The 136,010-nt window shown below is 47.7% G+C and overlaps 1 protein-coding gene across 1 annotated transcript; it reads right to left on the bottom strand.

Moving 5' to 3' along the window:
- Positions 1-33,729: 33,729 nt before the first annotated feature.
- LOC123801436 (protein FAM163A) lies at positions 33,730-104,143 on the bottom strand. The gene is made up of 5 exons (XM_045811451.2): positions 104,041-104,143; positions 41,724-41,815; positions 38,533-38,554; positions 37,481-37,595; positions 33,730-36,920 (listed from the first exon to the last, which is right to left on the bottom strand). Exons 4-5 carry the CDS (start codon positions 37,571-37,573, stop codon positions 36,513-36,515), a joined length of 501 nt encoding a protein of 166 aa, XP_045667407.2. The 5' UTR covers positions 37,574-37,595; positions 38,533-38,554; positions 41,724-41,815; positions 104,041-104,143; the 3' UTR covers positions 33,730-36,512.
- Between the last annotated feature and the right edge of the window lie 31,867 nt (positions 104,144-136,010).

Raw genomic sequence — 136,010 nt, forward strand, 5'->3', positions numbered from 1 at the left:
GACCACAGGGCACTGATCAGGACAGGCTGGATCCCTGCTAGGATGGGGCCCCAAGGGCTGACCAGGGTATTATCTAAAAAGAGATACCAGGGAGCCCCGGTTACTGGAGAAGCCTGAGACTCAGAGAGGCTGCGAGTTCAAATGGGCATTGACTATCACCAATTAGCAGAAGTCACCTCCGGGTGATTTTTAAGGGGTGGGGACCAGCTATGTTGGCAACTACACAGGTGGTTGTGGGCCACCCCAGGCCTAAAGAACTAGAGGGCCCCACTGGCAAGCTGAAGGGGTGCATACTATACATGGGTGTTCAGAGCAGGTCAGTAATAGCTTGGGATGTGGAACAGGGAATAGACCAGGAAAGGCCAGTCACAGCCGCAAGATCAAGGGGACACAAGGCATTTGTCTTGTTCAAAGCCCTAACCTACAAAGTGGGTGTATGCCTTCCAAAGACAGGGCTCAAGTTCAGAGTATTGCCTTCGCAGGACTCTGTAGAGAGGGCTGGCTAGGGTACCATATAATCAGGGACACACCTGGGTGACCTAATTTCTGGAGATCAGAACTGACTTTTCAACTCACACTTGAGGGACAGCTAGTCATGCAGGACAGAGTAGTGGTCCATTAGGAGACACCTGGGAGTCCTGGTTCCCTGTTCAGCCTGTGAGCCCACCAGGCTGCAGGTCCACATGGAGTCTGACCATCTCCCATTTGGAGCTGGCCTCTCAAAGCAATTTGGGGAAGGAGGTCTCTGTTCACACCTTCAGATCTGCAGGTGGTTGGGGCAGGGCCAGAACTCCATAGCCTCGAAGAGATGGGTCTGCCCTTGACCAGCTTTCCAGTGTGTTCCCTATTACTGTGCCCACGCCAGCAGTGCACATCAAGGTAGCCAAGGACCTGGCCAGGGAAAGGGTGCAGAGAGGCCGGGTCACGGGACCGGGTTCTTAGACTTACAGGCATCTGCTTGATCCCAAGCCTTAACCTATACAAAGAGGCCTCTTCCTACTGAGGCCCGATTGGAGTCATCCAGTCTGCCTCGACAGCGCCAGGTTAAGCAAGCTGGCTGTGGCAGCCCCCAGCTGATGAGGGACACCTGGAAGCCTCACTGGCCTGACCACTGATACCCGGGAACCCAACCAATGGTAAGTGTACATGAGCACTGACAGTGGCCAGTTAAAGGCTGGCGTTCTGGAAGGACTTTCCCAGGAAGGGTTCTCTCCACCCTGAGGCCAATCAAGTGTTTGGCATCCATCTGGGGCTTCCCAGACCTGGAGTGCCTCCTGCAAGCCCCAGTCCCCAGCTGACCTGGGGTGGACTGAACATGCGCCAGGCCAGCAGGTAAGGGGAGCTGGAGCCTGGGGGAGGTTCAGTGAGCCTGCCTATCATTGTGGGATATGACCCCAAAGGAAGTGCTGGAGGTTTTTCAACACCTAGTTGAGGGATGGACAGGTGGCCAGTTGGGCAGGACAGGGTATCCCTTCAACAGCAGAGACCTTGGAATCCTGGTGCCTTGTTCAGCCCAGCACCCCTTCAGGCAGCAAGCGCACATGGGGACTGACTGCCACCCCCCCACAGCTGCCACCTCGGAGCAAATTTTCCACAGCTGGGCTCCCTCCACACCTGGAGATGTACAGGTAGTTGGGGCCTGGCTGGAGTTTCCCAGGTTTGGATGGCCAGGCTGCCCAAGGCCTGCTTACAGGGTACCTACTAGGCCAGCGCATGCTGCAGTTCATGGGAGCCAGGGATCTGGAGCAAGGCAAGTGTCTGGGAGGCGGGGTCATGGGAGCAGACTCTTAGGGTTACAAGGCATCTGTCTAATTTCAAGGCTTAATCTGCACCACGGGCGTATTCCCAACTGAAGGCTGAGCCGGACGAACAGGTCTGCCTTGCACTGTGGGGCCAGTGGGATGGCTGGGGTCCCCTCCAATGACTCTTGGAAGCTTGAGTACTGGAGAAGCTCCACACTGCATCTGGAAGCCAGTCCAAATGGATACAGAATTTCAACAGATTAAAGCTGCTCTTTCAGAAAGATATGGGGGGGGGGGGGCAGGGTAGTCTCCTTTCACCCTGAGAGTTTTCTGGTGGTTTGAATGTAGTGAGAGTTCCACTGGCCTAGAGTGCTCCCTGCAGGCCAAGGCCAGCTGACAGGGTGTGCACGGGGCATGAGCAGACTCCGTGGGTCAAGGTAACCAAAGACCTGGAACAGAGTAATGTTGGGCAAGGCTGATCACAGGAAATGGTTTAACGAAAGTACGTGGCATCTGCCTCATTCTAAGACTTAACCTACACTAATGTGTGTCTTTCCCCCTGAAGGCAGATTGGAGTAATCTGGACTGCTTTGCCTGGAAGAGGGAGGAAGCAGAAAGAATGGCTGAGATATCCTATAATAACAGACACCAAGGAGACTTCTTTACTGGAGAGCTGAACTCCCCATCAGGCAGCCAGTCCAAATGCGGACAGACCATTGCCAGTTTAAAGCAGCCTTATCAGAAAGATGTTCAGGGTGTGGGCTCTCTCCACCCTGGAGGCTAGCAGGTGTTTGGGGACAGGCTTGAACTGGATAGGTCTAGAGGGCCCTACTAGCCAATGGCCGGCTGGTAGGATGAGGACCACGCATGCACAGGCCACAGAGATCAAGGCAGTCAGGGACCTGCAACAAGGCAATGTAGGGTAAGGTCAGGTCACAGGAGGGCATTAATAGGGGTACCTGATATCTGCTTCATTCCAACACTTAACCTACTCAGTATTTAGCCTAGCATGATACAAGCTGATTGTGCTTGGAGAAATATTGGCAATAATAGCCATAATAATTAGATTTCTTGAGCGACAAGGACAACAAGAGTTAGAAGTTTATAGGACACTACCTTATACTACAGGCATGAATCCATATGCATCTTTTACCCTATCAGTATTCCTGCTGGGTCAGGGCAGCACGCTGCCCGTTGGCCGTACTATTTTGCCTAGTGCTCACGACTGGATCCCATACTCGTTGCAGCTACGGGTACTCTTCCGACAGCAAAGTGAAAATAACTGCAGGAATTAAAAAGAGAATGAAAACAGGCATCCCTAAAATAAGACAGTCTTGAATCCTGATGTGACAGCGGTCAAACACACACTTGATAGCGCTACACAAGTTTGTACCCCTTGGAGCTTAATAAAAATGATCTCTACTTAGAAACATATTTGTCAAGGAAGTTAAACTGTGAGGTTTAAGAAGGTTAAGTTTTGGTCGTTAGATGATTGGAAATGGCACCACAGTAAAGAGTTCTTTGTTCTGCTTATATGGGTAGTATCCGAAATATGGTGCCTTAAACTGGACATCAAACTATGGTGTAAAAGAACCAAAGGAAAAATACTCTCTAAATTTGACTGAACGTTTATGATTAAGCTTGAAAGTGACATAGAGTCAAGGACTGGATTGTTATTTTTGTGGACTTAGATCTGTCCTGGGCATTAATTAGGTCCTAATTAGTATGGGAGTGATTTGAAATTACATAGTTGATTGTTCTGTATGGTTTCAAATCCTTCAAAGATTTAAAAAAAAAAAAGTTGTTTTTAGAAGGAAAGTCGTTTTAGCATAACAATGAACTAAGCTGTGTCAGGACATCATCATCTAATCTGTTCTCCCCCATAAGAACTCAGTAGCTCAGCTCGACAGGCAACAGGCCGTCCTGGGGACTTAACAACAAAACCATACAAAGAAGCAACTCTAGCAAGAGGCCATTTAGACTATATTGACTGACAGCACTGAGACTACACATATGATCCAAGAGCGCTGGGTCTGGGCACGGCTAAACTTTGCTGATCTAAGATAGCTCTGAGTCCCTGGGGTCAGTAGCTCCTGCAGCAGGAATGGTGACTCTTTTACATCTAGTGGAGAAAGCTAGCCAGCCAACCCTCTCAGAACATCTTCTGCCCAGAAACACCAGCGCCATCGCTCCCTTCCACTATGTTCTAGAACACAGGACTCTTGCACTAGCAGCCAGACTTCAGCTCTCTGTTGGCTAAACCATAACCATGTCTCCCAAAGACCAACTCATATAGAAGTACACGTCAACTACATTTGGGTTTATTCCTTCTATCTTTCCTGGCCTGGACAACAGTGTGACTAACCTAACATTATTCTGGAGTATGTTATTTTTTTATTGGCTAAGTAAAAGACGTTATCCTGTATGCTACTGGCTTGTAAAATTCTCACAGTGAACCAATATAAATTCACCGTTGGCCTAGAAATCAGTCTATGAACATTACCGCCTTGCAAAACACAACAGCCGTCGGGGGAATATGTGCACTTGCATAGGCTGGGGCCTGGAACTAGGCAGATTTCAGGGACCTCCACTAGCCTGCCTCTATGACCTGGCCTTGTCCAACATTTACCCTGTTCTAGGTCCCTGAGCTGTGCCACCTGCCATGAGCGGTCCACACCCTATCAGCCACCCTTAGCCAGAGGGGACCCTCCAGCTTGTGAAGCTAGGGCTCATCCCCAACCCTTGGCATTGTGTCAAACATGGAGGGAGCCCACCCCTGAAAATCACTGTGAGGCAGCCATTAAATGGGTATCAGTCAGTCCCCATGTGTCCTCCCCATTTGCTGGGGTCCCAAGCTCTTGCACTAATGGAGGTTCTCAGGTGTCTCTTCTTGGAGGGTACCAAAGCCAGCCTGCCCAATCCACCCCCAGGAAGGCAATCCAGATTTCTCCCACTCTGCCTTCGAAGGGAATATGCATATTTGTTTAGTTCAGGACTTGGAATTAGGCAGATGCCAGGCACCCCCGAGAGCCCCCCACCATGACCGACCCCTGGACATTGCCCTATCCCGGGTCCCTGGCTACCCTGACCTGCAATCCCCGTGCACATCTAGTCTGCACTTTGTCCACTGGCCTTTGGCTGTGGAGGTTAAGGCCACTCCCAACTCCCTGCTTAACCTCCAGGTTAAAGAAACAACCCCCCCCCCCAATACCTTTGAGGCAGCAGCTTTATAATGGTAACTCTCACCCCACATTTGGACTGGCTGCCTGATGGGATCTGCTCTCCCGGGAGTCTGTTTGTTGTTGGAGGATAGCCTGGCCAACACTCTGAGCCCAACATGGGACTCGATCCCAGGACTTTGTGAGCACTTTGTGTGCTACGGCAGGTGATGGGTTTTTTCCTCTCTTCTCTTTAAATTTGACCTTCGTTTGGGGGCCTTGGTTGACTTCCGAAAGGAAGCCTTGGTTGGGGGACATCAATCAAGAATCAGGGAGGACTTAGGGATTCTGCTCATAGAAGTTCCTTTGTTCTCTTGTTTCTTGGAGTCTTGCTAATAATGCATCTGCTTTGCTAATGTCGTATAGAGTTAAATACCTTGCTTAAGATAAAGGAAGTAAAGTAAAGCCTGGGCATGTGTAATACTAATTTGACCCCTTCAGGCAGCCCTTTGGGGATGTATACCTAAATACTGTAATACTGCTTGGCCACAGTACTCTTTAGACTCCAGAGAAAAATCCCCTAAAAATGGATCCTTGAATTCGAATGCTATCCTGCAACTAGATTTGTTTTGTAGACAGGAAGAGAAATGGGATGAAATACCCTTGTTTTTTGTGTTGTTGCACCAGAATGAGCCTGTGCAAAAGAAATGTAGAATTTTAGTTCAACAAGAAGGGCAGGTGAAGAAACCTGTTTTACCTGATTCTAATGAACAGGACAATTTATTGTTGATACGTGCACACACTCTGACTGTTCCTCCAGCTCCAGACGAGGCACTGCTGCTCCCCGGATGCCTCAGCCTCAGGCCCCAGGCCCTACCTTCCCTAGGGTCAAAAATAGGAATGGTCTCTCCCTCCCACACCCAGCAGTATATTCAATAAACGGGGAACTCATCCCATCTCAGGCAGGGCAATTTGCTCTAAGGCAAGTCCTTACTGGAGGTGTGGACATTGCTGGGCAACCAACCAGGTTTGATTTGGTTGTACTCTCCCTTTTCATCCTTGGACTTGTTTAACTGGAAAAATATGCCAGTTTACTGAGATGACCCTACAAGAGTGGAGAATTTTTTTGCCTCTAGTTTTGCTACTCATAATCCAACTTGGGCATATATTCAAACCCTCCCGTCCTCCTCACGTCAGAGGAAGGTAGGACGATCTCAGAGAAGGCTCATGCTGAAGCTGATAAGACTGGTAAGACGCTAGAGGGAGCCCCTGATAATCCACTGAGAGCCACTGCAGCCTTCGCCATGCCAACGACCGACTCTAGATGGAGCCCTTAAGACGTGGGAGATAGAAAGAAGCTTGAACATTATAGACCGCATATGTAAAGGGCTAAAGGAGGGAGTCCCAAAACAAAGCATAAATAAGGTTCAGGAGGTAAAGCAAAAACCTAACGAAGATCTTCCAAAATTCTTGGAAGTTGTTTTTAAGGCCTATGGGTGATATATGAACATAGACCCAGAGCCCCCCACCCCGCCCCCGAGAATTTAAAAATGGTAAATATGACCTTTATTGGTCAAAGGGCTCTAGATATTCTAAAGAAATTTTTTAAAAAATAGAGGGAGCCCTAGGCACGTCTGTGTCTCATTTGGTTGAAATTGCCTTTAAAGTTTTCAAGGGCAGAAATCAAGTTCAAGAAAGAAAAGGACAGCAGATGAAACAACAGCTGCTCTGGCTGGCGGCGCCTCTGGCCCCAGGACCACCTCGCTCTCCGCCACAAGGAAGAGTTCCATCTAAGGTAGGCTGTCTGGCCCCTAGCTCCAAACCTTAGGGGACACTTCACAGTGGCACCAATGTGCCTATTGCAAGCAGGAAGGACACTGGAAAAAGAGCACCCCAGACTAAACCAAGCCCCAGAAAAAGGCGAGCAGCCAGCTGTTCACCAGATGCCAGAGATCACTGGTAGTGATCAGGAGTGAGGACGCCTGAAGCTCTTTAGACTTCACTAACCCGGTCAAGATTTCCCACACAGAGCCCCACATGACCATGTCAGTGGAAATCCAACTCCTGGCCTTTTTTCTTTTTAGAGAGAGGGGGAGAGAGGGGGGTGGAGGCAGAGTGAGAGGGAGAGAGAGAGAGAGAATCTTAAGCAGGTTCCATGCCCAGCACGGAGCCCAGCACAGGGCTTGGTCTCATAACCCTGAGATCACGATCTGAGCCAAAATCAAGAGTCAGGGGGCGCCTGGGTGGCACAGCGGTTAAGCGTCTGCCTTCGGCTCAGGGCGTGATCCCGGCGTTCCGGGATCGAGCCCCACATCAGGCTCCTCTGCTATGAGCCTGCTTCTTCCTCTCCCACTCCCCCTGCTTGTGTTCCTTCTCTCGCTGGCTGTCTCTATCTCTGTCGAATAAATAAATAAAATCTTTAAAAAAAAAAAAATCAAGAGTCAGATGCTTAACTGACTGAGCCACCCAGGCGCCCTGAACTCCTGGACTTTTTGATTGATTCTGGGGCTAGCTGTTTGGTACTCAACATTTGGCTTTCCAAATTGTCTGAACAGACAGTGTTAGTGACTAAAGTTTGGGGGCAAACCTTGAAAAAGTCATTTCTCCACCCCGTAGACTGTCAAATGGGAAAAATACATCTGAAACATGGTTTTTCTGTATTTGCCTCAAAGTCCTGTTCCACTGCCGGGACAAGATCTATTGACCAGATTAAATGCTAGAGTCACTCCTGCACCGAGACAAACGGTCATTGAAGTTTTACTTGATCAGGCTTACGCCCTCCAAGTAGTACTGTTGCAACAGACTACAGAGACTCCGGCCGAGATCCCAGAAGAGATTCGTGAGAGGTGTGGGCAGATGGGAGGCTGAGATGGGCAAAGACAGCAGTACTTACACATATTAAAGTCTGTTCCGAGTCAAAGGTTTCAGACTTAAAACGGTACCCACTAAAGAAGCATGCTAGACAGGTATTCAACTCTTGTTGGCTGTGCTCTGTGAATATGACCTCATCTGCCTTTGCTGTTCTCCATATAACACCCCAGTTCTACCAGTGTGAAAGCCAGGCAAACACTGCTTTGTCCAAGATTTAAGGGCAATTAATCAGATTGTAGAAGACATCCATCTGGGGATGCCCAATCCTTACACTCTGCTTACCACTCTGTCCAGAGATTTTTAGTTGGTTCACAATTTTGGACCTTAAAGATGCTTTTTTCTTTTTCTTTTTTTTTTTTTTTTTGCAACCCTATGAGCCCTGATCCCCCAAATTTGTTCACTTTTGAATGGGAAGACCCCCCAATACCAGAGGCAAGGAACAATATTGCTGGACTGTTCTTCCCCCAGGACTTCAAGAACTCTCTCACTATCTTTGGCAAAAGCCTGGAGCATAATTTGAGAGACCTTCAGTTGGAAGAAGGAGCTCTTCTCCAGTAAATAGATGACATTCTGATAGGCACTAAGACTAAAGAAACTTCAGATCAAAACATAATCTTAACTCTAAACTTCCTAGCCAAGCAAGGCTACAAGGTCTCAAAGAAGAAAAAAAAAAAAAGCCCAACTTTCCCAACCATCCCTCAAATAGTTGGGTTTTAAACTGTCACAGGGCCAAAGGAGTCTCCTCTGTGAGAAGAGGGAAGTACCAGTGTGGGTAGCAGGCCCACCACTAGAAGACAGTTCCCTGGATTCTTGGGCATCAGCCATGTCTGGATCTCCAGCTCTGGATTAATAACCAAACCCCTTTACGTGGCTCTCAAAGGAGGAGACAGTGAATCCTTCAACCAGACTGGTGAATGCTGTAACACTCTCTGAGCGATCAAAGAAAAGTTACTCCCTGCTCCTGTTCTGGGTCTTGTTGATACTAGAAAACTATTTGATTTGTTTCTTCATGAGAGACAAGGAATTTGTCTTAGGGTTTTAACCCAGACTCTGGGCCACATCAGGAGACCAGTTGCCTCCTTTTCAAAACAACTGAAATACAAGGACTAAGAGATGGCCCCTCTCCTTGAGAGCTGTGGCTGTCACCTGTGATCTACTGCCAGGAAAAAGAAAAGTTCACCCTAGGACGGTCTACCACAGTGTGCATACCCCACTCTATGCTTCCCCTCTGAGAGCAGAAGAGGGGTTATCGGCTCACATCAAGAAGACTGGGCAAATATCAGGCTATTCTATTAGACAACCCAAATGTTACACTGAAGGCAGTTTCAACTTTAAATCATGGCACACTGCTTCCAACCAGTATAGAGGAACCTATGCCTGACTGTATACAAATAATTGACCAAGTTTATTCCAGCCGCCCTGACCTGATGGACCTAATAGCACTATTAGAACAGCCAGACCTCAAGGTGGTCACTGATGACAGCAGCTTCATGGATCAAGGACCATGGAAGGCTGGATATGCTGTAGGGATTCACCAAGAGATACTGGAAGCAGACACCTTTCTACCATGTACCTTGGCACAGAAAGCACAACTTAACAAGGTTCTTCATCTAGGTAAGAATAAAAGAGTGACTGACTCTAAATACACTTTTTTTTTTACTGACTCTAAATACACTTTTTCAGGGGTCTACATGCTCATGGAGCCATCTGGAAAGAAAGAGGGCTACTAACTGCAGGGGAAAGGAGATTAAACACACCGAAGAAATCCTACATCTGTTAGAAGCTGTTACGGAACCAACAGAAGTGGCTGTCGTCCACTGTCCCAGGCATCATTTTGTTGGCCACCCGAGGAAACAACTGAACAGATCAAGCCACGAATTGGCAGCTAGAACAAAGCTGACTAATCTTCAATGATGGCTTTAACCCTACATACAAACTTGACAAAATGTCACCCAAAATATTCCCCTGACGATTTAGAAAGAGCTAATGAATGGGAATTTTGTTGGAGTCCTGATTGTTCTCAAGACGCTAATGACAAATATACTCCAAAGAGGTGGGTTTATAATAAGCAGGGAAAAGTCCTCATCCCTGAATATCTTATGGAAGATGTCAGAAGTCACATTTAGGGGCACCTGGGTGGCTCAGTTGGTAAAGTGACTGCCTTTGGCTCAGGTCATGATCCCAGGGTCCTGGGATCAAGCCCCACATTGGGCTCCGTGCTTCAGCGGGGAGTCTGCTTCTCCCTCTGCCACTGCCCCTCCCCCCACTCATGCTCACTCTCTCTCTCAAATAAATAAAATCTTTAAAAAAAAAAAAGTCACATTTACCAGAGCACCCATTATAGGAGAGATGCTACTCTCCAGTGGATTATTCATACGGGACTCCTGGGTGGCTCAGTTGTTAAGCATCTGCCTTCAGCCCAGGGCCTGATTCCAGGATCGAGCCCCGCATTGGGCTCCCTGCTCCACTGGGAGCCTGATTCTCCCTCTCCCACTCCCCCTGCTTGTGTTCGCTCTCTCGCTGGCTGTCTCTCTCTCTGTCAAATAAATAAATAAAATCTTTTTTAAAAAATTCATCATAGGATCAAACATGCAGAGGACTATTCAAAAGGTAGTTTTAAAATATATATGTGCTGAAAACAACCCAAAGATGGGACCGCCTTAATAAAAGGGTCTGATCTAGAGGCACTGGACCAGGAGAAGATTGGCATATTGACTTCACTATGATGCCAAGAGCAACTAGAAACTTCAGGTATTTATTAGTGTTTATAAACACTTCTACTGGCTGGGTAGAAACCTTTCCTTGCTGATCTCAAAAAGTTTCTGAGGTTGTTAAAGCCCTCTGAAAGGAAATACTTCCCAGGTTTGGGCTACCCATGTCTATTCAAAGTGACAATAGAGGAGCTTTTACAGGGAAAATAACCCAAACATGTCAGGTGCCTTGAATATTCATTGGAAAACACAGGCTTCTTGGTGACCACAACCCACTGGCAAGACCGAAAAGATGAATCATACTCTTAAAAATACATTAGCTAAGATTTGTCAGGAAACTAATTTAACTTGATATAAGGCCTTGCTAACTGCCCTGCTCTGACTGAGGATGGCCCCTAGAAGCAGGCTCCAATTGAGCTGCGATGAAATGTTATATGAGAGGCCCTTCCTATACTTTGAGCATGGTATGAGCTTACCAGAGAGAACTCATATTAAGCAACTGAACACCATAAGGTAAGTAGTCTTAGAAAGCTACTCAAACTACTATGCCTGAGTTTGCTTCTAGCAGGTTATTATATCCTACAGATGTTCCTCTCCACCATTTGTATCCTGGAAATTGGGTCCTATTAAAGTCCTAAAGAAACAAGCACCTAGAAGATTAACTCCATCCCCACTGGGTGGTACCATATGAGGTCTTATTGGTAATGAACTCTTCTGTTAAGTTAAAAAGTGTCAAGCCATGGGTCCATTGCTCTCAAATAAAGCTGGTTCCCTGGGAATCATCAGACCCACCACGTCCCATCTGTCAGAATGCCACTGGAAATGGAAACCATGCCATAGAAGAACATAATAATCCAGATCATCCCAGTCTTGGCTTGTTTCGTACCCCACACACTGATTTCTCCAAATGGGCCACTGAGGCTTTGACAGACCTCCAACTACTGTTTAGAAGGCAGGCCCCAATGGACCAAAAATATAAGTAATGAATAATATGCATGCTACCATTCTCACTACTTTAATTACTCTGGGTGCTCATATTTAAGTACAAACATATGGCTCTTTTTCTTCTTTATCGTATTTCCCTGATGATTCTGACTCCCTAAGCCTGGGAAGGTAATTCTATGATTAGGATTTCCCAGATTTTGGCTAATTCGGGAAATCTCTCTAGATGTTGACTTCATCACCCAAAACCTTATTTGGTGCATTATCATAGTGACCCCATGCTAATGCCAGTGACCAATTCTCAAATTTTCCCAATTTCAATGTGACATATGACTGGAACCCCCCCCCCAAAAAAAAGCCTATGTTAGATGCTGGGGAATAATGTAAAGGCAAAAGGATCATAAAAATTAATTTGCTGATGGGGAAAAAGGAAACTCACTTGTTTACTAAGATTTGGATTATCTATACTTTCATTAATTGGGTATGTAATAATCAAATGTGCTTTCTGATGCTACTCCAAAACAATCAAAGAAAGAAGGTTTTGGTCATGCAGAATGCACATGTTAAGGTAAGTATTGGAAAGTATTTCCGACTAAGCGCAAAATTGTTTCATTACTCAAGCCCCTTTCCAGCAGGAAATAGCCAGAGCAGTTGTCGCCCCAACCCCTCAAGATTGAGGAATGATCAAGTGATAGGGGACACTGAAACCAACATGTCAAGTTAACAAATGCTTGATTGTTTTACCTAAGAAAACTGAGATTAACCTAATTGACGTATGAGCATGTTTTGTAGAAGTTGACTGACCACCAATAAGTAAAGACTAGAGCAAACCAGGAGGAATTCTTGCAGTTGCACAGAAGGGATCAAAAATGCACAAAAGTGATCTCTGTGAGGACACACCCCAAGATCTCCCCCAACTTAACAAGCTTACACCACCATTTTATGAACATGTGTTCCACGAAGAGACACGATTCCTGAATACGTGTGCTCAGAAAGGACACTTCCCCTTTTCCCTACATCCAGTCAGCATATTCCAGTCAACTTACATACTCTGTGATATCCTGACCCCTTATGCTTAAATACACCCAACCTCAACCCTTTGGGGGGGTGCATTTGAGAAATTTTCTGCCATCTCCTTACTTGGTGTCCTACAATTAAACCTCTTTTCTGCCACAAAACCAGTGTCAGTGTTCGGCTTTCTGCACATCAGGCAACGGAGACTTGTCTGGTAACATCTTCATAGTACAGTCTTTCAATAAAGCACAAAACATGTTTACTGACAGACACAAATTTTAGCCTAAGCTTCTCTGTAATAGGGAAACCAAAAGTGGGTAAACCTATATGCTTAGTAATTACGAGTGCATTATTTTATTTGGAAATGATCTTGATATTCAATGAATTTAACTTAAGTCATCACTTAGCAAAACCTTAAAGTTCATGGATATCAAAAAAATTGTGGAGATATTTTTTAAAGCACATATACCATAAAACATAATTATTGCTAAAAGGTTACCTACAAACTCTTGTTCTACTTATGCCTATCTAAAACATTTGCTCCCAACAATTATGTTTAGATCACCCACAAGTGCACGATTCACATGTGTCAAGTAGAGACCCATAATCCAGCCTTGGGAAGTCCCAGCCCTCCAAGCCTGAGGAACTGAAGTCACCCTCCAACATAATCTCAGTATAATCTCTGACATGGAGGGAGCCTACCTTCTGAAAAATCTCTCTGACGTGGCAGCTGCAAATGGCAACAATCCTCATGTGGACTTGATACTTGAGGTTCCAGGCTTCTCCAGGAACCAGTACTCCCAGGTGTCTTCTAATGGAGGCTACCTTCTCCTGCTGCCCAATCCCTCCCTGATAGGGCAGCTGAAAAATCTCTAGCAATGCCTCGAGGGGGAATATTCCACAATGGATCAGTAGGCCTTGCGATTAGGCCAATGTTTTATTCAACTAAAAGCCCACTCTTGTGAACCGTCTTCTCCAGACACTTGCCCAGTTCTAGGTCCCTAGCTATTCTGTACGTGAACAGTCCACACTCCAGCAGCTGCCCTTGCCAGCCAGGGCCCTTCAGCCTGTGGAGCTGAGACCCATTCCCAACCTAATGCTTTGCCTCGGTGTAGAGGAAGCCAACACCCCCAAAATTACTCTGAGGCATTGCTGAAATGGCCAAAAGTCAGTCCCCTTATGGAATGGCTGCCTGATGGGCTCCCAGGCGTCTCCTGTTGGAGCCCACTCAAACCAGTCCGAGCAAGGCAGTCCGGACTCATCCTGCTCTGCCTTCAGGGGGAGTATTAACAGTTGTGGAGGTTAGTGCTTGGAATCAGGCAGATGTCAGGTACCCCCAAGAGTTCCCTTCAGTGACCTGGCCTTGCCTGACATTGCTTCACACCAGGTTCCTGGGTACTCTGCTCTGTGAGGCCCACACGTGCACAATTTGCCCTCTGTCCTCAGGCCTTGGTCTGCAGGGGTCACTTCTGCCCTGTGGAGCTCTGGCCTGACCCCAATCACCTACATGGCCTCTGGGTGGAAACAGCCCTTCCCCTGAAATACTTTCTGAGGTAGCTGCTTTAAACTGGCCCCATCAGTCCCTAACTAAAATGACTGCCTGATGGGGTCCTGGGCTTCTCCAACAATCGAGGCTTTCGGGTGTCTGTTATTGAAGGATACCCTGGTCCTCCCACTCTGTCCCACAAAGGCAAGACAATCCAGATTCCTCCAGCTCTGCCTTTAGGGGGAATATGCACATTTGTATAGGTCTAGGCTAAGCATTAGGCAGATGCCAGGTACCACCAATAGGCCACTCCTATGACTGGGTTTCTCCCAACACAATTTCAGTTTCTTGGCTAGTCTGACCTGCCCCACCAGCAAACGGGCAGTCACGGGGCACACCCCGTCAGCCAACCTTTTACTGCTGGGGCTGCCAAGCCTGTGGAGCTCAGGCTGGTCCCCCAAATGCCAGCATAGCCTTGTGAAAGAAGATTCCAAAATGAGGTAAGCATTCCTAAGACAGTCATTCAAAATGGAGTCAGGAGGATATTGAGGAGGCAGAGTCTATGGGCTCTCTTGTTTCAATTCTTGGAACACCATGAACTTTTGGCTTTTGTCAGTTACAGCTGGACCACTTCCCCGAACACATCCTTCTACTTTAGACCGAAAGAGAGCTAATGCACGCTTGTTTGCTAACTAGCAAATCCTGTATTACATAGTTTAACCCTGTCAGCGCCAATTATAATTCTTTCAAAGTAAGTTATGGAACCTTGTGGGTTTTGCCTTTATAAGCCTGCACTCCCCTATTTCCGTTTCTATGGGTTCTGTGTCTCCTGGATTGCAAAGACCCCAAACAAATACTTTCAGTTGCCTTACAGCTTTGTCATCTTCTTGGTTGACATGACTTGATATCAGAAAAGTGGGATCCAAAGTGTCTGACCTCTGTCCCTGGAACCACAGCAGATTCAAGTACCTACAAGTGTCTACTGAACTCTGTCACCCCCTCAGTGGCTTGGGGTCATGGGTGGTGGTTCCTCTTGGTTCCAAAGTTCCTGCCTTGGTTGAGGTTTAGGCCTTTCTTTGGGTGTCCTCTGTTGCTGGCTTTTGTCCTCACTCATTTCTGAGGGGGGAATTCCACCTTTACTACTTTGAGTGGAAGATCTGAGTTCCAGATTCTTGGTGAGTGCTCAGTAACTCTACTAAGGGGGCTCTGACAATCAGCCCCCTTCTGGAACTCCTGTAGGAGTTATGCTTAAGGAACATGGCCCTTCTGGCTATAAATTTTTGCCCCATCACTCCTATTATTTATATTACTCGCATTACCTGGGATGACTTAAAACTTCATCAGCCAAAATGGGCCACTTCTGATATCCCAAAATTAATTTACTTCCATGCACAATCGGAAAACAAAATGAGTGGGAAGCTTACTTAAATTTGCATCCAGAGGTCTCAAAAAGAACCACCGAAACTTTTGTTTCTCTTCAGGCAGTTAACTCCAAACTTTTCCACCTAACTCAAACCTTTCTGAGACGCTCTCAAAATTAGAAAAATCGGCCAATGCCTCTCCTATGTACCTCCTCAGAGTATACAGTTTGGGTCCCCATCTGTTCATCTGTTCCTCTTCAGCTCCTATGCATTTATTGGGTCAAGATTTTCTTAAAGCCCATCTGGCACACATCTCCTTTTCCCCAAAGTGGGAAATATTTTAAAATATAGAACCCCCAAATACCAACCTTCAAGAGAATCTAGACACCCTAATATCTATCTCTGTTCTTTTTCTGAAAGACCCTAAACCAGAACCCATCTTGTATTCTATTCCCAAGACTATTTGGTCAAAAAATGCTGCCAATATTAGTCATATCTATTCTGTACTGCCCATTAAATCCAGATTGATGAAAGAAAGTTTCTGCACAATATCAAAAGATACCCCTTAAATTCTGAGGCAATCCAATGAACTGAACCTAAAATTGAAGATTATTCACACACACAAAAATTAATTGTCTCCTGTACTAGTCCCTGTAACACTCCCATCCTCCCAGTCCGCAAGTCGTATAGAAGGAGATGGATCTTAGGGCAAGTAATAATATTGTATTTTCTAAATAAGACAAAATATCACAACATTAATTACCAAACATAGATTTAGCCACTTATGGCTTCTTATTATAGAGAAACTAAAGACATTTGGGTCTCTTAGTAAACATTTATGCCACATTGAGAAAACACACGTTTCTAGAAATTATGAAATGTGTTTATAAATTTGCCAGTCCACAACAGCTTACTTCTTAGTTTTTGCTGGAAATTAAGGATTCTAAGGACTAAGAATTCTAATCAGTATATGTAAACATAAAACTACTAAAAGCAATAAGGATGAGAGAAAACAACTATATATGAAAAGTATGCAAGAAAATGGGATGTGTGGGGCGCCTGGGTGGCACAGCGGGGGGCGCCTGGGTGGCACAGCGGTTAAGCGCCTGCCTTCGGCTCAGGGCGTGATCCTGGCGTTCTGGGATCGAGCCCCACATCAGGCTCTTCTGCTATGAGCCTGCTTCTTCCTCTCCCACTCCCCCTGCTTGTGTTCCCTCTCTCGCTGGCTGTCTCTCTGTCGAATAAATAAATAAAATCTTTAAAAAAAAAAAAAAAGAAAATGGGATGTGTGCTTTTTGTTCTGTAGAATAAAGCTGGTTATTTCAGGAAGGGAAAGAACAAGGGACAAACAAAAGCGAATGTAGAACATTGTAGAAAGTTTGTAGAAAAGGAATTTTTTTTTTTAAAGATTTTATTTATTTATTTAACAGAGATAGAGACAGCCAGCGAGAGAGGGAACACAAGCAGGGGGAGTGGGAGAGGAAGAAGCAGGCTCCCAGAAGAGGAGCCTGATGTGGGGCTCGATCCCAGGACTCCAGGATCACGCCCTGAGCCGAAGGCAGACGCTTAACCGCTGCGCCACCTAGGCGCCCCTAGAAAAGGAATTTTATGTCGTCGCATGGTCAAAGCTCGCTGATATTGAATGTGTTTATAGGTTTTAAAAATGAGCTCAATAGTATATTGATACCAAACTAGAGTTCGGTTTTCTCTGTTAAAACAACAGAATTATCTTAGATATTGGCCTATTCTTGTTTGTTTGTTTTAAGATTTTATTTATTCATTTGACAGAGAGAGAGAGAGAGAGACAGAGAGCGAGCATAAGCAGGGGGAGTGGCAGGCAGAGGGAGAGGGAGAAGCAGGCTCCCTGCTGAGCAAGGAGCCCAATGCCAAACTCAATTCCAGGTTTCTGGGGTCATGACCTGAGACGAAGGCAGACGCTTAACTGACTGAGCCGCCCAGGCACCCCTAGATTTTGGCCTATCTTATAAGAAGTTGTAAACAGAGGTGCCTGGGTGGCTCAGTTAGTTCAGCGTCCAACTCTTAATTTCCACTCAGGTCATGGTCTCAGGCTCATGAGATCAAGCCCAGCATTGGGCTCCACATTCAGCCGGCGGGGGGGAGTCTGCTTGAGATTCTTACCCTCTCTCTTTCCCTCTGCCCCTTGTCTCTCTCTCTCTCAAATAAATAAATAAATCTTAAAAAATAAGAAGTTGCAAACAAAGTTTCTTTACCGTTAATATAACCTGCCTGGGAAACAAGGACTCTGGGTTTTTGTCTTTATCATATATTTTATTACATAGCAAAGGGGAATCTTTTCTATTCAATCACTGTAATCATCTATATTTACTCTTGAAATCTTTTTTGTCACTTTGGTTAAGTAGATAATTAGGTGCTATCATAATTTTCTGTAATCCTATTTAGCCGAGCGTCCAAACCTTTTGATATTTTTTTTAAAGATTTCGTTTATCTATTTGACAGAGAGAGAGACAGCCAGCGAGAGAGGGAACACAAGCAGGGGGAGTGGGAGAGGAAGAAGCAGGCTCCCAGCAGAGCAGGGACTCAATGCGGGGCTCGATTCCAGGACCCCGGGATCACACCCTGAGCCAAAGGCAGACTCTTAACGACTGAGCCACCCAGGTGCCTCAACATTTTGAGATTTTTAACAAACTTCCCCAAATTAAGTTTTTTAACTTGGAAGAAATTTTGGGTTTTTTTTTTTTTCCCCAGAGGGTCTCTGAAACATTCCAAAGGATCATTAAACTAATTAGGTTTATTTGATATGACAAATTACATGACGTGATAAATTTGACAAGCATTGTCAAATAAGAAGTAATACTAAACTTTCTTTATGTTGTATTTACATGGGCATATGTTAATATAAGTGTTCCAAAAAATGTATGCCATTTCTAAAATTCTGATATAAGTTCATTGAAAATCTATTTTCCTTGTAGCAGGCTGCTCAATGCACCTACCCCTGCTTCCTCTGGTCCACAGCTAATAAGCAGGGATACACTTCAAATTTTCAAGAGCCTAATCAAAACCATAGAAAATAAGCATACTTTGGCAGAACATCCTTTCCACAATATGTTCCTGGGAGACAAAGATATTGACCATTTAGAGCCTTCAACCCAGAGACATGGTTTATTAGAAAAGACACCTCCCCAAAGACTCCCTTCAGCATCACTGGAAGTGACCTTACAGGTATTGCTAACCAATCTTTGCACGGCTGAACTAGAGGGCATTGGCTCATGGAGTCATTTCTCATTTGAAGAGGGCTCCAACATCCAACTGGACTATTAAACCAACCAGAGACCTCAAACTGACATATCCCAGAAAAAAGAAGCAGACAGGTCTGCTTTCCCAAGAGTCAAGACCAGACCAGTACGATAATTTTTACATAACTACCAAAAACTTAGTGGAAACTACAAAACTCCCTGAGATCTTTGGACTATTGCTCCTCTGTGTAGGAATTCTTCTGGATTTTTGCTGTTTTAAACTCAGTAGGATTTCTTTACTGGTGGTAACCAAATCTCAAAGGTTTCTGTATACTACTATTGTTCCCTCCCTGCCTTTACATATATCAACACTATTGATTTTTTTGATCCCAATAGTTTTCCTCTCTGCTCTTATCTTCTCCCATACATGGAAGGAAAATGTGATTGTTCAAATATCTCAATCGCTAGCTTTATCTGGGGATCTATCCAACTGTTGGATCTGCCATTAATACCCAGTTTTTGGAAAAAAAAAAAAAGTTTTGCAAAAAATAATGACCTAATAGTTATGCCAGGCTCTAACTTCTCAACTGTTCCCAACTTCACTGTAACGTTGGATAAAAAGCTTTGTGCTCTAGCCTACTTAGCCCAAGTTTTCAGCCCCCAAACTCCTATTCCATGCTTTCTCTTGAAAAAAACACTACACTACACACTATCCACTTTTTCCCCCCATAAGAAGACCTTCAAGCTCCTGGAAGGTGGGTTTTCAGTCTCTTACTTCTTTCTGAAATACAAATATATGAACCCTTCTTTCCTGATAAGAATTTGCCACTTGGTGAAACTTCCTTATCCAACCCTTTTCCCTTGGCCAGCCCTCCCCAAGCTTGCCAACTTAATGAAACTTGTGGGGACCTCCTAAGACTGATCCCAAGCGTGAACTCACCTCCTCTTCACTGCCTGTCATTGAATCTATAAATAGTGTCAAAATGTCTGGCTTTCTCTGTGCATAAAGCATATATTTTTGTGGATATGATCACTCCTCTTGAGCCTATGACTGTCCTGGCAGCTGGAGAGACCTTGGTGGCACATGTTTTGGGGGGCATTTAATATCTCCTTTTACTATCCTCAAAATGGCGTCCTGAATCTCATTCAAGAAGAAAAAGAGCCTCATCCATAGTGGATGATTGCCCTGATGAGGACCCTTCCGAATATGAAGAGAACAGTCATGGCCACAGCCAAGGCTGTGACCTTCTTGCTAGGTATTTCAGAGATCAGATACCGTAGAGTCATAGGATCGCGGCTTGGAGTAGGCACCGCGGACTTGGAACTTACGATGAGAAGTCTTACCAGAACTGCTACCATGGAAGCTTGCACCACCCCCAAAGCCATCAGAGCCCAGAAAAGATCTTAGATTCCCTCACTTGGGTAGTCCTTCACAACAGGATCACTTTAAATATTTCCTTGCAGCCCCAGAAGGAGTCTGTGCCATACCTAATACCTCTTGCTGTACTTGGGTAAACACCTCACAACAAGTAGTATTGGAAACCACTCCGTTGCTCAAACTAGCCAAATCCTTAAAGGGGCACTTGAGCTTCACCCCAAGAGGTTTAATTCTAAGTTTTTTGATATTTTTAGCTCAATTATTTTAATTTGTGCCCTACAAGCGATTTTCAAATTGCTTATACTGCATATTTTTCTATTGCTGTACTACCACTCAAAACGTCAATGGTAGTTGCTCAAAGACTCAAAACCATTCATCAGATCTACCCTTTGACTAAAAGAAAAGAGAACCTAATTGATGTCTAGACCTTTTTTCCTCAAACCTCCTCGTTACTCAAATGCAGCCATAAGACTCTCACCTAGCACTTTGTTGAATATACTAAATATCAACCAACTATGACATGTCCCACCTCCTGAGAGATTTGACGGGCCAGGAGCAGGCTGCCAACCACTCCAGCAATGAAATGGAACTCCACCATCATGAAATTGATCACTGATGCTTTTCTGCCCAAAAGATCTTGACCAAAAAAGGGAAAAGTGAAAAAGAAATTCCAACATGAAGTAAGCATTGTTAGGAGAGTCATTCAAAATTGAGTCTGGAAGATACTGAGAAAGCAGAGCCCGTGCCTGTCTCCTGTTCAATTCTAGGAACACCATGAACTTTTGACTTTTGTCAATTGCAACTAGACCACTTCCTGGAATGTGCCCTTCCACTTTGGGCTGAATTAGAGATAATGTAACATCTGCTAGCCAAATAGCTAATCCTATATCAGTCAGTTTAACTCCACCAGCATCAATCATAATTCTTTCAAAACAAGTTATATAACCTTGTGGTTTCTGCCTTTATAAGCCTGCACTCCTGGGCTCACAATTTATAATTCACATGTTGGTCAACTCTGTGACTCCGAAGATTGCAATCCCTAAGGCCCCAAATAAACACTTTAGGCTTTACAGACGTGTTGTCTTCTTGGTCCACAGCCATCAGGGTAGAGAGAGCCTACTCACCCAAAATCCTTCCAAGGCTTCTTAAATTGGCCATTTTCAGTTCCCATTTGGACTGACTGCCTGATAGAATCCCGAGCTTTTCCAGCACTCAATGCTCCCGAGTATTGCTTAAGAGATGGTACCCCAGTGTCACCCAGCACTGCCCTGACAAGGCAGGCCAGATTTCTCCAGCTCTGCCCTCAGGGGGGATATGTGTATTTATGTAGGTTAAAGCTTAGAATGAGAAAGATACCAGGTAGCTCCCTCCTGTGGCCAGCCTCAGCTGACTTGGCTGCCCAGACCGGTCCTCCCCCCACTCCTCAACCCATGCGAGCACAGCCCAAATCCTGTTAGCAGGGCTTGGACTGCAAGGAGCACTTCAGGATCACTGAGTTTGGGCAGGACCCCAATCACCAGAATGGCCTCAGGGTGTAGAGTGCCCACGCCACGAAAATATTTCTGAGTCTCCACTTGAAACTGGGGATTGCCGATCCCTAATTGGACTGGCTGCCTGATGGTTTCCCAGGCTTCTCCAGTAATCGAGGCTTCCAAATGCCTCTTATTGGAGGGTACCCTGACCATCCTGTGTGGCCCACCCTGACTAGACAGTTCCAGGTTCCTCCAGCCCTGCCCTCAGGGAGAATATCCGTATTTGTGTCGGCTGCTGCTCAGAATTAGCCAGATGCCTTGTGCCACCAACAGCCCACGCCCGGGACCTGGCTTCTCCAGACACCTGCCCTCTTGCAGGTCCCTGATTACGCGGACCTGCATGGCTTGTGCATGCGCAGTATGCACCACATCTTCTACTAAGCGTAGCTGGGGCGGGGATGAACCACCAGCATTGCCTCCTTGGTGGAGGGACCCCGCTCCCGAAAATCTTTCTGGGTGGTAGCTTTAAACTGGTGGTAGTCCACATGAGGACTGGCTGCCTGAGGAGCCTTTGGCTTCTCTAGGCATGGAGGCTCCCAAGTGTCTCTTATTGAAGGATAATCTGGCCAGTCTGCCAGGCTGGATGCCGATTGGGCAGTGTAGTTTCCTCCAACTCTGTCTTCGGGGTGACTATGGGCATGTGTATAGCACTTGAGATTAGACAGATACTTGGACCCCAAACAGCCTGCGCCGGGACCAGGCCGCTCTCTACAACTGCCCTGTTTCCAGAATCATGGCTACCCCGACCTGCGCGGCTTGCGCATGTGCAATCCACACCGTGTCGGCCACCTGTGGTGTGCAGGAGCGCCCCAGGCCCAAGGAGCTAGGGGAGGACCCGACCCCTGAATGGCCTCAGGGTGAAGGAAGCCCATACTGGCAAAATATTTCCGCGGGGGCAAATTTAACTGGTGATAGTCCGCCTTTGGACTGGCTGCCTGAGGGGGTCCCGAGGTTCGTCAGCAATCAGGGCTCCCAGGGGTCTCTTACTGGAGGGTAACAAAGCAGTCCAGTTCCCTCCAGCTCAGCCTTCAGGGAGAATATGGACATTTGTGTCGGTTAGGGCTTAAATTAGGTTGATGCCCTGTACCCGCGTAGCCCACTCCCCTGCCCCAGCCTTTCCAGACACTTGCCCAGTGCCAGGTCCCTCGTGACGCTTACCGGCTGTCTTGCGCATGTGCAGAATGCATGCCGTTTGCCCACGGAAGGCTGCTTGCGGGGGGGGGGGGGGGTGTCCTCCAGGTCTGCGGAGCTGAGATGGGTCCTGAACCACCCACATAGATTCCTGGGTGGAGGGATTCCATTCCCGAAAATCTTTCTGAGGTGGCAGCTTTAAACTGGCAACAGTCCATATTTGCACTGGCTCTACCTTGGGGACCCCCGGCTTCTCCAGAAGTCCAGACTCCCAGGGGTGTCTTGTTGGCTTACTCCAGCCTGTGTGCTGGGCCACACGCTGGCAATGGTCTAAGGTAGGCACATTCCTCCAGCTCAGCCTTCAGGGGGAATGTGCGCATTTGTGTGGAATTAGGCTTGAAATGAGGCAGACGAGCCCAGTGCTCCAAAACGCCTGCCCCTGTGATTCCCCCTCTCCCCACAGCCGCCTTTTCCCAAGTTCCTGGGTCAAAATGGCTCCTTTGACCTGCACTGCTCGCGCATGAGCAGTCTATCCCTCGCCCAACATTGCCCTATCGCAGGCCCCTGGCTCCCTGAGCTATGCAGCCTGCTTATGCGCAATATGCCTGATAAGCTGGCCTCGGGCAGACCCAGTCCAAACCCACACAGCACAGGCCAGGCGCCCGCGTAGCTTTTGGCAACTAGGGATCCCACCTCCTGAAAACTGCTCTGAGGCAGCTGCTGCAAAGAGTGACAATCAGCCCCCATGAGAACGGAACGCCTGATGGGCCTCTGCCACAATCAAGGCTCTCAGGTGTGTCTTACCGAAGGGACCCTGGCCAGCCCTTCCATTCAGCCCTGGCGAGGCAGTCTGGATTCTTCCTCTCTGCCTTCCATGGGAATATGCACATTTGAGGGGGTTGCCTGGGTGGCTCAGTTGGTTAAGTGTCTGCCTTCGGCTCAGGTCATGATCCTGGGATCCTGCGATGGAGCCCCGCAACTGGCTCCCTGCTCAGTGGGGAATCTGCTTCTCCCTCTCTCTCTCCCCCTCCCCAGCTCATGCATATGCGTGCTTTTGCATGAGGTCTCTCTCTTCTTTCAAATAAATAGAAATCAATCAATCAATCAATCAATCTTTAAAAAATATAGATGCACATTTGTGTCAGTTAAGGCTTGGAATTCAATACCACAAAGCCCCAGTCGCTCGTGCCTGTGAGCTCACCTCCCCAGACACTTGCCCTGCTCCAGGTCCCTGGCTCCCTGAGATGCATGGCTCACACAGGTGCAGTATGTATCCCATCAGCTGCCTTTGAGCAGTTGGGGGGCCCCCCCAGGCCTGTGGAAGTTAGGCCTATCCCCAACCATCTGCACCTGTCTCTTACTGGAGGCTACCACAACCAGCTTGCCCAGTTTAGTCCTATCCATAAACCAACCAGGTTCCTCTAACCTTTAATCCATAAAAATACAGTTACTCAATGCCTTTCCTTCCAATATTACCTGCAGAGTCTATTTTCGCTTGCTTTGATGTCTTTAAAACTCCATAGATCGGTTTCTGTACTGGGAAATGATCTCCCACTTCTCATTGCGGGTCATAAACTAAACTTACCCTTTACCTGAGCTAAAAAGTACATTTTACACTTGAGAAGCGGTGGCCTGAGTCACGTCACAATAGGGTAGGGTTAGCAAGAAGATGTAATGCTTGCCACCATTGGTCCACAGCAATTGCAGCCTTGGCTCTCCCTGCCCCAACATTATCAGCACAAAGCTCCCAGCAGCTGTTGCAGCTGATCAGATTAGGAGCGATTTAAATGCATTTCCCATCCCTGCCATAAAGAAAGAAGCAGCACCCTGACTTCCAAACACAGGTGTATTTTGCTTTTGTCCTTCTTAAAAAGCAAATGGGCTTTGCCAATATTAATGTCAAATTTCTTGGCATTCCCCCATCTTCCTTCTGCAACCATGATTGCTTTTACATTTGTGGGGGTTTTTTTCTTTTTTTGAGATTTTTCTGGTGGTTTGTTTTGTAGTATTATATTTACAATGTAAATTTACAATTTACAATAATTACAATGTTTGAAACATAGTAGGTACTGAAATGTTCTGTGACTATTATTTACAGCGACCTATCAAGTAAACCACCAGCTGCACGCATGCATACGCACACTCTGGCTACGGCACGCACGTACCACGACGGCAGGGGGGCGCTTTTAAGAAAACCAATAAATTGCATGTGTTTCTTATGGATGTTGAAGAATGCGCCTTATTCCAATTGGTTGTCTTGCTCTACCAAAAAGAAATCGTTTTCATTTTTCTCAGTCGACTGATTAGTTCTTGATTAGTTCCAAAAAGAGCAAGTTTATAGAAGTGGCGTGTGTCGTTAAGGATGGGAGAGGAAACTGCCCTCCTTTAGCAATAAGTCCAAGAGCCAAAGAATCCTGCCAGGGTCAGGGGATACCCGGGGCCATCAGTGGAGCGACGCAGCACAGTCGCAGGGCCTACAATCTGCTGTGCTCTCCTTCACAATTCTCCCTGTGCTAGTCCTCATTCACGAGGCTTTCGTGAATAGGAGAGAGACAGAGGTTGGAAGTCAGGCCCCAGGAATTGCTCCCAACCTGGGGTGCGCTGGCTGGGAATGTGTTAATTGTTAAGTGTGGACCTCATTCAGTTGTGTGTCTGGAGTGGGAGGGGCCAGAGTGTCTTAAGAATTTCTGCTTTAGAATGTTGTCCAGCCAGAATTAACGAGCAGAAGAGCCCTCTGTGCCCCTCACCCACCCTTCTCCCGGCTTTCCTGCCGCACTGTCTATACCCAACTAACAGCAACGGATCTGTTGACATATTTTGTAGAAAAATTTTCTACCAAATCTGAATTCGATTTTGGAGATCTCAAAGATGAATTCCTGCAGTTTAGAAAAAACAGGAACTCTCAGGAGTCGGCGTGTCTTAAAATGTGAGCTTTCATTGAAATGGGCTACCAAGGCAAACCTGAACGCAAAGAACACAGGATGTGTTAACAGTCATTCCCAACCTCTGCAGGTTTGGGGCGACGTGATTTTTTTTAATACATAAACTCACCACTAGAGGATGTTACATTCTTCTCGACACACATTGGAACAGACGGCGGCTCCGTATTGCGAAAACTGATTGAGGAGGAAGAGAGGTGTTATGAATTATTTACTTACTGTGGGAATTGTCATTTTAAGTAGTAGATAATAAAGAGGATGTCAAGTCAGCAGTTGCGATCTGAGTCGTGGAATGGTTGGCACAGAAGCTGACAAAGATTCTTGACCAAACTTTCGTCAGGCTCTGCTACCTTCTCGTAGGTCCATCTATGCACTTCCTTGTAAGACACAGCTTGAGCAAGAACCCTGCTGAGTCAGTTTAACCTGCACCCTGTCCCCCTGCAATATCTGGTCTAGCTCCTCCTCCTCCAGCGTCCCCCAGGGGATGTCTGGTCCCCACAGCCTGTCTCCAGCAAGAATCCCATTGGTGGGTTTAACAGAAACCCCCTCATCCCTGATGTGTCAGCCCAACCTCCCTCCCCCACTGTGAAATCCCACAGCAGCGGTCCCTGTGCCTGGCAGGAGGGTCCTCAGTAAGGTCTGCTTACCATCCTCAGCAAGTGTCACTGACCGTTTTATTCGTTAACAAGAGAGCTTCATCGAGCTACACGAAGAAAGGATATCAGCTACTGAGTGACCCTTAGCTACTTCGTGAAAAAGAAACAGTGGGCAGGTCCGGTTTTGTAGGGGTGCGAGGCCCTCCTTACTGAGAAATCCACCCACACGGTATATGATTTTTAGGGCCTACAGAGGCCCCCATACCCACAAACACTAAAAATGAGACTCTCAGATGGTCTTTTTTGACCTGTAGCCTGACACTTCTAGGATCCCTAATTTTCTAATATCAATACGAATCAATATTTGAGATGAGCCATCCCGTCCAGTAATGTCTGTTACCACCCTGCTACCTGAGATGCCATCGTAAGTTCTTATGTTAACATCCCTCTGTCACTCCAAACACATAACAGTAATAGATAAAATACTCCGAGGGGACTTTAAAAACACAGAGCCAGGCTCAAAAACAAAAGAAGCCTCTTCAGGGCGCCTGGGTGGCTCAGTCGGTTAAGCAGCCTACTCCTGGTTTCGGCGTAGGTCATGATCTCAGGGTCGTGAGGTCGGGCTCCCTGCTCAGCAGGGAGTCTATTTGACATTCTCTCCCTCTCCCTCTGCCCCTCCCCCGACCCCGCTCATGTGCATGTGCTCTTTCTCTCAAATAAATAAATAAATCTTAAAAAAAAAGAAGAAGAAGAAGAAGAAGCATCTTTGAGGATCAGAAACAGAATTAAAGCAAACTGGCAAAAACACATGGCCGCTGCATCCAGGCAGACAGGGGCTGCTGGGCGCTTGGAGCAAGGCTGCCCCCGGTGAGGCACAGAGTTTGGTTACATAAACCAGATGACTTGTTGGCAAGCCCCAACGACTTGGTATTGTTACTTGCAAATACTCAGTAATTATGTTGTTTCCAGCAGCCTTCTAAAAAACATCTGGTTTGAAAGCCTCCCATAAATACGCTACAAGCCAGTTTCCCGATTTCTTACATGTCACGTAGTTTGTCTTTGGCTGAACAAGGTGACTGTGAACTGCGCCACTATCTTTCTGCTTATAGATGGTAATTTTGTCACATGATGTGGGGCTGTAATTACTCACCAGACACATTACTAAGCAGTGTGAACACACGTCATATGTTTCTGGTTACTAAATCCCCATGTTGGCTCTATTGTCAGGGATAATTGCTTGCCACTTTGTCAATTTTCCATTCTCTCTATTTCTTCAATCAGATTTTCACCATATTGCTTCCTGACTGAGAGCCAGAAATTTCTCAGAAAGCAAGAAAAACAGAAGCGTAGATGAATTCATGAATCTACCATGCTGTCAAAACCAATAACAGTGGTTTTCAAGTGTCCCTTTGTACATGATACTGAATATTATTTAATCACAGAAGTAGGCATTTATATTGCACTTCTTTTCTTCAGATTGGGTTCTTAATTATATCTGATTCATAGATGAACTTAAACATAATTTTGGAATTATTTCCTTCCCATGAAATTCTGACATCCTATTTTTAATGCATCCTTACAAGCTGTGAATAATTTCTAATAGGACTCTTTTTTAAAAAACACGCAGCCTAAATGGAAATAAATATCTAAAAATTAAATGTGGTTTTAAATAACAGTACCCCAGGGATGCCTGGGTGGCACAGCGGTTAAGCGTCTGCCTTCGGCTCAGGGCGTGATCCCGGCATTGTGGGATTGAGCCCCACATCAGGCTCCTCCGCTATGAGCCTGCTTCTTCCTCTCCCACTCCCCCTGCTTGTGTTCCCTCTCTCGCTGGCTGTCTCTCTCTCTGTCAAATAAATAAATAAAATCTTTAAAAAAAAAAAAAAAAAAAATAAATAAATAAATAAATAACAGTACCCCAAATAATCATAGGAAGATTAGAATTAGGATATCGAATCTCTTACCTGCTTTGTTTTATTTACATTTTTTCAGCTTTATTGAGATGTAATTGACAGAGTTGTATATATTTTAGGTGTATGAGGTGATAATTTGGCGTATGCATATTGTGAAATGATTACCACAATCAAGTAACTAACATATTCATCACTTCCCTAGTTACCTTCTTTTTGTGGTGAGAACACTTAAGATCTACTCTCAGCAAATTTCAAGTGTTATTAACTCCAGTCAAGGCTGCACATTAAATCCTCAGAACTTATTCATCTTACAACTGAAAGTTTGAGCCCTTTGACCAACATCTCCTCACAATTATTTATATTTTAATAAGTGTGTTTGTCTCAAAAAGAATGTTATTTTCCAAAAAATCCCTCTTAAGATCCCTGTCAACTGTCAATTTGTTTCCCTATTAAGTGTTTTCAAGTACACAATAATTTTTTTTGTACATTGAATTAGCAACTTTCACCATCACTACTTATTGTAACATTTTACTCTTGTGACACTAATTATTTATTAGATTAAATAATAGATTTTCAAATTTGTCGCATAAGGTGATTTTCATTCCAAGGTACACTATAGACTTAGTTTACATACTTGAAAGTGAGTATTCAGATTTAACAAAAAGTCTGAATTACAAGTTTCTTTTGAATTGCTGTCACTCTTCAAACATCATTTACTGAAACTCCATCTCTTCCCCTCTGATTTGAAATGTCACTTTGTGACATACTCGGTTCCCATATGTATTTGTGCCTATTTCTGATTTTTCTATTTGATCCATGGATCTAGCCATCAGGCATAAGTACCATATAGTTTAAATTATTGTAGCTTTAACATATGGTGGTGACTCAGTTAATTTATTTTCATAATTTTCATGGCACCTTTATTTCTTCAAACGAAGTTTAGAATCGCCTTGTCTAATAAAGATTAGTATTTTTCATATAGATTGCACTAAAATTTTTTAGAAGATTTATTTATTTATTTTAGAAAGAGAGCGAGAGCACAAGTGGAGGGAGGGGCAGAAGAAGAGGGAGAGAGAGAATCTCAAACAGACCCCACTGAGCACGGAGCCCGACACAGGCTTCAGTCCCACGACTCTGAGATCATGACCTGAGCCACCCAGGTGCCCTGCATTAAAATTTTTAATGTTCTCATGGGAAATTGGAATCGTTATGATAATTACTACATATCCAAGAACGAAACAAAATGCTTAGTTTGGGTAGCCTTGTTTTTGTGATTATATTGTAGCTAGAAGATACTAGAAAATGTTTTGTTTCTCAAATCCCCAAACCCACATCCGGTGAAGTTCTAACTCTTGTACTATAAAAACACCTAATTTTTTGTACTGAAATATGAAAGATAATAGTGGGTTCTGTGTCTCTCTCTCCCTCTGTCTCTCTTCTCTCTCCCCATCTCCAACAGTGGCAGAGTTCCTTCCATTACCTGGAAGGGAGGAATCCTTTATTCACCTTTGGAATCACTCAATTCACTAAGGATCCTCGCAGAGGTATAATTTTTAGGAAGCAAAGCTTCCTAACTGCCATGGTTCTCTGTGAAAGGAAGCTCCTCTCTCTTGAAATTCTGATTGTTTTGCAAATAATGGGTTGGTCCTGGCTGCTGAGCAAATCCCAAAAGAGATGGAGCTTAGGGAGGACGTGATAGAGAAATGGGAAAACTCAGATGTTAGGGAAGGAGCGTGGCTTGGAATGGTCAGAGCTTGGCGCTCGGGATCCGCTCTGAGAACTGGCCGAGGTATGCCCCCCACCAGCCCGCCTAGGACCCTGCCTTCCTACCAGTTTGCTAAGACCCAACTCCAGCAGGACGGGCAGGGGCCCTCCCTGAAAGCTTGATTTTCATTCAAAGATAAAACATAGCTGCTACAAATAATTCAAACATGGTCACAGAGGTTCTGTTTGGGTGGTAGAAAGCTTCGGATGGATGGATGCAGAATCTTGTGAATGTAGTTAATGCCTCTGAGTAATACACCTCAAAATGGTGAACATCGTAAATGTTGTGTTGTACATATATTTTATCACAACAAAAAAATCGCAAAAAAAGTTAGACGATATGAACCTCTGCTGGCTGACATTGTTTTCCCTCTGGTCTTCCAGCCTTTGACCTGATGGGGAGAAAATTGCTCCACCCTTGTAATGGAGAAGGCCCTTTGCCTGGGGAGGGTCCCCTGGGGGGCCCAAGCCACTGCATGTGACTACCCAGCATGCACTATTCTCAGGCACAGTGGTGGTGGACTCTAACTCGGGAAAATAAAAAAATTTTTTTTCAAGATATAGAGTCATTAAACTCACAATAATATAACCAGGCACGCATTGAAGTTGTATTTCTGCCCCCGTCTCATTGATTCCCCACTCCCTCCCAAAAGGAAAGCATTTTTATTAGTTTCTTATGTATCTTCCCAGGTCTAGCTCAGGCACATCTTATATTACCAGGTTTTGCCCTTATTTAAAATTCTCAATTCTTAATTTTTCTGAGTTCCTCCTCATTTATTGTGACTAGCTCCTGACTCTTCCTTGGATGGGGTACTGGGGGCCAGGAGGGGTGGGAGGGAGGCAGAGGCAAGAGTAGGGTGGGAGTGTTGGTGAGACCCCCGATATGCAGGGGCCTGGGGTGCTCAGGGGCCTGTGGCCAGGGCCAGATGAGCCATGTTATCTTCTGTGGGGACCTGGAAGGGAAGGTGATCTCAAATGCCCAGTGCAACCTAGCCACCAAGTCTCTGGACCTTCACTCCTGTAAAGACGAATTGTTCTACCCGCTAGGTGGGAGCGAGTCAGGGGGAGAGGGCTGCCTCACCTACCCCCCACTCCTAGCGGTGGCTGGGGTTCCTTGGTGGTGGTGGTGTGTGTGCGTACAACAGGAGTGGGGGGATGATAATAGAAGAAGTGGGTAGCCAAGTGCTTTCCTGGAGGCCTGAGCAAAGCCTCCCCTAGGGACCACCCACCCTTGGTAAAGGACCTCCATGGGAAGTTGGCTTGCCTGGAATTGTGGGGGCAGTCCTCTAGAGCAGATGACTTCTGCCATGATTGGGGTTTAGGGCCCCAGCTGGAGGTTCATCTCCTAAGCATCAGGAAGCATTCAGGGCTGCCCGACAAATGGGTTAAGAAGCAGAACATATTATCTGTAAGAATATTCATGATAAGTGGGTTTTTCCTGAATGTATTTGAATATGCTCATTGGACACTAATTTCACCTGGACTTCTGTGTCCACTCCGGGAGGCAGGGAGGCTAGCAGGTGCTGGGTGAGGCCAGCAGGACCGGGATACCCAAGCCGGGGAATTCAGGCTGCAGAGGAGGGGCCCGAGTGCCTCTGGATCCCTTCTGACCTGACTCTCGGACCTTGAATGTGGGGAAGTCAGTGAAAGAAGAAGCACGGAGCCAAGCTGAGACCTGTGTCTAGAACTGAAATGGGGACACTCTCCTTCATTCATACAGTCTCTTGGAGGACATGTGAGGCAAAAACGCAGTCCCAGGTTAACGGAAGCTTTGGTCTCCCAAAGCATCAGAAGCAGTTATTGGAGAGGGGGGATTCCACAAGAGAGGCTGTATTGAGCGGAGAGGTGGTCCCCACAATGCCTAGAACAGGCAGGGAGAGGTAGCGAGGGGAGAGAGGCTTCGGAAAGGCTCAGGAGAGAGAAGAGATAAAGAGATGAAATGCAGCCGAGGAGCCTTCCACCTGATGCCTGAGCAATCCCAGCTCAGGGCCCTGCGGTCTCCAAAATGCAGATTCAGGTCCACCCACAAACCCTACTAACGACAATGGTGACCATGTATGACAGGCTCACTTAGTTTTCGCAGCAGTGGAATAAGATCAGTGCTAAAATTTCAGTTTTATAGATGAGGACCAGGAAGTCACCTAAAGTCATGCAGCAAGTGGCTGAGCCAGGACTCAAAGTGAAGTCTGATACAAAACCCTACCCTCCGACCACCATTACGCGATTGGTGCACCTGCTGGGATGTTAGGTCTCAGATCTTCCTTCCCGATAGCTGCCTGCCTAGCATGACACAGCCGTGGCTGGGGGATGGTCTGGAGGGTGCTGTGTGCTGGGCACCCTGAGACACGTTGTGAAGGGATGCCCAGAAGCCTGGGGTGCGGGAGCACGTATTAAGAGCTTGTGTGTTACTGGGTTCTCCGCAGAGGGAGACACTAGGCAGTGGAGGAAGGATGGCCCTTGGGGCTGGGGGGGCTCAGGTGGGGAAGGTAGCCAAACAGGGAGGAGAGAGGAGCAGCCTGGACCAGGCTGAGGAGGGAGGAAGAGGTGCTGGCTGTCCTTGTTACTGTTGTCTGGGGCACGCCTAGGTCAGTGCCCGAAGTTCAAGGAGCATGGGCAATTTCCACTGTGAGTATAGGGCTGGGGGGAGCTCCTGGTTATGCTTTGTCTTGCTGTTGTGCTGGCAGGAGGCCCCAGCCTTAGATACTTACGGTCTTTTCCTGGAAATGATCAGTGACCTCTGAGCAGCACTTGTAAACCTGAGTCTAGAAAATGGGAGGGAAGCAGCTTTTCTCTGGAGTCCCTGGAGAAACCTCAGGGAGAGCGTAAGGTTTTGAAGACCTGGATTGGCATGATGCAGCTCATGAGGCTGAGGTGTCGAGGGTACCAAGGGCTGTGCTGGTCAGAGAAGCCCATGGGGACTGGTGTGATGGGCCTGTGACCTTGATCACTGCTCCTGTCCTTCCCTCCCTGCCCATTTGGCCTGGGGCTGAGGCTGAGGGCACTCAGGTGTTACCAGGGAGAACAGGGCCAGGGCTGTGACCCCCACCACATCTCCTGGGGCTGCAGTAAGATATGGGGCAGCCCCGCCTCACGCAGGTGCCGGGTGAGAGGCTGGAAGTGGAGTGGGCCTGAACCACTTTGCAGGGGAGAAGATGGCTTGAGGTTGGGGTGGGTGTGGTGATGACAGACATTAGCTTCAGGGTTTCTGTTCCCAGAGGACAACTGGTGACAGAGCTGTGGCCAACGGCCACCAGGGCTGAGGGTGAAGTTGTGCCCCATGGGACTACCAGAAGGCCCAGAGGGGCACAGTGCCTGAGCTCTGGGGGCCAGGCCACCCACTGCCTACCCAGTTGTAATCAGGGCTCACAGTGGCCCTGAGATGGGCAGAGGGTGTCTCCCTCCGTCTCAGACACACACATGGACCCACAGAGATCGACCCTCATCCTCATCCTCCCTGGTTGCTCCCTTTCACACACACATTCCCTTCCTCTTCCAGTCTGGCAGAGAGGATCTGGCTCCAAAACTCTCTCTTCTGTCCCCTCCCGACATGCAAGCGCTGGCTGTGTAACACTCTGCTCAGGTCTCCTCAGGCTTCAGAGGGTTGGTGATGTAACCCAGAGCTACAGGTGGGGACACCTCAGGCCTGGACGACAGGGGGTAGAGCTGAAGCCTGGGCTGCTCCCCAGTGAGGCTCCCTGTAGCGGGCTGGGCCACTTCACCTCAGGGGTAGCAGCAACTACACTTCATATCCCCTTTCCCAACAAACAACACGTCCTCCCTGGGCATGAGCTCTGATGGAGGCAACATGGCGGCTGGGACCTCTTACTGTGGAAGCAGGAGGGGAGAAGATGGTGGATTTTGGTGCTGCCAGTAGACATTCTGGGAAATCAAAAGGCGCATTCACTCTTAAATCCGTGCCCAGCTGCCCCCCTCCTCGGGTGAATAACAGAGGATTCTGTGGGATTTCTATGTCAAATTCCTCATTTATTTGGACATTCACTTGGCTGTGACTCCAGGTTATCAAAGATGCAGGACAGGAAATCTGTAGCGGGAGCGGTGACGTGGAGGTGGAGACAAGATGGCAGAGAGGACCGGGTGTTCCCAGCCTCTGCTTCTCTTCGTGTTAGGGTACGATTTGAAAAGTGTCCGGATAATGTCCCATAGCACAGACCCCACAGCGAGAAAGTGCACAGCACAGTTGAACGGGTGAGCTTCCTCTTCTGTAGGTAAGACCCTCGCTGCGATCCGGAGACTGCGCCCTGCGTGCTGTGGGGGTGTGGCGGGGAGAGCCGTGGCCCATCCTCTCTCCAGTGCCCGAAAACCCAGATTTCGATGTGTAGGTTGACAAGATCTAGGCTGGGAAAGCTACAGGAGGAGAGGGGACTGTGTAATATGCTTGTCACTCAGGGCCCCAGCAGATCCGAGCTGGAAGCAGGTGATAGCTGCCTGGGCTGCCTTGATTTCTCCAAAGGTGGGAGAAGCAATGACACTGTTCGGCAACGACCAACAGCCCTTGCTCTGGTTGACCGGCTGTGCAATTTCCGGGCAGCAGGGCCGCGGGGCTGGTCATCAGGAGGCCCAACGGCAGCTGACCCAGCAGCTCATGGCAAGGGGGGCGCACTTGGCCTAATAAGGACTGATGATGGGATGGAGCATGTTAAATTTGCCGTCCTAAACTCGTCCCTCTGGCCTGGGAGACAGATCTCATGATCCCCTTCCTAGAGCCACCCCCTCGTATAAGGACATGTTACCGTCTGAGATCACGCAGGAGGAGAATCAGACAAACACGTTTGCTTTTCACTGAACAATTAAAATCATTTTGCCTGCTAAGCCTGTATTTCACGGCGGTGGCTCAGTCGTCAACACACATCCCCACACACTGGATGAGGCCATTGGCAAGCGCATCTCGCCTCTACCAGGACTCAGGCAAGGAAGCAGCGTGGCCGCCAGATGTTTTCAGGAAGTCCTGGCTGTTCTGAGCACTAGTGGCCTCTTAGGGTCCGTCTGGGCAGGTCTCCTTTTCCTGGAGAACATGGGGTCTCAGAGAAGATAAATGACTGGTCCTAGAGCTAATGAGTGACCTCAGTGTGACCAGACCCCAGGTCCTCTGATTCGTCACCCACTGTGCCCCAATTACAGCTGAGAAGCAAGGTGACAAGTGCCCAGACAGAGTGAAACGAGAGGTGTGGTGAATTCTCTCCCTTCTCCCAGCTGCGCGTGGCCCTTTCTCCAATGCAAAATCACGATTTCAGCAAAGGGGCTAGCTCTTTCCCTGCCCCACCCCCCGCAGCATGCGGTGACTCCGAAGTGCTGGGAGTTATATGCCCTTAGAAGGGGGAGCAGCCTCTCCTTAGTATAGAGGCAACTGGAAAACTCCTCAGGTGCGCTCCCTCAAATGGCTTTAGGCCACAGCGGGGTTCTAAGTGGGAAGTGAGGGCAGGGCTCGGGCAATTAACAGGACCTCACTGGAGATTGGGGGGTCAGGGGGGAGGATGCAGCGGAGGGAGGGCAGCAAGCATGGAATCCAGGAGTGGGGGCTGCTGTCCCCGGTGGCATGACCTCGTCCAGCTCTGGGATGCTGTGGCTGGATGCCCGAGTGGAAGGCTGGGCCTCTAAAGGGGGTACATGGCATCAACGCTGCAGCACTGTCCCCTGGGAGATGACAGGCTCTTCCCGCACCAGCCGGCTGCGTGCTAGGGACTAGCCACCTCAGTCCCCTTGCACTCATGCTGTCGGAAGGCCAGATTTTCCTTTCTAGTCGGTACATCAGAGCCCCATCCACTCCGCAGCTCCCAGGGGTGGCAGAGCCCCTGGTGTGTGATGTGTGCGGTGGTGACAGGTGTGTGCCCACCTGAGAACACACACACCCTCGCAGCACTGCTCCTACACACACACACACACACACACACACACACACACACACACACGACTCAGGGTGGCAGACCGGGGCCCCAGAGACATCAGCAAGAAGGTCTCAATGGCCGAACTGCTCACACTCAGTCACAAAACTTCAGCAAGTTTCTCCAGCAGGGCAGCTGGTTCCGGAGGCAGAGGAAGAGGATTTGGGGGAAGACAAAGTTAGGCATCCCTTTTTGGTGCATTCCCCACAAATAACCTCAGGCCACGGCCTTCTGAGTCTGCTCAATGTGTCCCACAAGGAAGGGAACGTACTGAGTTCCGGAATCCATATCCATACTGGGGCAGCCACAGGGACTGCAGTCCCCGTGATCACCAAATACAAAACTGGCTTGTGAACTGGGTCTCGGGTTCATTTTAGCAAGCAGGTCCCGAAGAGGTCCCCTGAACACCTTCCTCTCCCTTCTCAGATGCTGCAGGGCCTTACTTCTCACCTCTCCCCACGCCCTAGGTCCCCTTTCTTCTTCCATCCCTCAGGAGTCTGGGTGCCCCCGAGCCTTGGCTTAACTTTCCCTGCTACTCCTCCTCTCACAGTTCGGCAAAGCTGGGGGAGCGAGGGAAGTAAGAGGGGCTGCGGCGGGGCTGGAGCTGGTGGGTGAACGTCCCAGCACAGACACAGGCACGGCTGCCCACTCCTCCTGCCGGCCCCTGCCCTGGTTCTCAATGCACTCGGCAGCTTGAATTCCACTGTGGGGCAAGAAAAGCCAAAACAAAAACAAAAACAAAAAAGGCAAAAACCCACTGAGTTTGTCCTTGTGGGCTGTTGGAGGGGTCCCCTGCTGCCCCCATTGTTCCTGCCGGGACAGCAGCATCGGTATGTGGAGGGGTCAGGGGTGAATGGGGTTACACATCTGTACTAATAGCCCTTGGATTGGTGAAGGCCTCGCGCCCAGAGCCTGGCCACGTCACCGGGTAAGTCTGGGGCACTGCCAACTTGAGGGATGGGGGTCCCCCTTCCTTGTAGTATGTAGGAGCAAACGAGAGCCTCTCGCCTCCGCCCCCATTGGGTACCATGTCAGCCGTCCGTATGTAAAAGGGGGAGCTGTACGGGGAGCAGGTGGTGCAGTGGCCGGCCACACCCCCCCACGGCTGGCCGCAGGGCTCGCTGGTGAGAGGCGCCAGGCCGCCTTGGCCGTCCGGGGCTTGGGAGCTGCAGGCATTGCAGGTGGGGCCTCGGGGATGTGGGGGCAGGTCGTGCTCCTCCTCCTCGTCGTCTGCATCTTCGGCTCTGCTCTTCTTGCAGCAGTAATACTGAGGGGAGAGTGGGGAGGGTTGCCCGAGGGCTGGCTGCTCCCCTCCGGGTGTACAAGGCACCCGTGCCCCTGTTCCCCGAGCGCCCTGCGCAGACAGCTTTCCGATGTTGGGACTAAACTCAACACCAGACACCGACGTTCCACCAGTATATGTTCCCAGCCTTGCCAGACCAGTACCTTCCCTCCTCCTTCCCCCTACGTCCTAGCCATTAACCCCAGGCTGTGGTGGAGAGAGCGGGACCTACGTGTCATGTTGAGGACAGGGGTGGGGCCTCTGGGAGCAGCTCTCTTATAGTCTCCCCAGAGGGGTGCCCTTCCCAGGACTCCGAAATCTCAGCTGTGCTGGAGACACAACACAATGCCCCGATATCGTCCCAGCACAGCCTCCTCGGGGGACCCCAAAGTGTACAGAGTGTGAGAGACGCATGGCTCCCTCCTGGCCACCCCCAATTCCCAGCCCCCACGCTTCATGGCTTTGAGCTTTGTCACCCTCGACGGGCCCCCGGTTTCTGCCCCTAGAACGGGGACGGGGTTTGCCGGTGGCCTCTGGGGACAGACCTGGAGCCTGCAGTAGCACAGGACGGCGATGATGCAGAGGAGGATGACCGTAGCTAGGATTCCGCCGGTGATCACAACTGTTCCCGCTGTCATCCGCCCGATGCCCCATCAAACTCTGCAAGGACGTGTGCGGAGAGGTGAGGGGCAGCCACACCGGGCGTGGGGCAGGGAGGCCTCCTGGAACTTTCTACACAGTTGGAGGCAGGGAGGACGTGAGGACAGCTGGAATAGGAAGGCCGTGGGCTTCCTGAAGACAGAGAGGCTGTGGCCTGGGCCAGCCTAACCCCGGGGGTTGTGGGGGGGCACAGCAGAGGGAGGGAGAAGGGGAAGCGGAGCGCTATCAGAGTGTGTAATTCTGCTCTCGGCTTCTGCTCAGTTTCGAAGGTTCTTGCTGTGCCCTTCTTGAATTTTCCTTCTCCTCACATCCTGCTCAGCCCCCCACCCTCACCCCTTGGCTCCATCCAAGACACAAAGACAACAGCTTCCTTTCCTGGGGGCTCAGTCTGTGGCACTGCCCTAAGGTCTCCCTGCTTGTCTCAGGTAATCCCCAAAATAACTTTTGGGATCGTTAGTAATCATCCCTGTTTCACACATGATGAACTGCGCCTTCGACCGGTTTGGCTGATTCCACCCAGCCTGGCTCACCCCAAAGGCCATGCTCTTAATCGCTGTCTTCCAGGGCACGAACAGCAATGGCCCCCGAGCCCTTGACTCAGGTGGAGGGGACAGGGTCTGAATCTCCAAAGAAACCACCCTCCTTTTGGGGGCATCTCTGTTCTCTTTCCAATTCTTGTGCAAGACAAGGGCAAGGTGAGCCCAGAGGCAGTGGGCAACAGGCAGCATTCTGGCTCCTGGGAGGGGGTGGCGAGGCTAGAGTATGGTCCTACTAATGGGGGTAAAGCTCTGGCCTCGGGGAGACTCCCTCTCGGGCACTGTATGGCGACTTCCCAGCCCCCGGGGAACATGGGATGAAGGATGGTGGTGCCAATGGAGCCGGAGGGTGGGAGGAGCCTTGGCATCTTGAGGAAGGAAGAATGACCAAGAGCACTTACGTTCAGTAAAGGGAACAGTGACCTGCAAGACAATAAAAGGGACAGAGCTATTGGAAGATGAGTGCTACCCCTGAAAAAGGCCCCAAGGGTTAGATTAGTCCCTAAGCCCCCCTCCCGACGCCACCCTGCCCTCTTCACTGGGAGCTCTGTCACCGACAAGCCCACACTTCCCACGTCAGCCTCCAGCTGCGCCTCCCTCTGCTGCCTGACGGACATTTCCCTCGTGTCACGGGTGTCCCTCTGGGATGTCAAAGCCTGGCATCTGGTGTGACAGCCTAAGTCACCACCCTCTTTCCAAATGGGCACCCCCCCATTAGTGCTTCCTCCAGAGCAGGCTGTCGTTCCTCAAAGGGCCAGTGGGTGGAATGTAAGCTGCAGTCCCCTCACGAAGCTGTGGGCCCTGCTGCACCGCCTGGCGGAAGGGGCACCTCGTTCTTCAGCCAGATACCACCTGCCCCTCGCCATCATTGCGCACCCCGGCATGCTTCGCCCTGCCCCACGGGCTGCATGCTCACCACCAATTTATCTTCCCTCCTCACCTCCCACTGTCTCCCTACGTGAATCCTCTCTCCACCAGGCAGGCCCAGTTCTTCAGAACTTGGTGATGAAAAGACACCTAACGTACCTTATGATGTGGCCTAAGACATACAGAGCAGGGGCTGTGGGGACACAGAGGAGGGAGGGACTAACTGCTTGGGGAAGGTTCCCTGGAAGAGGTAATGCTTGAGCGGGGTCCTGGAAGCTGAGTGGGAGCTTGTCCAGTAGACAAGGGGAGCGGGCAGGATTAACAGCCCCGGTGTGTGAGAGACCACGAGCACTCCGGGAAATGTACAGAATCTGGAAAGACCGGGGAGGGTAGGCACCAAGTGGGAGAGGCTGTGAGCCAGGCAAGGATTGGCATTCACCTGTCTCGGAGGCCACAGGAGTTCCTGAAGGGCTGCTGGTAGCAGAGTGCATGAGCCGGCTTTCCCCACCTGTTTAGATGTTGCGCACCCTCCAGAGCTCTGAGAGACACCCCCCCCCCCCCCCCGCTCCCCCATCGTGGTGCTCTCTCTCTGGATTCCCACTGCAAAGCCTTTCCAGGGGTCACTTTCCAAACCCTCTCTTGGTAGGATGCTTGTCCGCTTTTACGTGGGAACATCTTGACTCCTCCGGTACGTGAGAAGTCCTTTGGGATCAGGAGCTGTGTCCTATACGGCTTCCTGCCCCAGCCCCATTGTACACAGCGCCAGCCGCACGCGGGTGCTTGACGGACCTTTGTTTGGTAATCCTGGCGGTCAGTACTTCCTTCCCCGACCTGACAGTAATGACCCTGACCTACCACCAGGAGGCAGCAAGTCGCATCGCTCTGCTCCCATCCCATCTTGCAGATCTGAGCATCGCTGTTCAAGTCCAATTTGACGGACTTTGCCCAGATGCTTGGTGGGCCATGCTTTAGGGATTCGCTGGGCATTTGTGGGAAGGGGGGGGGAAGATGAACCTCAGCCTTGGGAGAATGTATGTGCCCTCATTACAACACGCCTCCTCTCTCCCCTGCTTGCCCTGCACGGTCACCACGGAGGACCGTGTGAGAGACAGAGAGGCCTGTGGAGTGACCGGAAGGGGACGACAGCAGTGACTCACTCTACCTGCCAGTCTTGGCCTCGCCCCCTGAGACGTTAGCCTGTTTTAGGACACAGGGAATGAGGAAGCTATATAAGAACGGAGCCCTCCCTCCTTCTGACCTCCATGCCTGGCCTCCCCTCTTTGGGTACCATGCGGCAGTTCCACAGAAGTGGCCTGGAAATGGGGGGCACGGCAGAGGCGCACATCTGAAGGCCCAGCTGAGGCCCAGCTGTGCCATTTAGCAGCCACCCTGTCTTGGAGACTGACCTCCTTTCTCACTTGTAAAGGAAAGCTTAACAAAAAACTCAGCTTACAAGTACGATTGTGAGGGAAAAGCGCGATTCTCGTATGCAAGAGCCCCTTGGGAACTCTAAAAGATCCTTCAAACACAGTTGAGGGGAAAAGGACGGCCCAGACATTTTAGATGTTGGCTCCAATCTGGCCTTACAGACAGAAGGCACACATAAAGGGCATGCGGGGAATGCCCGGGTCCCAGCCACTTCCCATAGGGACCCCATACTCCTGGTATAATCCAGCATCTCAATTCCTATATCCAAGGCCTCCTGTTATCGCAGGGGGTTCATTTTCTCTTTGTGACTAGATGCAAACGATCACAATAGCCGCCTGAATCTAAACAGCACTCTACAGTCTACAACATGCTTCCATTTACATCCCCTCCTAGGACGCGCAGACTCTAAGACGGCCCCAGATGAGCCCTGCCTCTTGGTAGTCACATCTCGTGTACTCCTTTCCCTCGAGGGTGGGTGCCATCTGTGACTTACTTCTAACCAACAGAACACAGCAAAGATGACGGGTTGTCACCTCTGTGAATAGACTATATAGCATTCTGACCACCTTCTTGCTGGCCAACTCTGTCCCTTGCTGGTTTGGATGCAGCAAGTTGCCGCGTTGGGAGGCCCATGTGGCCAGGGACAGGGGGTGGCCTCTGGCCCTCAGTCCAATGACCTAAATGGAGCTGGACAATCACAGAAGTGAGAGTGGAAGTGGGTCCTTCCCCAGTCGAGCTTCGGATGAAATTGTAGCCCCAAGACACCTTGGAGGCAGCCTGATGACAGACCCTGAAAGGGTGGACCCAGCTGGCCATGGCTGGACTCCTGACCCACAGAAACGGTGAGCTGGTCAGTGTGTGTTGTGTCAAGCTGCTAAGTTTGTGGGAGTTTGTCATGCAACAAAAGGTTACAGATACACCTCTGAACCACAGAAAAACCCCACACGCAGGAGAGGAAGTCGGACCCTTAAATGATTTGCCTCAAGTCATACAACAGCAAGTGTCTGAGTCAGGACCCAAGGGCCAGCGCTGTGGAGTTCCCATCATACCCAGCTGCCTTCTGATGAGCTTCCATGGGACGGGAGCAAGAGGTTCCCCCACAGACGGGTTCCATGGTGGCCAAGTCAGGGACCAAGGGCAGCCAAGGAGGACAAACCTATTGCCAAGTGAAGCCTCCTGGGGCCTGCCCTCTGTGATCAGAACTTTCTGGACCTCACTCCCCACCAACACCCCTCCCCACCCAGGGCCCAGACACCTTCCCCTGGCGGGAAAGAGTCAGCCTGCAGCTCACACTTACAGGAAACAGCTGGGACAGCAATGGCTCGGTCACGCTGGCTGTGTCTGAGAAGACAGAGGTTGGGGGTGCGTCATGGCCAAGGGCATCAGTTCCTGCCAGAGAAGAGAGGGGAAGATCAGTGAGAGCTGGAGGGGGAGGCCCAGAGGATGGACAGACCCCGAGACTATGAGTGGATGTCCCCCAAAGCGGGGGGGGGGGGGCACTGTTCATTGACTTCCGTGGCTGCCTCAGTCTGGGAGGCCCCAGCCTAGGGACCTAAGGACAGACCTGTAAGGCCACACATCCCATCCTGTCCTTGTTTCCCTCCCTCAGTGCCACTGTCTGCAACCCACGGCCCAACACGTTAGCAGAACCTCTGCCTATTCTGGGAAGCGAGGCTCAGCGGGGGAAGGGAGTCCAGTCACCTCTTTCACACTCCCCTGGAGAATTCTGGCCTGTCCCCTGGTGAATGTGTCCTTGTTGCCTGCATGGCTGATCCTTTTCTCTATGGCCGCACGTACCTCTTTCCCATTCCCTCCCCATCCTTCCCTGGGCCTGTCCATATTCTCAGTGCCCACGGCCACACGCTCCTTTCCCTTACTCCAAAATCCCAACTTCCTCAGGACAACATGCCGGTCAACGAGACGGTCAGATGAGCACTTTCACGCTGCTGTGCTGATGGAGGAGGGGGAGGCAGGATCCTACCAGGACATTTAGGAATGCACTGTAGGCTAATTCCTGGGGGTCCCTTCAAATGAAAATTCTTTAAATATCCACTCAACATGATTTAAGGAGAGACTGGGCCTTATACTGGGAGTAGGAGAGTGGGGAGAGGAAGGACGCTCTCTGGTGAGGCGTAGCTCTGCTCTTTGTCCTGAGGGGGGAAGGCCCCACTGGGTGTCTTTGTACCGGGAGGGAACCCAACTGGTAACTGGATCCACAGAGCCACCTTCCACAGGGGCAGGCTGACCACCTCTGGGCTCTCTGAGGCAGCCAGAAGCTGGAGGTCAAAGGGCACATAATGTCTCAAGGCCAGGTATTCATCGGAATTCAGCAGGTCTCAGGAGCAGAACTCTGGAGAAGCCGAGGAGGCAGGAGTTCGCCTGCAGAGTCAGCCCATCCCCGCCGTCACCTCCCCTCTAGATCTACGCCTTAATGCCTGGGATCAGCCGGGGATGTTCTGGGCACTCGGGCTTCCTTTTCTCAAAGATGTTCTTACTCTCGTTAAAGTGGAGGTCATAGACAGCTGGATGTCCGAGGGGACTCTTCTTATCTAAGTTTTGATTGAGATGCCAATAGATAGAAACCAGAAGACTCACGTGAGTTTGGGACAGGTCCCTCTTCCCCAGCCATGTGCAGGGAAATATACACAGGAATGTCAAAAAGTCTGTTTCAGGATCCAAGAACCTTTCTCCCACGTTATAAAATACAGATGGGTCACAGATTTGGTGCAGATTTGGTGCAGAAGATTTCCCTGGCAAGTTGCTGTGGAGCCATGAATCCCTTACTGCAGCCCCCGAGGCAGGAGGGCCGCCAGGCTGGCGGGCTGGCTGTCTGGCTGTCCTGGGTCCCGTCCAGGAGGGCCTCCCAGAGGCATGAGAAGAGCTTAGTTCACTAGGCTGGCGGGACATCCAGACAGCCAGGGGTGGAGCAAGGAGTTACAAGAGCTGCTGGGGACAAGGACGATGTGCTTGCCTGGGGTGAGGAGCTGCAGGAGAGACAGGCCCAGCGGGGAACCTCGAAAGAGCTCACCAAAAAAACACCCACAAAACCAAGAGACCTTTGAAGCTTCCTCTGCTCTCTAACCAGTAAGATTTCCCCATTTCAATCTGGCAGCTCGTAAAACAGCAGCTCTTGGCGGTCGGTGGTGGGAGGAAGGGAGGAGTTGGGCAGGTATGGACAGCACGGGGACACGGCCCACCGCTCCCGCCACTTGCAGCCCAAACCGGCACAAAGGAGAAGAATGACGTTGTCAACTATTCAGTGATTCCAACTTCTAAGTCGAGACTGCAGCTATAGCTGAGAGGTACCACAGACTATCGCCTCAGAGTGGGTGGCAAGAAATGGGACTGGCCCAAGTTTTTATCTAGGAGCAGGGGAAGATTTATTTCTTCCACTGAATACATTCTAAACTAAAGAGATGTGCAAAGGAAAAAAAAAAAAGTCAAAGTTATTTGTTGAGCACAAATCATGCCTTATGCTTGTTTAACCTACCAATTACTTAAGAGAAAAGTGATCCGTGGAAATGGAAGGACTCTAAGAGATCTGGCCCAGTGTCTATTTTCTAGATGAAGAAACCAAGTTCAGAGAGGCCCGTGACTGGCTTATGCACACACAGCAAGACAGAGAGAGCAGCAGAGGCACTGGGGGTGAGGCCTCCCGGCCACAGGCCTGGCCCTGCCAGGAGGCTGCGGTCTCTCCCGCACTTACTTCACCAGGAGCTAAGGTGTCCCCTGAAGCAGGGTCTTCCAAATTATCTTGGCAGTAACAATCACCCAAGTCAGATGTGAAAAGACGGAGACTCTAGCCCGAGCAACGCAGCATCTCCAGGGGAGGGGCCCAGGAATCTGCGTTGTTTTTGTTGTTGTTGTTTTTTAATATTTTACTTATTTGACAGAGAGAGGCAGCGAGAGAGGGAACACAAGAGGGGGAGTGAGAGAGGGAGAAGCAGGCACTCCACTGAGCAGGGAGCCCGATGCAGGGCTCGATCCCAGAACACTGAGATCATGACCTGAGCCGAAGGCAGCCACGTAACGACTAAGCCACCCAGGCGCCCCGGGAATCTGCGTTTTTAACAGGTTCGAGTCTCACCATCTGGCCCCTTTTAGGAAATGACGTGGGAATGAAAGTCTTTGGGAGGCTTTCAGGCTGCAGGCAGCAGGGAAGGCAGGTGACCTTGCAGAGACGGTGGCATCATCTGCTGCCCAGAACACTGGCTCTGGATTCTGTGTCCTTGGGGCAAATGGGCCAGAAGGGAGGAGGAAGAGGGGAGTGCAGGAGAACCACAGGTACATGGCAACCTAGGGGGGTGGGGCCCACGAAGAGGTCAGTGATGGGGAATCTTAAAGGGCATTCTTCCAGGAGAGGCTGGCGCGGGGGGGAATGAAAGGCCACAGAGACGGGATGTATTGGCAAGTGAGTGTCCCACTCACCCCAAGGCCAGGGCTCGGTGCTGTCCGAGACGGGCCCCTGCCCTCCGTGACGTCAGCTCACAGAGGCGTTGTCACCTGCTCACTGCCTGGGCGACGCTGGCCGGCAAAGCAGCCACAGCTGGCAGCAGAATGTGTAATTAACGACCGGCTGCCCCCTGCTCCCCACTCAGCCCCCTGAGGAGCACAAGTTAATTGAGTGGGGCCTAAGCACCCCTGATCTCGGTTTCTTCCGAGGCAATTAAGGCTTCGCCAATCATTTATTAACTCATGAAACTGACACAGCAGGTTAGCAGCCGGGGAGACATGGAACAGGTTTTCTTGTCTGTTACCAGTCTTCCTAGGCTGCAATTCTGAGGCCAGGTCTGCAGAGGGGAGGGGAAGAAGGGGATCCTTTGACGTGGATTGTGCTTGTGGCCCTCACCAAGCCTGTATTCCCAGGAGGAGGGGGTGAAGAATGATGGCCAGATGGGTTCCTTTGTCCCCCGTGGGCAACTACAGCAGCAGAGACGCATGCCTGGTTGAGAAGAGGTCTCTTCGGGACATACAAGGAATCCTTGCAAATCGTCAAGGGAAAGAAGGGAAACTCCATGTCATAAGGGGCAATGAGGCTACCAGGAAAGAGAAGGACGCCCAAACTCACAGCTAATCTGACGAATACAAACTTACACCACAGTAGGCTCGCTCTTTACGTTCGTAGGACCAGCAAAAATCAGAAAGTTGGTTCATGCTTGGGCATACAGATCAACGATTCACATTTCCAAGAACACATACTAAAAAATGGGTCACATTAAATGTTAGAATGGCTGCCTGTGGAAGGAGGAGAATGGGACGGGGAGAAGCAAAGAGAAAAGCTTACATAAAGCAAGAGAGGGACCTGGCACTGACCCATGATAAGCGATAATGTGCTACGATCTGCTGAGTATGATTAACTTCACCTTCTGCATCTGAGGTCCAACTTGAACAAAGAGAAAAGAAAGTAAGGGGCTGTTACCACCTCCAGGAAGCCTTCCATGATGAACTTAATGCCGCACATTTTAGCTGAGCCTTCCTCTCTGTCCCCAGGTAACTGTATTTGTTCCTATTCTGCTGTCCTTTGGGTGTCCTCTGCCTCCTTCACTAGATTACAGACCATCTGAGGGCACAGACTTGGAACCCTATGTTTTCATAAAGCTCCACTCTAGCTGCCTGGTGTTCTGCACGTTCTAGACATAGGACCAACCAGCTTTAATGGGGAAGTTGCTTTGTATGCAGCGTGCTGTCCCAACACAGCACTTGCATTCTGGGCTCACTTGCTATGGATAGTGGGAGGAGCACTAGGCTGGGAGTACCAAAATTTGGCCTTAAGTTCTATCTTCTACATTCCCTTGGGTGACTTTGGACAATTAATGACCTCCTTGAGGTTAACCTGCAAAATGAATGTAAACGACACACCTCTCCTTACATGGTAAGGATGATGGAAAGGGGGATGTTGTTTTAAATTATGTTGTCTTCTAAGGAGAGTGGGTGTTGTTCCAAGGACTCAGGGTCCCTGCGGTCCTCTGTGCCACCAACAGACGAGATGGCTCTTCATTCTCACTTGTCCCTTGATGAGTTGACCATGCCAAGTTTTGGAGTAGATCTGGTAAGAGCTGGACCACTCGACACAACAGAATGAGAAGAGTACATTGAGGTATGTGGTAGCAGGTGGACCAGAGAGGGTGGGATGAGGAAGAAAGGGGATCCAGAGAAATTGGCTGAGGCTGGGGGGCTCTGTTGAGTCTCTTGGCCAGTCAAAAATCCCAGTGGTTAGTTAGTGTAAACGGCTTTTAAGATCTGGGAGGTCTCTATGGTTCTTGTATTGTCCTCTCAAATTGTTGGTAACTCCCAAATGTGAATGATCTTTTTCTCATTTGTGGCAATCAGATAAAGGGGCTGAGCTCAGACCTGGGTGCACATCGGTGGAATGCACATGACACAATAAGGACTAATTCAGCAGATGGGGGTTTGAGCAGCTCCTATCTACATCCTTAGAACACATGACCCCAGCTCCAGTAGGAGTTATTTATGCCTCAGATAACTCATATGAAAATAGTTTGTCATTCCTCTTCCTTTCTGGCCCTGACCTCCCTCTCAGATACAGTGTGTCCCTAAGATTCCTGATCATGACCTTGACTACTGTTCCCACTGGGATCTTTGTGTCTCAACATGATACTCATGGAAAACCTATGTCATTCCCCTCGCTTCTTCTTTACCTACTAGTTACTGAGCACAGAGCCTGGCATTGAGCCCCCCCATCAGGAACACAAAGATGATGAGGCTGAGCCCCCTCACGAAGCTCACAGGGAGTGGGGGAGTGATGAGCAGTAATGGACATGGTTCCTGGACCCTCAGACGGAAGGCCTGCAGTCATACTGCAGTCCTTATCAGAGCCTGTAAACTCCCTGGAGCAGGCCGAGCTGCTCGTTCAGCATTTGGGGCTACCAGTAAATGTCTGCCACAGATAAATAGCAAAGATGGGGGGCCCTGCTCCTCTCAGCCCAAGGCTGACCCAACGGTGCCCTTCAACCTTGATGCGTGTCTCAGAGGTGAGGCTGAGCCCACCTCTCCCCTGTCTCAGGAGGCACAAAGATGGACCCCTCTGCATGGTCCCTCAGTGAAAACTGCGCTGGTCCTGGGAGAGCAGTGGGGCAGAAGGGGTCCCACCTGTCCCAGCTCACAGCCTTCCCTGAGCTCGCCTCCTGCAAACCCCAACTGCGCTCTAGTCTATAGACACAGTGGGACTTGATTTTGTGTCATTTTCGATGGGCCGAGGCTCTTTTGTACAGTGACCCTTGTCTCTGCAGCTCTTGAATCAGGGTCCCTGCCCATGGGTCTGCCCTCCCTGCTTCGGAGAGACTGGAGCAGAGCTCAAGACACTCGTTAAGAGTGTAGCTTACCCTGGACATGGCTTTGTTTCCCTTGCTGCCTTTCAAAACAATGTTCTTTACCACTTACAGAATGTTCCTGTTTCATCTTGTTTGATCCCCAGGCATGGCTGTTTTTGATTTCTTTTCCAGAAAACATGAAGTTCAGGAAAGCCATCCACACAGGTAACTCGGGGAGAGCGGGAACACCCTGCCTGCACCATTCTTCCACGAACGGTGGTTCTTGCGGGAACACGCACAGTGACCCATCCCTGAGCCCCCCCCAGCTCTTCTGCCCCCCGCATTCCATGCTCTCTCCCAGCTTGACCATTTGCAGGAGGGAAGGCGGCACCATGGCCTGTGTCGTGGGGAGGAACTGGCTTTTCTGTTCCGTGCAATGCGCTGTTCTATACCACGGCTCGGATTTGTCTCCATGTATACTGGTGTTTGGAAGATGTTCTGAAGTCCCCAGGCAGCAGGCCTCTGGCCCGATGACAGCTAAGCAGGCTTGTTAGGAAAGGCAGAGCGTCTGTGGGGTTTGTTTCTCCTCTCTAGCAAGATGTCAGCCGGCTGGAAGAAGGCGCATCGGAACACAGGCCATGCAAGGGAGGGGGAGCTTGGTTTTCGAGGCCGGATGGTGATCGGGACGGCATGGCAGCCGGAGGGGCCTAGCCTATACACGGCTGGTCACAGACCGAGGTGTCAAAGCGGGGCAACAGGATGTGGGAGGCTTGCTGCAGGCTTTCCCAGGGGGCCAGGAGTCGGAGTAGGGATAAGATTATACCAAGGGAAACTCAGACCAAATCCGAGATAAATCTCACAGGACATAAGCAAGTGGAACAGAGATGGGGAAACTGTTGACTCATGTCACACGGGGAGGCTTGGGAGCATTACAGAGTGGGTGGCCTCTCCTGCCCTCTGGTCCAGAGGCCCAGGCCTCTTTCTACACCAGTCGAGTCTGGCGGGGCCAGACTGAAGGCAGGAAGAGGGTGGGACATCGGGACTGGAAAAACAAGGCAGCTTCTGGGTTTAGGGACCTTAACAAAGGCAGCAGAACGTATTCAGAAGCTTTAATCATTTCAGAGAAAACATTCTAAAATGGGCAAGAGAGGCCCGAGGAGGACTCTCAGAAGTCCAGGCGCAGGTCATCAGGTGAGGGAGCCAAGGTAGCCAAGGCTTCAGCAAGGGCTCCGGGCAGAACCCCAAGGGCAAGCCCAGCCCAGACACCGCAGGATTGGTGAGAGGGGCAGCAGGCTCTGCAAGGAAGGCACGCGACTGGATCAGAACAAAACCATCCCCTCGGCCACACACACTGGAGCTCCCCGCACCCCATCCAGACATGTCCCATCCTCAAGTCCACGGCACACCACAGTATATATGGTTCCTGCTCCACATTCTGGGTCTAGTACTTCGCCACTAATTCTTTGGGTGTCTTTGTGAAGGGCCAAGTTAAACTCTTCTAGAAATGGACATGCTTAACTATTAGAGGCAATATTGTAGAGGGAGTAAATCTAAGGGAACAGCATCTGTATCTCAGTGGATCGTATTTCTGTCTGATTGCCATACTTGGATTTCTCTGGGAGTGGTGGTCTTGTGATGGTTCTTTCCGCTGAATCTTTATCCCTCGGCACCTTGTAGATGGGGGCGGGGAGGCTTTTATAGATTCGACACTGCAGCCTCTAACTCTTCCCCCAGAAGCAGAGATTAAGGACAGGAGCCCCATTTCATGCACTGGCACCCAAGGGCTGAGGCAGGGGTGGGGTGGGCTGGGGACTGCGCATGCCCAGTTTTCCCATCAGGGAAGCCTCCAGAACAGGGTAATCCAGGTCAGCTAGAAAACAGGTTAGGAAGATTAGGAAGAGCAGCTTTATACTTCTTTTGTGTAATAGGAAAACATGTTAAGGTAGAACGTTTATAGACTCTCTCCTCCTCTGCTTTCTGCTAAGCTGTGTCTACCAGCTCATCTCCTAGAGTGGGCAGATTTGGGGTAAAAGAAAGGCCGGGAGGTCCCATGCTGTTTGAATTTACGAGAGCTAGAAAGGTCAGAGTACCGATCTGAATACACTTGGACACTGAGAGGAGTGGAGGAGAAAATCCAAGAGCCAGCATGATAGGCATGTGAAAAGCATTCTGGAAGGACGGAGGGAAAAGGAGGCTCAAGGTGGCCGCCATGTGCGTGAGATGCTGGGAGAGATGGAGATGGGGAAAGAGGATATTTTAAAGTTTTTTATATGTTACGAAGATAGTTTCTCCTGTTGGGATCTTCCCAAAATGTGCAATCAAGATTAAATTGCTTTCCAATTTTTTTTTTTTTTTTTTTTTTTTTTTTTTGCATATTGGATTTGAATTTCCTGGGATGAGACGCCTGGAAGGGACTGAGACTATGGGGTAACTTTTTCTTTTCTTTTGTAGGTTATAATCATAAAGGAAGACGACTTGTCTAAACAAAAATAACCAGTAGCAATTTAGTTAAATCAGTGCCTCTTTTGGTAAAGTCGAAAAGCATTTATGAGGGGCGCCTAGTGGCTCAGTCATTAAGTGTCTGCCTTCGGCTCAGGTCATGATCCCAGGGTCCTGGGATTGAGCCCCAGTCGGGCTCCCTGCTCAGCAGGAAGCTTGCTTCTCCCTCTCCCACTCCCCCTGCTTGTGTTCCCTCTCTCACTGTGTCTCTCTCTGTCAAATAAATAAAATCTTAAAAAAAAAAAAAAAGCATTCATGAACTTCCAAAATGTTAAGCCTGTGTGTGTGTGTGCGCGCGCGCGTGTGTGCGTATGTGTGTGCGTATGTGTACGTGCTTGCTTCTGGAGAGGGAGTATGGAGCTTTCCTCAGAAATCAGAGAGCTCTGTGGCTTCAGAGAGGTTAAGGACCACCAGGTGAGATGATGTATAGAAAGACCATAAAAGAGGAACAGGATGGCTAACTAAGACAGCAGCTCTAAGAATAAAAATAAAAATAGAAAAGAAGGAAGAAAGGGGGGAAGGGAGGCAGGGAGGGAGGGGAGGGAGACTCCTGTTTTGGGGCCTACAGATAGAGGAAGGAAGAATCATTAAATTTAAATCAGCTAGGCATGGTCAAGACAGGACTTCATTTCCACAAGCAAAAATAAGCCAAACGGAGGGGAGAAAATAAAAAGACACAAGGAAGTCAGGGATTTGGGAGGAAACATGAATGATAAACAGCTTCTCACAATGTTCCCAGCAGGTAACCCCTCTGGGAAGAGCTGACCATCCCCACTGACAGACCAGACGAGTGGCTGAGGCAACAGCGCACATCCGGGTCTCTGATTTGTTTTAACCCCCAAAGGGGACATTTTAGAAAGACCTCCTCCTATGTGAATGATCACTTCTTAATTTCATACATTTCCCTGCTTGTTATTTTGTGCTTTTTAAAATCAACTTCTGTGAAAATTACCAATTAGGCATACTAATACTTACGGTGTCATAAATACTATAAATATTTGTCCTACGGTGGACTCCCTTTCCATGCAAAAGTTTAAAATTTGGGGGGAGCTAAATCTTTTATCACTTTTTCTTCCCTACTTTGCTTAGGAAGTTTTCTTGCACACTAGTTTATGTCAGGGATTTTTCATTTTTTAAATGTAATTCTTCATCCAGCATGGGTCTGGTTTTATACTCTAAAGGTTTCAGTTTCAGTATTTTTTTTTAGACAGAGAATCAATTCTGCCATTTGAGCCTAATTTTCTTAGAACTAAATTACCATCTTTACACACACATTACATACATATTAATTTCAGATTTATTTTTAAACAGATCTATTGTGAATCTGCTATTCAGTTCTACTTACCTATTTACCTACAATTATTAATAAGCCCACTGTCTTTATTAATTTGCCTCATAATACATTTTAATAGCTGGTAAGACTATATTTTAACTTTTTATTGAAATGCAACATACAGAAAGTGCACAAGTCATAAATAAGCATCCTGATCAATCTTCCCACATTGAACACACCCATGTAACCTGCACCCTCAAGGCCTCCCCTGGAGCTCTGGCTTAAGGGTCTGCTTTAACCTCAGCAGAGCTCTGCTAGACGGCACATGAGTACAGACTTTTCCAAGGCCACTAGCTCCTTTGCTGCTGGCTCTTGGGCTACAGCTTCTTACATGATGGCTCAAGGCCTCAGAACAGGAAGTCAAGGTAGGGAAGACTGTCATGGCGGGACTATGATGAGAAAAGAAATGGGGGCTCTGTTCTAGGGCTTTTTCTCCAGAGGAGCACTGAACGGCATCATCTGTTAATGAGCAAAAGGGAAAAGCTCCTGAAGCCTGTACCCTCACTGTTTCTTACCAACAGCAGGAAGAGCTGGTCCATTCCCCTTTCGAACTCCGCTATCCAGGCCAGCACGATGGGGAGGATGTGGGACACAGTCCCCTTGAGAGGGCGAGGGGCCATGGGTGGGGACAGGGGCTGCTGCCTCCCTCCCCTTACAGAGAGCCGCCTGGGGAGGACACCCAGCCCCAAATCAGAGCTGCTCTGGGGCATATTGTAAAACAAGTTCTCTACTGTGGACAGGGGAATATTGTAGACAAGGGGAATTTTTATGGGTGATGCTACGTTTAGGAAAATATTTTTCTTTCCTAATTTGAATTTAGACTGAACTGTCTCTGAGAACGATTTGACCTTGGAAGTATGTGGTATGAGTGTGTGTGTGCATGCACACGTCTGAACCAAGAGTAACCCTCTGGAGAACTGCAGGAGGCATCTCTACACATGGCGTTGCCTGAGAGAGACAGAGAGAGAGCCAGACAGACATGGAGTGCTATAGCCCAACTGGGACTGCTCTGCCCCAAGTGCCCAATGGCATTTGACACCAACCAGCTCAGATTCTGTGAAATAAACTGCTGGCATACTGTGTCCTTGCATTGCCAGGGAGGGACAGGGGGACAGACCCTAAGGAGCGATCACACCCTGTGAATCACGGACTGAAGAATGGTCCCCTCTGAGAAAGAGAGACAGAGGAGGAAGAAGCGAGAAATAACTTGCTGTCTGTCCCTTTAGATTACAGTATTGGAGTGGCCAGATTCACTATCCATTTAAATTTCCTCCTCCCTGCAGAAGCCTCCCCTCTAATTATTCCCAACCTGCCTATCAAATCTGTTACTCTTGAGCTTTGGGGGCGGGGGGTGGGGTGGGGTGGGGAGTGGCATCGGAGGGATGAGCCATGAATGGCGAGGGTGCCTTCGTTCTCCACCCCACTGTTGCATGCAAGCTAATGTAGCAGAGGCAGCACAACATGAGAAGGCCAGAGACCCCAGAGTCCCAGGAGGAAGAGCCACCGAAGTGAAGCAGCTGAGAATGGCGGGGAGAGGAAGAGAAGGAGCATCCCATGAGGCAATGCTGATACTAGCGGCTGCTTTGTGACTGGATGTGACCAACTTCCATATTTTCTTAAATTTTCTGGAGGAGGTGTGGTGGTGGGGTGGGGGGGGAAGAGGGGAGAGGGAGAAGGACAACATTTGGGTAACAGATAAAAGAAGATGAGCTGAAAGTTGCCTGTCTATAACTGTCACTTGTTCAAGCTGGTCATTTATGATAGATTTATCTCTCTTCAAAAGACAGCTTTCTCAACATATCAAGACAGACAGCATGGCGTTCAAGGCCCTTCATGCTCTGCTAGCTGCTGGGACAGAGAAATCTCCAAATCTGGGACCTGGGCCTTCCACGTGGTAATGTAGGGACTCAGGGTCCTCCCATGTAGTGACTCTGCCTGTAGCCATCCAGACAGAGGAAGAGTGGGTGATCACTGCAGGAAGAGTTTGGTGGGCCAGATGGGAAGGGGGGCACGTCACTCCTACTCACGTGCCATTGACAGGCTGTGCCCAACCACACGGGAGCCGGGAGACATAAAGCGGCTACATGCCCAGGAGGAAGGAGGAGTGCAGACCCTAACTTCTAGTCCACCCTTATTTCTTGGCATTAGCTCTGCACTTTTTCTCTACTAATACTGAAAATGTATGCCGTTTCCTGGGTAAGCCATTCACTCTCCAATCTCTCCATCCTTATACATAGCGTTCCATCTTCCTAGGCCACCTTCTCCAAATTTCTATCACCCCTTTAGGAATCAGCTCGAGAACCCTGTCCTTGACTCCTCTAGGCAGACGTAAGCACTTCTTATTCTCTACCTTATGGAAACCTCCTTTGTATCACAGGCATGATTTATAATTCATAATTTATCATTGTTTTTAATTGTCAGGAAATCTGCCTCCTTTGCTAAACTGCCAGCCCAGGTGCAAGCAGGAATGATGTTTTTATCTCTGTACCTGCTTCACAGAGTGCCTGGAACAAAGAGAACTCAGTAAACACTCACTGACTGAATGAATGAAAGAATATCTCCCCCTAGTTTTCTTTTTTCTTCAGGCTAAATGTTCTCATTTCCTTCAACTTTTCCCCAAGTGGCATGGCTGCCAGTTTTTCACCATCCTTGTCTCCATCTTCAGAATGAGCTCCAATTTGTTTACATCCACCAGAAGATATGAAGCCAAGGATCTGAACAGGGTGCTCTGGGTTTGAACTAATTGGCGCTGACTCACTGGGTTGACTTTGCCCCTTGGCTTGATAGTCAGTCCACAGCAGGTGGGGACCGGGCCTCAGCTACGGTCATAGACCCTTCTTTCCTCTTGTAATACTTCCCCCCAGCCATGCACATTTACTATTTCACCCAGGAATCATCCATTCTAATCGAACATTTTAAAGACGTTAGAGGAGGGATGTTAAGTTTAGATGTGTAAGGTATTGCTGGGTTATGTGAGACTGAAAATTTTGCCCAATGCTTCTCTGTCCATAGAGAGGGACAGTCACTTCGCAGATTTTCTTTCCTAGTGGGGGAATCACTTGAGTAGCCTCTTTCTGTCACATGAATACAAATAACTGGTGTGGTAGGTGGAGCACAACATCTATTCCATCCTCCTTCTTGCCCATCTTATTGCAAGGCCAAGTCTGGAAGGCTAAAAGTGACATCTTCCAGACTCCCTTGTATCTAGGGTTCTGGACGTGACGTAAGTGTGGCCAGTCAGATGCACTTGCATGATATTTGGGCAGTGGAGGTGAGGCAGAAGCTGCTTTTCTCTGCTCTGCAGGCAAGCGGGGTTATGAGACATGGAGTTTTCTGGAGCAGGGTTATCAGAGGTCTCAGTGTCTCTTGGGAGGCAGGGCTAGTGCGTCTATTTTTTTTGCAGAGGTGGATCCAGCAGGATCTGTGTGGCTTGGAAGCCGACAGTTGTGGTGGCAGCCTCCTGATCTCTGGATTACAGCTAAGGCCATGTGCAGCTATGGCCAGGAGCTACCATCTCAGCTCCATGATCGCTCAGCTTCCTGACATGGTGCTATCGTCCCAGGAGTCACCCATAAGGACTCAGCCTAGATCCTGCCCCTTAGATCTTCCAATTGATTTGTAAACACCTAATCCCCTGTATTAAATACACCTCTCTTGAAATAGCTGAAATGAAATAAACAAAACTAAAGACAACTAGAAAAAGGAAAATCATTTTAAAAAATAAGTAGAGTGACTTCTGTTTTTTGCAACCCGACCATATGAGTAGGCATCCACTGACCTCCAGGAGAAGTAATCCAAACCTTTGCAGCTTGATGAAAACTGTACCTCTCTTCTTGAGGCCAGAGCTGAAAATTTAGGGTATCAATTTGCATAAGGATCCCAAGATTCTTCTGAGAGGGCAGAAACCAAGACTTTATCTCCTTCTCCCCAAGATTTGAAGTTAGGGAATCCTGTGCAGTGGCCCTGATAGGGGTCTGCTGGAAGTTAAGAACAGCAGGGATGGGGATGGGGGGATGGGGGACAGGGTATCTCTGAAGGATTCAGGCTTAACACAAAACCTAAACACTTGTGGGGAGATTGCTCGTCCTGACATGTCACCTGGCTCAGGCCAGAAGCCCATCCTTATCCAGCTGCCTTAGTATGGTATGCGGCTTTGGGGGACAATGGCTGGATGGGAAACAAGAGATTCTTAACTTGGGATCCTGGCCTGTTCAGGGACCACAGCTGCAGGGAGGACTTTGCCACAGCAATGGACAAAGATGTCCAATGGACATTGGACAACGCAGAACTAGCATTCAGTAGTACATCATGTAGCATCAATCAATGAAAGTAGACTCACCAGAATTCCTAGTTTCTTTCTTGATCTTGTACCTAGAAACAGGAGTAGCCTCCTCTGGGTTGAATAAGACCCTTAAGGCTTGGGGGAAGAAGGGAAGAGAGGTCTCAAGAAGGAGATATGGAACTTTCAGCCAATAAGAACATTTGAGGTTTGAGCAATTAGAGAAATAAGAGTTATGAACTCACTTGTACCCCAAACTCATGAAGTGGGTCATCCAAGTTATAGGCAAAGAAGAAAAACCTAACTACATTCAAAACTCAAACTTATGTATGAAAGAACTCAGAAAAAAATTGATGAAAAAGTAAATAATAAATTGGGAAAGTAACCATAGTAAAAATGAGAACATATTTTGATGATAAGGGAATATATTAAGATCAAATAGGTAAATGACCAAAGCCAGAAATGGACAGTTTACAAAGGTTGAAGTATAATAACCATATGTAGAAATATCCAATTTCACTACTAGTCAAAGAAGTGCAAAGTGAGACATATTTCTTCCTTCTACTAAATCAGAGGAAATTATAATACCTAGTGCTGATTTCATTGGGCTTTCATACTCTATATTGCTGGATGAAAATCTGTAAAACTCCATGGGCAAATACGTGGCAATATTTATTTTAGAAATGTACATAACAAAGGCTTCTAATTCTAAGCAGCTGAGCAAAAGTCAGTATTTATCTTTCCTACCTCCCAAGATCTCATTGAAATAGTAGAAGACATATGAAAAAATAACCTTAACAGCAGCACTGGGAAACCAGGACAGTGTGCCTCCAATTAGGAATTTCTGGATGAGAGTAAGCTGATGGGAGCAGATTGATGGTGAACCCCAACAACCCAAGACCTCCTAACAGATGGCAAAGAGGACATCCAAACCAAGTGGTTTTCCTACCAGAGCTCTGGCATAATCCCAGTATCAGAGACATTGGACCTTAGGAAAGAAGATGGCCTTAGGCCTCAAACTTGGGCCTTCAGACAAACCAGCTGAGCCAGCCTCTCCCCCTACTGCCTGAGCTGATGACCTGGGCATTTGCCTGTGGGATAAAGCTCCAGTTTAAGGCTCTCTGAAGAAGGAATTTCACCACACGAAACTCCCAGAACGGACACTAAAGTTAGATAAAAAATCAGTAACCCAGTGATCAGGAGGGATGGACAGCCCCCAAACCCAAAAGTCAATTAACTTATTGTTCATCTTCCTAGTAATCAGGAAATGTAAGTTGAAACAATAATGAAGTAGCATTATTTGCCCATCTGACTGGCTAAAATGGGAAAGGCTTGATGATACCCAGTGTGGGTATTCCACAATATGATGTTGGATCAAAGTGGCAAGAGTGGGCCTCCTTGTCTTATTCCTGGTCTTCAAAAAAAAAAAAAAAAGCCTTCAACTTTTCACAGTTGAGTATGACAGGTGTGTGTTTTTCGTATATGGTCTTTATTATGTTGAGGTATGTTCCCTTTATTCCTGCATTATTGATGGTTTTTATCACAAATGGATACTGAATTTTGTCAAATGCTTTTTCTGCATTTATTGAGATGATCCTAAGATTTTTATCCTTTCTTTTGTTAATAGATGTATCAAATTGACTGACAGGCAGAAAATTGTTGAACCATCCTTGCATCCCTGGAATAAATCCCACCTGATCATGGTATATGATCCTTTTAATGTTTTATTGAACTTGGGTTGCTAATATTTTGTTGGGAATTTTTACAACTATGTTCATCAGGGCTATCAGCCTATAATTTTTTTCTTATGGCATCCTTGTCTGGTTTTAGTATCAGGGTAATCTGTCCCATAAAATGAGTGGGGAAGAGCTCTCTCCTCTTCTATTTTTTGGAAGTTTGAAAGGAACTGGTCTTAAATCTTCTTTGAATGTTTGGTAGAATTTACAGGTGAACTTATCTGGCCCTAGACTTTTGGTTTTGGGGGGAAATTTTGATTACTGATTCAATCTCCTAACTAGTAATCAGTCTGTTCAGATTTTCAATTCCATCATGATTCAGTCTTAGGAGATTGTAGGTTTCTAGGAATTTATTCATTTCTTGTTGGCTGTCCAATTTGTTGGTATATCATTGTTCGTAGTAGTCTCTTATGATCCTTTGTATTTCTGTGGTATCAGTTGTAATATCTCTTTCATTTCTGATTTTTTTTTTGAGTCCCCCTTTTTCTTGGTGAATTTGGCTAAACGCTTGTCAGTTTCATTTATTTTTCTCAAAGAATCAGCTATAGTTTCATTGATCTTTTCTATTTTCTTTTTAGTCTCTATTTCATTGATTTCTGCTGTAATCTTTATTCCTTCTCCTAACTTTGGGCTTCATTTATTCTTCTTTTTCTAGTTTCTTGAGGTATAAATTTAGGTTGTTTGACACTTTTCTTGTTTCTTGAGGTAGGCATCTATCACTATTTACTTTTCCCTTACAACCGCTTTTGCTGCATCCCAAAGATTTGATATGTTACACTTCAATTTTCATTTGTATCAAGGTATTTTTTATTTCTCTTTGATTTCTATTTTGACCTGTTGGTTGTTCAGTAGCATGTTGTTTAATCTCTAAATGTTTGTGAATTTTCCACTTTGTGTAATTTATTTATTTATTTATTTTTTAAAGATTTTATTTATTTATTCGATAGAGATGGAGACAGCCAGCGAGAGAGGGAACACAAGCAGGGGGAGTGGGAGAGGAAGAAGCAGGTTCATAGCGGAGGAGCCTGATGCGGGGCTCGATCCCATAACGCCGGGATCACGCCCTGAGCCGAAGGCAGACGCTTAACCGCTGTGCCACCCAGGCACCCCTGTGTAATTTATTTCTCATTTCATACCATCATGATTGGAAAAGATGCTTGATATTTCAATCCTCCTAAATTTATTAAGACTTCTTTTTTGGCCTAATGTATGATCTTAGAGAAAAATGTGTATTCTATTGCTTTTAGATGGAATGTTCTGTATTTATGTACTAGGTCCACCTACTTTAATGTATCATTTAAGGCCAGTGTTTCCTTATTGATTTTCTGTCTGGATGACCTATCCATTGATGTAAGTGGGATATTAAAGTCCCCTACTATTATATTGCTGCCCATTTCTCTCTTTAGATCTGTTAATATTTGCTTTATACATTTAGGTGCTCCTATGTTGGATGCATAAACATTTGCAAATCCTCTTGCTGGATTGACCCTTTATCATTATGTCATGCCCTTCTTTGTCTCTTATTATAGTCTTTGTTTCAAAGTCCAGTTTGTTTGATATAAATATAGCTACTCCAACTTTCTTTTGGCTTCCAGGAACATGCAATATCATTTTCCATCCCTTCAGTTTCATTGTGTGTGTCCTTACTTTAATCTAAATTAAGTCTTTTATAGGTAGCATATAGATGGGTCTTGTTTTTTAAAATATATTCAGCCTCTCTATGTCTTTTGATTAGAGAATTTACATTTAAAGTAATTACTGATAGGTATGTTTTTATTGACATATTGTTAATTGCCTTCTGCTGTTTTTGTAGTTCCTATTTTTTAAAATTAGAATTATTATTAATGATTTTTTACCTCACCATTAGAACTTCTTAAAGCATGCCTATCCACCCCCTGCAACAGAAATGCTCAGTATGCTAGTTTAAAATCTCGATTCCTAAGAACCCCTAAACCCAGTAAACCAGACTCTGTGGATGGGGAGTGGTAATATGACTTTTAAGTAAGATAATTATACAATTAATTGCCCAAACTGTGACTTTTTTTAATAAAAGAGGGCACTGTTAATAATTATGTTGGAATTGTTGTCATAAACCAGGACAGTCATCCCCATTTCAAGTATTTTATTTTACCATGAAGTGTGAGAACCACTGGCCAAGGTTCTAATCCTTTCATGGTGGGAACCAGGTGTCTTCCCTCCTTTTATTCTCTCACAGATCACAACAAGGAAAAGGCCCTGAGCTGATGGGATGGATCAGCAGTTACAGTGCTGTCACTGGGCTGAGCAGAAGCAGAGGTGGCCATGAGTGTGACAGCAAGGATAGCTGATGTCCTAGGTACATCCTGGCCCACAATGGCCTCCTGCTACCTTGAGAAATACTGACTGTGGTTGCCGCAAATGAAGCTGACAGGACCGATCCTGGTGTCCCCTTGAGGGACCAGGCTCTTTTCACCCAAAGATGGGACCTTAAGGTGACTGCAGTCACACAAATTATGCCCCAGGTAAAACAGTGAGAAAGTCAGTTAAGTCAGACAGCTCAGGGCCAACAATAGCCACCTAGTGTGTGGTGGGGCTCTGCCATTTGCCAGAAGTCCAGTGTGACATCAAGGCCTCCAGCTCCTGTGGCGGGCTGTTGTTTCTTTCCAGGGGAACTTTCCTCATGTTCATTTTGCCTTTCCTTTTAATTTACAACCATGGAAAAGCACCCAGTTCCATCAAAGCCAGTTCTGAAAACTTGGAGCCTAAGAGAGCTACGAAATTACACCTGAAATACTAGTCTCTGACCTAGCTCACCAGAATCCCTTGAGATTTAATAAGACACCATCTAGAGCTGACATCTTCATTGTCCCCTAATAGAACTAAGCCAGGGGCCCACAGAATCTCTGCATGAGCGTGCACATGTTCTTTTTCTCTCTTCTGTGCCTCACACTTTCTTCACAACATACTTTTTCTGTGTCCAGGAGACACGCCCATACATCACTATGTGAATGCCTGATGAGCCTCCCAATTGGTCATGTAGTTTACGGACTCTTGGAATTTTGCAAATAAAGCATAAAACAGCTTTTTAAAAAATTAAACAGTTTCAATTATGCTATCACTGACAAAGTGGTTATGGTAATCTACATGATATATGTAGACCTTTGACTATCTTCTGTCTTGGCATACAGAGAATGCACCATGCCCCGAGAGGCGCTGGAAAGACTCACAGCCAATCAGGTGAGCAATGGTTGTTGAGTCTGCCCAGAGAAGATGATGGATAAAGAATGGGAGGAGAGTCTATGATAACTTCCGTCTAATATCTGAAGACCTGTCCCTTGAAAGAAGGATTTGTTTTATTCTATATTTCTGTTCCATAAAACTGTGTGATTCCATGCTTTCTTTTTCATGATATTCCCTTCCCCACTGCCCCACCTCTCTCAAGTTCCACTTCCTCTATAAAACCTTCCCGAGGCAGAGTGAGTTGTCCCCTCCTTCAGGCTGCAGTCACACTGCAGTCTTTTTAAAAAATATTATCTCTTTGTCTCATCCAGTAGAGTCTGAGGCCCCAAGGACAGGAGCTGGAACACATTTTTGAATTTCAGCACCTAATACAGAGTAGACATTTTATGCATGTTTACATGAATAAATTACAAGAATAAATGAGTGAATGGTTTTTTGGCAGGAGCTTTTTCATTTAAGAGCTCTGTGACGTGGTGGGAATCATCATCACCTCCATTTTACTGAGGAGGGAACTGAGTGAGGCTCCAAGACAGCAGATGACTCGTCTAAGATCACACAACTTGAAAGTGGTGTTGCAAACTGGTTCTCAAGTCTTCTTGTGTCAAATGCTAACCTCTTAGTGCCACGAGAAGAAAATATGAAAGTACCCAAGAAACAATAATCAAGCCACTATTTATTGGCACTAATTACGTCCCTCCTCACTGGGACCAGACCTTCTATTTAAGACATCAGTAATGAACAATCTCTTCCCAGAGATACAGAGAAAAGATTGGTGGTTGCCAGCAGGGTGATAGGGAGTGGGTGAAATGGGCGAAGAGGGTCAAAAGCTACAAACTTCCAGTTATAAAATAAATAAGTCAAAGGCGTGTAATGTACAGCATGGTGACAATAGTTAATAATGCTGTATCGCATATTTGAAAATTGCTAAGAGGGGCGCTTGGGTGGCTCGGTCATTAAGCATCTGCCTTTGGCTCAGGGCGTGATCCCAGGGTCCTGGGATCGAGCCCCACATCAGGCTCCCTGTTCCGCTGGGAGCCTGCTTTTTCCTCTCCCACTCCCCCTGCTTATGTTCCCTCTCTCACTGGCTGTCTCTCTGTCAAATACATAAATAAAATCTTTTTTAAAAAATTGCTCAGAGAGTAGATTTGAAGTTCTCATCACAAGAAAGAACTTTTTCTGCAGTAATGCTTTCAGCAGAATCATGACCAAACCTGATGTAGTTCTATTTTAAAAACCCCATATAGGGGCACCTGGGCGGCTCTGCCAGTTAAGCATCCAACTCTTGATTTTGGCTCAGGGTTGTGAGATGGAGCCCCACATTGGGCTCTGGGCTGGACGTGGAATCTGCTTAAGATTTTCTCTCTCCCTCTCCCTCCAGCCCCGCCCCATGCTCTCACGCTCTCTAAAAAAAATAAATAAATAAAAATAAAATAAAAACCCTAAGTAATAACATTAAAGTCATTGTTATTTATTTTAAAAATTTCTAACTATGTATAGTGACAGGTGTTAACTAGATTTATTGTGGTATTTACAAGTATCAAATCATTATGTTGGATACCTGAAATTAATATGTCACATGTTAATTATACCTCAATTAAAAAGAGAATAAATAATGTCTACCATAGCTATTTATTAGTCACAACAATGCTTTGAAGTAGAACTTCTTATTTCCATTTTATAGGTGAGGAAACTGAAGGTCAAAAAGATTAAGAAACTTGCCCAAAGTCACACATCTAGTAAGTAGGAGAGTCAGGACTTGAATCACGGTCTTCAGGAGGCCAAAGCACATCAACCTCTCCATTCTATTCTCAATTCAATATTCAATTATTACTACTAAATACTTTTTTGGGACTAGAAAGACCAACTTTGACTCAAAATAAAGGAGGACTTTTTAACAGTGAGAAACTGCAGAGACAAAGGGGAGGAAGATTCAGGAGGAGGCAGTGAGGCCAGCATCAATCACCACTGGAGGTGTTTAAGCATTTGGTGGGATGGATGGAGAAGATGACTTCCATTTATCCAAGGTCTTGCTCCTAATATTTGTGGGGCCCAGGGCAAGATGACAAATGGAGGCTACAGACCATATGTCTAAATATTTAAAAGTTAAAACTCAAGCTAGCACCTGTGAAATAAAAAAAGGTTCTACCTTCCTGTCTCAATAAATATACTTTTATAATATCTGGATGGATGACTAGGTTCCATTTTAGAATTCCAAGACTCCTTGGAGCTCCACATTGAAATGTGGCAGCCTGGTGATGGCTGGCCCAGCTGCCCACCCCCTCCTCTTTCCACCCAGACTTGGTCCTGTACCCATGAGGGACCTCATGTGGCTGGAGTGTGAACACTCCAATTTGAATGTCCAGGCTTCACCCACTGTCCCCAAAGAGCTGCCTCTTGGCGGGCCTATACAGGAGTATGCATACTCCTAGAAGAATCGATCAGGAAGAGGCCCGCACGGGCCCTGGGAGCAGCTCGGGGCTGTATGGTCTAGAAAGGTGAGCACAGATGCATCCTCTTAACCCCACAGACCTGTTCTCACATGTGAGCGGCATGGCCTGAGAAGGGCAGGAGCTTCTCTTGCCCGGGTCTAAGAGCTACTTCCAACATGGAAGTCCCATGATGTTAAGTTCCTTGGGTTTTTTCCTTTCTTTTGAATGTTTACATTATCTGAGTTTAAGAACAAAATCCTCTGTGTGGGACAAAGACATCTAGGCTGGATGAATCTGAGCTGGGGTCAGGGCAGCTTTGCTGGGCTGTTAGACTTTGGGTACAGTGGCCTAAAAAGGAGTCTTGGTTCAGAAACCCAGACAAAATAACTGATGGGACCTCTAACTCATTTCCTTGTGTTTTCTGCTCATCTTCCTGGCCAGCTGCCCACACAATGTCATTTACTTAAGAATGTTAAAGGATTTGGGGGAATTTTCATCCTTTATCCCACAACTTTCTTCCCCTCTTCTCACTCCTCATTCTCTGCTGTTCCAGAGGCCACCATCTTCCCAGGTCTGCCCAGATTCTGAACTGGACTTGCCCTCTCCCACCCCTACAGTAAGCCTTTTCTATAGCAAATATCTTAAACCAGAAATCCCAATCTCAGTGAGGACTGACTGCTACCTACCCAGATCACTGGAAGGGTGAATTTGATCTCTTAAGGGTTACAGGAGCTGCGGAGGCCAGGTCTGCCTCACTCACCAAAGCAACTCTTCCTTTTTCCCAGCTTACATCTCCAGGTGGGTTGGAAGGGGTCTCAGTGCTGGGTTGAGTCTGAGAGCCAAACCTTGGTTCAAATATGGGCTCCAATGCTTATTACCTTTGTAATCTTGGGTAAATCATGTAAGTCACTTTGGGCCTTAATTTTCCATTTCTAAAATCTCCAAAATCAGGATAAAAATAGTAACTATGTTAGAGGGCCATTAGGGAGACATTAATGAGGAAATTCACAAAATGCTCTTAAGTTGGCAGTAGCTAGCGCATAACAGCTGCTCAAAAAACTGTCAGCTGTTATAATTCACACTTCCTACTTCTGTTGATAGTATTCCTTCCACCCAAAGGGTTGGAACCTTGGTATTCTCTCTGACACCCTTTCCTTGGCTCCTGCATTTTCTTAATCATCTGTCTCTTCCTGTTATGCCTGCTACCATCTGAGTTAAGGGTCAGACTTCAAATGGTTTGTCTCTTTCCTGCCAATCTCTTCTCCTTTCTATCTTTTCTGTCTGCTGCTGTATTTATCTTCCTAAATCATTCTTTGGACATGTTTCTTCTCTCTAAAACACCCTGGGGTTCACCATCACCCACCGCATAAAACACAGTTTTGTCAGCTCAGCCCTCCAGAATGTGGTCCCAGTCCTACCATTCCACCATTATTCCCTACCATCCAAAACGTAAGTCTTCATTTCAAGCCAGACTGGTCTATGTGGACCCTGATAGTCAGATGTGCTGGGTTCAAATTCAGTATGTGCCATTTATTGGTGTGTGATCCTGGACAGGGCTCTTAACCACATTTGAGTCTGTGTTTGCATCCTGCAAAATGGGCATGGTGACATGACTTTATTATCAAATGACTTTACCTTTCTCCTAGGGTGGCTGTGTGGCTCAACTAAAACAATGTGACAGCACTCTGTAAACTAAAATCACCCTGCAAATATTGAGGTTTTAGTCACTGATGGGTCTTGTCCAGGTCGCTCTTTGTCGTTCTCTTTTAAGGGACAAGTCAAGGCAAACTCCTGGTTGGATGATCAGACTCAGGACTAAACAATGTGCTAAAATGAGAAAAAGGAAGAGAAAGGCAGAAGAGGACTATAGAAGAGAAGAGAGAAGACCTTGATCTCCTCTCCTGGGAATGCATTTGAAGATCCTGAGATGAAGTAACCAGACATTTTCACTTATTTCAAACTGACATGATGACCAACCAGAGCCATCCTGGGGCTCATTGAAGGGGGACTGGGACAGTCACGTCCACAAGGAGACCATGCTGTCTGTGTCAGCGTGGGGCTGCAGGTTGGAGGCTGACGTGTGCTAACAGAGGAGGCTGTCTTAGGGAACAGGGGAAGGTAGCCAGGGCTGTGCCCTGCACATAGTGCCCAGAGAGGGGCGGGTCCTTGACCAGGTGTGTATAACCACCTGGAGGGTCAAGCCTTACATAAGAACAGTCACAAAAGCAGAAAGTGCTAGTTTGCAGACTCCTTGAGCCTTTTCACTTTTGGTGACGTTGCTGCCCTCAAAAGCTGCAACTCTGCAATTCAGTGTTCTTGCACAGCGTCACACCCCACACACGGCATGCGTCAATTCCTTCCAATCTCGCAAGATCGCTGCGATGTAGGTCTTATTTTTCCCTTTCCAGAGATGGCGAAACAGGCTCAGAAATTTAAATTACTTGTCCAAACCCATCCAACTCGTAAGAGGCAGGGCTAGCCTCTCCACCCAAGTCTGTAGGCACCAAACCCCCACGCGCCCTACGTCAATTTTGTCTGGGCTCAGCCCATCAGAGTTCTGTAAGGATCCTCACAGGCTTTGGCATGTGCAAGAAGGCAACAGGACCAGTGGAAGAGCGGGTCTGGGCCAGAGGAGGCTTTCTTTATGACCTTTAGGTCAAGGAAGCCCCCCTGGGAGAAGGGAAATGGGCCCTGAGTGGTTAACCAGTGCAGGCTGGTAGTAACGGTCTTATTTAAAACCAGAGAAATATCATTCGGATTTACCAAATACAGGAACAGGTGAGTGGGAAAGAAGGAGGATTATTCACTTTCAAAATGGTTCCCTTTTTTTTCCCTTGACTGGAGAAGAATCCTTTTTTCCTTGACTGGTCAGAGGCTGGTGAGGCAAGGAAACAGAAGCAGAAGGTCAAACCCACCCCTGATTACACACAGAGAGGAGTGGTCACGTGGCGTTTGGCAAAATTACCTTTGCAGAGAAAATCCTGAGAAACATTATCACTCACGTTTGCGTAGAGTCGTACAGCTTACAAAGCCTATATATTAACTCATTGTCCCCCAGAATCTCTGAGCTGGAGGACACGCGGGCCCCAGTTCCTAAGCTGGCAGCCACTCCTCTGGGGAGTTTCGTTACCACGCAGGGCCCCAGATCCCACCCAGACCAACACATCAGAATCTGTGCAGGTGGGAAGCCATGTGGTTAAATGCCCCCACGGGGCTCCCCATGGGGTGCTGGATTCGGGCACCACCGCTCTCAGCCAGGCCATCAGCCGCCGCCTCCCATGGAGTGTCGACTCGGCCCTGCCGTGGTCTCCGTGTTGGGCTCCCATCCTCAGTCCTTCCCCACTCGGTCCCTTCTCCACTCTGCCACCAGACTACGTTCCCTGAAACGCACCTGACCAAGCCCCTTCCTGACCCCCTCCGGCTGCCGCCTCGCACTCTGGGGTAGCTGTTCTCCTCCCCCACCCCACTCCTTGTGCAAAGCTCCTCCGTGGAGCGCTTCCCGATTTCACCCCAGGCCTGTAGCAGGTTCCGTGCATCTTCTATGAGCGCCACTCTCGGGGCTATGTGGTGTTTGATTACAGACCCATTTAGCCACACAAGACTGTGGGGGAGGGAGCCTTCGGGGCACGGACTGTGTCTTGTTCATTCCTGTATCCCCCCTGCCTGGTCAGGGACCAGCACAAGGTGGGGGCTCTATAGATACCAAGGACAAGGACCAACATGGTGGGTTCAGAAATGCCAGGGGCCAAATATGTCATAGGTCACACTGGAAATGCTCTGTATTTGGGGTCTGAAGTCTGCATATAAATCCTAGTTCTCCTTGTGACCTTGAGAAAGTTACTCAATCTCTGAATCTGGATATTTTCCCTTGTAAATGGGGATAATACTTGTATCTTCCTTACTGGGTTGTCTGGAGGATTAAATGACCCAATTATGTCAAAGGGCTTAGCAGCGGTGAGGTGCTGCACGCGAGGGCCGGTGAGACGGGGCCCGGAGATCCGGCTTTGCTGCTCAGCCGAAGGCCTTGGTGCGGAAGCAGGAGGGCCCAGCCCTGCACCTGAGCGCACATTCGAGCCTAGGCTCCCGTCCACATTTGCATTTCCCTTCGCCCAGGACTCCTGGGGACTGCAGCTGAGCATGGCTGATCAGGACAGGGACCCTTCAACCAACTTGTGTCTGGCTCCACATCCACCCTGGGGGAACTGGGACCCCGGCGCTGTCACTGCCACCCTCCTGAGGGGAAGGATCTCAGAAGGGCCAATCTGAAGTGGGGGGTGGTGAGCCCCCTTCAGGGTAGGTTTCTGGTGGTTCTGGGAGCCTTCTGTGTGACATGCTAGGAGGTGTTACGTGACCGTTTAGACTAAAACAACATGACATCTTTTTTTTAATCCAGCAAACCAGTCAATGTTTAAAAACGGGTATCGACGAGTCCATTTTTGACAAGGGTGTGAAGGAATGTCCACGAGCACAGCCTAGTGAATGTACGCAGGTTTAACCTTGTCAGAAGGCAACGTGGCAACATGTACCGCTTGTAAAACTCAAGGGTCCAGCAATCCCACTTCACTTATTTACCCGAAAGAAGTAATTATGGCTCTATGCAAACTTCAGGTCAATAATGTTCACTGCAGCATTATATATGAGAGACAGTCTGGAAGCAATCGAAATGCTCAACAGCAGGGGCAAGTTACATGCATTACGGTACATACAAAATACCATAAAAAATTCACATAAATACTGCTGAGCTAGCAGACTCCAAACCAGTATTACTGAATGACACCCTCTAAATATGTTTTTGTAAAGAAAAACAAGTAGGTATACATACAGCCTTGGGCGGGGGAAGCCTGGAATAATCTCTACTAAAATGTTAGTAGATTTTTTTTTTTAAGGAATGGGATTTGAGGTTATTATTTCCCCCATGTGCTTTTCAGTGTTTTCCAAGTTTTTTTTATCTTGAACTCATATACCTTTTAGACACCGTGAAGCAATCATTGTCACGAGGAAAAGCAAAACAAAACCTGGAGTCTGGGCTGGGGTACGTAAGGCACACAGTCCCACCAGGGGCTTAGAATCCCCTAGCCCGTTCCGTATGGCAGGCTGCAGAACGAAAACCCAGGGAAGGCCTTTTTGATCCCTGTTCTCTCATTTTATCCCAGGAAAACCTCTGCTTGGAAGACGTGGGTGTGGCGGAGAGAATGTGCTGCAGACTTGCGCTCACAGTTTAGAAACGCCTGTATTTATAGCCTGTGCAGTGACCTTTCTAGTCCACCGCAATTTATGGTTTCTTAATTGGTTTTCTTGAAACAAGCAGCACTAAGTTATATCCCTGGCGAGGGAGGAACAAATCCCATCAGAGGCCAGGCTGAGGGCTGGGGGAGTTGGGGGGGAGGGGATGTGGACCAGGGTCAGTGCAAGGCGGCAGTGGGGGGGGGGGTGCAGTGGGAGAGTTTGGACGTGTTCTCTTCCAACCTCCCTGACACACTGAATTACGGTGCCTTTAATTGATCTGCTGCATCACAGCAAGGAGATGTTGGAGAAGCTGGGCTCTAAGTGAATAATCTCTTGATGTTCTATATTTATTTGTCCTCCTGCAGTGACGTCCGTGGCCAATTTCTAAGGATGGGAAGCTTTTTTTTCCACATTTGGGACCACCTGCCTGGTAGCCAGGCAACAGAAGAGTCCAGCTTACCTCACAGAATTGAAGGGATAGGAACGGGGAGGATTCAAATCACTCATTAAGTCTGTAAATAAAATCATCACAAGGAAGGGGCCCGGCAGGACTGCCCTAAAGCCCCAGCGTCGAGCTTTTAGGCACTGTGATGGGTCTCAATTCTGGGCTAACCAACGTGCAAGAAATGAGATGCAGGATCTTTTCTCTTTCTCGGGCACAAAACAGGAATTCAGCAAATGTTAGTTTATTGTTTTCAAATTTTGTGTTTCATATAGGCAGGTTTTTTCACCTTCACAAGATGATAAGCCCCTCAAAGGAAGATACCAGGTCGTGTTTTTTCTGGGTCTGGGGAGCCAGGGATTGGGGCAATGCCAGGCACAGCAGGAAGGGAAGTCTAGAAGGTTACACCAGAGGGACAGCTTTGATGTGCCAGGCACCGAGTTAACTGCAAATTTAGCTCATCCTCACAACAAATTCTATAATGCAGAATTGTCTTCGTTTTCAGATGAGACAAGAGTTTCTGCGAGATCGAAGTAATTGCCTGCGTCACCCCCTAGGAAGTGACAGAGCTGGGATATGAATGTAAGCAGGATGGATATCCTGGCCCAAGGGTGGGAACAGGGACGTGTGTAGCTGTGGCCAAGTCAGTCTTGGAGAGCACAGGAGGTTCTGGAAGGCCCAGGGTTCTGCTGGGTATAGGGCAGGCTTGTCTTCAAGCAGAACCAACCCTGAACTGGCCTCCCAGCAATCCTCTGGCCTGGTCAGTGCAGACCAGAGCCAGCCTCTGGTTCTGACGCAGATGGGACAGAGAAGGCAGGAAGCTCACTTGCCCATTTCTCTTTGGGGACTTCAATTCCAACCAAATATGTCTCCAAGAGTGGAGACGGCCAGTGTTTGAGCAACCTTCAGAGCCAGGAGGTATAATCAGGGAAATGGTCCTTACAGCCACACAGCCTAGCCCAGCAGGAAGTACAATGAGGTTTTTTATATGCTCAATTGCAGGGAAAAAAATAGAAAGTATAAAAAAGTGCAAAGCATGTGACCATCCCACATAGTGGCTGAGACTTAGGATCAGATTTTAGATTTGCTACTTAATATCTATGGGACTTTAGGCAAATTTTGAAACCTTTCCATGCCCTGCTTTTCTCATACATAAAATTGGATTATCTTTTCCTATGTCTTCTATTATTTCAGTGGAATGTTTGGGGATAAGAAAGATAGAGGGAGGCATGGATTGCTACCCTGTCACCGCCTCTAAAGAGCCAGTGGTTGCAGACAAGTTCCTAAACTTCTCTAGACAACAGTTTGCTCCCCTACCAAAAAAAGGTGCGGAGTCAGGACCTTCAGGATGGCTCGGCACTAGCGTTCTTCACTCCCTAACCACGCGGTGGGCCTAGAACCGCCCATTCTAGAAAGAGGAGGAAACAGGCCTCACTGTGTCCCTGCTGACCGACGACCCCTCCTGGACCACTTCCCCACCTCCCATGCCCCTCCCCCATCTCTGTCCCTGCATCCCCCACATTGGGCCCTCCTTCTCCCCTCCAGGGTTGCTAATTCAATGAGTCCGGGTCTGTCGAATTAAGCCCACTGCTGCCCTTGCCAGATCTTCTAACAGCCCTAATTGGAAAAACAGCCCCAGCCTCTGCCCATCAAAGCTGATTACATCTGCGAGCAGAGGGGCCTGGTCCCTGTCCGGGGTGCTCGCCCCGCCCAGGCCCGTGAGCTCATCCCGCCTGGTTCCCTGGGGCTGTCTGCGGCTGGTGGGAGTCAGCCCGGGAGAGGCGCCTCCTCCACTTGGAGGAGAGCAGCTGGACTCCCCAGCTTTGCCTCTGCCGGCATAAACAAATGTGTGTTCATCACAGTGAACTGGAAACAACGCACTCTCCAAGCAAAAAGTCATTTTCTCTAACCCGCATTCACTTTCCCCTCCACAATCCCAGTGGAATCTCCAGACCAGGGGTGAAGATTTACGCCAAGAAAAGGTACACTTGCCTCAGGGAGCCATCCCGAGGGACCACAGTCCAGCCTCCGGAGTTCCCAGGGGCCTGCTGGATTGAACCCCATCCTCAGGGGTCAGAACTGTCAACCAACCAGCAGAGAGCATTTGAGCATCTGTTATGTGCCCCACGCTGGGCTGCAGATCCTTGGGGGAGGAGGGGAAATGAAGAGCAGCGTAATCACTTCTCCCCAGGAAATCACTGGCCTTTCAAAACATTTTTTGAGATAAAATTCACCTAACATAAATTCAAATTTTCACCATTGCAAAGTGTGCTGTTCAGCGGTGTCTGAGAATACCCACAATGTAGTGCAACCGTCAGTACTGACCCCAGAACATTTTCATTGTCCAAAAAAGAAACCCTAGACACACTGTCAGTCACTGCCCATCCTCCCCTCCCCCCAGGGCCCTGGCAAACCACTAATCTACTTTCTATCTCGATTAAATCACTGAGTTTAAGACTCGTCATGCATACCTACTTTCCCTACTTTCTGTCTCTGCATTTTGTCATGACTGGGTACTGAGGGACTTCGCAATCTCACGCATTTGGCTTTGTCTATACCTCACTTCTTCAAGCTAATTGATTAAGTTGAAGTCTTGTCTTGATCATAGTCGTTGGTAAATAACATTGCTTGTACTTTCATAAGTATGTGGGTTTTTTTTTAAGATTTTATTTATTTGAAGAGAGAGAGAGAGCACAAGCAGGCAGAACGGCAGGCCGAGGTAGAGGGAGAAGCAGACTCCCCGCTGAGCAGAGAGCTCAACCTGGGCTCAATCCCAGGACCCTGGGATCATGACCTGAGCTGAAGGCAGACGCTTTACCGGCTGAGCCACCCAGGCGCCCCATCATAAGTTCTGTTTTATGTTCAAAATTTTCCATTACACACTAGGGAGCCCGGATCAGAAACCCTTAATGTGCTTGCAAAGAGCATCATCAAATAGTAAATAATTTACCCATAACATCGACACATTTGCACAGTCCTGGGCCCTTTGGGCACATCATCTATAGGGCTCTCCTTTGAACATGCGTGTCATGGCTTGTATCATAATATCCACATGAACCTGCTTGGCCCTAGCTTGCCATGTGCTTTGCTCCAGGGATGGAGCCAAGACCAGACTGTAAGTTATGGCCGGGCACTCTTCAGGGCATGCACTCTGCAAAAAACCATACATCTTCCGTAAAGAAATAGTCATTCTCATGACAGTAAACACACACACACACACACACACTGCTCTATATAGTTTGTATAGTATTTTTACATCATCTAAAATAAAGCTCAAAGAGATCCTGTGACATAAGATGGGACATCATTATTATTCTATTTAACCCATAAATAAACTGAGACTCAGTTCACTGAGGTGATTTTCCCAAGATCCCCCAGTCAGTGGTAAAGCCAGGGCTCTAACCAAGGCCATGGTCCCATATCAGCACTTTACCATTCACGTGGATTCCCAGAGTTAAAACCCCATCTGTCGAGATGGGGGTCCCAACAACATAAACCTATCCGTTTATTTATAGAATAGCAAAAACCAATGGGTGCAGATAAGCAGAAAATGTGAATGCAAGTTAGTATTCAGTTTCTAGTCTCAAATGCTCCAAATGCAAGACCATGTTCCCTGGAACATCTCAGTCTATTCATTGAGCTGAAACATATCTTGTCACTGCCTGGGCTCCGTCTCTGAGACCCACTAACCAAGTCCCACTGGGGCTTTTAAGGCCTTTGGGAGGAAGCAACTCTCTGTCTTAGCTAAGAGCCACTCACAGTCCCCAATCTCATTAGTTCTCATTAAAGTACCAGAGGATCAGGAATACTGATGGGCCAGGGAGGCTTGGGCTCTTCAGGGGCTGCTTTACTACAAAGTAAAGGTGTGACCCTGACCCTGACCACTACAGCCCATCTATCCACCCACCCATCCATCCACCCATCCATCCATCCATCCATCCATCCATCCATCCATCCATCCATCCATTCATTCTCTCTCTCTCTCCCTCCCTCTCTTCCTCCTTCCCTCTTACTCTCTTTCTCTCCCTCTGCTCCTAGGCTAACTCCCTCTTCAAAATGTTCAAATCCAACCCCTCCTTTCTACTCCTACTATCAATACCCTGGTTCAGAGCCTTGTGACCCCTTGCAGACTACTGCCAGTATAAAATATTTTATATGTTTATTTTAATATAACTCTTACTGACTCCTTTTCTAATAATATAAATATTAGTTTTTTTAAGATTTTACTTATTTATTCTGTTCATTTATTTGAGAGAGAGAGAGAGAACAAGCAGTGGGGAGGGGCAGAGGGAGAGAGAGAGAAGCAGGCTCGGCTGAACAGGGAGCCCGATGCAGGGCTCGATCCCAGGACCCTGAGATCATGATCTAAGCCGAAGGCAGACACAACACACTGAACCACCCAGGCACCCCTAATACAAACATTAGTTAAGATTTTTAAAAAGTGTAAGGAAAATAAAAATCACCTAGATTTCTAATACCTAGGATAATCACTGTGAATATATCATTTACCAATATGTGAGTATCTATAGACAGCATTCAGTTTTGAAAACTACTTTCTAAAATACAACTACATGTTCTCCTGCCTAAACCATGTAAAGGCTCTTCCCACCTCTGGTAAAAACATTCGCTGCCTTCCTGGGTCAGTCTTACATCTCCTTTTGAACCTCATTCCGAAGCCCTGGGACTCTAGCTCAGAGCCTGAGACGCACAGCCATCAAGCGTGCGCCCGGCTGGCCAGTCTGTTATGCCCCGCAGTGTTTGAAAGGACAGTGTTGCTAGGTGGGGTTGGTGGTATCTGGCCCCGAGTACCTTACACACACACATACACACATATGCAGCCTCACACACATATGTTAACTGCATACCCTGCAGGCCTCTGAGTTTACAGCTTGTGTGTCTAGCTACACTGACCTATGCACCTTCCCCTACATCCGTCTATAAGCCTTCGCTCAAGCGACTTCCCCTGCCTGGAATGCTATTATGCTTCCTACCATCACTTGTCAGAAAACCCAGATCATATCTCCATTTTTTTCAGATCGCATGGTCAGAAAATTCTCTTCCTCCCCTTCGCTCCTGGGGCATGTGATTCTCCACTTCTGTGTCCTACCCACCGTTTTTTATGCACATGCTGTCTCGCCCTCTGGAATTCCTCGTGGCCTGAGATCATCCTCAGATTGTCTTTTATTCCATAAATGCTGTTCACAGGAGGCGCAGAGGGTCGGCTGAACCGAAGCTGATAATGAATGTATAAGGCCTTGGGACCACCCGCCTTCCCCTGCTCTGTCCTGGGCGGTGTCTCCTTTCTAGAACCCGAGCCAGCAGTGCTATGAGGAGACTTCTGGCTGATTCATGATTTTATCTGAACCAAATGGGATTCTGTACTCAGAGTTCACAGTGGGAGGCCATGCATACTCAAGACTGCCAAGATGAGAAAATGATTCTTTATATCTTACCTCGACCCAAAAAGAATTTTAGGTGTTTCAGAAATATAGACCATTCAGTAGGGTAAAAATTAAGTAGGTGAAGACAGCAAGGAGGGTCTCTTAGCAACGTGCGGCCAGCCATAAGCTGGGATTCAGAATTGCCGGATGTGGGCTGCAAAGTGAATGCTGAGCTTCTCAGCCACCAAAGCAAAAAGGGAAATAGGGTCAGTGACAGCAAATCCCAGCTTAAGAGGAGCTCAGTTTTTCGTTCCACTAAGCCTTGAGAGGAATCCTCTTAAGGGGGGGGGGGGGGGCTGAGATCTACAGGACAAAGCTGTCACTACATCGTCACATATATTTTAAAAAGCAGCTTCTTATTCAATCTCCCAGGGCAGCATGAGGACCTAAGACCCAAGACCAATCTCTGAAAGAAAGTGTAGCATTCAACTCTTCAGCCCTGCCGGCCGGACCTGACCTGCAGCTTAGGGCGCGTTCAGACCAGGGGTTCTGAGGGCTGCTGCCCAGAGCCCGGGAGGTCCGGGGAGCCGCCGCAGATCTTCGGGGGTGGATGGGGGTGGGGGGCCGTGTGTGGAGGCCAATCTCACAGCGCTTCTGGCCTTTTCCTCTGCCTCACCCAGAGCACATCTGCTTCTGTTTTCTATCTCAAGAGTCTGGAGTCAGCTGTTTGACAAAAGGGCTTTGTATCCAAAAAAAAGAAGTTTAAGAACCTGTCATGAGTAATATTTCTCCTCGCTGAGCTTCTGAGGGGCTTTTGCCAGCAGACTTAAAATTCATGGTTAAATTTTGGGGCAAAAACTTGGAGGGTGTCCGTTACTAAGTGTACCCCAGAAGGGAAAGCAGGTAGTCACACAAATAGATGGGCACGCACGTCCTCAGAATCACTACTCACAGTCGCCAAAAGGTGAAGGCAGCCCAAATGGTCATCAATGGATGAATGGATAAAAAATGATGGTATCCTATTCAGCCATAAAAAGGAACGACATTCTGATACGTGCTACAACATGGATAAACCTCAAAAACATTACGCTAACACAAAAGTTCTCAGACTGCATGACTCCATTTATATGAAATTTCCAGAATAGATGGATCCACAGACACAGGACGCTGAGCAGGGAGAAACTGCTTCACGGGTCTGAGGCTTTACTTTTTTTTTTTTTAAGATTTTACTTATTTATTTGAGAGACCAAAGAGAGAGAATGAGCAGTGGGGAGGGGCGGGGGGGGGAGAGAGAGAGAGAGAAGCAGACTCCCTCCTGAGCAGGCAGCCCAACGCGGGACTCGATCCCAGGACCCAGAGATCATGACCTGAGCCAAAGGCAGATGCTTCACCGACTGAGCCACCCAGGCGCCCCCGGGGCTTTACTGTGGAGTGATGGAAACTAAACAGAAGTCATCGCACAACACCGCGAATGCATGAAATGCCACTGAATTTCATAAAGTGGCTATTTCATGTCATGTGAATTTCACTTCAATAAATAAACCAGAAACCTTGGAGGTTAGATCACTTATGGTGCCCATGAAAGGCCGTTTTGCCATGTGGCAACCGACAGAGCAGAGGGTAGGGCTGACACGCTCACGGCCACAGAAAGCTTTGTCCGGGCCCATACCCGCATACTCCCTCCCGGGGCAGAGCTGAGGGCTCCGGCCGTAAGGGAACCTTAGGGTCACTGTAGGGTGTTTGTCTTGCCTGTGCTTCCTGCCTGGGGTTTACGCTGCCTTTGTCCCTTCAGCCCACAGTTGTGCTCCTAACATGCGCACTGGTTGACCACACCACATGTGTCGGCCTCTGTATTTTGAATCCATGACTCACGGAAACTCACACGTGACTATTCCCCTCATGTCCCCCACCCCCCAGCCCCCAACCCCCATCAAGGCATTCAGCCTCATCCGCTTCTGAATTCATCGCAATGAATTACGAGAATAATTCTTTCCTGCCCAGGACCCCATGGAGTCTATATTGTGGGTAGAATTCGGATTAACCTCCAGAGGGTACCTTCTAAAGTCTGGCTTGGCTTTTTCCCATTCTTTCCCACTGGATTATAGGTCAGCTTCAGCTGTTTTTCTGAGGGCCCTCAAACTATTCCCAGGCTGTCGTGCCCTCACCCAGAAGACAACACACTCTTTGATATTTGTATCCATCCATCCGCCGAGATCGTGTTTATTGCATATTGACCGCGTCTCACGTGCCAGGTGCCAGGCACCGGACCCGAGGAGCAGTGGGGCTGCAGTGTGGACGGAACAGGCAGGGCTCCCCTGCCCAGGGAAACAGAGGCACCAGCCGTAATTACAATGTGCTGGGGCTCTGACGGGGGAGCGCAGGGGGCTACGGGAACACACAGCCCTAGGGGCTCAGGGAAGGTCTCCCTGAACGTGAGGGTAGGCGTCATTAAGGAGAAGGGCTCCTCCAGGACCTGAGAGTGGAAACAGGCTGTGCCGCCTGCCCTGGCGATGACTTCTGCCCGAACTGAGAGCGGGTCAGGCCATCTAACTGCACGGAGTACTGGGGGGAGGGAATCAGTGTTGTTTTCCACCAGCTCAGGCCACAGCCAAGTACTTTCTCACAGGCTTTTCCACTCTGGCTACTTCTCTGCTCCACCTGGCCCTTACCTACACCTCCCTTACCACTCTTCCTCCAAATCCCCCTTTTGTTATGTCATTGGGTATCATTCTCAGCTGGATCCCACGGAGAATCTGACATAAGCCATGGACACTCTTCTTGAAGAAAAAAACACATACAGAATTCTGCCTACAAGTTCAGGGAATTCATCGAATCCCCAAGGCCCGCCACTGAACCCCCGCCTTGTGAGTCTATGGGTTCGACAGGCCCAGAAGGCCTGGCAGCTAGCAGCGCCCCCAGCAGGCAGCCCCTGCCCCACAACGTGCTTGTCCCTCTGGGCTCACTGCTGTGCCAGGCAAGCTGCTCTCTTCTCCGTCTGTCCGTGCTGGCTCTTTGATACCGGCTCTGCCTGCCGCTCCCCCAGGTCTGTGCCTGCACCCCTTATTCTTTCTCCAGATGCCCATCCCCCTCTCTCTTCAGCATCTTTCTGCCACCGAGGCACCCCTTCCTGCGGGGCAGCCCTCCGGGCTCTAGGCCTCCTTCCCCAGCCCGCCTCAGCACCTCCCTTGGTCTCTTGTGGGGCAGCTCAGAAAGCTGCTAGAAACGCCTCTGGGCAGGATTCTGGTTGAGCAGAAGCTCCTGACAGGCGGTTTAATTCCTTCCCACGGGGCCACAGTCAAGTTGAGCAGAGCCGCCCATGGGTGAGGAAGCAGCTGGTGCTGGGCGATGCCTTCAGGAAGGAGCCCTGGAACATGGAGGAAGATGACAGGACAGAATTCTTTGAAGTTACGTTAGAACGTGCTTCAGTGCATCTCCCCTCACTGTGGGCCCTACAGCAATATATGGATGGAGACAGCCCCTCTCCGCTCACAGCCCCTTTCCTTTAGAAAAGGCTGTTCTCACTCTCTTTCATCACATTCATTGCATTTTCATGTGGCACCACACCTAAGAATCTTGGTGCTTGCCCAGAATGGAAACTTCTGGAGGGCAGAAAAAGCTGTTTCATTGGCTCTATGCAGGACCCTATAGGTGAAGAGGTAAATGCTTCATGAATACTGTTTACACTGTGGGACCTGCCCTCTAGAGGCTAACGCGTCAATGCGAACACTGACCTGGTGAAGGAGCTCAGGATAAGCCACCCCAAAATCTGCCACCCTGGTGTATCGATTATTTTGAGCCAAAGGCACTTGGAAAACAGCAAGCACACGGAAGGGCTTTCCCTGAACTTCTCTTACCTGCCTCAAGACAGACCATCCAGCAGGAACTCAACGATCATAAATCCTTTAAATCTTCTCCCAGAGAGTTTCCTCAACCAGGAAAGACGGACTCATCACAGGACAGGAAACTAGAAGTCCACACCATATGCAGACAAACTGTGTCACAAAATCTCACACCTTCCATCTATTCTTCTAAGGGCCCATTCGTCTTTCCTCAAGATCATTCACTCTCCCCTAAGTTCCCCATTCCTCTTTCCCTTTCCCATTAAGACCATACAGCTTTTAAATCTCACTGCCTTTTGGGGTATTCACTTATTTTCCCTGTGATGCCCCCATGCACATAATATTAAAAATTAATAAATTAATATGCCTTTTCTCTTGTTAATTTGCCTATTGTCAATTTCTTTCATAGACCCAGTTATTGAACCAAGGACTACAGAAGGAGAGACTTTCCAATGATGTTCCACATCACTCAGCGTCAGGGAAACGCAAATCGAATCCACAATAAGATACCACGTCACACCTGTCAGAACAGCTAAAATTAACAAGTCAGGAAACAACAAGTGTTGGAGAGGTTTCAGAGAAAGGGGAACCCTCTTACACTGTGGGTGGGAATGCAAGCTGGTGCGGCCACTCTGGAAAACAGTATGGATGTTCTCAAAAAATTGAAAATAGAGCTACCCTACAACCCAGCAATTGCACTACTTGGTATTTACCTGAAGGATACAAAAATACTGATCGGAAGTGGTACATACACCCCGATGTTTATAGCAGCATTATCAACAATAGCCAAACTATGGAAAGAGTCCAAGGGTCCATTGACTGATGAGTGGATAAAGAAGATGTGGTATATATATACAATGGAATATTACTCAGCCACCAAAAAGAATGAAATCTTGCCATTTGCAATGACATGGATGGAGCTAGAAGTGTATTATGCTAAGCGAAATACATCAGAAAAAGACAAATACCATATGATTTCACTTATGGAATTTAGGAAACAAAACAGATGAACATATGGGAAGGGAAAAGAAAAAGCAAGAGGAAGCGAACCATAAGCGACTCTGAATGATAGAGAACAAACCGAGGGCTGACAGAGGGAGGTGGGTGGGAGATGGGTTAAATGGCTGACGAGCATTAAGCAGGGCATGGGTTGGAATGAGCCCTGGGTGTTGTATGTAAGTGATGAATCACTAAATTCTACACCTGAAACCAATATTACGCTATACGTTAACTAACTACAATCTGAAAAAGACCTAACAAACAAATGAACAAAAAAAAGAAGAGTCATTCCTCCCTTCGCTGGCAAGACATGGGCTGCTCGGGACGTACCTCACCACGGGACCTTAAAGGCCTTAATTTCGCTAGCAAACTGGTACTGTTTACAGCAGGACACTGGGTTAGGTTTATGGTGGAAACTACTAGTTGCTTATAACATCCCCCTTATTCGGAATACAACCTTGATTCTGTTTTTGTTTCTTCAATTTAACATAATGTAGATTTATATGCAGTTAGTTTGTAAGGAAATAACAGAGATCCCGTATAGCCTTTACCCAGTTTCCCCCAATGGTAACATCTGGCAAAACCACAGAGCAGCAGCACAACAGGAAACGGACACTGACACAGTCCAGGGACGAGCCCAGTTCACCAGTTTTATTGGAATCCATGCGTGTTTGCTCGTGCATATTTCGTTTTCTGCAATGTTATCACGTATACAGATATGCGTGACCACCACCACCACAGTCAGGACACAGATCCGTTCCATGACAAGGATCCCTGGAGCTACCCTCTGACAGCTCACCTCACCTGCCTTTCTCCCATGCTCCAGCTCCTGGTGACCATGAATCTGTTATCTGTTTCTGTATGTGTGCCGTTTAAAGGATGTTAAGGAAACGGAATCATATGGGATATAACCTTTTGAGAGAACCTCAATGTTCAGCTGGGCATTCTGCCACCCAGAACAAAACCTGCATTTCCCGGCTTCCCTCGAATCTCGTGCGGCTATGGGACCACATTCTGACCAGCCGGGCTTAAGTGGAAGAGTTATTTGGGTCTCGTGGGAAGGTTGCTTAAAGCTCGGAAGCCGATGCGGCTGGAAAGTCCTCCTTTCGGCTCTTCTGCTATTCCTCCTGGTCTGTGTTAGGATGTGTGATATTGTGATTTAGGACAAGAAATGTAAATTTGGTCTTCATCCAATTCCTGGCACAGAGCTCCTAACCCCTTGGGATTTCCTAAACCTTGAAAGCAATCCAGGTGTCTTTTGTTATGTTCATAGGGTAACTTCTGGAAAGCCCCTAGGTAACCAAAGGATGGAGGCTGGCTAGGATTAGAGGACTGGAACTTTCAGTCCAACTTCCTGGTAGAGGGGTTCAGAGGGCTTCCAGACTGACGAGCCTGTGGAGGTTGGGGAGAGTGGTGGGGTCAGAGGGGCCATGGAAACTCTGAACACTTCCCCCCACACCTTGCCTATGTATCTCTTCATCTGTCTGGCAATTCGTATCCTTCAATATACTTCGTAATAAACCAGTCACCTAACGAGTAAATTATGTTTCTGAATTCTGTGAGCTGCTCTAGCAAATTGACTGAACCCAAGAAGGGGGTTGACAGAATCTCCAATCTACAAAAGCACGGGTGATAATGTGGACTTGCATGCTGAAGTTGTGGGGAGGAGAGTCGTATAGGACTAAGCCCCTAACCTGTGGGATCTGATGCTATCTGTGGGAAGATGTGATAGGTGGAGCACTAGCAGCCATCTTGAATCATGAGGAAACTTGATGACGAGAGGATCATGTTCCAGGAGCAAAACAGAAAGCTAGGACCCTAGGTTCTTGATGAAACCATGGAGCTGCTACAGCTCCACACTGCCCATGGCCCAACTTCTTGGGGGTGAGAAATAGATTTCTATCTTGTTTAACCCACTTTTTCAGTTGTTACCTCCAGCTGAAACCAATCCTAAGTAAACAAAGTGTTTTAGGTTTTTAAGCAGAGAAGAAACTTATTTAATGGTGTGTTTAGGGCAGCGGTTTTCCAACTTTAGTGTACATCAGAATCTCCCAGGCAGATTGCTGGGCTTAGCCATTGTTTCCGAACCAGCAGGTCTAGAATGAGGCCTGAGAGTACGCATTCAGGGATGACGCGGAAGCTGCTCGTCCAGGGACCGCACCTTGAGAACCTCAAGAGTGAACAGTGGACTGAAGCATTAAAACTGGAAATAGGGTCTAGGGCAGGAGACGGGAACACACGGCTCCTGCTAAGCGAAGGATGGGTAAGAGGAACTCAGAGGAGAGGGCTGAGGGAACCTCAGGGACAGTGGAAGTGACAGGACATACAGACTGAGAGATGTGAGCCATGGAAGGTGCCGCAGGTAGGAGGGAGCAGAGGGTAGCAGTAATGGGACCAGAAAGAGAAACTCTGGAGGAATTGCCTTTCAGAGGGGAGTGGTGGAGTCCGGCCTTACTTGGCAAAGTGGAAATGCTAACTAAGAGCAGGAGAGAAGGTTGGCGGAGACCTGGGAGCCCTGCACCACTGAGAGGGGTCTCCTGGAGCAGTTGTAGAGGGTGTAGGCAGAGGACAGAGTCTCAGGGAAACTTGCTTTCCGAGGCTGGGAAGGTGGGGACATGTCAGCAGGTGAGTCAGAAGGTGTGGACAAGGACAGAAGGCAGGCTGACGCAGAGCCAGGGAGCCTGAAGAGAGCATCTGAGAGAAGAGGATGTGATCAGCCTCCGGGTGGCACGACTCCTGAGGGGGGCGCCTAGGTGGCGCAGTCGTTAAGCGTCTGCCTTCAGCTCAGGGCGTGATCCCGGTGTTCTGGGATCGAGCCCCACATCGGGCTCCTCTACTAGGAGCCTGCTTCTTCCTCTCCCACTCCCCCTGCTTGTGTTCCCTCTCTCGCTGGCTATCTCTATCAAATAAATAAATAAAATCTTTAAAAAAAAAGAGAGAGAGACTCCTGAGGATCTGGGATTCGGGCTGGCTGTGGGGACGGGGCCCAGGCTGTAGGGACAGGGGAGTGAATGGAGTGCTGATGACACGGGCGTGGGGAGACTGATCTGGTGAAGAAAGGGAGAGAGAGCCAGGATGGGAGCTTGTAGGGTCACGAGGGCAGGGGGAGCTTCACGAGAGGTGACATCCAAGCGCAGGTGCAGACAGAAGGAAAGAACACGGGCAAGAAGGGGACCGACCAAAGGTACTAGAAGAATGGGGGCTGCGACTGCACAGGGTCCTGTGTGAGGAAGGAGAGGATGGAGTGGACGCATGCGCCAGAGGGACACTTGAAAGACAGGACAAGAGAATGAGGTAAGAACAGAGCCTCTGCAAAGAAGAGATGACCAGATGACTGCGACAGCGGTCTCAGAGAGCAGGCAGAGGAGGCTGCTGGATTCTGAGCATCCAAGGGGCAGGCGGGGACCCCAGGGTCCAGGGAAGGTTGGGCTCAGCTTGGCTGCAGAGGTGACAGGGCTGCAAGCACAGGACATGCACCTGGGCAGGAACTTCTACCTGCCCGGAGCTGTGGCACCACCGGGGACCAGCTCCCCTGCGAAGGGGGTGCCCTGTGGTCCTGCCTGGCAGTGGGGCGGGAGGGGAGAATGACGAGCGTGAGTGCAAAAGAGGCTGAGATCACACGGAGACCCCGCAGGCGCCGCCAGCAGCTACTGAACTTGGGCATCTGGTGATTGGCCCGGGGAGTATTTGGGGGATGCCCGAGAACGCACTAGGGTGGGCGTCTGCGGCCTGAGACACTGCAGCCAGCTTGGTGCCCTGTACCTTGCTTTGTTTCACCTTGCTTTCAAGTCAAATGCATTCGATTCATGGAGCAGCTACGGTGCACTGGGGGAGGCGGGGAGTCAGGAGAGGAGCTCAGAGCAGGATCACCAATGCCTGGGGCAGGCTTCCAGGGGGACTGAGGTTTAGCTGAGACCCAGCAGGAGGCGGTAGCAGGAGGGAGAGTATGGAGCAGAGGGAACAGCATGTGCGGAGGCCTGGAAAAGAGCATAATATCATGAGGACATGAAACAACTTCAGGGTGGCTGGGGCACAGGAGAGAGAGGGCTGGGGAGAGGGAACAGACCAGAGGGACAAGTAGCGTCGGGTCCCCATCCGCTCAGTGAGGCACCACTAGAGTGAGGACTACCTTTACGGGCAGAGGGAAGACGTTCTGGGATTGTACGGAGCAGCACTGGGTGACAGGATCTATCGGGAGGAATGAGAGATGGGCGAATGAACATGTACATAAGTGAACAAACATATTTACTGCCTACTGTGGCCAAACATACGTAAGTTAGGAAGCTGGGGACAAGGGACAGGACGGTCTGGCGGAGAAGCTCCCCAGATCCAAGCAGGAAGGCCTTGAGAGCAGGGCCTGTGCTGCTCTGGTAGAGAAATCTGAGCCCTTTGTGCCACCGGCCGCCCTGCCCCAGGGCTCCACACGGATGCCACCCCCGAAGCCTGCGAAGCTGTTTGTGTGTTTGTTTTCACCTGCCCCGGGCAGTTTTAAGAGTAGCTCTTTTAAAACCTATAACACAATATCGTTCACATACCTGAACCAATTAATAATAGTTACGCCATTGGATTTAAAAAATCTGGCGTCCGTATACATAGAGCATCTGACTACGCCAAAGCCAAAGGCACACAGACATGGGGATTTGCCTGCGTGTCATCCGTGCCTCCGTGGCCTGTTGGGTTCTGGAAGGCCCTGCCCTAGTACATTCAGGTTGGACCGGAGCTCCCCACGTGCTGATGCCAGGACCCAGGAGACAACACACATCTGATCGGTTGTGTGGTCTCAGACAAGTAGCACTTTGTGTGGGTCACTAGCTGCAAAATAGGGGGTTAAAAAAACTGAGGAAGCAGCCCAAATATCCATGCAGATGAATGAATGAAGAACACGTGATATATGCATGAGTACACACACACACACACACACACACACACACACACACACACACAGAGAGGAATATTACGAAGCCTTAAAAAAGGAAATCCTTCACATACCGCAACATGGATGGACCCTGAGGCCATCATGCAAAGAGAAGTAAGCCAGTTGCAAAATGGCAGATACTGCATGATTCCGTCCATGTAAGGGTCTAAAGTAGTCAAAAATCGTAGAAAGCTGGTGGCCAAGGGCTGGGGGAAGGGAGGAGGCGACTTACTGTTTGGCGGGTACAGAATTTAAGTGCTGCTGGGTGAGAAAGGCCTGGAGCTCTGTGCACACCCATGTGAACACACTGAACACTACTGAACTGTGCACTCAGCAACAGTTAGGACGGTAAAGGTTATGTTATGTGTCTTTCGCCACAATAAAAAACACACAAAAAACTTCTGGGGTCCATCCTAGCTGTAGGAATTGGGGGGACATCACAGATTCTGAGACCTCGCTCTGCTCCGAACTCCATACGCTCCTTCAGAGAGTGAGGTGGGAGGGAAGCTGCGTTTGGAAACGCCTCTGCTTTTGCCTAATCCCCCCCCCCCAAAACAGGAGGCGGCACCCCAGCCGCTGCAGGCAGGGGCCAGGGGGCTGGGCAGGCTCTGTAAGGTACCTGTTGGGGGCAAGGGGTGGGGGGTCGCCAAGTCAGAGAAACAAAGGAAAGCGAAAGCCTTTATCCGGGTCTGGGCTGTCCTGGGGGAACACTGCGGGAAGAAAGGAGAAAGCCCAGTTGGCCAGGAGCAGCCATGCGGGGGGATCCGAAGTGACAGATACAAATGTGTAGTACACTGGGCAGACATGGGGAGATTAAAAGTGTGTGGCTGCTGACAGCGGGCACGGGGTGGGGGCGGGGGGGAGCTGGCAGTATCGAGGCCCCGAATGTCTTCCCAGAGCACCCGGGTCTGCAGAGTGCTTTTAGTGCACATTATCATGAAGCTTTTTTTCAGATTCGCACAAGCCTGGCCTAAGGGGATCCAAGCGGCAGGAGGCAGAACCAGAGGCCCAGCTGCATCTCTCCTATGTCTCCCGGGAAGGCCCCCCCAGAATCAGTACAGGCCAGAGAGCGGATTCCCCGAGGGGGACGGTAGCATCATCCTGGTGCCCAACACGGCATCTGAGGCAGGACAGCTGGGAGAGGGATGGCAGAAAGGACTCCCCTGCAAGGCTTTGGAAGAGGAATAAAGGTGTCGCACATGGGAGGGGGCACCGGTGATGCCCACAGGGGTACTCAGATTAGCTGGGAGAGCTGGGTCCGTCCATCGCACCTGGAGACCTAAGGGCCGGGTGGCTCGGTTGGGTCAGGCTCTGGGAAGTGAAGAATACTAGATGCTCCCGGGCCACGTCACTGTGAGGGAGTGCTGGCTGGGGCCTGGGGCTCTTCAGTCAGCAGTTCGGAACCTTTCTGCAGTCACCCTCTGGGCCTGCCGCTCTCCCCACGTGTGACTTCAGGGCAGGGTGGGGCACCACACCCCTCTGGCTACAGTTCCAGAGAGCGAATCCGTGGACACAAGTGAGAAAGACAGGGTTAAAGCTCTAAGTCTTGAACCAGCTCTGGTATTTAAAAGAAGCAAAAAATGATTCCCAACGTGCATTTCCAGTGTGATTAACTACCTGCCACCACTCCTCCCTACAGATGTGCACGCCCGCTTGGGGTCTGGGTGCCCTGCTGGCTTCCCCCCTCGCTGAGCTGCTCTCCTCACACGCTCTGAGAACATCTAAGCAATCCCCCCCACCCCTGTACTAATGCTCTAAACTTAGGCACTTCTCATGGGCATGAATTCCACAGGAGTTTGCTCGGGCTCACCAGGCCGACACACAGCGTGGCCTTGCCCTCACGGCGCGGGCCCCGGGCCAGCAGCTTCACCCAGGAGCTCAGGACAGATGCAGGATCTTGGGCCTGATGAATCAGAAGCCACACCGAACAGATTTAACAAGACCCCCCGGGGATTGGTGTGCATGGTCAGGTCTGAGTGTGACACTGAGATGTCACACCCTACCTGCCCCACCACCAGGTAGAGAAGTGGAGTAGCATCCGCTCCGAGGCCTGATCAAAACAGCCTCCACCAGCTGCAGCGGTTCCCACGCTGGGGGGGAGGGGACACAGAAGGAGTTGCTACAGTGTGCAAAGAGCATTTAAATTTGGGGATACTGAGGGGCGCCTGGGTAGCTCAGCTGGTTAAGTGTCTGCCTTTGGTTCGGGTCATGATCCCAGGGTCCCGGGATTGAGCCCCGCATCGGGCTCCTTAATCAGCGGGACCCTGCTTCTCCCTCTGCCTGCTGCTCCCCCTGATTGTGTGCTCACACTCTCTCTCTGACAAATAAAAAATTTTAAAAAATAAAATAAAATAATAAAAAATAAATTTTGGGACACTGAAACAAACTCTAAGAAGACATCCCATCAATTCTGAGATCCCGTGACATCGGGTTTATTAACAGGCAGATGCAGACAGAATGATGACTTAGCTAAGATTGGCTGAACCCTTACTATGAGACAGGCACTGTTTTAAAATCAAGGTGTTAAACGTGTGTTGATTTCTATAATTTCACATAGCAACCCTTGCACAGGTTATCATTATCCCCATTTTACAGATAAGGCCACTGAGGCACAGAGAGGTCAAGTGATTTGCTTTTTGCACCTGGCACAGATGACTGCCAGGGGAGACCACCTCCAGGAGGGAGCTGGGGAAACACTCTCCCCCGCCCAGGAGTTTCCTCTGAAGCAACAACATGCTTTCAGAGTAATCACCTGTCTTGGTTAGCCCACGACTGAGAGGGCTTCCTGGATGTGAGACCTTCAGTGCTGAAACTGGGAGCATCTTGGGCAAGTTGGTTACCCTAGGGTACCCAAGGCCAATACATCTCTCCCACAGAGGAACGACAGAAGAGACGCAAAAGGAAAGGAGAGGAAATGTAATAGGAAATCCTTGAGGTTATAGAACTGGAAAGTTAGAGGACTGGGTCAGAGTCTGGGCAAGCTGTTTCTATGCGGGGAACCCCAAAGCCTGCGTATAGGACTCTGGTAAGGGCGCAGTTGGCATCGAAGGCTTGGTCTCCCTACTCCTCCAGAGGGTATACTCTTCTCTGCCTTGCGGACTTGCCCACGCCTGCTGCCCGGGTGTCAGGCGATGAAACAGAGCCTGTGGCTGATGTGTGGGACAGCACCAGTGTCCCGAGGAAAGAAAGGCAGATAAAAATACTGCCTTGTGTCTCCCTCGTCAAGGTCACCCCACAGCCACAGGGGCGTCTCTCCATCAGCTCTATTTTCTGCAGGACTGCCAGCCAGTTCTGTGAATCGTGTTTCTTTTGAGCCCCTAGGAAAGTTGTTTGATTGGCTCAGGTTTCATTTAGCCTGAGAGCCATTTATGATCTCCATTATAAAATACAAAGAGCTCACCCAGCGTGTGTGTGTGTGTGTGTGTGTGTGTGTGTGTGATCTTTTAGAAATAATTTTTCAAAGTGGTTCCCCAACCCCAACTGGATGAGGCTGGTGAGGAAGCACTAGGGACACCAAGTCTGATGGAGGCTCAGAGAGAGGAGCGCCGACCCCCCCCACCACCACCACCGCACACCTGACCGAGGCCTCCAGGAGGGCCCCTCTTCTCAGACAAGGGAAAGCAGCTGTCTTGCTGTCCACGGATTGGGATTTCCCTGCTGTTTCGGGGGGGAAGGTGGGGTTGGTCCAGCTCTCAGTTTCCACATCTGTAAAATGGGACTTGCCACAGCCTACCACCAGACATCTCCCCTGGGGCTGAGATGCAGGTCTCTCAAGGGCTCCGCCCTGCCTAAGAAGTCAGCTCCTACGGGTCTTTGCTGATGACCCTTGTTAGTCTTGCACTGGGGAATCGAATGTTCTTATAGCAGAAGGAGATGAAGAAAAAGCAGAATCCATCCCAACTGCCTCATTTTTCAGAAGACGCAGCTAGCCAGCCTGGTGTCCTGCAGCCACTTGGCTCTCAGATTTTCGTAATTCAGTAGCATTGCTCTGGAATCCTACAGGCGCTGTGTAATTCTCTTTGCAACGGAATTGAGCTCCTGGAAGATAAAGACCACCATGCTGCCCGAAGCATTTCTCTTCTCGGCCCCCACAGCAGTGTGGACACAGTGGCCTTCCCTCCTGTTGCTGGCTGCCGCATGCAGAGCTGGAACAAGGAATATGCGAGCTTTTTCCCTGCACAGCAAGGAAGATGAGTAAGGAGATAAGAGGTGAACCAGAGGTTTCCTCCTCAATCTCTACTTGCCGAGCCAATAGCCAATCCCTGCGCAGCACACAGGGAGAAAAACAGCTCTTCCTGTGAGGCAGGGGAAGGCTGTCCGTTTGCTACAACCTTGAAAAAAAATCAAGCATTTTTCTCACAAGTGGCCCTGGAAGGCTCGCTGTTTGGGACTCCTTGCTCCCCTGCCCATATGGAGCAGATGCGGGCAAACTGCTAGGTCACAGGGGGACCTTGGTAACCAGTTTGCAAACACCTAGCTTTGGGCATGGGAACTCGACCAGGCTAGCTCCTCTCCTTCCCCGAACTATGACCGCACATACCCAGCACGATCCCAGTTCTCTCCAGTGCTCAATAAATGACTCTCCTGAGGCTTACTCCCATTACGGCCATTTCTCATAACTCTAGGGGAAGCAACAGAAAGTACTACTGAATCCTGGCCACATGCATTTGTAGCAACTATCTACGCCAAAGGTTTCTAACGTGATTATGTCTCTCCGCCTTTATGTGATACGGCCTTTCAAAAATCATTCTCTCTCTGTTCATCCGTCCGTCCGTCCATCCATCCATCCATCCATTCAACAAGAGCATTTGGCATCTACTCCATGGTGAGTAACTTCTAAGCCAAAATCATTGGGACATTTTCCAAGCTTTAAATTCCCTGCCTCTAAGCAGCATCCGCCAAGCAGGGAGGTGTAGGCAGGGGTGATGTTCAGTGAGAAAAAACAGCTATGTTAAAACCTAAGCTGTTGTTAACTAGTTATTTATTCCCTCTGAGCCTGTTTCAACAGTTCCAAACAGGGGCTGTTGGAAGAACTGTCCTGCCGCTTAAAGAGGGCACAGAGAAGGTATTTGATAACCGTTGGGTTAAAGAAAGTGACACAAGAGTTGAGCGCGTGTTTCCACACTCTACTCTCCTAACACCTCACCGACCCCAGTCAGTACACCCTTTCAGGTTTATTTTGCTTGCTGCGACAGTGTGCTTGTGGTTTCAGTCCTCTGGTGAGCCAGCCCTGTCTTTATTCTGACTGATGGGCTGCACCATTTTGAGAATCTGATCTGTATCAAAGTCAGCTGGGAGGCCAAGGTCCTGTTAATAAATAAACACACAGACATCAAGGCTACCGGCGGGGCTGTCGGCTGGCTGTCGTAGTAACAAGACTTTATGCCTTCCTGGTTCCTGTCATCTTCGGGACTGAAAGCACTTAATGAATTCGTCTTGCTTGCAGTCCTCCTGGAGAAAGATACTGAGTGTCTCCAAGGAGCAGTCAGGGTCACCAGTGAGAGGGCAATGACTCTTGGGAACACTGCCAACCAGACCCCTAGAGCAGCTTTGTACATTGTTTCTCATCATAAAAGTCCTAATTGCGTATTAGAAAACTTTAAAAATAGGTAAGTCAAACAATGGCAATCAAAATCCCCTTGACTCCGTCCACTTGGAGATAAGCACTGTTAACACTTTGTCAGCCCGCCCCCCCAACACACACCAACACCCACACACATGCGCACGCTCACTGGGGTCTCAGACTCACCCCATTTTATAATTTAGCAATAGATCCTGAATCTCTTTTCATGTAAAATGTTTCTACATCATTTTGTGTGGCTGCTGGTTTGCTGGAGAAATTTTTTATTTGAAAGAGTGCAATTGATATGAATTGCGTTAACCGTGAGAACCATCGAGTGTTTTCTCTGTTTCGGATTTCTGTTCAGGATTTAGGGAGCAGCGCGAGTAAGGCAGGGTGGAGGGGGGCAGTCTGCGAAAGAACTCGTTGCTTGGCACGCTAGAGATGGAGTGGGATGAGGACACCTGGGAGCCATTATGGGGAACCTCAGAGGACACACAAGAGGAGGGGAACACACAGAGGCCTTCAGCACTTCTAGACTTTGAAAGGACCCTCTGGTAGCAAGAGGGGAGGGAGTGCCCTGCGGGAGATGAGATCAGAGACCCCACACTTCCATCCGCTCCTGTGTTCACCTTGGGACTCAAAGGTTGCATTTGCTGTCACCGTCTGGCCTTTTCCAGCCCCTCCAGCCTCCTCTCTCACCTGTCTCTGCTCTGCTGTGCTGCGTGCACGCTCTGGTCTCTGCTGGGTCATGCTAGGCCTGGCATGCCCGTTCTCCTCCATGTCACTTGACAAACTGATTTTTTTATTAATCAGTTGAGGGGCCACCTCCTCCAATTTTCCCTGACCCCCCTCTCCCAGGCTGGATTAGCTCCCCCTCCATAGCACTTCTCGAGTCCTGCACCTCTGCACCCTGAGCGCACTGTGTCCGTGTCCCTACTAGACTTGGAGCTGCCTGACCCGTTGGTCAGTGTCTTACACGTTGAGCAGACCATGGGCACCCAATAAATGTTACTGAAGGAAGTAAAAGGTGGTCCCAGTACCAGTACTGACAACTCTTAGGAATGACCAAAAACCCTTGGATATGACCAATACCAGTACTGCCAACCCTTGGGTATGACCAAAATATGTGAGACATCATGAATGAGGGGGGCAAACCTCAAATCCATCCGCATCTCTCTGTCCCATGGCCAAGCTCCAGGAGACCCTCAGTCTCCTGCCTGGCCCATTCAGTCCTTTCCCGACTGGCTGCCACTCAGCAGACGATCTGCTTCACACATCAATCTGCATCTCTCTTTCCTTCCTACAACACGGCACAAGTACTTGGATTACTCTTAAAACAGCACTGTTTACGAGGCCCTACATAACCTAGCCCCTACCTACTTTTCCAGTCTCATCTTGTACTGCTTCTCCTTTTGGACCCTAGGCCCTGGCCAACAAGCCTTCTTTCTGTTCTGCAAATAAGCCAAGGCCCTTTCTGGTGTTGGGATCTTCTCCTGCCGGGAATGTTCAGTCCGTCGGCGCTCATGTGACTGGCTCCTTCTCGTCCCACAGGCTTCTGCTTTAGGGCTACTTCACTCAGGAAGCCTTGCTTCTGAACTGAACCTAAAATAAGTCTCCTTTCATTCTCTAGGATGGTACATGCTCTTTTTTTTTCCAGATCACCTTTATACTTAGCAATTGTATTTTTATTTTTGTGATCAGTTGTTTGAGAATACTTTTTAATCTCTCATTGGGAGAGGGGGAATTTCATCCCCTGGGGGGACGTTCTGCAATGTCGGGACATGTGTTTGGATGTCGCAACCGGGGAAGGGTGCTGTTAACATCTCCTGCGTAGAAGCCAGGGACGCCGCTGAAAGCCCAACAATAACAGAGCGGCCTCCCTCAGCAAAGCACTGTCCATAGTGATTCGACTGAGAAATACTGCTCAAGACTGCAGGTCCCACAGAGCCGGGGTGGGGTGGGGGAACCTCGCTGCCTTGTTCACCACCTTATCTCCATCACCCAGCTCGGTGTCTGACACGCAGTGAACCTCCACATAGAGCTGGATGGAAGAACAGACAGGTGATGAGGGAGGGTCGCGCAAACTATTTAACAACTGGCAGGGCATGTGGGGACCAGTCTGAACTGATGCCCACCATAGCACGGGAGCCGGCAAGAGGCGGTCCCTGCCATGCAGGGCATTATGGCTTTGGTGGCTGGACCATGGGGGAGTCTGGGTGTCCTAAGGGAGGGGCTAGAGCAGCCCCAGAAATGGGGGGACTCAAGGAACCCCAGAAAGTGGCCACTTGCCATCTGATACTGTGACAACCTACGTGGCCCTACCAGTCAGACTTCCTTAACGTCAGTCCTGGACAGATGGAGGGTGACCAGAAGGCCAGGAACTCCAGTGGGGTGGCTTATGAGGTGAAGAGAGGAAAGGGGCAAGAAGGAACTATTACTAGCATTTGTGAGGACCTACAGTCTCTGTGCCCTTCCCACGTACTCAAACTTACTGGGTAAGGGACGGTGTGAGGTAGGGGGAAGCCTGAGCAGACACGCAGATGGCATGGAGAGAAAGGCTGATGGGGTGGGAGAGGAGCATTAGCTTGTTTCTTCTTTCTGTTGTTCTCCTAAACCACTAAAAGCCTGTTTCCAATAAACTGCAGCTTTTCCTCCTCAAATATTGTAGTAAAATACCTTTATTTAAATTCTAAAGAATTCGGAAGATGGAGTTAGCCATGTGTCTGCCGGTAGGGCAGCATTTGGAGAGATGATGTGATTGAGGAAAGCTCAGAAATCCAAATAAGAATTCTCTCCCAGAGCAGATCAGTGTGTTCTCGGAGCAAGGCTTTGTTCGTAGAGACAGAAAGGGAACAAAGAGCTACAAGAAGACTTTCTCACCCAACCTACCTTTCCCCCTATGACCTTTCCATCAACAAGGTAGCAAGGATCCAGTAACAATAGCAACGCCTATGAGCCCATGTCAGAGATTCCTGCACTTCTCGTGGGTTCCACCACGTCCTCGGTCTGAGGGGAGATTCCGCCCAGCAGTGGGGCTAAACCGCTCTGTTGGCAGAGTCTGGAGGCTCGAGAGGATGCTGGCTTTTAGCACCCGCGTTCCCGAGATACTCTCTTCACCTGTAGGACTTGTTACGGATTTCACGCCACTGCCTCGCGTGTAACCTGCTCAAAAACACCCTTAGCGTGCTCCTCCGAATTCTCCCCCAAACAACTATCCACTCAGTCACCACTGTGCCGTGATCTGAGCTCACAAACTTGAAGTCTTTAATCCATAACCCTTCCATTCCCCTTAGGAATTGTTCCAAACCCTCACCCTTCTTTTCATGCCCCCCACCAACCCCCATCCTCTTCACATAACCTTGTCTACATCACGGAGGGTACTGATGCCACCAAAGGTGAACCATGGTCTTCCTGCCCCTGTCCCTAGCCTAACCCAAAGTCTCATCCAGGATTTTGCCACCGTTCATCCTCTTCCCACCATGTCTAAAGGCTGAAACCTTCCTCCCTCCTGGTCAGTCCATCCTCCTACTATGGTCCAGATCCCACCTCCTCCCTCTCCTTCCAGTCCAGGCTCCACTGAATATTCTCTCTGCCTGTACCTACCCCACTTCCCCTCTTGGCTCTATCCCCTTGGCCCATGGACATGATCAAGTTTCTTCCACTCTGAAAAACAACCCGTTGCTTCTCCTCACATAACCCTCTAGCTGCTATCCCAACTGTCTTTCTTCTCTTTCCCAACAAAGCTAGGAATAAAAGTCTACCCTTAGTGTCTCCGCAGCTTCACAATAATCATCCAGATATTACTGCATTTCTCTGCCCTTCACAGCAAAATTTCTCCAATGTTCGTGCATACTTACATCTCTATTTTCTCAGAACTTAGTCATTGTGAATTCACTGAAATCTGGCTTCTAACTTTCACCCACTATTCTGAAATCAATTCTGACAAAGGTCTTCAATGACCCCTGTGTTGTCCCTCCCAAAGAGTATACCTACCATGACCAGCCACACTTACTTAAAGCTCTTTATCCCTTAACTTTTCTCATCAACCACTCGTAATACTGCCTCTCTTGGTTCAACTCATGCCACCCTGACTATTCTCTTGTAGACTGTCCCCTCTAGACCACTCCCCTCATAAACATGAGTCTTTCCCAAGGTTCCATCCTTGCCCCAGCATGCCTTCCTTAGGCCCTGACCTGTCCATGGACGATTCCCAGAGCTATGTCACTAGGCTGAACTCTCCTGGGTTTCCGACTTGCACCACCAAGTGGCTCCTACGCACTGCATCCCTAGCGCTCCCATGGGAATCTTTAATCCGAATGGTCTCAAACAGACCTCATCATTTTACCTGCTCTTTCCCCACCAAATGTTTTTCCTCCTGCATTCTTCCTCCTAATTAATGGTACCACCATCCACCCAGTCCCCAAGCCCAGTAACTGGTGAGTCATTCTAGTCTCCTCCCTCCAGCTCTCCCCTTAAATTCACTCAACCACCAAATATTACCCACTTCATCCCTAAAATGTTTCAAGGGTATATCCCTTCTCCATCTTTCTGTTACCATTGTCTTCATTTGCCTCCTCATTAACATTTGCCCTTTGTTAAAACACTGACGCTCAGTACACTCACATCAAAAAAGGCAACTGAGTTCCACATCTACCTCCACTAAATAAGGCTGCAAACCTCCATTCTCAAGTCAGAGCTCTTCACCGCCCCTCCAATCTCTCCCCTGTTGTACTTCCTGTCTCTCAGAATGGCGCCACTACTTCCCAGGCCTCCTCCCCGCATTCAAAAACCTGAAGGTCATGTTGGATTCCTTACTCTCTCTTCTCCAATTCCTCTCAACTCTTGATGAGACACACGCAATATGCCTGTCTGTACCCAACCACCAACCCCTTAACAAACCAGACAAGGCACTGATTGCCTCTGGCTTTTCTATTTAGGATATGAGATCTTTCAGGGCATGGACCATGTCTGGTATTTTTTCTGATTCCTCCAATGTGCCCAGCACAACACTAGGTACAGAGTTTGCTCCACAGAAAAGAGAGTCGGCAATGAAACCCTTCTCCCAAGAGAAGCCTGGTGCTGAACAGTCAACCCCAGAGATGAATGGTGCTATTGGCCTAACTCCTTTGCCACAGCGAGAGCACATGCTTGTTATCAGCAAGACCTCAGCAAAGAGGGTGGAAAAGATTCTCTGAGAGATCTGGGAAAGAGACTACACCAAGGACAACATCATTGACTGTGGAGTCATCATGAGGACTCAGCCGATTTCTGAGGTCTTGAGGCTGCGGGCACCCACCTGTAATGCTGTCTGGTGTCCTCCAGTGGTACTCAGGGGCTCAACAGCATGCAATGACATTCCACCTGTTTTGTAGTGGCCACCTTCCCTTGGAAATAAGCAACAGTTTCATCTTTTCAGGAGTCTATTCTGTTTTCTAGAGTGCTTCACGTCTGTTGCTTTGCAAAACTCTTTTTTTCTGAGGTCCATGATATTTGATTATTCTTCACTCTATCCTTCACCCCATCACTGCGTCTCCTTCACTCATTGAGGACTTTAGCGATTGTTTCCCTTTCATCTGAGGTCCTGCCATCATCCTAGAAAGTTTCAATATACACAGATGGCCTCCCTAACACCCCAGCCTCGTATTTGCACGACTTCCATAATGCCAGTGGCTTTTAGTTTCATTTCACTCATCCGCTAGCATGACTCTACCTTGGACCCATGCCACTGAAATTGTCCTCGGGTCAACCTTCGCCTAGACTACAACCACTGTCTCCTGACCAATGACTCTGCTGCTGTCCAAACAGTGGTTCTACGTCTCCTACAAGTTCAAGTCCAGGTTCTTAGGCCAGGGGGCAGAACGCCAGCCTGGTTCAAAGTTGGCTTCACTGGATGTTATAAAAGAAATGAAGGAGTGACTTCCATAGATGCCCTGTCCTCTGTAGATCAATGAGGTCAGAGGAGATTGGGCTCTTGAATTAATTGAACCTCTTCTCTCTTCACTCTGGCCCAGTGCCCTGCCCATATGCTTAACTCTCCTAATAGAATCTGCCCTGGCTAAGCACCACATACAAATAAATCCCTCAGCATTAAGTAGCAAAAAAGCTTCCGAGTGCTTAGAGAAGAAAGAGACCGGGCTTTACAGATGGGAAGGGAGACAAGTGGCGTACGGAGAGAGGTCTGATTTTTAGGTGCTAAATACCTGGGAGTATTGATGACTATTTCATACTAAAACCAATTACGTGTTCAGCACGGTACTAGCCCCTGGTGGTGACAATACAAGTTCAAACAGCAGCACACATTTAGTGATCACTTTCCACATGCCAGGCGGGATTCCGTGGAGTCAGGATCACGGTAATTATGCCCATTTTACAGGTAAGAAAATGGGCTCAATGTCACGTGACTAATAAATGCTCAATAGTATCACCTCTCACTAGTCTCTTCACCTTGTCTCTTCACTGTCCTCAGCACCCTCATTCTAAAATACACTCCTTCCTCCATCCTGCTCTCCACTAGCCACCTTCCTTCTCCGCATCAGAGAGCAACACCCTCATCTCCTACCACCTCATACAAACTCATATCTGCCCTCATCCTACCCTCCTCTGTCCAGTTGTCCCCGAAGAACGCCCCCCCCATCCTGAGAGCAATTGCATCGGCATGTTTGAGGCTGACCACCCATGTTCTTAGGAACCTCACATTATGAATTATCCTTCCTTGAACCTATTACTTTTCCATTCGAATGGATCTTCCCCACTGACACTTAAAGGTGCTCAACTGTCTCCCATTAAACCACCCTATCTCTTCAACTATCACAGCCAAACCTCTGGAAAGACTCAAACATTCAGTGTCCACTTCGTCCCTCACCAACTACAGTGTGACTTTTGCGCATCACATCCCTGACACTCTTGTTTAAATCACCTATGATTTCTATGTTTCTGAAGCCCAAGGACGTTTACTGGTCCTCATTGTAATGGACTTCTCAGCGGCCCCTATGCTTCCTCTTCTCTTATTTAGGAAACACTCTGCCCTTGGCTTTCATGATATATCCCTCTCCTGGCTTTTCTCCTGTCTCTCTAGATCAGCCTTCTCTGCTTACCTTCTAGGCTCATCCTAACTCGAAGCCAACTCCAGGCCTTCCATGCCTATCCCTCCTCCCTAGGCAGCCTCATCCATGTCATGGTTTCATTTACCCCTGGATGTTGCTGACTCATGGGGGCACATCTCCTGCCCAGACCTCTCCTCCAAATTCCTGTCCCTAAATCCCTCTGGCTTCTTAACCTCTATACTCAGATGGTTCAAAGTCTCCTCAAGTACAACACGCCGAGATTGAACCCAGGACGTTTGACTGTTTCCCGTCTCGGGGAACGGTACCTCCATCACTGCTACAAAGCTGGCCGCCTAGGGCTCATCCCCAAAACTTCCCTCTCACCTCTCACATCTAAACCATCACATCCTATCCATGTTACCCTCTAAGCCTCTCAAATCTATCTACTTCTTTCTACCCCGCAATAAATGTCCCAGCATAAATAACTGTCTCCTGATAGGTCTCCTTGGATCTTCCCCTAGCAACCCCAAATCTACTGTCCACGCTCTACGGTCACAGTGATCCTTCCGAAATGGGAGCTCTGGCTGTGTCACCCTCTTGCTTAAGTACTCCAGTGATCACCTGTTGCTTTATTTTTTTTTTAAGATTTTATTTATTTATCCAACAGAGATGGAGACAGCCAGCAAGAGAGGGAACACAAGCAGGGGGAGTGGGAGAGGAAGAAGCAGGCTCATAGCGGAGGAGCCTGATGTGGGGCTCGATCCCACAACGCCGAAATCACGCCCTGAGCCGAAGGCAGACGCTTAACTGCTGTGCCACCCAGGCGCCCCTACCTGTTGCTTTAGAATCAACATCGGAGTCCCTACTGAGGCTGATAAGACTCCCTCCTGCCTCTCCTGCTCATCTCACAAGTTTCTCCCTCTCCATCTCTGCACCCCAGTCCACTGGCCTTGGGCACCTCAGAATGCCATGCCTGCTCTAGCCATGACCCTCCCCCATTCCTGGAATATCCTTTCTTGGCTCCCAAACTCCCCTCACCTCCTTCGCTCCTACTCACTCTCCAGGTCCCTGCTGAACCATCATTTTCTGAGAATGTCTTCCCAGGTCCTCCCTGAGTGGCCCAGAACTCCTATTAAACACGCTTATCATGCCATGGGCCTCTACTTAATTGTTTTTGTAAGTGTCACTTTACATTTACTCTGTGACAAATTTTTTCTCCAAATGACTTCAAGCTCCAGGAGGGCTGGGGCTTTGACTGTTCTGGTTTTCCCCCTCCACACTGTATCCTCCAAGACAGTTGATAAATACTTGCTTGACATCATGAAAATACGACCCAATTCTAGCTAGCTTCTGACCTCATTACTGCTCTGAAATCGCCCTTGCTAAAGTCATCAACAACCTTCAAACTGCCAAAACTGTGTGCCTGTGGATCCCTGGTGTTCTACCAGCTGGACCAAGGGTTTCCTGCACTAAAATAGAATCTTGGCAGTCTTTCCCCGATTCATAGAAAAAATTAGCTGACAGACTACCCTCAATGTAAAGCTTTTGTTTCATAAAGTTTTCTTTCCCAAAACTTGGTGTCTGCTATTCTTCTGTGGTAGGATCTAGCAGAAGATGCTCTCTGATTTAGTTCAAAATTATGTATTCAGCCATTTCAAACTGTTATGGTATTCTCCAAAGCACCACAATTTCCATGGGTTTCACAACATGAACAAGTGTTTGAGACCCATTGGCCAAATCCAAAGAAATATTTCTAGCTCTCTAATTTGTTCTCTTGGTGGTGTCTGATACTGTTTATCAGGTTGCTTATTCGTTTTAGCAACCTGCATTTACTGAGCACGTACTATGTTTTCCCACAGTCCTTCGTTGCTATTTTTACTATGGCATTTATCACCTTCTCCTGTGATCTATCCCCTGTACTGCAAGCTCCTGGAGGCTACAGGGACCATGGCTTTCTCTTCTCTCTCTCTTTCCCTCTCTCTCTCTCTCCCTAGCCAGCCCAGCACCTGGCTCAGGCACGTGGATCATCTTTGTTGCATGTAGGAATAAAGGAACGAGTGAATCCATGACTGAGTAAACAGATGAACAAAATGGTGGGGCAGAACTTGAATCCCCCTTGCTAGTGCTCTGCTGCCTCTCCACCGGGAAAGCGGTTTGGTACAACAGAAATGTCAATTTCACGTACATAAGGTTCCATCCATTCTTATTTTAATAAGTAAAATGAATCTGATGTAAATTTAATATAGTTTTATAGTCTTGCACTTGTGAGAATCACTTCTACTATCTATCCATAACCAAGCCTTGTTGATTTTACCACCAAAAAATAAATAAATAAATAAAATAAATCATGGTGATTGCCTATCTTATGGGGATCTAAACTATTTTACTCTGCAAGTACCTGAAAATGCCATGCATTATGTCTGGTAGAATTTGAGTAAATAATGGCATTAGTGATATTAATGTATCTTTAAACACCCCACAGTCTATCAAGACCCATTCTTTTGGTCTCTTCTGCCCTTTCTCCTGAGCTTGTCTATCAAAATTGTACTTAACCTTCAAGGCCCAGCTCAAAAATCACCTCCTCCAAAAAGACCTTAACAATCTTACGGAATTACGGCGGCCAGCCCCAGGTTCACTTTACCCCATTGCACGGGACTGCATGTCACCTGTAGCTCTACTTAGCACTTACTTCTTTAGTCTGCAGGGTCCAGTCGTGGATGGAATGGTCCTCTCCCACACTGCCTGTGGGCAGGGCAGTTCGAGCCCAGGGACCACGCCTTGCTCATCTTCCTGTCTTCCCAGCACCTTGAACGATACTCATTTTCCGAACTGAAGTGTGTTAGACTGACCATCCACTACTATTTTGCTATGTTTCATAAACACCATTTTTGTGTGTCATAGGTGACTTTTTTTCAAATAGTTGGGGCATCTGGCTTTCCCCTCGTGGGTAGGTTCTAGCAGCCTTAGTTGAGAGCCCAGTCCAGCTTCCTGCCCTCACCCCTGTGAGTAAGAGCAGAACATAGAAGCAGCAGCTGCCCTTGCTCTAGAATTCATTTGGGGAAAAATTCAAGCTGTTACCTTTTGAAGTGGAATGGGAGTCAGAGGTGAGCCCTAGCCAGTGAGCTGCGTGGGAGGAGACAGGTTTGCAGTGAGCCAGGCCCTTGGCTCTCAGACAGGTTTTGCCAAACAGCAGACAGTCTCCCAGCACAGACCTTCTTCCTTGGGTACAGACACAGGGCCTCCCGAGCATCTCGATGCCACTAGCATCTGGACCAAAGCAGAGACAATCCCTCCCTTTCCCCCCTCCGTCCCCCCAGAAGATCACACTCACAGTCCACGGGGCCCAGCCCTAATGCACACGCCGCAGAGATAGAAGCAGGAAAGATGGAAATCCAACCCAGGAATGCTGACTGCTTTGTCCCAGAACTGTGCTTTGTACAAACCTCTCCAGACTGCAAATATTCCAGCTCATCCATCAAAGTGTGTAACGCTCAGCCACATGCTGTTAGAACCCAAAGCGAGTCTCTGAGCACCTGTGATGCTCCTGCGCCCCCGCTGCAGGTCACTGTGCCGGGAAGGAAAGTCATAGAAGGAAGAGCAGAAAGGTGCTACTTTACGGCAAAGAGCCTGGGCTCTCACACATACCTGATCAGGAGATTAAATGAGATGATGTAGGCAGAGTGCTTAGCAGAGTAGCTGGAACTTAGCTCCTCATGAAGGCTTGCCCCCATGCCCTTCATGCATCTAGAAACTTCCAGGGTGGGTGATGATTGGCAGAAGGGAATTCTTGGGGGGGTGTGCTGAGCTGGCCACCTGTGCTGAGGGTCGGCACCCAAGGGGGCGTTCTGGGACACACTGATTGAGGCCACCACAGCCACATCAATAACCCTCTTTCCTCCTCTGGGACAATACGGCCCTAGACCCCAGAATAATTCTCAAAACTTTTCTTTCAAGTGTACCCCCCTCCCTCTCCTTTCTGAAGCCCAACTGTAACACCAGAAATAGACCTACTGCCCTCAGTGATGGGCAGCCACACTGTTCCTCCTGCTCGCTTTCCTAAGGCCCTCCAGGTGCTGGCAGTGTCTCCTGGACAGGGGAATATTAGGGCAATAAAGAAAAGGATAATTTCTATTTCTTCATGTTCTTTTCAAAGCTAGAGGGTCATATCTTGCCCACACAGCTCAGAAAGGTAGCTAAAGGCACCTTGCCCTCCAGCTTTCCAAGCACGACCTGACCTGCATACTTAAAGGAATTGTGGACGGCCCGAAGCCTATGGCCCTGTGTGTCCTCAGGGCCCTTTGGCTTTTATGCCCCCAATGGAACCTCTAAAGCAACCTGAGGGCGGGGGCGTCACCCCACACTGTTCAGCTGGAGAAAGAGCTCGAAGGAACCTCTTGGGCAGAGGGCAAGGAAAGAGGATTTTTTTTAATAGTTAATGTATTCACACAGTTCAAAATTGAAAGGATGCAGAAGGGTTTCTAGGTCCACTCTCCCTGAAGGCAACAGATCTTACTAGGGTTTTTGTATATAATTATGTATATAAAGCAAATATTCCTGGAATTCTCTGCCTCCTCTTTCATAACATAAACGGTAGCATATTATAAACCCTCTATGCACATTTTCCACCTAGCCACATATCTTAGAAATCATTCTGTATCAGTTATAGAGAAATTTCCTAAGTTTGTTTTTTATTTATTTTACCTTTTTTTTTTTTTTTTTAATGAATGACTAGGACAGTATTCAACTACCTGGAGTTACCACAAGATATTTAACAAGTCCCTCTTGGATGAGCACGTAAGTTGTTCTTTCGTAACTCAAATGATGCTACGTTGTGCACCTGTCTTTGTGCCCAAGGGTGAATATAAGGGCAAGCTCAATTCCTAAAAATGGAATCACTGGGTCTGAGGGCGTGGGCACTTCTAATTTGGGGAGATGTTTCTGAAACACCCTCCAAAGAAGTTGTACCCATTTACTCTTCCAACAGCAACATGCGAAAGGGACTGTTTCTCCAGGACTTCAGCACAGCTTATCAATCTTTTGGAAGTTTGCTCATTGAAACGTAAATTGCAGTTTATACTTTACATATTAAAGAATCAATCCTTTCTGTACAATTAAACCCCTGGGCCCTCCAGGGAATGAAGAGCTCGCAGCTTCTTACCCCACCAGCACTTTCCCTAAAGCCTACAGGATCACAACATCCCTCGGACCTACAAATACTGGCGTTTATTCACTATGGCTCTGGATTTTCCGCTACCACACATGTGTCTGCTCTGAACAGAAGGAGACCGGCCCTGCGGAACTGGGAGACCCGGCTTCACACAACAGCTCCGCCACTGACTAGCTTGAGGCTCTTCGCAAGTTACTACCCTCTCCCAAACTCAGTCTCCTCACATGAAATACGGAGATAATAATATTGATTTTGCAAAGCCCTGTGTCTGGCTCAGAGAAGGGACTTAATAAGTAGCAGCAGTTTTCATTAGTGTTAATGATCATCAGGCCGGATTCTAAACCTCAGGGAACTTTTCACAATTGACAAGACCTGGAATGGCCCGGCCAGGGCCATTCTGTTAGGAGGCCACCCAGACGATTCCCAAGTTCTGCTCCGATCCCCCCCAACCTCCTTGCAGAGTTATTGGGAGACCTCACTACAATCCCACCCTGGGCCTCTGGGGGAGGGCGGGCAGTTCCTGTGCCAGGATGGGCTCCCTTGTTGCCAGATGATGTCTGCACTCAGCCTGAAGCCTCTCCGGACTAAGCAGAGCTCATTTCCAATTACAGATGGGCCCGCTGGAGACAAAACAGAGATCCTTGAGCGAAGTATGAGGGACTTGCTCTCATCAGCATTGGAGCTCATTCAGCTTTTCCTGAGCAATTTTTGATAAGGTCACTAAATGTAAATTTCTAGTTCTGGCAAGAATGCCAGGGATGCCCACCACTAGGGCTTCTATCTATGCATGTGACACAGACACCCTGCCCCCACCGCAAAGGCCTTCAGAGGCTTTTCTCATTCACACACGGTCCTCACTCATTTCATGCCCCAGGTGGCAGAAATTATGGCCATGCTCCACATGGAAGGGGAGGGGACTTTGATGAAGGTGCTGTTGATTTGCCTCATACCACAAATGACCCACCCTGGGCGCCAACACGACCCCCTATCTCTATATGCGGGTTTAGAGCCTGGCAGGCACTGGAACTGGAACCTCTGGAGAGGAGTCTGAGAAATTATCGTTGCTCTCCGAGAATATACCTTTGCTCTTTCTTCCCCTTGATCCACCGCTGTCAGCTTAGAGGAAAGGGGCAGGAGCTGCTGCACTTCAAGGACTTCATGAGTACAGTAAAGGAAGCTGCCTTCCACCCTCCCCCAACCCCGGCCCCAGGAAGACTCCAAATCCCAGCGAATCTCAGGCACAGTGCACTGCCAGACCTCAAGTCCCCCCCTCATTGTGTGTCTCTCACGCGGTATAAATCGTGGGGCTGGCTCAGCCACCAGAGTACCGGACAGGGCGCAGACATCCGACCGCGTAGACGTCAACCCCTGCCAGTTACGCTGGACCCCAGCCTTGCGAGTGAGGAGCCCCAGCTTCAACCCGGGGCCTCCTCCCAGGCCGCGAGTGTAGCCACGGGCTGGAGGAGGGTCCGGGGCTGGGCCGACTGCAAAGAACGCGAGGAAGTGCCCGACTGACTGCGGGGGGAGGGGGGCTGCCTGCGGTGGGATGCCTGCCCCCCACCCCCCTCTCGCCGCGTCAAACTTGCTCGAAAGAGCAAACTTCCAGGGCCCCATAATTGCACCCAAAGAAAAGGAAAGCTCAAGTGTGACAGAAAAGCACGGGTGGTGTATGCAGCCCAAGGGCACCGACAGAGAAGGCAGATCTCCAGCCCTGCCCTCCCTGCTGCCTTAGGCAGCGCAGGGACCGGAGGAAGCCACCCAGGCAGGAGGTCTCCGGAGCGCCACTCTGGGCACTCTCCCCGCGCCACCCCAGCCAGACGGGGTGAAGAGAACGGGAGCACTGCTTTCTGCTCATCCCCTGCTCAACTGGAGCCAAACCCTCGTCCGGGCCGCCGAGCGAAGCTCCTTGTGGCCCGGCGCCCCCAGCCAAGCCCGCGGCGAACGGCCCCGGGGATAGGGGTGCGCGACGCGGCTCCGGCCTCTGGAGGACGCAGACAGCGGCCCGGGGAAGTGTCCGCTTTCTCCGTCCCTCCCGCAGACTTCGACCCCGGCTCCCTTGCACCCAGACGCCCGGGCGGAGATGGCGACCCCGCGCCGCGAACGCACCTCCGCCCTGCTTCTGTGGTCAAACTTCCGCAAAATCGCCCGCAAACCGCGCCCAGGTTGCAAGGCTGGCGCGGAGGCACCTGGACGCACAGACCGACGGCGGCGGCGCGGCCCGCCCGCCCCGTACCCACCCGCCGCGGTGCCCAGCTCCGGCCCCGCTCACTCACGCGCGCCGGGCGGTCCCGCCGAGTGTGCCGCGTCGCGGGCCCGGGCCGCCGCATGCTCCCGGGCGGTCGTGGGCGCCGGGGCGCAGCAGCAGCGTCCGTGTGCGCTCCGGCCAGGGGAAGGCGCTCGCGGAGCAGGAGCGGGCGGCAGCGGCGCGGGCGGGGACAGGGGCCCGGCAAGTCCGGCCCCGAGGCGGGGACATCACCACCCGCGGCCTGGCCACGAGGCCGGAGACGTCCACCCCCACCCCCTCGGAGAGCGCGGCTCCTGGTGCGGAGCGGAAGAGCCGAGCAAAGACCCAGACCTGGCCCGGCACGGCCACGGTCAAGATAGGGGCTGCGGAGAAGGCGGCCCCCGGTGCTAAGGCGCCCTCGAAAGTACGCCCCGGCCCGGCACTTCCCCGCGCATAGCCCGGCGCCCCGAGGGGTCCTCGGCCCGTCCCCGCTCCGCTCCCTCCCTCCTTTTCTTCCTTCGGTGAACCTCGGCTCGAAGAGCGCCCTAACCCGTTACCGTGGCTGAGCAGCTTCGCTCCAGCGGCCGCTCCCGCGTTCGGCTGGCGCCGGGTCTGCGCGCGTCCTTCCGAGCGCCAGGGCCTGGGGCTGCCCACGCGAGGCTCCTCTGCGTTCCCCGGCGCTCCGAGCACTGGCCCTGCACCGAACCGAGAACCTCATCGCCCCTCCAGGTGGCCCGCGCTGGGGGCAGGTACCGAGCCACCTGATTGGCGCTGGCCCCAGTCCTGGGAGAATCCCCCACCAGCGAGGCTGCTGGCACGAAGGCGAAGGGATGGGACAAAACGGCGCAGGCTGGTACCTTCCAAAGAGCCTTCCCTTAGCTCCACTGCCTTTTCGTCTAAGAAATGTACGCTCAGGAGTCGGCGTCCTAGGAACTTCGCGAGTCACAGCTCAAGTCCAGCACGGAAAATCCTGCAAGAATGAGAGTTTTAAGGACCAGGGTGTGTCGCTGTCCCCTGGACTTTGCCTGGAGAGCCTCCCGAAAAAGGTCGTTTCCCTATTTCTGGCCGGCACTGGTCCCTGGAAGTCCAGTCACACCCGGATGTCCCCGCCTTGGAAGGGCACCGCGTCCTTGTAGCGGGTCAGGGAGGGAGTCAAGGTGTAATTAGAATTGTGACGGCGAGATCTAGCAGGAAAAGGCAGGAAAACAGATGCAGTGTCTTCCCCCTCCCCCAACAGGAGGAGGAAATGTTAACGATGCTCTACATTTCTTCTCCGAAATTACCCTCCTTTAATGTTTTCAAACTCTACAAGTTGCTTATGTGCTGTACCCTCAAAAGTTCTGACATCAGTTGGCTTGGAGAACATGGTGGGGCGAGATGGAAGGAAACTGTCACTTTTTCGCATCTCCAAAGCATCTCAATATGGAACTTTTACCTGTTCCGGTCTGTTCATTTTTCTCGTGACCCTGCTCTTCAGGCTTGGGTCACCTAAACTAATTCTCAAGGGGGGGGGGGGAGGTGTTCTCCACATAAAATACGTTTTCCTCTTCATACAGTCTGGAGGATTCAGAGCAAACGTGAACATTGTATCAGTTTCTGGAGAAGAGAGAAAAACATTGGTCCCTCAGCCCAGGCGGAACTTGTAAAGGCTAAGAGTAAGAAATTCAGCACTTCGAGCAACCTTTATTATTCCTAAAGCACTCGTTAAAAAATATGCATAGACCCAAAGGCAAGCTACCCATAATGGGTCCAGCACGTTTACTGTTGCTTCCAACACTCCACGTTTTTCCTCTTTCTCGTCACAGGTTTCAAATTTTGATCTCAGGTCATCATGTGCTTTCTTTTCTCACACAATCAAACCTCACACCTACCTTCCTTCCTTGTCTCACTTCTTTTCAAAGGCAGAACTGCAACAGGAAGAGAAGTTTTATTTTGTTAGGCACAATGATACAGAGAGAAGTGAAGCCCGGTGCAGCCTGACCCATCATCATAAACCAAACCTGTGTACTCAGCCTGGTCATCGACATCACCCTACAACTGCCCCCATTCCTTTCCCTAAGCCCTTCCCTTTCCTCTAAAGCAACAGCCATCCTGACTTTACAGTGATTGCGTCCTTACGTATGCATGCCTAACCACTGCTGTTTAGTTTGCTTGGTTTTGTGCTCTCTGTAAATGCAATGATAGAGCATGAATTTTTGGGGTGTATTGGGCCTCCTCTTTCCCTTGGTTATGTTTGCAAGGTCATCCATGTTTGTGGCATATAGTTGTAGTTGGGGCGATTACAAATAATACTGCTAACCACATTCTTGTATGTATCTCCTGGTGTCCAAATGCCAACTTTTCTTTACACTATGTACCTTGCCATGGAATTGCTGGGCCATAGGGTATGCCTATATTTAACTTTATTAGGTAATACCAAGTTGTTTACCAAGGTGGTCATAAACTTTACACTCCCACCAAATATGTACAGCAGTTCCAGTTGCTCCACATCCTTGCCAAGACATAGTGTTAGGCTTCTTAATTTTTGTCAATCTGGTGAATATGTAACGATATCAAAATTGTGACCTTCATTCCATATTCCTAATTACCAAGAAGATGGTGCACCTTTATGTTGGGCTGGCCGAGAAAAGGGGGACAAGACACCCAAGATGGCCGACTCTCCCGCCAAGATTAAACCAAAACCTAGGCGGGAAACCGAAACCCATCCTACCGACATTCCTCATCCCCCAGCAATACCCAATAAAAACCTGCCGTGACTCTCCAAGACAGACTTTCCCCACCCCCAGCAGTACTCAATAAAAACCCTTCCTGCCTTGCCCTGGGCAAGACTTCCCCGACTCACCGCTTTTTCCTGAGTCGTGGAACCTCGCCTGAGGGTGCTTGCAATAAAGTTTATCCCTTGAACCATGCTTGCCTTGAGGTCTTGATTTCATTGGTGACGAGAAAAACCTAACATTTGGTGCCAAAACCCGGGAGGAGACGAGCCCCTGCTTCGGCACAGAGGCTCTCTCCTCCTCTCAAGTGGACTGGGACCCCTCTCTCCCTCTCCAAACATCTCTCGGAACTTGCTGTGGTGAGTGTTCCCTGGTCCCCGATCCTCCTCGGGGACGCCCTATCCTAATCGTGGCCGCGTCAGGGCGAGCCCCCCCCTCCGGCCACCTGGTGGCCCCCGTAGTTCCGAGGAATCGGGAGACATCCCCATTCGGCGGCAACTACCCTCCCCTCCGAACCACGACTCAGCACACGGACGAAGGGACGCCTTCCTCCGTGCCCTGGGTTGATAGGCGAAGGGGCCATGGGAATCTCCCAGTCCAAATTCGACCCTAAAACACCCCTGGGCTGTCTCCTGGCCAATCTTCGAACCCTAAAATTGGATCAGGACCTACGAAGGTGACGCCTCATACATTACTGTACTGTCGCTTGGCCCCAATATCAATTGGACAACCAATCACAATGGCCCCCCGAAGGCACCTTCGATTATCAGGTGCTCATGGATCTTGACAACCTCTGTAGACGCCAAGGCAAATGGTCCGAGGTCCCCTACGTCCAGGCTTTCTGGGCCTTACGCTCTCAGCCTTCACTATGCTCCTGCTGCTCGACCTCTCAGGTCCTCCTCGCCCGCTCTCCCCCTCCAACCCTTCCGCCTACTGCTCCCAAGGACCCCGATCTACCCTCTCTCTCTCCTCTCTCTGAACCTTCTGAGGACCTCTCGGGGCCCCCCCGTAAGGACCCCCCCTCGTACCTCCACCCCCCCTTACCATCCAGTTCCTCAGCCGCCTGTATCCCCTAATCCCCCGCAGACCCCAGAGCCCTCCCCTGGCTCCAGCTACTCCAACGGCTCCTGAAGTTCTACCCCTCGGGACCGCCACCTAGCCCCACTCACCCCCTGACTCTCTCTCTCCGCCTCCCATCTCCGCTCGTACCCGGTCCCGGAATCCTTCCCCCAACCTGGTTTGTCCCCTGAGGGAGGTCGCCGGGGCCGAAGGGTCGTCCGAGTCCATGCGCCCTTCTCCCAAATCGAAAAGCGCCTGGGCTCTTTTTCAGCCAACCCAGATAATTTCATCAAAGAATTCCAATATTTGGCCCAGGCCTACGACCTTACCTGGCACGACTTACATGTTGTCCAGACCACCACCCTCACCACTGAGGAGAGGGAACGTATCCAGGCTGCCGCCCGAGAGCATGCCGACCAGGTTCATCTTACTGACGCCACCATGTCGGTCGGCGCTCAGGCAGTCCCAGCTTTAAGGTCTTTAATTCCCAAGAGGAGGCGGCTGAGCTTAAACGGCAGGCCAGGCTCCAGCAGAAGGTTCAGCTACAGACCCAGGCCTTGGTAGCGGCCCTGCGGCCGGCCGGCTCTGGGAGCCAGCAGAGGGGGGCAGCCAACCATACCCCACCGGGGGCATGCTTCAAATGCGGAGCCGAGGGACACTGGGCTCGTCAATGTCCCAACCCAAAGGTGCCCACCCGACCGTGTCCTCAATGCCACATGATGGGGCATTGGAAATCAGACTGCCCTAACCTCCGGGGATCCTCAGCACCTCTACGCGGGGGCAACCCCGAGACGGTAAGTCCGGCCTTCCAGCTACTCAGGTTGGAGGACGACTGACAGAGCCCAGACTCGGACACCCCTCTCACCCAGGCCGAGCCCAGGGTCACGCTCCAGGTAGCGGGTAAGTCCATCTCCTTTCTGCTGGACACGGGGGCTACCAACTCAGTTCTGCCATCCTACTCGGGACGTACGCGAACCTCACCGGTCACAGTCACAGGGATCGATGGGACCTCCTCCTCTCCCAGGGTGACCCTTCCCCTTACTTGCAGCCTGGATGGTTTCCCCTTCTGCCACTTGTTCCTCGTAATTCCCTCTTGTCCGGTCCCCCTACTGGGAAGGGATATCCTCCAAAAACTGCAGGCCACCATTCGCCTCTCTCCCTCCCCCTCAACCTCAGAATGCCTTGTCTTACCCCTCCTTCCTGCCCATCCGACTCCCGCCCCAGATAACCTTCCTGCAGTGGATCCCCAGGTCTGGGACACCTCTAAACCCATCATTGCATCCCACCATACCCCTGTTAAAATACAGCTAAAAGATAACTCCAAGTTCCCCTCCCGAGCACAGTTTCCCATTTCCCTGACTCACCGTCAGGGTCTCAAGCCTATCATAGACCGGCTGAGATGGCAGGGGCTCCTGATCCCCATCAGCTCCCCCTGTAACACCCCTATCCTGCCAGTCCGTAAACCCTCGGGGGCCTACCGACTGGTGCAGGACCTGTGGCTCATTAATGAGGCTGTAGTCCCGCTTCATCCGGTCGTCCCCAACCCGTATACCCTATTGTCTCATGTCCCATCTAACACTTCTCACTTTACTGTATTAGACTTAAAGGATGCCTTCTTTACTATCCCCCTGCACCCGGACTCCTACTTCCTCTTTGCCTTTACCTGGGAGGACCCGGACACACATGTCTCCGGGCAGCTGACCTGGACAGTCCTGCCTCAGGGATTCCGAGACAGTCCTCATATTTTTGGTCAGGCGTTGGCCACTGACCTACAGCAGTGCACCCTTAAGGCCAGTACCCTGCTACAATATGTGGACAATCTCCTCCTCTGCAGCCCCTCTCTCTCCTTATCCCAGGAAGACACCTCTACCCTACTCAATTTCCTGGGGGGCAAAGGGTACCGGGTCACCCCTTCAAAGGCCCAACTGTGCACCCCCTCAGTCACGTACCTGGGTATCTTCCTGACTCCCACCTCTAAGTCCCTTACCAGGGACCGCATCCACCTCCTCCGGGAACTCCAGCCTCCTCAAACCGCAGAGGAAATTCTCTCCTTTCTTGGGCTTGTAGGCTTTTTCAGACATTGGATTCCAAATTTCTCGATCCTCGCCCGACCTTTATACCAAGCGGCCAAGGAGACCCCCCAGGGCCCTCTCACTGACCCCACTTCAGTCCGGCACTTGTTCTCCAAGCTGTGGGACTACCTCACCGCCAGACCAGTCCTGGCACTACCTGACCATTCTAAACCCTTCCACCTGTTCACCGATGAGCGCTCCAGCTCAGCCACTGGCCTCCTAGCTCAACCAGCGGGGCCCACATACAGGGCCATGGCCTACCTATCTAAACAGTTAAGACACCACCACCCAAGGATGGCAGCCCTGCCTCCGAGCACTGGCGGCCGCCGCCTCTCTGACCAAGGAGGCCCTCAAACTTACTCTGGGACAGCCCCTCGTAGTCTACTCTCCCCACCGACTCATAGATCTCCTCAGCCACCGATCCCTGGCCCAGTTAACCCCCTCCCGCCTGCAACTGTACCATCTGCTATTCGTCAAAAATCCGCAAATTTCCCTCTCTGCCTCCCCTCGCTTAAACTCTGCTACTTTGTTGCCTGCACCCTCGCTCACCCCTGAACCCACGCATTCCTGCCCGCAACTCCTGGAGGACCTCACTCCCTCTCACCCAGGGCTCTCTGATCAGCCGTTGCCTAACCCTGACCGCGTGCTCTTCGTGGACGGCAGCTCCCTCCTGGCCTCGGACGGCCAAAGACGCGCCGCCTATGCTGAAGTCACCTCGGAGGCAGTAATAGAAACAGCTCCCCTTCCTATCAGGACCACCTCCCAGAAGGCTGAGCTTATAGCTCTCACCCGGGCGCTACACCTGTCTAAGGGACAGCGAGTCACTGTATACACAGACTCCAAGTACACCTATCTCATAACTCACACCCACTACGTCCTTTGGCAGGAGCGGGGGTTCCTGACCACCAAGGGCACTCCTATAGTTAACGGGCCTCTCATTGCCAAATTACTTGAGGCCCTTAGCTTGTCCACTGAGGTAGCAGTAGTCCACTGCCGCGGCCACCGGACCTCCAAGGACCCGGTCTCCCAAGGCAATAACAGGCGGACTTAGTGGCCAGGCAAACAGCCCTGAACACCTCTTTGGCTCCGATCTTCTTCCTCAACACCCCCCACCGGCCTTCTTACTCTGAAAAGGAGGTGCAAACCCTCCAAGGCCTAGGGGAAAACCCGGAGACAAGGGATGGATCTACATCCAGAATAAAATTGCCCTGCCGGAAAACATGGCTCACACCCTAATCACAGACATTCACCAGTCTCTCCACATTGGCCCAAAGGCCCTCCACCAGTTCCTGCGACCTCTTCTTCACCACCCTTCCCTATCTCGGGTAATTGAGACAGTTCACAGAGCCGTAAATGCACAGGGCGGAATCCGCAGACCAGGGCCCAACCATCAACTCCGTGGCCATCAGCCAGGAGAAGACTGGCAACTGGACTTCACTCATATGCTCCGCCACAAAACCTTCCGATACCTGTTAACTCTGGTCGATACATTCACAGGCTGGATCGAGGCATATCCCACGGCCCGAGAGACAGCGGATACAGTGGCCACAATTCTCATTGAGCACATCATTCCAAGATTCGGACTACCCCGAACTCTGCAGTCAGACAACGGACCTGCTTTCATCTCCAGTATAACCCAACAGGTGGCAGAGAGTCTCAACATCACCTGGAAACTCCACATCCCCTACCACCCTCAATCGTTGGGTAAGGTAGAAAAAGCCAATGGGTTCCTCAAGGCACAGCTCGCCAAACTGACCTTGGAAACCCGTCTTTGTGGCCCACACTCTTGCCCCTGGCCCTCACCAGGCTTAGGGCAACCCCTCGCGGACCCTCGGGGTTGAGCCCATTTGAGCTGCTGTATGGCCGACCCGTCCTTATAAGCCATAACTTCCCAGCCGTTCCCCCACCTCTCCTGTCCTACCTGCCTTACCTTACCCTCCTGCGGGCTCTCCTGAGGGCCCATGCTGATGCTGTCATCCCTGCCCCGAACGACCATGACCATGAGGAAGCCCCCCATCAAGGGCTATTCCCAGGGGACCAGGTTCTCCTCAGAAATCTGCACCCAGGCTCCTTGCAGACGCAATGGACAGGGCCTCATACCGTCATCCTTACCACCCCAACCGCGGCAAAACTGTTGGGGCACCAGGTGTGGGTACACATCAACAACCTCAAACGGGCGCCTACAGGTAATGACTGGACCTCTCAGATGGTGGGCCCTACCAAACTTCGCTTGTACGGGCTCCTCCCTCTGGTTCTCCTGAGCTCCCTGACCCAAGCGACAGAATGTGAATGCATGCGTGGCAGCGGATGCACAAGGTACTTCCAGTCATTCACCCACATGCCTAGTAAATGCTACGCAGGAAAGTCCCCATATACCTGCACATCTGTCCATGCCCCAGGAAGAACCTTCTGGATGTCTGACCTCACTGAAAGGTACAGTCACCCTTGCGACACTTACCCCAACACTTACCCCAAGACGGGGAAGGTCTGCTGGACATATCTGGCCCAGATAGGACTCTCCAACGGAGGAGGGGTCCAGGACCAGGCTGGCCGTAACCAAACCCAGCAAATAGTCAGGAGGTTACATGAGCAACTACAAGCCCAGGCCTATCCCACCTACAAGGGAATCAATCTCGACAGCATCCAGAAGGTCCCCACCACTGAGCAACTGACAGTGGCCCTTTTAAACTCCAGCTATAACCTGTGGCGGAACGTCTCACAGGACCGCAACTGCTGGATCTGTTTCCCCTTCTCTACTGTAACATTGTGGGGATACCCATTCCAACCTGGTGGCCCCTCCCCAATTCCACCATCAACAATAAGACAGTTCACATTGGACCCATTGGAGGGACCATACCAATCCTTAATCTTTCCTCCACCATCGACACCCTCACCCCTCACACCGCCAACATCACCTCCTCCCTTCCTTACTGCACTTCCTCAGGGGTGTTCCTCTCGTGCCCCAAGGGAATCTATCGCTGCCTGACTACTAATGACTCCCAGGCTGTATATTTATCCTACTATCCCCATCTACCAACATCTACTCCCATTCCCAACTCCTGTCCATACTATTCCCCCAGCGCCGAGAAAAAAGGGCTGTATTCCTTCCCCTGCTGATAGGGGCAGGCTTAACCATCGGGGTGGCGACCGGAGCAGCTGGGCTTGGGACGTCAATAAATTTCTACCATAAACTCTCCCAAGAACTCAACAATGACATGGAACGGATCGCCGACTCCCTTACTGCCTTATAGACCCAGGTCACCAGTTTGGCTGCCATTGCCCTACAAAACGACGCGCCTTGGACCTCCTGACCACCAAAAAGGGAGGAACCTGCCTCTATCTAAACGAGGAGTGCTGTTATTTTGTCAACCAGTCGGGTATAGTCACCTCCAAGATCCGGGAACTCAAGGACCGGATCCGAGCAAGGCACCAAAACACCTCCATATGGGGCCTAGACCCCCATCCATGGGTAACGTGGCTTCTCCCTTTAGCGGGACCCCTCTGCTTAATCCTCCTGCTAATCTCGGTTGCCCCCTGCCTTATTCGGTACATACAGGAACGCTTGTGGGAAGTAACTTGGGTGTCAGTCAACCAACTTCTCCTACAGCCCTATTCTCGCCTGCCCACTTCCAACTACCCTATGACGACGCCCAACCGTCAGCAGGAAGTAGCCAGAATGGAGTCAAAGCCCCCGTTACCATTATATAAAACAAAAGGTCAGAATGTTGGGCTGGCCAAGAAAAAGGGGCCAAGACACCCAAGATGGCCAACTCTCCCTCCAAGATAACCGACTTTCCCGCCAAGATTTAAACCAAAACCTAGGCGGGAAACCGAAACCCGTCCTACCGATGTTCCTCACCCCCCAGCAGTACCCAATAAAAACCTGCCACGACTCTCCAAGACAGACTTTCCCCACCCCCAGCAGTACTCGATAAAAACCCTCGCTGCCTTGCCCTGGGCACGACTTCCCCAACTCACCGCTCTTTCCTGAGTCGTGGAACCTCGCCCGAGGGTGCTTGCAATAAAGTTCATCCCTTGAACCATGTTTGCCTTGCAGTCTTGATTTCATTGGCAGTGAGCAAAACCTAACACTTTACATGTGTTTAGAGCCTATTTGAATTTTGTGTTTTGTGAAGTGCCTCTTTAAATCTTTACCTATTTTGCTACTGAGTTATCCGATTTTTTTTCTTATTGATCCATAAATGTTCTTTGTATATTCTAGCTATCTGCCTTTGTCACTTATAAAATTGCAAGTATCTTCTCCCCTTCATGAATCTTCATCTTTTGATCAGGAATAATTTCTTTAACGCAGAATTTTCATTTTGAGATCATTGTAGATTCAAATGCAGTTCTAAGAAATAATGCAGGGGTCACAAGTACCCTTTAGCCAGTTCCCCTCATTGCTACCATTTTGCAAAACTGTATCATACCCAGGAGATCAACATTGCCACAGTCAAAATATAGAACATTTCTATCAGCACAAGAATCCCTTAGATTTCCTTTTAATAGCCACACCCACTTCCCTCCCCCAACCCCTAGAAACCACTTGTCTGTTTACCGTGTCTAAAACTGTGATTTCAAGAATATTAGTAAATGAAATAATATGGTATGTAAACTCTTTTTCCCCCACTAAGCATAATTCTTTGGGGATTCACGCAGGTTTATTAATTGGATTACCATGGCTTGTTTAACCATTCACTCACTCATTGAAAGACATCTGGGGTTTTTTTCCAGTTTTGAGCTGTTATGAATCAAGCTGCTATAAACATTCATGTGCGGGTTTTGGTATGAACATAACTTTTCATAAATCTGGGATAAATGCCCGGAAGTGCAATTGCTGGATCGTGTGGTAGTTGCACACTTCCTTTATAAAAGAGATTGCCAACCTGTTTTCCAGAGTTGCTGTGCCTTTTTGCATTCACACCGGCAGTATATGAAATTATCTAGTTTCTCCACATCCTTGCCAGCTTTTGGTGTTGTCACTATGTTTTAAATTTTATCCATCTTGATAAATGTATAGTGATAGCAAATTGTGGTTGTAATTTCCATTCCCCTAATGGCAAATAATGTTGAACATCTTTTCATGTACTTATTTGGCATCTGTATTTCCATCTATATGCTCTCTTTTGTGAAATCTGTTTACACCTTTTGGACATTTTCTAATTAGATTGTTCTTGTACTCTTGAGTTTTGATAATTCTTTACACATTCTAGATCTTAGTACTTTTTTTTAAGAGAGAAAGTGTGACGAGCAAGAGGAGGGGCAGAGGAAGAGAAAGAATCCTAAGCAGGGTCCACACTCAGCTCAGAGCCCAAGGCCAGGCTTGATGAGGGGCTCGATCTCGCAGCCCTGAGATCATGACCTGAGCCAAATTCAAGTGTTGGACGCTTAACCAACTGAGCCAGGCAGGCGCCCCTAGATCCTAGTCCTTTTGCAGATACGTGGTTTGTAAATATTTTCTCCTAGTCTGTAGATTATCTTTCATCTTTACGTGGATTTTGCAAAGGAATTTTTAAATTTTGATACAATCCAATTTTTCAGTTTTTCCTATTATGGGTCAGGGAGTTTCTGTCAAGTTTAAGAACTCTTTGCCTACCTAACCCTACATCCCAAAGATTTTCTCCTATTTTTTTTTCCTCTTTCATGTTTTACCTTTAAGTCTGTGACCCATTATGAGTTAATTTTTATATAAGATGTGAGATTTGGGGCGCCTGGGTGGCACAGCAGTTAAGCGTCTGCCTTCGGCTCAGGGCGTGATCCCGGAGTTCTGGGATCAAGCCCCATGTCAGGCTCCTCCGCTGGGAGCCTGCTTCTTCCTCTCCCACTCCCCCTGCTTGTGTTCCCTCTCTCGCTGGCTGTCTCTATCTCTATTGAATAAATAAATAAAATCTAAAAAAAAAAAAAAGTGAGATTTGGGTTGAGTTCTTTTTCTTGCCTAGGTATGTCCAATTGCTTTAACACCATTTGTTGAAAAACTATCTGTCCTCCATCGAATTGCTTTTGCACCTTTGTCAAGAATTTATTGAGCATATGGGTGTGGGTCTATTTCTGTATTCTGTATTCAGTTCCATTGATCTATTCCTCCACCGATCCACACAGGTCGAAATTGACCAGACTGATTCTGCCCATGTTATTCTTCCCATTCAAAACTGTTTTAGGTCTTCTAGTTCCTCTGCCTTTCTGTTTATACTTTAGAATAATCTTCTCTATATCTACAAAGAACCTTGCCTGCATTTTGGAATTAGGGATAAATATTCAGCCTTTCATCATTGAGTATAAATTAAGCATAAATAGTAGGTATTAAGCTAACAAAATTTCCTTCTATTCCTATTTTTTGTGAAAATTTTTGTGATAAATGGGTGTTGAATTTTGTTGAATGCTTTTACATTGGGTTATATAAGCATATATATTTTTCTTTTCTGGCCTGTTAATATGGATTATGTCCATCGCTTTTTGAAAATTAAGCCAGCCTTACATCCGTGGAATAAAGCCTACTTTGTCATGTTATATAATTTTTTTTATGTATTACTAAATTCTATCTGGTAATATTTTGTTGAGCATTTCTTGCATCTATGTTCATGGGAGATATTGGTCAGTGGTTTTCTTTATTTGTACTATCTTTGTCTGGTTTTGGTATCAGAGTAATACTAGCTTCATAAAATAAACTGGAAAGTGTTCCCTCCTCTACTATTTTCTGGAAGAGAATATGTGGATTTGATGTTAAGTCTTGTTTAAATGTTTGGTAGACTTCTTTGGTGACTCTATCTGAACTTGGGCCTTTTAGAAGATTTGAAATTATAAGTTTAATTTTCTTAAAAGTTATAGGGTGATTAAAATTGTCCATTTCAGACTGGGTGAAAGGTGATGATGAGGGAACAGAAGGCAAGCTGAGGACAAAGCATAAACTGACACCCCACAACCCCCCCCCCCATGGGATGTTTGTGACATTCCTCAGGCCCTCCTGGCTGTCCTAAAGGAAAAAGAAATAGTTAAACTATAGAGACCACAATCCTGCAAGACTTGAGTCTCCCTCAGTTTACAAATGTCTTAGCAGTCTACAAGAACAAAGCATTTCTATCAATAACCTAGCTTCCAGAAGGAAATGTAGATACAATTAAATGTCCTTATAATCTGCAGCCTCCAGGAATTTCCTGACGATCTTCATGTGAATGCCTTACTAGAGGGGTAAACAACCTTAACTTGACGATGGCAAGGCCTCCCGTATCCTGTGAGTCTTAACATATGAAAGTATTTTCTCATCCTCCCTTTTCCTTACCTTCCCCCAACCCCATGGCATATAATCAGCCACCCCTCACAACCCGGGGCAGCAGCTCTTTCTGTCCTGTCCCCGGGGCTTTAATAAACCACCAATTTTGCACCAAAGGCGTCTCAAGAATTCTTTCTTGGTCATCGGCTCTGGACTCCACCCCACTGAACCTCATCTATATTCCACAACCTCATCAGTGGTACTTTGTATTTTTCAAAGAACTGACATTTCACCTAAGTTGTCAGATATCTGTGTGTATAGTTGTTTATTGTATTCCCTTTTTTTCTCTTTGACATTTACAGAGTGTGTAATGATCCCGTTTCGTTCCTAAAACACTGGTCATTTGTGTAGTCCCCCTCCTTTTTGTCCTTTGCCAATCTTGCCAAAGGTTCATTAATTTTATCAATCTTTTCAAAGAAACAGTCTATTTTCAATTTGATTGATTTTTTCTTGTCTTAATTATATCCTTTCTTCTTCTTGTTTTAGGTTTATTTTGCTCCTTTTTCCTTGGATTCTTAAGGTGGAAGCTTAGATTATTGATTAAAGACTTTCTTCTTTTCTAATACATGCATTTAGTGCTGTGAATTTCCGTCTCGGGACTGCTTTAGCAAAGTCCCACAAATTCTGACATTTGTATTTTCATTTTCATTCAGCTTGATGTATTTGTTTTATTTCCCTTAAAACCTCCTTTTTGATCAATGGGTCATTTACAAGTGTGTTGTTTGGTTTTAAAGTGTTTGGAGATTTCCTGTTATCTTTCTTTTATGGATTTCTACTCTGATTCCATTGTGGTTGGCCTTCTTCTCTCCAATTCTCTTGCCTGCCTAGAACCTCCAGTGAAATTCTGAATTGCGGTGGAAAGAGCAGACATTCTAGTCTTGTTCTTGATCTTAGGGGGAAAGCATTCAGTCTTTTACCATTAAGTATAATATTGGCTGTGAGGTTTTTCATAAATGTCCTGTATCGGGTTGAGGAAGATCCCTTCTGTTTCTAGTTTGTTGGGTGTTTTTATAATATCAGCGTGTAGGATTTTGCCAAATGCTTTCTGCATCTGTTACTGTCATCAAGTGGTTTTGGCCTTTATTCTGTTCAAATAGTGTATTGCATTCATTGATTTTTGGATGTTTAAACAACCTTGGATTCCCAGGTTAAATCTCACTTAGCCCTGGTATCTGATCCTTTCCATATGTTGACTTGATTTCCTAATGTTTTGTTGAGAAGTTTGGCATCTATATTCATAAGAGATATTTGTTTATAGTTTTCTTGTATGTCTTTATTGGGTTTTGGTATCGGGATAATACTGGCCTCAGAGAATGATTTAGGAAGTATTCCTTCTACTATTGTTTGGAGGATTTTGTGAAGGTTAGTGTGAATTTATCTTTCAATGGTATAATTCATCAGCTCTCTGCGTCTGGGTTTTTCTTTGCAAGTAGTGTTTTAATTACTAATTCAGTCTCTTTAGTTGTTATCGGTGTACTCAGATTTTTCTATTTCTTCTTGAGTTAGCTTCAGTAGTTTTTGTCTTTCTGGAAATGTCTCCATTTCATTTAGATCATCTAATAGAGGTCATGGTATTTCTTTCTCATCCTGTTACTTCTGTAAGGCTAGTAGTGACTACCTCTCATTCTTGAGGTTTCTTCTCTCTCTTTTTCTTGATCAGTCTCCTTACAAGGCTGTTAATTTTGTTGGCCTTTTCCAAGATGCAGTTTTAGTTCCATTGACTCCCTGTTGTTTTTCTATTTTCTATTGCACTGATTTCCACCCTAATCTTTATTATTTCCTTCTTTCCTCTGGCTCTGGGTTTAGTGTGCTTTTTTTTTTTTCTAGTTTCCTAAGGTGGAAGTTTAGGCAATTGATTTGAGATCCTTTTTCCTTTTTAATATAGATGTTTCCAGGTATCGATTTCTCCCTAAGCACTGTTTTCACTGCATTCCATGAATTTTGGGTGCATTCTGTTTTCATTTTCACTCATCTCAAATTTTCTAGTGTTCCATGTGATTTCTTCCTGGAACCACTGGTGATGTGGGAGCGGCTATTTGTTGTTTAATTTCTTCATATTTGTGAATAAATTTCTCAAATTTCTTTCCATTATTATCTAATTTTATTCCATTCTGGTAAGAGAACATGTTCTCTATGATAGCAAGCCTTTACACTTTGTTGAGGCTTATTTTATGGCCTAATATCTGGTCTATTCTAGAGAATGTTTCATGTGCACTAGGGAAAGATGCTGTTGGGGGTGGAGTCTATAGATGTGTGTTGTATCTAGCTGTTTTATAGGGCTGTTCAAGTCTGCTATATTGTTGGAGATCTTCTGTCTAGTTATCCTATTCATTATCAGAAGTGGGATATTAAAATCTCCAGCTTCTGGGGTACCTGGGTGGCTCAGTCAGTAATGCATGTGACTCTTGATCTCAAGGTCACGTGTTCAAACCTCGCGTTGGGCGTAGAGTTTATTTTTAAAAAATTAAAAAAGAAATTAAAGTCTCCAACTTTTGTTGTTAAATTGTCTATTTTTCCCTTCGATTCCATCACTTTTTGCTTCATGTATTTTTGAGCTATAATGACATTTTTCACATATGAATTTGTAAGCAAAACTTTTGAATTTTCACCACTAAGTATGATATGGAGTCCAGAGACCACTATGGTGTAAAGAAACCCGGGATGAAAGATCGTGTGGCAAAAGAGCTTCACTTTGGCCACACGCTACGCATTGGAAGTGAGTTACCAAACCCAGCCCACATTTGAGTACAAGTGCTCCTCCACCTCCCATTCACCCTACCCTGGAGTATAAGTCCTTTAGGCTCCCGCCCTGGGAGGAAGTGGTTTCCCAGCACTCATACCTTAGGTGAACAACGGGCTCCAAATTTTGACCTCTAACCAGGATTACCAAATGCCCCCCATCAGTTTGGGTGCTCATCAATTTGAATTTCTGTCCTTTCTTGAGGCTTAAAACTACTAATTCCTTATGAACTTGTTGGCTCTTTGATGCTTTTAAGATAATTTTAAACATTTTTGCAAAACTTTTAGTTTACCTTCAGCTTACCCTACCCTTGTCAGAACTGTAGGGCTGCAAATGTGAATGTGTTGTTGTTTTAATCTGGAAGGACTTATTTTGGGTGAAAATACTGCCTTTTTACTAAACATCAATAGGACTACATCAGAGAAAAAAGTAATTACCCATACCTTTTGCACTCTTAGATGCATTCTGGTAAAGTAATAATTTTTCTACTGACTTTCATTATAAAATCAAAGGACTATTCAGACAGGGGCCACATCCCTTAATAGGAGTCAGATAAGACCCAGTCTTCCCCCTAGTCTCCCAGGCCACTGGAAGCATCTCCTCCTGCCTTATTCCTCTCTTTCCAAAGCAGTTTTGGTGTTGTCAGTATAATTGGGAAAAAACTGCTTTTTATCTAAACACAGGTTCTTCTGGTAGAAGCTTCCTGAGATATCAAAAAGGGATAGTAGCTTAATTTCTTCTATATGACCAACTCCGCCATTTGACAACCAAACCACATAGTAAATCAGAGCTAGGATTCAAGTTTTTCTTTTTAGAGATGTCAAGTATTGTTTTACCAGTAATTAAGATCACAGTTTTCTCTAGAGAGGGCTGCATTATAAAGCTCTGCTCAATGGTTTTCTCTTATATAGATCTACAATCCCTTATCCACGATTTGAAATTCACAGATCTCGGAAAGTCAGTTTAGAAAAGATCTCATTTGAGAACAAAACAAGATCTAACCTGACCTCATTTGGGGGCAAAGCTTAAACTCCGGTGAGGCTATTTAAAGTCTTTATCTCATTTTGGTGCTAATATTTATTCATTTTGCTGCAAAAACATTGATGTTTGCTGCTCCAGTTTCTATTAGGGGTGTGTTATGCTAATAGACAGGAAATGCACCAAATTACCTTTCTAAATTTGGAGGGGGGGGCACACATTGATTTTCAAAACACTGTTCTCCATGAGGCAAGGGGAAGATTTTTCTCCTGGGATGTAAGGAACAAGGAGGAGGAGAAGAGGACAGTGGACATGTATGTATGGCAGAAGACTTTGCACTTTACCATGTCACCCCTTCTGTGAACTTCTTCCCCCTAATCTTCAGCAAAGTTTCTAAACTGACAATATTTGTTTTTGTGAGTGAATTTGTAGGTGTATGGAAACAGGTCAAGATGCTTGGCTTTGTGCCTGTTTCAAAGTAGGTCAGAAAAGAGGCAGCATGTGTGGACATTTGAGCCCAGAGGCTAGAGCAATGTGAGAAGTTCTAAGTACTCCCAGAAGTTATGCAGGTGGGGAAAGGGGTTTCTCTCACAAGGCCTTGAAACTGGGATTGTGGAAAGGGTATAATTAATTATCTAAGGAAAAAAGGGGGCTTGCTACCTCTGTGAAGGTCTGAATTTCATCTTGCATTTAAATTTACTCAGAATTGCATTTTCTCCTGTCTCTGGTTCCTGGTCTCCCTTACATAAGTGAAACATCTATCCTCTCTTGAGATGAAGTCTTTTATTTTATAGTCGTTTCATGGGAATTATCGAATTCCTCTCGCCTGCCCCGATGGGCTGGCTGATGCATGAGATTCCATAACCACTTTACAGCTGCTTTCAAGATTGACCATGGTCAGCCTCTTCTCTTAGAAGGATACAAATATTACTCATTAAAACAATGTGCTGAAGAGCACTATAAGCCTAGCAAAGTACTTTCTCATGATCAAATTAAAATAATTGGTTACAGCAAAATGGGAATTTAAAAAGTGTGTGTGGCTGTACCCACACCTAAAAGTTCCACCAGCCCCAGAGAGCTATGGGACATCTGTGTTTCCATAGAAACCAAAGTTGACATCCAATTTCCATTTTGGCATGGGCCCCCGGAAGATATTTAAGGGTGAAGCAGTTCTTGACTAGAAATTCACAAAAGAGCTATGGGATAATTCAGTAAATGAGCAGGGAGCAATTTCTTACCAGATTTGTAACCTCTGTGTTTCCTGCAGCTTCTGTAAAATATTAAACTATAGGAGAATCATTTAAAGAAATGGAATTAGTTGGCCTTTGGTCTATTTTTAGCCACCTGAAACATAGGCAAGATACTAGCTTGTTTATCTTTCCCAACACAATTATACATTTAGCAATTAATTCATATCTCTGGGAGCTTCTCCATGGCCCATGAGAACTGAGATTATTAGTCCATTTCACACATGAGGATAGAGTGTATAAGTGACTTACTCAAGTTATACAAAAGATCTCAATAGACCTAGGAACTCATTGTTGGCACTAAAGTCTCTCTTTGCCATCAAAGATATGATATTGGTCTTGTTCCTGATCTTAGAGGAACTTAGAGCTTTTCACATTGAGTATGACGTTGCTATGAGCTTGTCATTTATCACTTTATTATGTTGAGGTACATTCCTTCTATAATTTGTTGAGTTTCTATCATGAGAGGATGTTGATTTTGTCCAAAGATTTCTATTTAAATGATCACATAATTTTTGTCTTTCATTTTGTTAATGTGATGTTCGCATTTATCGCCTTGTGTATGTTGAACCATCTTTACATCCCACGGACCAATTCTTTAATGTGCTGTTGAATTCTGCTTCTAGTATTTTGTTGAAGATTTCTGCAAGTATGTTCATCAGGGATATTGGCCTGTAGTTTTCTTTTCTTGTAGGGTCCTTGGCTGGCTTTGGTATCAGAATAATGCTGGTCTCAGGAACAAGACCAGGATGCCCACTCTCCCCCCTCCTATTCAGCACCGTCCTGGAAGTCCTAGTCAGAGCAATTAGACTACCAAAAGAGATAAAGGCACCCAAATTAGAAAGAAAGAATTAAAACTGTTTCCATTTGCAGATGACACAATATTATATAGAAAAACCTAAAGACTCCATCAGAAAATCGATAGAACTAATAGATTTAGTAAAGTCACAAGAGACAAAAATCAACATGCAAAAATCAGTTGCATTCCTATATACCAACAACAAACCATCAGAAAGAGAAGTTAAGAAAACAGTCCCGGTTACAACAGCATCAAAAACAAACAAAAAATATTTAGAATTAAATTTAACAAGGAGGCAAAAGATCTATGCAATGAAATCTACAAGACACTGAAGAAAGAAATTGAAGAAGGTGCAAACAAAAGGAAAGATATCCTGTGTTTACTGATTGGAAGAATTAATATTATTAAAATGTCTACACTACCCAAAGTGACCTACAGATTCAATGCAATCTCTATAAAAATTCCAATGGCATTTTCTACAGAAGTAGAAAAAAATGCTAAATTCCAAAATTCATATGGAACCACAAAAACCCCAATAGCTAAAGCAATCTGGAAAAAGAACAAACCTGGAAGTATCACACAAGCTATAATAATCAAAACAGTATGTTACTGGCATAAAAACAAAGATCTAGACCAAAATAACAAATTTTAGAGCCCAGAGATAAACCTATGCATATATAATCTTTGACAAGGGCCCTGAGAACATGCAATAGAGGGAAAGGACAGTCACTTTAATAAATAGTGTTGGGAAAACTGTAAATCCACAAGCAAAAGAATGACACCGAACCCTTATCTTACAAAAATTAACCAGAAATGGATGAAAAACTAAAAGGTAAGACCGGAAATTGTGAAACTTCTAGAAGAAAACACTTAGGGGAAAAGCTTCCTGACACTGGTCTTGGCAGTGATTTATTGGGTATGTCACCAAAAGCACAAGCAACAAAAGCAAAAAATAAGTGGAACTACATGAAATTAAAATTTCTGCACTGTCAAGGAAACCATAACAAAATGAAAAGGCAGCCTACAGAATGGCAGAATATATCTACAAACCTTGTATCTGATAAGGGGCTAATATCCAAAATACATAAGGAACTTATACAACTCAATAGCAAAAAACAAACAAAATCGAACAAAATCTCATTAAAAATGGGCAAAAAACTTGAATAGACACTTTTCCAAAGAAGACATAGAAATGGACAACAGACACATGAAAAGGTGCTCAATGTCACTGGTCATCAGGGAAATGGAAATCAAAACCACACTGAGGTATCATCTTGAACCTGGGAGGATGTTTTTTATTGAAAAGACAGGAGATGACAAGTGTTGGTGAAGATGTGGAAAAAAGGGAAACTCGTGCACTACTGGTGGGCATGTAGATTGGTGCAGTCACTCTGGAAAACAGCATGCAGGTTCTGCAAAAAATTAAAGATAGAACTACCATACAATGAGCAATCCCACTTCTGAGTATGTATCCAAAGGAAACAAAATCATGATCTCAAAAGTTTCTACACTCCCATGTTCACAGCAGATGTGGAAAGTGAAATAAACCAGACAAAGACAGACAAATACTGCATGATATCACTTATAGTGAAATCTAAAAAAGCTGAACTCGGAAACAGAGTAGAATGGTGGTTACCAGTGGCTGAGGGGCAGGGGAAATGGGGAGATGCTGGTCAAAGAATGTAAGTCTTCAGTTATAAGAAGAATAAATTTGGGGGATCTAGGTCACAGCATGGTCACTCTGGTGAATAATACTGTATTGTATTCTTGAAATTTGCTAAGTAGACCTTCAACATTCTCACTACACACACACACACACACACACACACACACACGAAACTTTGTGAGATGATGGATATATTCATTAACCTGATTGTGGTAATCATTTCACAAAGTATGTTAAACCATCACCTTGTACATATAAAAACATATACATATGTATTTGTCATTTATACCTCAGTGAATCTGGAAAAAAAGAAAAAACAAAGGATAGCAACTTCACAACAACAAAAAAAGGATGTGGTATTTGCCCCCTAAAGAGACTTTATGTAGCATATTTGTAAGCAGGTAGACGGGCACGAGGGCAAAGGTGATGTCCTAGCCATCGGCAAAGTGCATGAAGACAGGGAATCGTGATGGCCATTCTGAATACCCCCATTGGGGCAACGCTTAGTCTCGCTGCAGCCGCCCAAGTCCAGAGCATTGTTTATTTGGCCCAAGGTGGGCACCACTAGTCAATGTTTTCTTCTTATACCAGAAGTTATGGCTTAAAATCTACCATATAAATTTACTGCTATCTCCTATTTCTTGTCTTGTAGAGCGAACTGCCCTAGTTCCTCTGGAAATTTGAGATCGCTCTCCCACTGTTACCATCGCTGCCTGGGGAAGAGCCCTCAACCTCTGAGCTCAGCTCAGTATTGCTCTCTGAGGCTCTCACATCACAAGTGATTTGCTCATTGTCATCCGGACATTTACTGCTATTTCAGTCCCTCCTTCGCTATTTCACATCCGAGCTTACATGTGTAGCTTTTCACGGCCTATTACCTCCTGAGACTACGTCTCCTCTCTCTTCCCAGGCTGTCATGTCTGAACTTGTTGCAACCCTCCCGTGATACATGGATTTGTCCACTGACTACACACAATACTGGGAGTAGTTTTGCTTCAACCTAATGAGAGAATCACAACTGCCCATTTCCAAAACTGAGTGTGCTGGATTTGTCTCACTAAAATGAATCGTAGGCATTAATTAAGACACAAATTTTTTTTCAAATTCGTTGTAACACCAAATTCTATAAAAAATAAATCAAAATTTCTAAATAAAAAATAAATTAAAATTCCAAATTAAATACCGATTCGGCAAATAAACTTCTTTGTAAACTTGGAGCTTTTCCCAAAGAAGAAGCATTTACTGTAATAATTAACTGTGGGAACAACACAGGGATAAACACAGAATCTCTCCATTTGTTTTCCCTACCAACAATGATTTATAGTTTTCAAGATTTGCTGAATGCAAATCAGTGCTTTTTTACACTAAACCTCACACACACACACACACACACACACAGACAGACACAGACTCTGGTTTTAGATCCAGCAGAGTAACTTGCAGAGTTGGGGGCTTAATATTTTCTGATGACCACAAAAGTGTTCATTTCAGCTTGAGAAACAAACACCCCCGTAGATTCTTCCTGTGGTACCTGTTTCTACTTTCTATCAAATGCAAAGAAAGAGAATGTCACCAGGGGGCTTTTCCTCCCCAGAAACTTGCTGCCAGGCCCCTGAGGCCAGAGTCCACATGTTGCTCTGACCCACCAAAGCCACATCAGAAGCCAGATGTGAAGGCTGCCTATCACATCAGCCGCCCTGTGATCCCAGGACTGTTTAGAATGACTTCTACTACTTCGGTGGGAGTGGAGGCTCTACCCTCCTCCAGCTCTGTTTCACGTTCCCAGAAAGAGGAAATCCGTCTCTTTTCAAAGGTATACAAAGGTTAGGGAGGCTTAGCCTTGTTTCCTATTGTACTGTTTGCAAAGGGCTTTCTGGATGCCAGCATGTGACCCTGATGGCAGTCAGCGCTTGCACTTGGGGGAATCAATTCCCCCCTCCCCCTCCCAGTATGGAATGACAGGTGACTGGGCTGTAAGGATGGTGAGTGAGGGCTCTTTGCAACCCTCAACCTGTCTTTCGTCTTGGCTAGGGACCTCAAACACCGCCCTCCTTCCAGCCAGGGAGGCCAGGCCCCAAAGGTAGGAGGCTGATGTTCAAATCTCCTAATGGAGCTTGACAGCAGTCGGATTAAAAGCCCAAACGCAGCTTGCAGAAAGCAGAGCGGGGCAGCATCTGCGTCCTCTCCCCGCCCGGTCTCCTGCGGTCGGCTCTTTTCTTTTAGAGAGCTGAACCATAAGATAAATCTTTGCAGAGAAACAGAGACTTAAGAAGAAAAAAAAAAAAAAAACAAACCACGCTGATAAAAGGGCTTTGGTGAGTGGGAAAAGAGGACAGACGTAAACTTTGTCGTGCGATTTCTAGGCGCCAGGAGCTAGGCTTGTCTGCAGAACAAATTCCTTTGAGGAAACAGAGAGATCAGTGCGCAAAGGACATCGCGACGGCCGCGGTGGCACTGTTCTGCCAGCTCGGCTCATTTGTAAAGCCAGGCAACTTGGACAGCAACTACTGACTTACTTTCTCAGTGCGGTGACAACTGTTACGAGCAAGCAAGAGTCTCCCCCACTGGCCCAGCCTCAACACTCCCCCCCACCCCGATTTCTCAGCACACAACCCTCCTGGGGCTACACTTCCACTTTGGCACTGAACTGTTACCTCCCCGGTTGGTGAAACTCTCAGATCCTTGAGGGTCAAGCAATGCATTGAAACTAATTCAAAAATATTTACAGACTGTCCATACTTTATACTTAGCTGAAGGGAATTCAAAGACGTTTAAGGAACTCACAAAAATAAGACACACACATAGCAACTATATGTCAGTGCAAGGCGACAACTGAGTGAGGTCACAAATACGTGGTGTTACACAACGAATGTACGCCAGATTTCCTCGGGACAGGAGACTGTGCAGAGAGATGACAGGGGAGGGCGTGACGAAGGAACAGCTCCAAGGGGAGTAGCTTCCAGATGCCGCCTTTCAGCCTGGAGGAGGAGAAACAGAAGGGTCCAGTCTGACTCTGTCACCTAGAAGATGAGGAGGAATGTTCTTCTTCTCCCAGAACCAGAGCTTCCCAGCTGGGTACAAAATAGATGCATTTACTGAAAATCTGGGATTAATTAATTCTTTAACAGGACTGACATATGCATGGCAACCAATATGAATCCAGGGCTTGGAGCAGGAGCTGGTGCCTTGAGGGACAAGATCCCAGCAACGTCGGAAGGAACACCATCAGCCCTCTTTCCCCTCTGCTAGGGCAGTTCGTGTTGATTATGGGCTCTCCACATTGCTTTGTCTTTTTATCCCTGCGGATAATCTTTGGCCATATGAGGGTTGATAAAGAATGACTACTGGGGACATGTGTCTGTTTGGCAGACGGTTAGCAAACAAAAGACCAAAATCAAACCAGCCACAAACACGCCAATGTCACCTCTCCCAAACTGCCCAGGAAAATATGGAAATACCAGAAAACCTGTGTAGAGACCACAGATTCCCTGAGCGCTCTCGCATCTGTGCTACGATCCAGCGAAAGGGGGGACAGAGGCACAGAGGGGAGAAAGATCACTTCCTGGCTGAAATCTGGGGCTTCGAAGGCCCTCCAAAGCCCTCTTTCAGGCCGAAATGAGCAGTCATGAAAACTCATCCTGCCGGCACCAAATGCACCCTGACAGGCCACTTAAAACACAAAGCCTTTCCATTTACAATTTCTGGAAACTTAACTTTTATCCAGAGAGGCCAGAGATACGATCACTCATAACTGGGGATAATTCTCTGAGTGACTGTGCATTCTCAGGACTCATATAAGACAATCACAGATTGAAAACATTTTTAGGAGAAAATGAACTTTGAACAGACATAGGAAATACAAGGGGAAGGAAACAGAACACTAAGAATAGCCACGTGCTCACTCTGTCCAGGCACCGGGCTCGGCGCGGCACATGCACTGCTTGATTTCACCCGGGCAACAACATTCCAGCCACTGCCCCATTTTCTGACTCCTCACCGCAAGCCTCTAGAGCGAGATAACACTGTCCCCACTGTCTCACTTCCCATTCATTCTTTCACCACTGTCAAGGTCACCAGCCATCTTCCCGTTGGGAATTCTACGGGTAGACACATCACTACATCCTTCTCCATGCTTTACCTTTTGGCAACATTTGACAGAGCTGACCACACTCTCCTTGAGAGCCTCAAAGGCTGGTTTTTCTCAGGTTATTTTATTTTTCTTATAGGATTTATCAGTACCCAAAGCTGCTGTGTGTCTCTCCCCACCAGAATGTAGCTCATTAAGGACAGGGACTCTTTCATTCACTGCTCTATCTAGGATCTAGAACAGCGCCTGGAGCCATTGGTCGTGGGATAAAAAATGGATTAAGGGAAGTGGATGGGGGGGGGAGGACTTTTTCTGTGGAACCTTTTAATCCTTTTAAGTCTTGTACAACGTGTATGTTATTGGCTATAAAAATAGTAATTGCACAAAATTTCCCAAACACTGGATTTTAAGGTAGGGGAAGTTAAAGAATCCGAAGAAGTCATTCATTCCTCTCCCCTGCCTTTTCCAGGCCCCACCAAACTGCTCTACATATTGTTTTAGAGGAATGCGGTGGAGTCAGATGGGAAGTAATTTTGGTAGGTCACCTTGATAGTCCATCTCGGTTTTCTTGCCATCTCACTCAAATCCAGATGTATTAACACGTTTTACTGACACCATCAGCAGCCATTCATAGATCTGAGAAAACATTATCCTTGGGAAGACTGGCATTTTTCATCTGGCCTAGAGTCCTGGGAAAGCATGCAGTGGGATTCCTTGGTGTTGACTGTCCTTGGAAACTGGGAGCCAGCTCAGGTTTTATTAAACCTGGCCCTGGTTTCTGGCCACAGATGCCAACTTCTCATCCATAATTAAGCAGCTGATAACTTTGCAGGGAAGAAAGGTGATTCGTGAGCCCAAGATAGATTCAAGACGGTATATGCCCCTCTCTTTGCCAAAACGTCAGACACAGCCTCTGTAGGTCTGGACCAAATGTGGGAGTCATCACTGAAGTAAGGGAATCGTAAATCACAGAAACAGATTGAGGGACTCTGCAGGGTTCATGTCACAAGTCATTCTTCTTTTTCGGGGACCCACTGTGTTTGGGACAACCCTAGAGAGTTCGTGTTCTAACACTTGCCAAGACAGATTGTGAGCAACAGAATTACATACATAATGCCATTCGGTAATGAAGGAGATTTCCCATTACCACTAGAATATGTATTTACTTTTAGATTAACCAATACTAATCCTTATCTAAATCCTTTTATATTCCAAAAATACCCCCAAGTAGTATTACAAAAGCTACTATTCCAAATTCCAAAGCTACTATTAGGGAACGCTATTCATTCCTAAAGATTTGGGGTCTCAGACATAAGTTGATATAAAGGAGGGAATATAAATTACATTTATTGAGCACCTCCTATATGCCTGACAAAGTTGAGATGTTGGCACGAATTCGAGAAAAGAAGTATCAGTGACCGAGATACGGTGTAGATATTCCTCACGAAACATGAGTGATGGACAGCAATTGCTCTTAGACTATAGAACAGAAGCCTTGGTATAGAACCCAAGTAACTTCCAATGAGAAGCATCTGGATTTCCTAATTCTGAGTTCTAACGAGAAGCTTCTGGATTTCCTAATTCTGAGTTCTAACGAGAAGCTTCTGGATTTCCTAATTCTGAGTTCTAATGTTGTCTTCTAATAACTGGGCAGTCTTCAACATCTAAACCAGGAATATCTAAAATCCTAGTTTCGATCTTGTCCACACTTTAGGTACAGTGTGGGATGGGCAGGGAAACACTCAAGATTTACTAGAGACCCACTAAACCATTAAACTTCAAAGTGGGCCAGCTATCATTATACTCTGACAGCTCCACGGGTGATTCTTACTCCTGTCTACTTAAGAGCCACTGCTGTACAGCACTTTGTCCTAAGCCTCCTCTGGAGTCTGTGAAGTCAACATCTCCTTGCTTGATCAGATCCAGGCTTTGCTCCTATCAAAAGGCTGTTTTTTATTAGCGTTGTTTCTTTACTGAGATTTAATTCATATGCTATAAAAGTCACCCATTTAAAGTGTACAATTCAGTGGTTTTTAGTTTACTCATAAAATTGTGAGACCATTGTCATTATCTAATCCAGAATATTTCCATCACCCCAAAAAGAAACATACCCATTATCATTTCCTCCCGGTTCTCCCTTCCCCCCAACCATTGGCAGTCACTAATCTACTTTCTGTCTCTATGAATTTGTCTATTCTAGAAATTTCATATAAATGGAATCACATAATAATGTAGCCTTTTGTGTCTGGCTTCTTTCACTTAGCATGTTTTCAAGGTTCATCTATGTCGTAGGATGCATCACTACTCCATTCCCTTTTGTGGCTGAGTGATACCCCATTTTACAGATAGACCACGTTTTGTTTATTCACTCATCAGTTGTCATGAGTTATTGGGCTGTTTCCACTTTTATTGGTTACTATGAATAATGCTTCTATGAACATTCATGTCCAAGTCATGTCCATAATTTTTATTTCTCTTGAGTAAATAGCTAGGAGGTAAATTTCTAGGTCATAGGGTAATTTTGTGTTTAGCCAGACTGTTTTTCAAAGCAGCTGCATCATTTTATATTCTCACCAGAAATACATGAGGGTTCCAATTTCTCCACATCTTTACCAACACTTGTTCTTATCTGCCCTTTTTATTATAGCCATGGTAGTGAGAGTGAAGTATTATATTGTGGTCTTGCTTTGCATTTCCCTGATTGCTAATGATGTTTAGCACCTTTTACTGTGCTTATTGGCCATTTGTTTGTCTTCTTTGGGGAAATATCTGTTAAGATCCTTGTCCATCTTGGGGCGCCTGGGTGGCTCAGCTGTTAAGTGTCTGCCTTCAGCTCAGGTCATGATCCCAGGATCCTGGGATCGAGCCCCGCATCGGGCTCCCTGCTCCGCGGGAAGCCTACTTCTCCTTCTCACACTCCCCTTGCTTGTGTTCCCTCTCTCACTGTCTCTATCAAATAAATAAATAAAATCTTAAAAAAAAAATCCTTGCCCATCTTAACTGGGCTATTTGTCTTTTTATTATTTGAGTTGTGAGAGTTCCTTATATATTTTAGGTACAAGTCCCTTTTTATGTATACATTTATAAACATTTCCTTTCATTCTTTGGGCTATCTTTTCACTTTCCTAATAAATCTTTTGAGGCACAAAAATTATTAATTTTGATGAAATCCAATTTATTTTTTTCTTTTGTTGCTTATGTTTTTGGTGTCATAGCATAGAAATCATTGCTGGAGACAGACATGCAAAAGAGTTGCATTTTCTGATAAGATATTTGGACTGTTTCCTTTTCAAAAGGAGGTAATCTGATCCTCTCTACCCCTATGCCCTCTTTTAGGCCTTCATGACTTCTACCGAATTATGGATATTGCAATAACCTCTAAAGCAATGACCCTGTTTCCTATCTTGTGTCTTTCAGTCTATGCTTCATATTTGCTGTCAAAGTGATCTTTATAAAGTGCTTTGAAATCTGTCAATTCATAAAAAAGAATGAAATCTTGCCATTTGCAATGATGTGGATGGAGCTAGAGAGTATCATGCTAAGCAAAATAAGGCAGTCAGGGAAAGACAAATACCATATGATCTCACTCATATGTGGAATTGAAGAAACAAAACAAATGATCATAAGGGGAAAAAAGAGAGAGGCAAACCAAGAAACAGACTCTTAACTGTAGAGAACAAACGGATGGTTACTAGAGGGGAGGTGGGTGGGGGGATGGGTGAAATAGGTCATGGGGATTAAGGAAGGCACTAGTTGTGATGAACACCAGCTGATGCATGGAAGTGCTGAATCACTAAATTGTACACCTGAAACTAATATTACACTGTATGCAAAATAACTGGAATTTAAATAAAAACTTAAAAAAAATTCCTTCAATTACTCTCTATTGCTGGCAGAAACCCCAACTCCTTTGCACGGCCTGCAAGGCTCATTTTCATTTTGCCCCTGCCTACTTGGGCGGCATTATTCCTCTATGACCTTACCTGTACTCAGTGACTCAGTCATATTGACCTACCTGAAGCCCCTTAAACACACGATGCCCTTGCTGCCCACATCTCTGTGCCTCTGCACACGGGGTCTCTTTGCTTGGCGCGCACCCACTCTCCATCTTACTCATCTATATACTTGTCTGTCAGTTTAGGTGCAATTAATCCTGTGAAGAAAAAATGAATTCTTTAAAAAATATCCATGCACTAATTTAAAAATTAAATTAATTTTTGGTTAAACTAAACCAGTTTAAATTCATATCAAAAGTTTTGGATTTTGCAATGGGCAAGCGCAGTAGAAAGTATCCCAATCTCGGTATTGCACTACTTCCAGAGGGATATAAGGGAATCTCCTGGCTGATATACACTTTCTCAATTGCCACATGGCACTAGATGGTTCCGAGGTTCTCAATTTAATCTCTGTGAATGTATATGCTTTCTGAGAGTATTTTTACTTATTTATTATTTTTATTTTATTATTTATTATTTATTTATTTTATTTATTTTCTAAATTTAAATTCAATTAATTAACTTATAATGTATTATTCATTTCAAGGGTACAGGTCAGTGATTCATCAGGTACATACAATACCCAGTGCTCATTACATCGTGTGCCCTCTTTTAGGTCCATCACCCAGTTACCCCATCCCCCTACCCTCCTCCCCTCCAGCAACCCTCTGAGAGTATTTTTAAATCAAAAGGAAGAACACAGATTAACATTTCCACAGATGGCCCTAGATGAAGCAGGGAAAAACTATCCCTGTCAGTGCACATAGGTGACAGAACAGTAATTGAAATTGCTGCTTAGATGAAAGTGCTGAGTCCAGAGCATTAGTGAGTATCATTATTTTTCTTAGGATGTTAAAACACAGGATAATGTAGCGAATGAGGGTTGGGTAATATCGAGGAAATTAAAAACCTATATTGAATAAACACTTTGTATATAGCATGTGCTTTTATAATGAGCTATTTATGTTCTGCTCATACTTAGCCATCAAAGTGTAGTTCTCAAAATTTTAAAAACTCAATTCTTAAGAACAGTGAGCTCATTTTAGAGTTTTATTTAACTCTTTAATGCTGCTGGTGTCAGGATGTAAAAGCGATTTTCAAAGACTATGTGAAAACCTGGGGTATTTACAATGAACGAAGAGGAAAAAAAAGATAGTGAAAGAAATTTGCCATGTTAGTTTCAAATTGGTTAATGTCCTACAAGACAATAAGCCATAACCCTTGGAGTTATCCTCTTTACATTGGCAGAAAAGAAAATCACATCATAAATTTTACAGACTTGTAAAATGTTTAGGCCATGATTGGTTGTACAGATAAAGTTAGGTAGGCTTATTAGAAAATGCTCTTAGCTTAACATGAAAGGTCATAAAATCATCTTTTACACTTTTTTATAAGTTTGGGGTAATTTTCCTTAAACTGATTTCTTTAACTTTTTTCTTTTCCCAGCCAACTAGAATGTATTTCCCAGCGCCTCATTTCTTCCTTTTGTGCTTTTGGAGGATCTTTTAAGTGTCTTTCGAAATACCTTCCATGCACTAGAACTAGAGACACGTGTATGACCTTGAAAACCCAGCCTAGGTGGCAACTTCTGAAGAAAAAAAAAAAATCCCCATAATACCTACTGCCCTCCAACCCCAGGCTGGGTCAAGCCTTCTCTGCTGCCAGGGATCCCTGCGCATGCTCCCTAGAGTGCTGCTCACGTCCTATTATGGTTGCTTACCTGTAAGTTCTCTCCACCCTGTCCACCCTCTCATCAAACTGTGAAATCCTTAGGGATAATCTTTTGTCTTTAGCATCTAGCACAATACAATGCCTGGCCACAGAAGGTCCTTGGCAAATAAATCTTGATTGAATGAAGAAGGTGAGCATTAGCTATCCAGAACCATCCAGACACTTACTAACACTCAATTTTAGTGTCTCCTCTTAGAGCTGATTCCTCAGTTTACAAATGGATCCTTTGAGTTTGGAGGAGCTGAAGATTTAACATATCTTGGAAGAAATATTTAACAGCCATCTTTCATTTTGTGTAAGATGATATATTTTTTAATAACATGACAAAGAAATTTAACGTCTTTTCCTAGTTAAAATAATACCACTTCGCGTCACCCCCTATGAGTAATTAGAAATATAGGAGCTACTTACCAACTGACATTTGTCTGGAAGAGGGAAGGATTGATTAAGAACTGAAAGTGGACTCGGTTGTGATGAGGGTCAATGGAATGTTTTCCCCTTGGTAGACTTCTCAGGAATTCAGTTAACTCTCATATCACTTTGAAGCATAAGATCTAAAAAGGACCTTTTGGTCCTAGACACTCAGAGCCTCATTTTTTTAATTCATTCATTGACTCTCCACGAGGCAGTCACTCCGTAAAGGGTTACATGAACTATTACAGTTGTGGGTGTGCTTCTGATTTGGTTTTGTCACTTTCCCCTGCTAGATAGCCAAGTTTGCTGGGAATTTTTATAGGGAAGAAGAGTGGGGTTGGGAATAAAGTTATAAGTGAATCCTGTAAGATCCTAGTTTTTGCAGCTGTGGAAATTTTATCAACCTTTAAAATAAAGGTAACGGCACTGGACATTCCAGGCCTGAACACTCCTGATCATTATGGACAGTCTGCCAGGCCCACCCTGAGTGTTTTGTTCTTGCGACGTGATCTATCAAACTGAATGAAAAGAGCTTTCTTGCTTGGGTGCTCAAAGTGTAATTTTTTTTTCCCAGTAAAACGATTTCATTTTTAAAAAACTTTTCTTTTTTGCAATTCAATTCTTATTTCCAGATTCCCACCTCATAAGGTAATAGGAATAATAAACGTACAGTGTCAAAACAAGTTCAAAATATTTCCTCATAGAATATTATTACCAAGGAAGAGAAAAGCATTATATGAAGCCGAAGATGAAGACTGATGGGAAACCCTTCAGGTTGCTGAAGCAAGTGCTCAGACAGAAGAGAGTCTGTCCCCTTTGTATACACACTGCAGAGAAGGAGGGGTTAAGTCAGGGGCACAGATTTCACTGTAAGACACAAAGAGTTACTCAGAGTAATGGGTAAGTTTGAACAAAGCGGCTAGATCCTGAATCTAAGAGGCGCTCCCAGGGTCAGCGCGGCCAAGCTGGGGCCTGGCTGCACGGGCCAGAGCAGGGCAGGGCACTCCGTGGCCAGTCGGGGAGCACGGTGAGCAAAATTCGAGGGGAAAGAGCTGAACACGAAAATGAGAGAATGCTGAATCCAAATGGCCCATTCCCAGTGTCATCTGGCCGGTTCTGCCTTACAAAATCCCTCGGCCTGGGCTCCCCTTCACATCCCTGGGCTGTCCTGGGAGGTGTCCTGAGTTCTAGCTAGCAGCTGGTCATTCTTTTTAAAGAAAGAAAGAACCAGTTCTTGCTACTGGCATATG

Source organism: Ursus americanus, chromosome 2 (assembly GCF_024610735.1).
Source record: "Ursus americanus isolate L20-20 chromosome 2, mUrsAme1.1.p, whole genome shotgun sequence".
In the NCBI taxonomy this organism is placed as follows: Eukaryota; Metazoa; Chordata; class Mammalia; order Carnivora; family Ursidae; genus Ursus; species Ursus americanus.

What these genes read in the sequence shown, in the direction of transcription:
- LOC123801436 (XM_045811451.2), bottom strand. Translation starts at nt 37,573, where the DNA reads ATGACAGCGGGAACAGTTGTGATCACCGGCGGAATCCTAGCTACGGTC. An exon ending in TGTGCTACTGCAGGCTCCAG is followed by an intron (nt 36,921 to 37,480) that starts GTCTGTCCCCAG and finishes CTCTCCCCTCAG; the next exon opens with TATTACTGCTGCAAGAAGAG.